This window comes from Papio anubis, chromosome 1 (genome assembly GCF_008728515.1).
Source record: "Papio anubis isolate 15944 chromosome 1, Panubis1.0, whole genome shotgun sequence".
In the NCBI taxonomy this organism is placed as follows: domain Eukaryota; kingdom Metazoa; phylum Chordata; class Mammalia; order Primates; family Cercopithecidae; genus Papio; species Papio anubis.
Window position 1 is genome coordinate 41,967,263 of NC_044976.1, and position 121,896 is coordinate 42,089,158.

The following is a 121,896-nucleotide window of genomic DNA, read 5'->3' on the forward strand; positions in this document are numbered from 1 at the left end:
CATTTCTCAGACTTATTATTTAAACTAATTGATCGTGGAATTGTTTTTGTTCTGTCTCCCCCACAAAACCGTAAGCTCTATGAGGGCAGGGATCAAATCCACTTGTTGAGTCTTGTAACCCTAGGATATAAGATCATGCCTGGTATATAATAGACGTTTGATGGGTGAATTAATGCTATTTGTGGAAGTCAGGACTCTTTCACGTTGCAATCCATCTCAAACTAGCTACAGCAAAGAAAAAAAAAGAACAAGGGGTGGATTTATCAGCTCACTAGCTGGGAAGGCTGTGGGCAGCTCTAGCATCCGGCACAGCTGGGTCTGGAGTCTTGCTCAGTGCCAGCAGGGCTCCCTCTGCTCCCCTGCGTGTGCTGATCTTATTTTCTCCAGCTCTAGATGGATTTCCTCCATGTTGCCAGGGGAGATGGGTACTGACAGTTCCAAATTCACATATCCTCAGCTTAGCAACACCAGGGGAAAAAAAAAAAAAAAGAAAGAAAAGAAAAGCACTTGCTTCTCTCAGCATCTGTATATACACAGGGCCCAGACACCTGGGCACTGGTCCGGCTTACATCCCCTGGTGTTTTTGCTCTGTCCAAAAGAAAAAACCATTCTGATTGGCCAGGTCTGGGTGGTCCACCACTCCCTAAGGGTCTGGGAAAGTCAGGTAGGCAGGGCAGCACAGTTGACCTTTGCCCCAGGAAGTCTCAGAGTTCAGGAGGTATAACAGGTATTACAGGTGTTACCAACAAGAAGAAAGAAGTGTACCACCTGGACAAATGCAGTAGCTCCCCCATTTTTTGCATAATGGGCTTCTTGCCTTCCTTACTCTCTGCAGCCAGTGCTTTTCACATCTCCCTCCCTCTCAGCCTGCCCGTCTGTCTTTTCGTTAGTAACAGTTTCCTGAAGGTGCTGGCTTCGTGCTGAGGGTGAGAAATGGAGGAGTCCACGGCACCTTGTACCTGCTCTACACAAAGCTACATTTTGAGGACAAGGGCCTCAGGTGGCGTCCTCATACTTTGGGAAGCTCTGCATCATGGGCACCATCGTCATGATCCACCGGAGAAGAGCTACACAGACTCTATCAAGTCATTCAAGTCATTTTGCCCCTCTAAGCCTGAAAAGCAGGTTAGTAGAACCGCCCCCGCCCCCGATAACCCTCTGATTTCAGGTGTAGAGAAGCTAGCGTTTCATCTAGCCTGCCCACATGCCCACTTCCCTGACTGTGTTCAAGGGCCAGGCCACAGACTAGAGCACCCCTTCATGCATGTGCAGTGCCCTCAGCATCTGCGGCATCAGTTTAGAGGCTCCAAGTCCCAGGGCCACACGGTTCTGAGGACACCACACACTGTTTTCATATAACGCAGAGTTAGGGTCTAGATTCAGATCATTATAAGCAGGTTTGGCACTTGCATGGAAGTCTAGCGTGATATTCCCAAGTCAGGCAGGATGTGGAGCCATTCTCCACTGTGCAGGATCGTCCCGGGCTCCCAGAGCATCCAGCGTCCCTGGCCCCTGACCACTAAATGCCAATGGCACACACCCCTTTAATCATTGTGACCACCAAAAAGTGACCCCAAAATTTTCTAAGTGCAGCTGGGGGATTGTCTACACATGGTTTCTCATCTTTTGAAGGCTTTGAACCTGGATTTACTGCTCCCCATACCTCCTAGACCTGCCGGTACCCCGAGCCACTTCACTCCCTCACGGATCCCCTCTCCAGGACCGCGGTAACTACAGTGTAGATCAAGGGAAAGTGACCTTTGTTTTGCTTAGAACTTTTCCAACAGTTGCTCGGCACTTAGGAAAACCACTGGGAGCAAAGCCCCTTGAGGTATTTTCGTGCCAACACATCACAGTGTCTCAGGCTGCATTTATACCTGTGATTGCCTGTGATGTTCAGTGACTGTACATCCACATATAGGCCTGTGGCCCCTGCATGATGTCTACAGTGTGGTCATTGATTGAGATCTAATCCTGTATCATATTCCCTTTATGTCACCTTTATGTGACTGTGGGGCCCTTATTTGGATATTTTGACATTTGAACATGTTAGATGTTTGAAACTGTATACATAGTAGGTAATATTATTTATGCATTTGTTTCTTCTTCTTTTTTTTTTTTTTTTTGAGAAGAAGTCTTGCTCTGTTGCCTAGGCTGGAGTGCAGGGGCATGATCTCGGCTCACTGCAACCTCCACCTCCTAGGTTCAAGCAATTCTTCTGTCTCAGCCTTCTCAGTAGCTAGGACTATAAGTGCCCGCCACCATGCCCGGCTAATTTTTGTATTTTAATAGAGATGGAGTTTCATCATGTTGGTCAGGCTGGCCTCGAACTCCTGACCTCAAATGATCCGCCTGCCTCAGCCTCCCAAAGTGCTCGGATTACAGGCATGAGCCACCACGCCCAGCCTATATATGTATTTATTTCAAGATGGTAAAGAGAATGTTATTTGGTTGGTGCAAAACATTTGTTATAAATATGAATTGGGTGTGATAGACTTGAGAACAATAAGCCTAGAAGTTAGGCAGATGTCAGCAACAAGAAGGAATATTTTTTTATTGTTGTTCAGAATGATCTTACTTTTTTTTTCTTTCTTTTTTTTTTTTTTTTTTGAAATAGAGTCTTCCTCTGTTGCCCAGGCTGGAGTGCAGTGGTGCAATCTCAGCTCACTGCAACCTCTGCCTCCTGGGTTCAAACAATTCTCCTACCTCAGCCTCCCTAATAATGTGCCACAATGTGAAGCTTTTTTTTTTTTCTTTTGTATTGTAAATTTTTTTTTGTATTTTTTAGTAGAGACGGGGGTTTCTCCATGTTGGCCAGGCTGGTCTCGAACTCTTGAGTTCAAGTGATCCACCCGCCTCGGCCTAGTGCTGAGATTACCGGCATGAGCCACCAGGCCCGGCCCAATCTTATTTTTCTTAATAACAGACCCATAGCAAAGACATAGGACCTGCCTTTCACCAGGTGTGTCAGCCTTTGATACAGCTGGGGTCCCAAGAGCACCATGCTTCCAATTCCTCCACCTGTTACTCTCACAAGCATCACACCGAGACATTTCTGCTCCCCGGTCGGCCAGCCCTGGAGACAGAGAGTCCTGGCAGTGACAGACTGGCCAGGCTTGGAGAGGGCCCCTCCTCCACATAGCAGTGGCATTATCACTTGCTCAAGGCCACTGCTTTTCCCAGGATCTCCCAGAGTCCTTCCATTTTTTCCTGAATCCTTTATAGCAGTGAAGGACTCACACTTCATGGGCCTAGGACCCAATTCAAGACAGGCACTGGGGGCTCCCCAATCCCCTTTTCCCCAGACACAGGTCCCCTGAAATATTCTCCAGGCCAGGGCAGGCAGTCTGGCTGGAGGTGGTCTCCAAAGGAACACAGCCCGCACTCCCCATCCGTGCTAGAGAAGAGCTGGGCGCCTTCTCTGAATCCCGTAGCCATTCTTCTGTCTTAACTGCCCTCTTCGGACTGCATGGAATCATGTTTGTTCTGGAAAACAGAGGAGCAGAAATAGGAGGTCTTCATTTGGATTCCAAGCACAGGGTCCTCTCTCACGTCCCCACTTGAACCTTCTCTGGGTCTCGCTGGCTTATCATGTCGCCTGTGTGAGTGGACTGTGCCGGGCTGGGCCTGCTCCTCCTGACAGCCTTGAGGACAGTCCCCGCATGTTACTGCATCCCAAATAAACAGAATTCCAACTCCAAAGGCAGTGACGGATAATGTGGACTTTTTACTGAAGGTTTTGCGAGATGACTCAGGAGTCATCATGCTCCCCACAAGCTTGTTCCCCCAAGTTCCCCATCCACAGCAGCTGCACACTCCTCTCCTTGTCTCCGACCTTTCTTCCTTGCCTTCTCTTTCCATGTGCTCCAGCTTCCTCCCTGACACCCTCTCAAAGTTAGCGTGCAAAACCTGGGCATCCTTAGCCAGCGGCCCCCTAGGAGGCCTTGGTTCATCTCCCCACCCTCTCCTGCTGGAAATACTTATGGTCTTCAGTAAAGAGAAGTGGATGTGTTATTTCCAGCTCCAGCCCAGCCCCACAGCACCCTCCCTGCCTCCCCATATTCATTGCCTTCAACTCTGAAACTTTGCTTATGGATATCCTTGCCAGCCCCAGCCTGGCCCGCAGGGGAACCCTGTGATTACCACCAGCACCCTGGACAGGTTCCAGGTGATGTCCTGGAGCCTGTCTGACTCTGTGGAGGGACGTCCACAAGACCTGGGATTCACCTGGAACAGAGCCAGCCTGCCCAACCTGCCTGGGGCAGCTCCTCCCACCCACGACGGCACCCTGACCCATCCCTCCCGGGGGAAAGGTAGTCTTTGCCAAGCTCTTTCTCCACATCACCGTCTGCCACAGATGGCATTCACTGCCGTCAGCCATACATGTTTCCAGGGCATGAGAGTGTGGAGGGTGCCACAAAGTCCTGGGTTGTTCTGGGCTGTCCCTGAGGCTGTATGACCCTGGCCCTGCAATCCCAATGGATTAAACTTGCCCCCTCGGAGACATACCAGGAGCGGTGTCCCGCCAGGGCCAGGGGCTGACAGACGGCCCCTCAGAGCAGGGCCTTGTCTATTGAGATTGGGACCTGCTCATCTTAAGCTCCCCACATTCGTCTCCCCTGTGATCCCAACTCTGATTTAGGTTGCCTCCCTCTCTGCCCACCCACTAAGGGCTGGGATGCGGTGACCCTCTAGATTCTGGAGGGTCTAACATTGTTAGGAAACCCTGGCTAAATTGGTCCCACTCCAGCTGGCTTCAGACATTCTAGATTCTCGAAGCTGTGCAGTGCCCCTTGTCAAATTCATTCCGAACACCTCTGGAACTCATGCACATGTGTGGAGCGCCTTCCCGCATCTGGTAACCTGGGGTTACTAACTCAAGACCTGGCCTCCTAGCTGTCCACCATCAGGGGTCAGAGCCCTCAGCTCACAGAGCCACAGGGACAATAGCTTTAGCAGCTGGGAGTTCGATGTGGGTTCCCTCTTCAGAAGCAAACCCTGGAAGGAAGATTCACATGCAGGTGATTTAAGATGTACCATATGACCCAGCCATCCCATTACTGGGGATATACCCAAAGGATTATAAATTATGCTGCTATAAAGACACATGCACACGTATGTTTATTGCAGCACTATTCACAATAGCAAAGACTTGGAATCAACCCAAATGTCCATCAGTGACAGATTGGATTAAGAAAATGTGGCACATATACACCATGGAATACTATGCAGCCATAAAAAAGGATGAGTTTGCGTCCTTTGTAGGGACATGGATGCAGCTGGAAACCATCATTCTTAGCAAACTATCACAAGAACAGAAAACCAAACACCGCATGTTCTCACTCATAGGTGGGAACTGAACAATGAGATCACTTGGACTCAGGAAGGGGAACATCACACACCGGGGCCTATCATGGGGAGGGGGGAGGGGGGAGGGATTGCATTGGGAGTTATACCTGATGTAAATGACGAGTTGATGGGTGCAGCAGACCAACATGGCACAAGTATACATATGTAACAAACCTGCATGTTATGCACATGTACCCTACAACTTAAAGTATAATAATAATAAATAAATTTAAAAAAAAAAAAAAAAAAGAAGAGTTCCCAGGAAGAGCCAGTAGGAGAGTGAGGCGTGGGGACCAAGAAAGGAAGGGGGTTGAGTAAGGGTGGGCTACTGAGCAGTGTCCCACAGAGGGTGACTTTGGCCCAATCCCTTCACAGGACTTTGAGGCCGGTGCAGGGCACATGTCAGTTGGCCCTGTCCAGGGAGCAGTGGAGCTGCAAGGTTTAAGCCTGAACCCCTTAATCCCTGGTAAAGGCTGCCCTTGCCCCACATAAATTCCCAGGCACTTGCACCCTCCTTGCATTCACTTAAAATGGGTTCCAGGAGCCTGAGCTCAGCCTCTGGCAAAGATAGAGTGCAGGCTGTCATAGGTGAAAGCACTCAGGTTGCTGGTGTGCAAAAGTGACCCGGGGTATAGGGGCAAAATGCAGATAACATTGGCTACAGAGTCTCTCTGTAATCATTTCTCAATGCAAACTCTTTCTATTCCAGGCCTGCAAACCTCTCATGCTCCCCTAGCATGTTCCAGCCTCCACTCTCAGCCTCTTCCTATCCTGGGAGCAGAGCCCCTTGCTTGCTGCAGTGTCTGTCGCCTGGCATCTGCTTACCAGCAGGTGAGGCAGGCCTGGAACCCAATCCAGTCCAAGGGTCTCTGCTCCCAGCTCCTCTCCTCTCCAGAAAAGGATTCAACCCCTTAAGAAATGGGAAGTCTGTTGAGGTTGGAGTTTCCTGTATCCTCATAAAGGAAGATGGAAATCCCTTCCACATGAAGGGCAGCAAGGGCCTTGGACATACCACCTGCCCCACAGAGCAGCCAGCCTCTAGACAAGTGGGAATGTTTGTCCTAGGCAAAACCATCCTCTAAGCCCTCACCTGAATGATGAGTGGATTTCTCTGAGCCCCCAGGGGAGCTGAAACATGCCCCTCTGCTTCAGCACCAAGCTCTCCACCTGCCACTCAGGCTAGGAGGGAATCACCGGTCCTTTGTTGCTCCTCTTTTTCCTCTTCATTATATTTTGCTGTCTCCAGATTAACTGTGGTGGAGAGACTTTGGGAGGCCGAGGCAGGTGGATCACTTGAGGTCAGGAGTTTGAGACAAGCCTGGATAACATGGCAGAAACCCCGTCTCTACTAAAAACACAAAAAATAGCTGGCTGTGGTAGCACATGCCTATGGTCCCAGCTACTCAGGACGCTGAGGCACAAGAATCACTTGAACCCAGGCAGTAGAAGTTATAGTGAGCCGAGATCGCCCCAATGCACCCCAGCTGGGGTGACAGAGCAAGACTCCATCTCAAAAAAAGAAAGTGTGGTGGAGAGGCTTCCCACATCCCCACAGATGTATGGGTGTCTCACCCCAACCTAGGGTCAAGGTATCACTGGGTTTTCGTTTCAAAGAGTCACCGGTCAGCTTTGTCTCCCCATCCTCCTCCTCACCATCCATCTCCTACTCACTCCTCATCAACAAAGAAGGCTGGCTTCTCTGGGGCATTTCCTGTTTAGGTTGTCATGGGAGGTATAGTCAGTGCCCTCAGACAGGTGGATTCCCACTCCTCCAGGTCTCCTTTGGGTGGCTTGCTGTTTGGACATACCACCTTAACAGTCCTGGCCTCTGGTTGCATGTTAGAAACTGTCAGGAGTCCTGCCCCATCCCCTCTCAGATATGGAATTTTCTCGATTGCTAAGCTATCTCCTGCCTATCTGGGGCCACCAAACCCATTTTGAAACTCAATCTCCAGTCTGTAAACCTGGCTCTACACCTGGATACATTGAAAGAAATCTTTCAGTTGCAATAACAGAACAGCAGCTCAAATTACTACAGGGAAAAAAGGGGGATTTGCTGGTTCGTTCACTGAAAAATCACAGAGGCAGTTAGCTTCAGGCTCAGCTGGATCCAGGTGCTTAAACAAAGAGTTGGTAAATGACAGCCTGTGAGCCAAATCTAGCATGCCGCCTGTTTTGTAAATAACTTTTTATTGGAATGCACCCGTGCTTATTTGTTTACATATTGTCTGTGGCTGCTTGTACCCTACAACCACAGAGCTGAGTAGTTGCAGCCAAGACCACGTGGCCCACAAAGCTGAACATGTTTACCATTGGCTCTCTATAGAAAAAGTTTGCCAACCCCTGGCTTGAACAATATCATTAGGAATCTGCCTTTATCTCTCATTGCCTAAAGGCTGTCGTTAATGCCCTTGCCCTTCCCCCTAAACTGCAAAGACTGAGAGTGGCTGAGGTGTGACTCCCCAAGTAAAGACTGGGGAGAAGGATAAATGGCTTTGGAGCAGGCCAAAACAACAGATGTCTGCTCTACAGGCTCTGATCTTGTTTTCTGTGCAGTGACAAGCCATAAGCCACTTGGAGTTTATCCTTCAGCTTGGTGGCATCCTGAATGAGACTGTCCCTGTCTCCTTGTTGTCAAGCCCAAAACAAAATCAACAAGTGATCATGGCTGCAGCCCGACTATCAAGATAGACTGCTCAGTCAGCAGCACCGTTCCGGGGGCAGCGTGTGGATGAGGACATCTTCACACCAGCCCTACAGCCCTATCCGATTTGCATAGAGCGTGCCAAGCACATTTAATAATGTTCTGTTCAGTCCCTTGGGCTCGGGAGTCCCCTTGGGGAACAATTCCAGTCTTGCCAATTGAAGTTCTGCGGGTAAAATAATTCTTAAAATCTCACCATTTTTTGGTGAGAAGATCTCAAAACAGAAGATCCAAAAACTGAAAAGAACTTCTCCCACCACCCTCCTGCCACCGAGGATGCTGCTTGATCCTTGCTGGGGTAGCTGGGCACGGGAGGAAGTATGCCCTCCAGACTTGACTGTCCAGTTTCAGAAGACAGCAATCAAGGTGTGCCATTTTCAAAGAGCATCCCACGCTAAGTCATCTCCAGACGGGCGGGTTGGTGGGCAGTGTTTTCTATGAACTGCACTGGGGCGCAGGTGTCACATTTTATCTGGACATCCTCTGCCATCCTGGGCCAAAGGAATCATGCCCTAATTAGCCCCAGCATCTGTTCCCTCCCCAAGGCCTAAAATCATCATGCGTGGACTCAGCGCCACGGGGTAGCCTGTTTGAAGCAGTACCAACTGCTTCCACAGACCATGTATGAGGCACAAGGAATCCTGTAGAATACCTAATAATTAGGGCAATTTCTGTCATTCCTAGAGAATGGCGTTCAGGCGGTAAGAGAAGCTTTGTACCCTTCCTGCCAAGAGACCTACTTCTTCCCTTTCGCTGTCAACCACAGCTAGACATTTTCCTAGCAAAGCTCTTTGCCAGTCCCCCACATTCATCTGGGGCAGGGAGCTAGATTTGGGTTATATAATTCAAGGCTCTAAGTACAGCTTCTGAGCATTGCCCTAGGCTGTCAGCCAAGCCTCCTCTTTTCCAGACCCCTTTGCCATTCCAAATGGTCTACGCTCCCTCATTAAAGATGGTCTCAGTGACCCGAGGACATGACCTTCGTAACATAGCAGCTGTACCTTCGGAGCACACGAAAACAACGTCGGAATTACAGGCCACTGGAGCATCCCCCAGCCTGCGTCCCAATACCCAGTTCAGTGCTGGGAAGTGAAGGGTGCGACAGCCCACACCTGAAGGGTGCTCCAAATTCACATTCCTTAGATGTATTCTGATAATCCATATCAGCATTAAAAATGCTGGTCTGGGCCTGTGGCAGTGGCCAACACTTATAATCCCAGCACTTTGGGAGGCGGAGGCAGGAGGATCACTTGAGCCCAGGAGTTTAAGACCAGCCTGGGCAACATACTGAGAATTCATCTCTACAAAAAATTTTTAAAACTTAGCTGGGCATGGTGGCATGCACCTGTAGTCTCAGCTACTCAGGAGACTAGGGCAGAAGGATCTCTTGAAGCTGGGAGGTCTAGGCTACAGTGAGCCATGATCAAGCCACTGTATTTCAATATTTCAGCCTGAGTAACAGAGCAAGATCCTGTCTCAAAAACAAAAAAACAAAAAAACAAAAAAACAAAAAAAAAAACCTGGTCTGTTCATGGAGTATTGGACCTTACTGCCAAATGGCCATTGATGAGCAACATCACAATTTTATTATCCCCATCGACCTGATATAACACCACCTTCCATCTGTTTGTCCTAGATCAAGATTGTCTGCTGGCATTCTTTCCTTTAGGGAACCACCCCTTCCTCATTCCATGTGGCTTAGGGGGCACTGATCCCCACTCAGTCCTCATCCTCAAGACCCAAAGGTGGGTGCGTGACACGAGCCTGCAAATCAGACTACTCCATTTCCAACTTCTAGCCATAGTGATTAGTTCAGGGATGGGCACAGGACCAGGATGGGCCAATCAGAATCTTCCCTGGGAGTTTTCTGTCAGAACTATCAAGAAAATGCTCCTGTATTCTCCGAGAGTGGAAGATGGAGCTGCCTTAGCCATTTTCACTGTCCATGTGAAGGAATAATTCTGCAATAGAAGAGAATGAGGGTAACAAGCAATGTGAACCAGAGAATAAACCAAGATGAGAGATGGAGGCGGAAGGAGGCACAGAAACAGAGAGAAATGTGATAACTGTTATTTGAGTCCCTGAACCCAGCCATTTCTGAGTATCTAATCTAGGCTTTGAGAAAATAAAATATTATAAGCTCCAGTCTATTACTTCATTTTTGTTTAACATTGTAATTGAAACCAGAGGTTTCAATCCCAATAAATAAGGAATCTTCAGAGAATGAATAGTTATTGACACAGTGCTTTTGAGAATGCAAAACACTGGACTGGACATAATTTTTTGTGTGGCAAAAATTAGGAGTAAGGTGAAAGGTACAAAGTACAGAGAAAGGGAGATAAATACACACACACACACAGAGAGAGAGAGAAAGAGAGAGACTATTAACCATATGGAGTTAAGATCTTATTTCAAATTACATTTATTCTTATTTTATACCTTGTCATCATGATATTGAGTAGTTTGTATGCATGAAGCTCTCCTCTGACTTTCTACTCTAACTGCAATGGTTTATTGTTTTATAACCCTTAACCCTGAGACTATGACGCTTGTTTATTGTAGAAAATTGTATTTACTCCTTGTAAGTTTGTTATAAGGAATTGAACTTTCCAGCAACCCTGTAATATTTCACCTGAGCTGAGTATGACTTCAGTACTCTTGTTTTATTTAAACCAACCAGCAGTACAAGGCTGGTATACTTTCTTGGTGTTGGGAAAAAAAGTATTTGTAAAGTTTTTTTTTCCCCCTTGCATAAGTTATACAAGAAAAACAAATACTGGTTTTAACGGACTCACATTAAAAGCACAATGCACAATTTGAACTTTTTCTTCCACACCCTGGGCTTTTGAGTTATCTCAACCAGTATATTGTCCTTTCTTGTTCAGGTGCAACAGAAAGAATCTTGAGTAATACACCTTCTGAGTGGGAGTGGTGTGGGAGGCAAGGGCTACTTGGGGCAGCAGGGTGAGGTGAGAGCATGGACTAGCTGATCCCTACTGTTCCTAATACTCTACCCTCTTTCAGGGCCTGAGGCTGCCCCTGACATTTTCAAGATACCTGGATACCATCTCTGAGCTAACACCGATTTCTAGAACTCCAGAATGCTACCGTGATGCCGTGGTCAGAGTGGGAATATACGGGGTCAGGGTAAACGGAGCTGTTGACCTGAGTCCACCCCACGGAAGGCCCAGCAAGGCCCCAACCGTATCTTGCAGTCACTCTCCTGGCTTCCGAAGGTGTCGTTGAAATCCACCGCACCAGCACCCTGCATTTCCGCACCAGATCCCCACTCTACGTGGATTAAGGGCTTTCTTTTTTTTTCCAGAGGAAGGACCTAGTGTGATCTCCTGCCTTCTCCTTCCCTAGCCAAACAAGATAAAAGCTATACTACATCCCTGGGATAATCAGAGATGTTAGTGAAACCACAGACAGCTTGAAATACACAGAGTTGGTGATTGCTACCACAGACCAGCTAATTCTCCAATTTGGCTGTAGCCAAAGAAAGACAGGCCTTGGAAAGTGGCAGTGGATCACCATGTGGTTCGTTAGTGACAACAATTTGCGGCTGCTGCCTCAGACCTGGTCAGGTCACATGTGTCCCCACAGCTGTCTTCCCAGCTGCCTCTCCTAGAGGTTGTCTGTGGCTGTCCGGTTGAACCATCAGTTCTCAATAACCACATCCCCCGGCAGTGCCAGTGCCTGAGAGACTGCAGCCTCCCCCATGGGTGGCTTCTTGTTCCTCTCATGCCAGACGCCCTTTGTTCCTGGGTGTGTTGCTCACCATGCCTCAGATGCCACCACGCTGGCTCACTTCACAGATGTGTTGGAATCTGGTCACAGCTGACACTGGCCTTACTCCACACTTCTGGATGATTTCACTCCAAGATACAATCTAAGCATGCAAGGAAGGAAAAAATTTCTCATAAACAACCATATCAGTCAAAAAATGCACACTTGAAGCATAGAAAAATGTACAAAATCCTGGATGCAGTGGTAATCCCAGCACTTTGGAAGGCCAAGGCGGGAAGATCCCTTGAGCTCGGGAGTTTGAGATCAGCCTGGGCAATATAGTGAGACTGCTTCTGTACAAAATAAAATAAAACAAAACAAAAATTAGCCAAGTGTGGTGGCACATGCCTGTAGTCCCAGCTACTCAGGAGGCTGAGGTGGGAGGATCAACTGAGCCTGGGAGGTGGAGGCTGCAGTAAGCTGTGTTTGCACCACTGCATTCCAGCCTGGGCAATAGAGCAAGACCCTGTGTCAAACAAAAAAATCAAAGGAAAATATATGAAATCATTGCTGACATCTGACTTGAGTGTTTCTTTCAACACATGAGGACAGTAGCCAGAGAAATGTTTTCGGAAATGGCTGAACCCAAACAGCACCTTAGTAAGCAAGGGCCTTTTCATGTGGGCCTTCACTGCACCCCAAATGGCCACCTGCTCAAGGCCAGAAGGAGGAAAACCTCTTCCAACCCCCTAGCACTTTCTCTGGCCTGGTCGTCTCCTCTAATCTCTTGCCTCCCCTCCTGCAGCAGTCTGCCTCTACCTCAATGAACAGCTATCAGCTGTTCATCCCCTCAGTTTCTCTCCAGATGAGGAAGGCTGGGGTGGAGATGGGCACCACTGGTTGGTGGAATATTGACAAGAAAGACAGACTTTTCACACTGCCAAGATCCATCCCCTCTTGGCATATGGCCTGTGTCATGATGTGGAAAGAGCTGTTGTCTGGTGACAAGTCAGGTGACCATATGTCCCTTTTGTCACCCTGGTCATCGTACATCTCATGCTTCAGGAAGGCAGATGTGGGCACAGAGAGGAACTTGCAACACCATAGTTGTCATTTCTATCTCAGGGTGGTTGCCACGGTTTCCCCCTGATTTGGAGTTGGTATTCCAAATTCCGTCCCCTCTCAGGCTGATCCATCTTCATTTCTTTGTGCCGTAAATCTGCAAGCTTGGCAGTCCTAGTGAAGTCATACTCTGGAGTTTGAAAAGAACAATTTAACCACGATGCAGCTGGGTATCACTCGATGGGGAGAAAAATCCCAGACAAGGCCCAGCTTTTAACCCATACATGACTGCGTCCTCTTGAGCCATTGCGTCTGACACCCAAGACCAGACTTGAAGTCTGTCCCTACATACCATGAAATGCCCCTCAGTACAAAGCCCACTCCCAAGTGACTGAACATTTCTTGAAGAGCTAGAGGAGAAGGTTACGTGACCCTGTGCACAGCAGAATCCCTGGAGAATCTCCTTCCAAATCCATGCCCCTTTAGCATCTCTCTCAAGGGCATTAACCACATTTTTCCCCTTCTCATTCCCCTTCTCCCACCCACTGTCTACTCCACAGCCTCTTCCTGCCAGGCTGGCTCTGGCCCTCTTCTGTTTTGTATATAAAAATCCTGCCAGCCCGAATATACCATTCAGCAAATGAGAAGCTAGCCAAAGGGTACTCTGCAAAACAAAGGCGCAGTCATTAACTAAACAGCTCAACTAACCAAAACATTGCTCCGCAAGTGTGCCCTGATGGACCTCAGTTTATCTCACCATGCCATGTTCAAAAGCCCAAATATTATCTATGTTAAGCCTTGTCCTATTTTTAAAAATAAAATTTCTACTCCTCTCCCCAACCCGTCTTTCTGTCCCTGTTCTCAATGTGTGAGGTTATGAAAGTACAGTTAAAAGCTCTGCCCTGGCCAAAGTTGAGACCGCATCACTCTCTCACCACCATTTTCAACTCCCAACTTTTATGTGTTTTTACTAAACTGCCCTCCAAACCAGCAGGTCCAACAGAACTTTCTGCATTGAGGGAAATGTTCTATATAGGCACTGTCCAGTATGGAAGCCACTAGCCCATGTAAGCATTGAGAACTTGGAATTGACTAGGGTAACTGAGGAACCAAATTTCCAATTTTATTTAATTTTAGTTTAAATAGCCACATGTCGCTAGTGTCTACCATATTGGATAGCACAACTCTAGCTTCATTCCTCCAATGACAATAAGAGACAGTATATAAAACTGTCAAAAAATATTTAAAGTCACCGTAGGCTGGGCACGGTGGCTCGCGCCTGTAATCCCAGCACTTTGGGAGGCCAAGAAGGCCGGATCACCAGAGGTTGGGAGATCGAGACCAACCTGACCAACATAGTGAAACCCCATCTCCGCTAAAAATACAAAAAATCAGCCAGGTGTGGTGATGGGCGTTTGTAATCCCAGCTACTCGGGAGGTTGAGGCAGGAGAACTGCTTGAACCCAGGAGGCGGAAGTTGCAGTGAGCCAGGATCACACCAATGCACTCCTGGGTGACAGAGCAAGACTCTGTCTCAAATAAATAAATAAATAAATCAACAAATAAAATTCACTGTAGGCTAGTATCCAGGATGTTCACTAGTTCATGTATTATCCTCTCACTAGAAGAAATTTTTCTTAAGTCTAAGGAACTGAAAAAACAAAGCTGTTCCTTAATACCTAGTTTAGTGTAGTTTAGTTCTTAATCTTAAGGATACCTAGGAATCACATAATCAAGCCTGTTTCCCTTTTTCCTTTGACTGTCAGGAAGCTCAGTCATATTTAGAGTTCATCTCTACTATGCGTACCTTCGGATCTTAATATTACCCTCTGTTCCATTTCTTTTTTCTACCCTGTTGTCTTTTTTAAAAAGTGTATAGTTCAATAATTTTTATTTATTTGTGTATTTATTTTCCATGACAGAGTCTTGCTCTGTCACACAGGCTGGAGTGTGGTGGCACAACCTCAGCTCACTGCAACCTCCACCCCCACCCCCAGGTTTAAGCAATTCTCTTGCCTCAGCCTCTGGAGTAGCTGGGATTACAGGCACGTACCACCACATCCAGCTAATTTTTTTGTATTTTTAATGGAAATGGGGTTTCACCATGTTGGCCAGGCTGGTCTCGAACTTCTGACCTCATGATCCACTCTCCTCGGCCTCCCAAAGTGCTGGGATTACAGGTATGAGCCACCGCGCCTGACCAGTTCAATAATTTTTAGTAAATTTACGGAACTGTGCAACTATCACCATGATTTAGTTTAAAAACATTTTTATCATCCCCCAAAGAATCCTTGCACTCATTTCCAGTCAGTTCCTTTTCCCACAGTCAATCACTCATCGACTTTCTGTCTCCATAGATTTTCTTTGACTGGACATTTTATGCAAATGGAATCATACAATATATGATCTTTTGGGTCTAGTTTCTTTCACTGAACATAATGTTTTTGAGGTTCATCTGTAGCATCTATCCATATTGCGTTCCTTTTTATTGCCAAATAGTATTCTACTGCATGGACATACTCCATTTTGTTTATCCATTCACAGTTGATAAAAATTTGGGTTGTTTCTACTGTTTGGCTATTACGAATAGTGCTACTATGAGCATTCTCACATAAATCCGTCTGTGGACATATGTTTTCATTTCTCTTGGGCAGATAGATACCTAGGAGTGAAATTACTGGGTCACATGCTAAATTTATGTGAAGAATCTGACAAACTGTCTCCAAAGTACAGCACCATTATACATTCCTGTAAGCAATGTATGAGGGTTCCAGTTTCTCCACATCCTCACCAACACTTGTTATTGCCTATCTTTTCTATTATACCCTTTCCAGTGGGTGTGAAGTGGTATCTTGCTGGAGTTTTAATTTGTATTTATCTAATGACTAATCATGTTGAGCATCTTTTCAAGTGCTTATTGGCCATTTATACATGATATTTGGTGAAATGTCTCTTCAGTTTTTATGCCTTATTTTATTTTTTGAGACAGAATCTCACTCTGTTGCCCAGGCTAGAGTGTAGTGGCATAATCTTGGCTCACTGCAACCTCTGTTTCCTGGGTTCAAGCGACTCTCCTGCCTCAGCTTCCCATGTAGCTGAGATTACAAGTACTCACCACCACATCTGGCTAATTTTTGTATTTTTAGTAGAGATGGGGTTTCACCATGTTGGCCAGGCTGGTCTCGAACCCCTGACCTCAAGTGATCCACTCACCTCGGCATCCCAAAGTGCTGGGATTATAGGCATGAGCCACTGCGTTCATCTGCAATTTTTTTTTTATTTTAGTTTTAATTTTTATTTGTTTTTATTTTATTATTTATTTATTTATTCGAGAAAAGGTCTTACTCTGTTGCGCAGGCTGGGGTGCAATGGCGCAATCTTTTTTTTTTATTATTATACTTTAAGTTCTAGGGTACATGTGCACAATGTGCAGGTTTGTTACATGTGTATACTTGTGCCATGTTGGTGTGCTGCACCCATCAACTCGTCAGCACCCATCAACTTGTCATTTACATCAGGTATAACTCCCAATGCCATCCCTTCCCCCTCCCCCCTCCCCCCTCCCCATAATAGGCCCTGGTGTGTGATGTTCCCCTTCCTGTGTCCAAGTGATCTCATTGTTCAATTCCCACCTATGAGTGAGAACATGCGGTGTTTGGTTTTCTGTTCTTGCGATAGTTTGCCGAGAATGATGGTTTCCAGCTGCATCCATGTCCCTACAAAGGACACGAACTCATCCTTTTCTATGGCTGCAATGGCGCAATCTTGACTCACTGCAATCTGCACCTCCCAGGCTCAAGCAATTCACCTATGTCAGCCTCCCACAAATTTTTTTTTTTTTTTTTTTTTTTTGAGACGGAGTTTCCTTCTTGTTGCCCAGGCTGGAGTGCATCGGCGTGGTCTCGGCTCACTGCAACCTCCACCTCCCAGGTTCAAAGGATTTTCCTGCCTCAGCCTCCCAAGTAGCTGGGATTACAGGCACACGCCACCACGCCTGGCTAATTTTGTTGTTGTTGTATTTTTAGTAGAGATGGGGTTTCGTCATATTGGCCAGGCTGGTCTTGAACTCCTGACCTCAGGTGATGAGCGTGCTTCAGCCTCCCAAAGTGCTGGGATTACAGGCGTGAGCCACCACGCCCGGTCATCCCACGCAATTTTTAATTGAGTTATTTGCCTTCTTATTAGTTAGTTGTTAAGAGTTCTTTATATGTTCTGGGTATAAATCTTTTTATTAGATGTATGATTTACAAATATTTTCTCCCAGTCTGTGGTTTGTCTTTCCACTTTCCTAATGGTGCTCTGTGAGAAGTTTTTAATCTTTATAAAGTCCAACTCTTCATTTTTTAAATTATTTGTGCTTTTTGGTATTGTATTTAAGAACTCTTTGCCTAACCCAAAGTCATGAAGAATTATTACTATGTTTTCTTCTAAGAGTTGTACGGTTTTATCTCTTACATTTAGGTCTATGACCCATTTCCAGTTAATTTTTACACATGGCATGAGACAACAGTCTAAATTCATATTTTTTGCATGTGGATATTCAATTGTGTCAGAGCCATTTGTTGAAAAGACTATCCTTTCCCCATTGAATTTCCTTGGCACTTTTGTGGAAATCAATTGACCATAAGTGTAAGGGTTTATTTCTGGACTCTCATTTCTGTTCCATTGATTTGATGTCTATCCCATGCCAGTGTCACACTGTCTTGATTCCTGTTCTTGTTGTCATTTTTTCTGTTTCTTTATATATTTATCTTTAATTTTATTTAACTGGGAGTATAGGTCCTCCCCTTTCCCTTTCCCCAAATTGATATCAGCCCTTGGCAAGGATGTAATTGAGGCTCCCTAAAATCAAACCATCAAACCTCTCTTGTGAAAATTATTGAGAAATCATTAAAGGGACTATGACCATATTCTTATTCAAACAAACCCCGAAGGGGATAAAGAAAGGAACAGACATCTACCCTTGCCACAATAATCGGATTTACTGATTCCCAGGGAATAGAGAAGACACACTGCTAATTATGAGGCAATTAAGGAATTATTTCCTTTCTCAATGTGGCTTTAGAATGTACTAGACCTAAGAAGTAATGTCTGTGTTCGAGCTACGGATACAAATGCATTTTATTTAGCAGGTTCAATATGTAAAGAAGCCAATGGGAATATTGGATACTGAAAAGAAAGTTCTATTAGATGGTCCTCACCCATCCTGAAGGATGGGCTGTCAAATGCCAACACCCTTCTCCACAAGAATGATCTTGGAAGGAGGTTCCAACTGGAGCATTACTGATGCTGATGCAACTTGATGAACCCTGCAGACATGACTCCAAAGGAGTTGTCCTGACTGGGAGAATTGCACAGGGAAAGGAAGGAAGCCATGAGTCTGGTGGGGAAGGAAGGGATTTTCTGAAAGTGAAAAAACCTGCACTGGTGGGTGTGGGAAGAGTTGATGAAGAATGCAGTTTGGAGAGAGGCTGTCTAATGGAGGACAGGAGAGAGAAGATAGCACTTGATCCTTAGGTACTTTTCTCTTTGGTCTCTGGGGAAATCCTCGTTATTATCCAGCTATCACATTCTCTTCCTGCATTGTAATTCCTCTTTCAAGTTGCACTGCCCTTCATTAAAGCAAGTAAATATGGCAGCCCAGTGTTGGGCAATGGTCTTAAAAAGAATAAAAAGGGGCTGTGGCGAAGGGGCAGAGAACCTGCCTCATCCCCCACCTCTTCATTGGGACCCATGGAAATCCTTCCCAGCAGAGACAAATTGCAACACGTGGCAGCCCTTAAAATGCACCACATGTCCTTAAAATGGTTTGCTTATAGAGTTTCTTATGGATAATAACAACAGCAAATGTTTATTTTCTTGAGGTAGTATATTGCAAGCTCCAGGTGGTGACCAGCATTATGGGATGTGATTCCCTGCAGAGCTTAGAAGAACATTTGAAATGGTGAGCCAGCTCCCAAGTGAACAATTCAAGAGAGGCATAAGACTGAGTCTTCTACTTCACTGTTTATGTTGGATGAAACCCACCTCTGAAGGGGCACTGGGGAGAGGTGAACATCTATGTGACATTTCAAAGTGTATTCATCTACTCACAGCTAGATAGAGAGCCCTACTATGTGCCAGGAATCTTTTATTCCATGTTTTTTTATAAGTCACTGAAATCTTTTCTGCAAGAAGGTAAAGTACGGAAATAGAAAGAGGAAAAAGCACTCAATAAATCTTAGTTGAATAAATGAATTGCAAGAGCCAGATGGCATGAGCCTTAAATGAGCAGGGATTTTTCCATGAGGCTGAAGGAATAATGATGTGGGAGTGGCTTTTGAGAGTGAGGAAGACGCTGCTCTGCCTCACTACTCTGTGGTTGTGGAACGGTGGCCTCCCCTGGAGGCAGCTGCTGTGTCCTCAGTTAGGCAGGAATTGCAGGGAGGAAGTCTGAAGGGGCTGAGAGTTTAAGAGGTTGAGGAAGGAGCAGTGGGGAGCTGGATGGGGGAGGGCGACTGCAGAAGAAGGTAGATGGATGTTGAAACGGGCTCTCATTCAGACAGTCAGGGATTACCAGGGTATGGAGCCTGATGGGATTAGCTTTTAAATAGTTCTCCAAACTGGTGCCATGAGAGGCTCGATTATGCTAATTCTAATAATCATCAAATAGCTTCTATTTTCAAGAACCTACAATGTGCCAGGCTCTGATGAAGCTCCTTACAAACACAATTTCATGTCCTTCCTGTAATGCTGCAAAGTAAGTATTATCCCCTTTTTATAGAAGAGGAAACTGAGACTTAGAGAAGTCCAAGACCACACAGCTAATAAGTGCCATGGGTCTTATTCAGAGCCAGGGCCATATTTTTCCAAATGTAAGGCCGCCCTCTTGCAGCCTAGTCTACCCTCACTGAGGCCAGTTTAGCCTGAGGCATTGGGTGGTGTTGGTGGCATGTGTGTGTGGAGGTGTCCATGACATGCACCTATGCAGCTTCAAGCCCCTTGCCAGAAGCTCTCCTATACTTCTGAATCCCACTGCCCACATGCCTGGATCCCCATGGGCTCCATCCCACTTTGCACAAAGGGCTGGGGACCCAGAGAGATACACAGCCTTGGGGTAATGTCTGCTGCCTCAGAGGGGAGTTGACCCTCTATGGCCCCTTTCACAAGCACAACTGTGCGGGTCACATTCTGGCCAGCGCGGTGCAGCTAGCCCCCTATACGTACATCTAGAGTTACCTGCCTCTCACCCAGCTGAGCGCTCAGTGCATGTGCCTAATTCACTAAAAAAGATGGATTGAGCAGCTCCTGTGTTCCAAGCACTGTCCTAGTGCTAAAGATCTGGTGAGAGTCAAGTAATGGAGATTCCTGCCCTGCTAGACCTTAGAGTCTAGCAGCAGAAACAGTTGTTAAACAAAAATGGAATCAAACTAACTACAGATGCTTGTAAATTCTATGAAGGAAATAAAGAGAGTGCTGTTGCAGTGATAGAAAACTATTTTAGATAGGGTGGTCAGCAAAGACTTCTCTGAGATGGTGACATTTCAGCGGAGACACGACAGACCCCTCAGATCCCCTTCCACCATTTTTGGTGAGGGGGTGAGAGGCAGACACAGCCCCACCTTCAGCGTGCCTTGCCTTCCAGCAGCTAGCACCAGCTCTTTTATGGAGGACTGTCCTTGACTTCCTGGAGACACTCTGTCTGCATGCAAGCTAGAAAGGCCCCGAAGAGGGTGTACTCATCACCCACCATCCTCAGCCCCACTGTAGCCCTCAACAGATGACTAAGGAGGGTAGGAGGTATGAAGGCTCCAACGCCCTTGGCGGGGGTGGGGACAACACTGAGGCATAAATTTCCACTCCCGGACCCCTGAGGTCAGGCTGAAGCTACCCTTCCAAGAACATGGCCTGAAATCCCCCGCTTGCTTGGTTTCTTACCCTTCTCTGTTCTGCTTCCCCTCCTGCTTTGCCAGTTCCCCCCGGGAACCCTTCCTTAATAAATCACTTCATCTCAGGGTCTTCCTCTGGGGAACCTGACCTAAGACGGACATGAAAAATGAGAAGGAACCAGCCATGCAAATATCTGGGAGAAGAGCTCCAGGTGCCACAGGAGGAGCAGCATCTGAAGGGTGAGCCTAATAGAGGAGATGAGTGAAAGAGTAACTTTCCCCTGCTTTTCTTCTTTCCTTCCTAGTGACCATTCCTTTTTTCTCCTTTGTGGGCTCTTCTGCCTTTCCTTGGTCTCCAGATATTGAGGATAACAATAGCTAACATTTATTGGGTAGTTACTGGGTGCCAGACATTACTCTAGACACCTCATATGGATTTAACATATAGCTATTGAGTGAATGACATGGATGACAGGTATCAATCCACTAAATGTGTAATGAGAAGTGTAAAGGAATGCTCTGGCAGACAGCAACAGGGCTCTGTACTTATTCAGACTAAGGGTCAGGGAAAGGCTGCCCCAAGGCAGTGATGCTTGAGCCAAAAAATGAAGAATGAGTTACCATGTGAAGGAGGTGGGGTGGAAAGTCTTCTAGAGAGAATGGGGAGAGGGAAGGGGAAGATGCAGTATGTTTGAGGAATTGAAAGGAAGCTGGTGCCGCTGCAGAGGACTGAGCCGGGAATGTTGTGCTGGATGAGGCGGGGAGGTAGGCAAAGGGAGGGCGTTTCATCCATGTGGAGGAGTTGGCTCCTAATCCAGCCCCATGGAAGCCATTCGAAGGTTTTCATGGGGGAGTGACATAACCCCATTTGCGTCTGCAGCGCAGAGATAAGATGGGGGAGGGGCAGAGCAGATGTAGTGAGATCAGTGAGGAGGTGCTGCAGAGGTCCAGATAAGAGTTAATGGTGGCTTGGACCAGTGAGGCATCAGCGGAGTTGAAGAGAAAGGTGCAGATTAGACAGGTGATCTGCAGGTAAAATGAACAGGATTTGGTGATGGGTCCTAGGATTCTGGCTTGCCTATAGATGGACAGTGGGGCAACTGACTCAGACGGAGAACTCGAGAAAGAAGTCAGAGAGTAAAGATCGGGAGGGAGGTCTTGGGCATGCTGGGGCTGAGGTGCCTTCAGGACACAGGTGGAGATGTTGACTAGGCAGCTGGGTGGGCTCCTCTCCATCAAGGGCTTACACAAGAGGTTCCCTGGGTAAGAGTCATAAAGGTGTGAATCATCAGCAGATGGACAGTACTCAATGCTATAGGCATGGATGAGATCACCAGGGCAGAGTCCACAGTAAGAAGGGGAAAGGCCAAGGCATGGGCCTTGGGAGACAGGAGCACTTAATGGATTGAGTGGAGGAGGAGGACCCCGCAAAGCAAACTGAGAAGAAGACCAAGGAGTTAAGAGGTAAACCAGGAGAGTATGGTGTCAAGGGAGCCAAAGAAGATAGGGTTTGAAGAATGCAGTAATTAAGAGGTCTAAGAAAACGAATACTGGAAAAAAAATGGCCTTCAAATTTTAAGACATGGAGATCATAGCACAAACACTGTGTTTCAGGGAAGACGTTGGGGGCAGAGATAGTAAAAGCCAGATTTGACCAAATGTTGGATGAAGTGAGTAGGAATGCCATAATGGCAAACAGAACACTCTTATGAAAGAAGAGGCTGGGGCCAGGTGTGGTGGCTCACGCCTATAATCTCAGCACTTTGGAAGGCCAAGGTGGGCAGATCACTTGAGGCCAGGAGTTCAAGGCCAGCCTGGCCAACATGGCGAATCCCCTAAATCTACTACAAAAAAAAAAAAAAAATGCAAAAAAAATTAGCCAGGCATGGTGGCATGCACCTGTGGTCCCAGCTACTCGGGAGGCTGAGGCACAAGAATCACCTGAACTCGGGAGGTGGAGGTTGCAGTGAGCCGAGATCGCACCACTGAACTCCAGCCTGGGTGACAAAGTGAGACAAAGGCAGGAAGGAAGGAAGGAAGGAAGGAAGGAAGGAAGGAAGGAAGGAAGGAAGGAAGGAAGGAAGGAAGGAAGGAAGGAAAAGAGGGAGGGAGGAGAGGCCGGGAACTCAGGAATGGAAAACCAAATACCATACATCCTCACTTACAAGCAGGAGCTAAGCTGTGAGTATGCAAAGGCATACGGAGTGGTATAGTGGACTTTAGAGGCTCAGAACGGGGAGGATGGGGGTGGTGAGGGATACATATTGGGTACAATGTTCGATACTCAGATGACTGATGCACCAAAATCTCAGAATTCACCACTGTATAATTCGTCCATGTAATTAAAAACCACCTGTACTCCAAAAGCTTTTTGAAATTTTAAAAGAAAGAAAAGGCCATGTGCTGTGGTTCACATGTGTAATCCCAGCACTTTGGGAGGCCAAGGTGGAAGCATTATTAGAAGCCAGGAATTTGAGACCAGCCTGGGCAATATAGCGAGACCCCACCTCTACAAAACATAAAATAAATAAATAAAGTTGATAGAGAAAGGGAGGAGAAAGTAAGCATGCAGGGAGTAGGTTTATGGATGGCTCCAGTTGAAGGTTGGGGTTGGTGCTCAGGGAAGGAGGGGGCAATGGATAGATGAGGGGCCTGAGAAGCAGGAGGGGGTAGGGAATCTAGGATTGGCAGAGACAATTCGAGATCAACTTGAGAGTTCGAGATCAACTCCTGGCCAACATGGTGAAACCCCGTCTCTACTAAAAAGACAAAAATTAGCTGGGCGTGGTGGCGGGCACCTGTAAGGGTGGGAGGGTGAGGCAGGAGAATCGCTTGAACCCAGGAGGCGGAGGTTGCAGTGAGCTGAGATGGCGCCACTGCACTCCAGCCTGGGCGACAGAGCAAGACTCAGTTTCAAAAAAAAAAAAAAAAAAAAGAGCAACATCAGTGAAAGCCAGAAAGCAGGGTTGTGGTGGGCTGGGGAGCGAGCAGGAGATGGAATAATAGAGGCGTCCTCTAGAAATGGCTCTTGGGTTTGTGGGGAAGGAGAACAGAGAGGCACTCGAGTCTCTCCCACTCTGGAGAGGCGTGTGGGGCCAAGGGAGGGAATTTTTTTTAGGATGGGAGAGACATGCGCATGGGCAGATGGGAATATGCTGTAGTGAGGAGGGTGCAGTGGACGGGGAATAGAGAGCAAAGCCTGGAGGAGCCGGAGCACCCTGAGCATAGGGGAGACACAGTGGAAGGAGGAGAGGTGTGTGGGTTTGAGGATTTGGTAGTGGGAGATGGGGGAGTCCTCCTGTGGTAGCTTCTGTTTTCTCTGGGAAACATGAGCAGAGTGTTCATTGAGAAATTAACTCCTGTATCTTTTCTCCCTGCCCATAGTGACTCAGCTGGAAGAAATGAAAGGCATTAGCCAGGCCCAGGCACTGCAGCTCATGCCTGCTGTAATCCCAGTGCTTCGGGAGGCCGAGGCTGGAGGATCTCCTGAGCCCAGGAGTTGGAGATCAGCCTGGGCAACATGATGAGATTTTGTCCCTACAAAAAAAAAAAAAAAAAAAAAAATTTTGTTTTTTTAATTAAAAAAGCATTAATCAGGCTTTTGCGTTCTAAGTCCTGGGCCTTTTTTCTCCCACCTCATACCTGAGAAAGTAAACAGGCATTTTGTAGTTCTCGTGCCTGAGCTAAGAGGGAGAATACCACTGTGTCTTGGGGAATTGATGCTTTGGCATGGAAGAGAGGGGCAGGAGGACAGGCATTCTCTATCCCACCCTGACCTGACCCCACAAGAAAGTGGCTGCATGCGATTCGAAATGCCAAGGACTAAGGGCTGCAACTGTGGGAGAGGTCCTCTTGAAAGAGCTGGGATGGAGGGAGTAGAGGGTTATCTTCCCAAGGACCAGGTCGGACAAGTGAGGCCCTGAAGATGGGCAAAAAATAGCGGAAGCCCTGTGACAGTGACCACTGATGTCTGCAACAGCAGCAGCAGCCTGCAAATTCCTTCCACCTTTCTCTGCAAGGCTGTGGAGCATGGACTGACCATCTCTGGGACTGTGCAAACCCCTGGAGTTCATGGATGATCGGAGGGAGGTGAAGGGCAGCCATGAGTGGTAGGGAAATCTTGCTGATCTGGTGGGTAGAGACTCAAGCTGAATTTAATTTGGTTTAGACCAACTAAGGGATGACTAAGAGGTATATTTACGTCATGAGTTTGCAGAGAGTGTCCAGTGGGCCCAGGACCTGGACAAAGGGTGAGCAGTGAGTGGGAGCTGACATCTGGCTCTCTCCTCACCCTGCACCCTGGGGCTGGAACACAGCAGACACGCAACGACCACGTGGTGCTACTCGGCCTTCACAGATGAGCACAAGGACATCCCTCCCCCCAGGCCCAGGAGCAGGGCAGCAGGGTAGCCCCACATGGACCCCGTGCTCACAGTTTGGCAAACTGGACAGAGCCTTGGCTCTTCTCCTTCAGCAGCTATCACGCTCTCCCAGGCCTGGCCACCTGATCTCATCCATGTGGCTTCGGCACCTAGGCCTCTAGTTTCATTACCTTGGGTTTGTATCTAGTTCCAGATGGCGTACATGCAGAGATCTGGGCAGGCGGCTTACAGGCATTCTCTTGCCCTGCCTCAGCAAACACTTTGCCACATGTGGGTGAATGAGAGGGCAGATGCCAATGGGTTAGGATTCTGAGACCCCTGTGTCCCTTGTGGGGTTTGGAGCAAGAGCCTGGTTGGTAGAACAGTGAGCACATCTGCTATTCAACCACAGGAAGCCAGGGGTCCCAGCTCACCTACCTTCCAGTACTGTGCTCAGTAGCCCTGGCAATGCGGGGCAGAGGGAACAGCGCTGCCAGAGCTTCAGGACTACCAAGGCCCAGGCTAGCAGGCACACAGGCCAGCGAACACCACGAGCCCCTCTTCTAGTGCATGCCAGGGCTACAGAAGACTGGGGCTGGATGAGCGCTCAGACTTGGTCAGGGAGCTGTTTCCTCACTTAGTCATTTATGTCTGATGGTTCCTTGAGCACGGATAGGAAAGTCAATCTTCATTCCTTTAACAAATATGTATCTATTGTGTGGACCCTGTGCTGGCCACTGGGATATGACAGGGGACAAGGTGGACTCATTTCTCCTGCCTGCAAGGAACCTGCTGTCCATAGATCGGGGAGACAGACACAGATGCAAACAGTAGTGACAGCCAGGATGGCTTCCTGGAGGAAACAATGGTTCCAAACACATACAGTTGGCTCTGAGGTGCCAAACACACTAAAGGTAGAGCAAGTCTTTTTTTTTTTTTTTTTTTTTTAACGGAGTCTCACTCTGTGGCCCAGGCTGGTTCAAGCAATTCTCCTGTCTTAGCCTCCCAAGTAGCTGGAATTACAGGTGCACAACACCACACCTGGCTAATTTTTGTATTTATTTTTTTTCTTTTAGTAGGGATGGGGTTTCACCATGTTGGCCAGGCTGATCTCGAACCCCTGACTTCAGGTGATCTGCCTGCCTCAGCCCCCCAAAGTGCTGGGATCATAGGCGTTAGCCACTGTGCCTGGCCAGTAGAACAACTCTTAAGGGGTATTATATTATAACTGCATGCAAGAGAAGTTAGGACCAGTTTGGCTTTGTGTGTGTGTGGACTGAAACCCAAAAGCCAGAAACTCTTTGCATGTGTCCCTCGTGAAGCCATATGGTCTCTAGTCTCTATTTTTCAAAATTTGCAGGACTGACGACTGATTGGACAGTGATGCAGGAGGGAAGGTCTCTGCATGTCAGTGACTAAGTGACTGAAGATGACACTGCCTGAGACGGGGAGTATTGCAGATCTGGGATGGGCAGGACAGAGGAGGCTCTTAGTTATACGGATGTGGAGCTCACAGGAGCAGCCCAGACTGGAGATAGAGACTTGGAAGTCATCAGCATATGGTTGGTAGTGGTCAAGATGATCCAGGGAAAAGGGGCAGAGCAAGAGAAAAGAGGAGGCCTAGGACAGAGTCCCAGAAGAGCAGAAGAAGAGGTGGTAAAGGAATCGGAGAGGGGAGCCAGTGAGGAGAGGGTGGGCCAATGAAGCCAAGGAAAAGAACTGCTTTAATAACTCAGCAATGGGCAGGCATAATTGGCTGAAAAGTATACTTTTAAAATTTGGGGGCCGACAGGAAAACTCTAAATCCTCAAAGTTCTGGAAAAAAAGGCAAAAATGCTTAAAGATGCATAAAATTTGCAATACCTCCCCTATGGTGCACCAAAATTACCAATTGTGAAAAACCACACACTGGAAATATTCATTTTTGATCCGTTTGTCATCCAAACCAAACTGTCTGTCCAGAATCACCAGAGCCAGTCCCATCCCCTCCTCACACACCAGGGGGCGCACACGCACTGTTTGTGAATTCAAGTTCAGGACAAAAACAGGCAGTGAATCAGGTGGTTACCAGAACCTGATCCCTCAGCCCAGATCCCTGAACATCACAGCAACCTTGCCCTGCACATTACCACGTGATCCCTGAATCCAGGCACCTCAACAATGTCCAAATTTTATTTCTCACCTGACTCCAAACTCAGGTGTTATACCAGAAACACCCCGCAGAAGAAACCCCACAGAGGAGAAATGTCATCTCTTCCTCTGCTCAGTTACCTGACCCAGGGCAGTGGGGGTAGGTTCCCCCAACCTTCATGGTGAAGCCTAGCAAGCAGTGGGGGAGAATGGGGGAGTGGGGGGTGGGGGGGCGGGGCGGTAGATAGGAAAGAACTGGTGTGGCTTTGGCTGACTCTTGAGTAGTTGTAGCATGGATTGCATGGGGGCGGGGTCTGGAGGCAGGGGCTCTTGGGTTGAAGCTCATCAAATCCCTCTGATCAGTGGGTCTTGGAATAAATCTTCAGGTAGGTTGTTGGTTTCACCCAGACATTTCTAGGGTCATCATTTGAGTTTGATATGAGAAGTCAGAAACTCAATACTGAGATTTAAATTTGACTTGGAGGGCATTATCACGTCTTTAATTCCGAGGCCAATGTAAGGTTCACAGTTGGAATTGGTATAATATTGGGGTATTAGCCAGCCTCTGCTTGGGGTTGACACTAGGTCAGAGAAGTGGAGGGTGAGCATGAGGATGAAGGGGCTTTGTGTGGGGTTTCTGCAAAGCCAGTCTCATCTTGGATTCCAAGATTATTATTAAAGCTGGGTTGGTTTAGGGTCCTAAATGGTCTCAAGGTTGGGTGGGGTTTCAGGTCAGTATCTTTGTTTGGGGGTCCTTTTCTGGTGACTCAATCCCAACTCTGGAATTGAGAATCCCAATTCAGAGTGCATTGGTGTTGATCTGGGAATGGGAGAGCAGTACTGGAGTTTTATGTAAGGCTTGGGGTTCAGAAGAGAGAGAATTGGGGTCCATAGCAAGGTAGCTTTTGGACTTTAGGGTTCATTTAGGGACTGGGGGCTGAGCATTAGCACAGGGGTCCATTTAAGGTCCAGAGTTGGTGCTAACATCACTATCAAGGTTAGGGCAGGTAGAGTAATAAAGAGGTTTAGAGTCAGAATTGGTATTTGGGATCAGTACAGAGGTTCAGAACAAAATTCCTACTTGTGCTAATTTGGGGGCAGATTAAGGGCTTTGGACTCAATATTGGGTTTAGGGCAAGGTGTAGGCTCAGTATCAGGTTCAGATCTGTATGGGGAGGAAATGCGGTCCTAGAGTGGTATTAGGTTCATGCTAGGACTGGGAGCCACTAGAAGGATCTGGATGTAGTATCAGAGTTTGGTCTGTCCATGTTCATTATTGGGGTTCGGGTTCAACATTGAGGTTCCGGTCGGTTTCGACTTGGCGTTGAGTTGTGGCCTCTCTGGGCCTCCGCGGCTCCGCGGCTCTACGAGCGAGAGTGCACGAGGGGAGGGGCGGCGCCGGGGGCGCGCACGGCAGGGGCAGGGGCGCGGGCGCGAGCGAGAGGAGAGCGCGCGGCTGGAGCTGGCGCGGGAGCGGCGGGAGCGGTGGCGGCGGCAGAGGCGGCGGCTCCAGCTCCGGCTCCGGCTCGGGCTCCGGCTCCAGCTCGGGTGGCGGTGGCGGGAGCGGGACCAGGTGGAGGCGGCGGCGGCAGAGGAGTGGGAGCAGCGGCCCCAGCGGCTTGCGGGGGGACATGCGGACCGACGGCCCCTGGATAGGCGGTGAGTGACCCCCAGGCCCCCCGCCAGCCCCCTCCGCGCCCGTCTCTTCCCCGTTCTCCTTGCCCTCCCCGCTAGTCCACCCGGCGGAGCTGGGGGCGGTCCCGGGGGGACGAGGGCGCCGCTGAGGCCGGGCCGCGCCCCCACCTGCCGCGCCCGCAGCCTCGGCGAAGCCCCCCCACGCCCCAGCCTGGCGGCTCCTCCCCGCTCACCCCGCGGCAGACGCGCCCCCAGCGCTGCCGGCTGGCTCGCTCCCCGCCGCCCCTCGCTGCCTCCCTCCCTCTCCGCCGCACCTTAGCCGCAGCCCGCCCCCCCCTTCCCCCGCCCAGCGCAAAGTTTCCCGTTTGCGCTCTTGCTCCCCCTCATCAGTCCCGCCTCGTCCCCCCTTCTAGCGCGGACGCGCTCCGGGGGCGGCCCTCAGACCCCTCAGCCCCCGGCTCCGGGCGGGTCCAGGCCGCGCCCCCGCCCCCGCCGCACAGGCGCCCCCTCCCAGCCGAAGGGGGATCCGCAGCCGGCGCGCCCGGGTCTCGCTCGCGGCCCCGGCGCACGTGCGGTCCCGGGCTGCGCCGGGCGCGAGTTTGGAGCCCCCCACCCCCTTCGTTCGCGAGCACGGGTTGGGGAGGGGCTGAACGGGTTGTGCCCGCCCCCAACCGGGTGCAACGCCCTGGAGGCCCTGGAGCGACCTGTCCCATGAGGACGTGGCCACTCGGACCCGATCCGAAAGTTCACTCAGTGGCTGCCCCGCGTCCCGTCCCGTGCCGTGCCGGCTCCCCATCGTCGTGCCCACGTCTCTGTCTCGGCTGCTTTCTGTTTTCCTTGGCGTCTTTGCCTCCCCGTGTCAGTGCCCCTGCAATCCCAGGGTCTCTCCGGCTGTCTCCGTTCTTTTTCCCCAGATCACTCTGTTCTTTCTCCCCAGGTCTCTCCGTTCTGTCTCCCTGGGTCATCTTGTTCCCTGTTCCTGAGTCTCGCTGTTCTCTCCCCTTGGGTCTCTTCTGTTTCCTCTCCCTGGATTCTGTCTCCCTCCCTAAGTCTCTCTCTGCCTCTTGTCTCTCACCCATCTCTTGGTGTCTCTGCACCCTCTGTGCTAGGCGCCCCCCCCCCCCCCATTTCCCTGGAATGCTGCCCCTCTGGTTCTTCCACCTCGGAGGGGGAGGGGCTAGACTTTCTCCCCATTTCAAACCCCCCTGCCCCCCAGTGCAGGGCCCCTGAGTTGGAGCAGGTTGGGGGTGGGGAGCGCTACCTGCCTGAGCTGTGAAATGGGAGAGGGAGGCTGCCCCAGCCTGCGGGTTGTCTGGATCTCCCTGAGGGGCCACAGAGCAGGGCCGGGAGACTGGATTAGGATGAGGAAGGCTCCACTTCTGAAGGAACAAGGGCAGGGATCCAGAGCGACCTGGTGCCAGATCTGGCCTAAGAACTAGGGAAGTGCACTGGGGTGAGAGGCGTAGAAAAGGATATGGGGTGGTGGTTCCAGGCGGGTGCTCATGGGGAGAGATCTGCTGAGAAAGGAAGATCTGATGGGGGATCCTTTGGGAGGCTTCGGGGATCTGAGGGATCCAGAAGAGAGTTCTGACAGGCTATCTAAGGAAATTTCTGTGCTTAGCGCCTTATTAACTCTTGCTTCAGGGAGCATGAAAATCCCTGTTTTTTACTGATTATATGAATGAGCCTAGGGCTTCGAGAAGGAGCAGGTGTAACTCCCCAAGTACAACCCCCTACATTCTCAGCCCCAGGCACAGGCCACACTCTCTCGTACCCTCTTGCCTTCATTTCCACACTCAGCTCACCCCCCTCCACCCCCACACACACTCCCTGTTCAGCTGCTTTCTTGACCCCATTCACAAACCTGGACCCGCATGCCGGCCAGGGCTCAAGCAATCTGTGCCTGCACACTCGCAGCACACCTGTGCACATGCACAGTCATCCTTGTGCATTTTTGTATATGCACTTTCTTGCACATTTTACTTGCTCAGTCTCCCTCATCATTTGAAGTGTCTGTATAGTGTGTTTTTTTTTTTTTTTTTAGTTTCTTTTTCCAACTGCTCTTCCTCTTCCCTCTTTCAACAAGAAAATTGTTTTAACATAATTCCTTCCTTTCTCCCTTTCTTCCTTCCTCTTGCAACTACTGATACCTCCCCTTTATCCAGCTTTGTGTGCCCTGTGCAGGTTGGCTTGGTGTACAGGGCTGCCGAGAGAGGAGGGGGTGGTTGGGTGCTGGTGAAGAAATTTGGCGGGGCAGAGTTATAGACTGCAGCAGATGTAAACTAGCAACACATCTTTTGTAGGTAATCGTATTGATATGCAGCAAAATACCAGCCCTGGCAATTTGGGCACAGTCCACCCTTTTTTCCATCAGCCCGAACTATGGGAGTCTAGCTTTAAGGGTCCTCACTGGGGGCGGGGAGGAGGGGACCCAGACCTCCTGCGATAGAGGTTGTGATACATACCACGGCTCCTCCACTTTCCAGCTTCAGGCCTCAAAGAGGCCCCTTTCTCCCTGAGTCTCAATTTCACTCCCTGTAAAATGGGGCAGCTAATCCAACCCGGACTTGGTCCCAGGGCTGTTGTAAGAATCCAATGGAACTGTGTGGCAGTGCATCATCAGCAGTGGCAGTCACTTCCCATGTGACTGACACTGCTGTGTGCTTGGTCCAAGCTTGCAGCCAGGGCCCTGCCCTCGAGAAGCTCGTGGTCCCTGGGGGAGCAGGTTGCACCATGAGAATGCAAAAGCAATTCAGTTACCTGTTATTGATTGCTGACTGTGTGCCAGACCCCGGGGTAGGCACTTTCAGCCCCGGCTGCCTTGCTTCCTTTGGGACTAACAACTATGTAGAAGAGGCAGCCCACGCCTAAGGTTCAGGCATCTGCTCAACTAAAGCAGCTGCAGTTCTGAGTTGAGTTAGAACATTGGAAGAGTTCATCAAGAGACAGGGGAGAGTTCAGAGGTCAGGGTGAGATGAGTCCCAGAGGAGACCAAGAAGAAGTGATCTGAACTGGGTTTGAAGGGATGAATAGGAGTTTGAAGAAGAGAGAAAGGACTTGAGGTAGATAAAAAACAGTATGAATAAAGACTGGGAGGTGTTGTCACTTGTGAGGTATTCAGAGATGTGGCAGATCACAGAGGGCATTGAATGCCCTGTTAAGTACCTATCATTTTACTCTGAGAACCCAGAGAGAAAACACCAAGCTTAAAGCTTGGATAGGGAGGGTGGAGTGTGCGGTGGTCAGGTTTATGTTTCCAGAAAATGCTCTGTGGCTATGGGAAAAGGATGGAGACAGGATGCCCAGTGGGGCAAGAGGTGCAGGTAAGTAAGGTAAGAGAAGATGCTGGCTTTGATAGGTGGTAGCATGGAGCCATCTTGAAGGCACACTTGTCAGGACAGAATGATTATTGCGTGTGGGAGTGAAGGAGAGGAAGAGGAAGGAGTCCAGGTTCCTGGGAGTGGTTGAGCGGGCCTTCACTGAAGGCCCTGAAGCTTCACTGAGTTAGGGACTTGGTGAGGAGGGGCAGAGAATAAGCTCTTAGTTGGACATGTGGCCCTTGAGGTATTTGGGGCATTTGAGGCTCAGTGCAGGAGGCACATCAAGGAGGGGCTTTGGTGTGAGGGTATGGGAGAGAAATGTGGCCCGGACAAAGAGAAGCGAGAGCTGTGTGAGAGCGTAGAGCTGTGCCCATCAGAGAAAGTAACCTCCGACAGTGGGGAAGAGCTCGAGTTTTATATTGCTAGGGTTGGACTCTGTTTACTAGCAGCGTGACTTTAAGCAAGTGGCTTAACCTCTCTGAATCCATTTCCTCATTTGTCAAATGATTATAATAAAAACCCATGCCTTATAAGGGTTGTTATGGGGATTAAAGATAGTATGTATAAAGTGTGCATAGCACAGGGCTTGGCATCTAGTGAGTACTGTTGTCTGTGTTTGCAGTTACTGTAATCATCCTCAACAGGGGTGGTGTAAACCCACTCTCCCATCAGGGGTCACATGAGGTTACCTTTAATAAGAAGATAGACTGCTAAGGTTAGGGTACCTGTCTGCCTAAGGTTGCTGCAATTCTGGGCTGAGATTAGCAGGTCGAGGAGCTCAACAAAGGGGGTGCCCAGCCCCCATTGTTATCGATGGGATTGTGAATGTTGCTCAGGTGTTTGACCTTCAGGTGGTGGGCTTGAGAAGACTAGAGGTGAGGCCTGCAGAAGAGACTCCAGGTTTAGGGTAGGTAGAAGGGCATTTTGAGAAGGGGCAGCCTTGGGGTATTGAGTTCTCCGTTTCCTTCCACCCTCCCTGGGCCCTGGGCTCCTACTGAGGCTCTTTCCACCAGCATCTGCCTCTGTGGTCCAGATGCACCACGTCTCTGTGGGACCATGACTTCTAGGTCTGAGAACTCCGGTTTTAGCTCCTTAGCAGTATTTTAGCTGCTGTTTCTGGGGACTGTTCCCGGTGCAGCCACAGGGGCATTCTGGGGGTTGCTCCAGAGGGCAGCTGTGCCTGTATTCCCCTAGATATCTACTTGCCAAGTTTCAGGCTTGGCAGATGATGGGGAACCCTGCTGGGGCCAGCCCTGGGTTGACCCCAAGGGCTTTCTTTCTTGATATTGGACATGACTGTGGACTTCACCCTTTCTGAGGCCTTTCTGGGTGCAAAGCAGTGTGATTTCTTTCTTTCTTTTTTTTTTTCTTTTTTTTTTGTTTGTTTGTTTGAAACAGAATCTCACTCTGTTGCCCAGGCTGGAGTGTAGTGGTGCAGTCATGGCTCACTGCAGCCTCCACCTCCTGGGCTCAAGCGATCCTCCTACCTTAGCCTCCTGAGTATCTGGGACTACAGGTGTAGTCCCACCTGGCTAATTTTTGTATTTTTTGTGGAGACGGGGTTTTGCCATGTTGTCCAGGCTGCTCTTGAACTCCTGGCTCAAGTGATCCGCCTGCCTTGGCCTCCCAAAGTGCTGGGATTACAGGGGTGAGCCACTGTGACTGGCCAGCAGTGTGATTTCTAACTTGGGTCCTGAACCATTCCGGCCCTTTCTGAGTAGCTTTCTAGTCAACCTTCCAGGTGTCAGTGCCAGCTCTGTTCTGGGGATGTATCTGGTTGTCCTGATTGTTCTGGGCTCTGTCCCAATGTGAGTGTAGAGTGGTTCTGGGAGCTGCAGTTGGTGAATCTGAGTCTTTATTTGGTTGCCTGATAGGTTGTTTTGAGATCAGTTTGATCCCAGACTGATGTGGATCAAAATTACTGTCTGGCTTTTCTAGGATCCTGCCCTCACGCTGTTCTGTGTGCCTCTGGGTCTTTGCAAATGTTTAGTCTTCTAAAATGGTCCCTGGCCGCTTTGGGTACACTCCTCTTTCCAGGTGTGGCTTCTGCTCCATGTAGGGCCTATCTCAGATTCCAAGCACGAGACCCTGCTATGGCCCTGGGTGTGGCAGCAGCGCCTGGCCAGCTTGGGGGAGGCCTTTCCCATTACCCAGTTCCCTGCCTTGGACTCTGCCCCTCTGCCCAGGGTCTCTGCACAATGGCGTAGCCAAAAACCTCACTTGAATACTGTGAGGCCCTGCGGGCATCTCTAGACAAATGGGCCTTTAAGTTTGGGGCCTGGAAGCTGGTTTGTCTGGCCAGACCCGCCAGGCAGCCTGTGTGCTGGGAGCAGCAGCCGCTGGAAACGAGAAACTCGACTTGGGGAGCTGGGAGGGAAGCATGCAGAGAGGGCCACGGGTTCTGGTGCAGGTAGGTGGGGCAGTAGAGGCTGGGTTGGTGAGCTGGTGAGGGCCGTCTTGCGTCAGTTGGGATGGCCTTCAGTCCATGAGAGCACCCCCATATTGGCAGAGGTGGTTAGTACAACTTGAGGGTAATTTCCAGGTGCAGAGGTGTGTCCTTGATTTCATGATGAGGGTCAGTCTTGGGCCGGTGAGGACATTTCCATGCACCACCCTCCCACTGTGGTTTCTTTGTGTCCGTTATAGGAGGAGCCAAGGTGGCAGAGTGGAGTGGGGCGAGGATCACTGTGCATGTGGGGGCATGAGGTGAGAAGCCTGCTACAAGGTGCAGCTTGCGTCGAGTAGGCCAAACAGCTGAGCTTCTGTGAGGTGGTGTGGATGTATCTGACCCCCCCCCCCGCACTCAGGATGGCACCCACGCTGGTGGGGGCTCAATAATGGCTCTAGAAGGAAGGGGCTGGGCTCTGTCGCTGCATGTGTGCCAGCGGAGGAGGCATCCAGGGGCACACCTTCATTTTAAAAATTATAGAGAAGCAGAAAGGCAAAAATAAATATTGCTTCTGAAGCTTCTTTGAAGACTGGCATGTATGTTGGAGTGTGTTCTTCCAGGCTGGGCTGTTTTCTTTGAACTCATTCATGCGTTCATCCACTCATTCAGTGTATATTGACTGAGCACCTACTACGTGCCGGCTGTCAGCCAGGTGCTGGGAATATGGAGATGAGCTGGGCAGCCACAGTCCATGTTCCTATCAAGCTTATGATAGTGACTCAGTCATTGTAAAAATATGTAAAGAGTCATGTTTGTGGTCACAGCTCCAAGCCAAGGTCCAGGCGGGTAGTCTGGGACATTGTGGAAGGCTTCCCTGAGAAAGTGCCACTGGATCTGAGATCCGAGGGTAAATTGGCCGGAGGAACACGGGTAGCCTGTGCCAGGCAGTGGCATTCAGCACCGGCAAGGTTGGGAGATAGGAAGAAATTTGGCACATTTGAGGATCAGAAGAGGAAGTTCCCATGCTGGCAGGAGGAGAGCATGGGCAGGTAGGGCCGCAGAGGTGGGACGGGCTGACTTTGCTTGGCTCCGGGGTCATGCTGAGGAGCTGGGCCACAAAGTCTATTGCTGAGGTCAGGGACTTGGTCTGTGTTGCTCACAACTATATGGCTAGTGCCTGCAAAGATGCCTAGCACATAGTAGGCGCTCAGGGAGTATCAAAATGAATGAGCGAGGGAGTGAAGGGAAAAGATGGGCATTTTTACCAGATGGGGATGGTTCTACATGAACATTTCCATAACCTGCTTTTTTTTCTGCATAAACAGCAAATTTTTCATGTCTTTCTGTGTCAATACATATGCTGCTGTGATGAAATTCTTGATGTTTTTTCATATGCTTTCCTTTCTGTCCAGAAAGGAGCGGAGGCCCTGGTGCCCTGCCCTTGGTGCTGAGTATCCAGCAAGAGTGACTGGGGTGAAGAAGCAAAGACCTGGTGAGTGTGCCCCAAGAAGTGGCCAGGAGCAGGAGTGCGTAGGGGTCCTGTGGGCCAGGCTGAGCAGCTTAGACTTTGGTGCAGGGTTAGTGGAACTATATAGGAGGTGTCAGCAGGGGGCATGACATGATCCAGTGAGCACTGGTGAGAGATGTGGAGGCATGGACCAGGGAGGCAGTGACAGAAGTGGAGAGAAGGGATGTGAGTGCTATTTAGGAAGGTGGAGTAGACAGGACATGGTGAAGGATTGAATGCGGAGCATGAGGGAGGGGAGGTGTCACGGATGGTGCCTGAGTTTCTGGCTGGAGTGGATGATAGAGGTGGATAGGGAATGACATACAGCTCGTCAGCTACTGTAGGTGTGAAATAGGCTTCTGGTGATGTCCTGGGACTTAGACCAGGATCTATCTTTTGCTTCTCCATTCACCACGTTTCTGTAGAAAGGACTGTTCCCATCAACTGTAGGTTGTGGTAGAAAGAGCATGGTGCCTGCAGGATCTGGGCATGTCCTCTGCATCTCTTTGAGGTCCCCTTGTCCTCCTCTCTGTTAGAAGCACAGAATGGGTGGGCTGGAGTTGTAGGGAATGAAGTTGGCGAGTTGGTTTAGAGTTAGCATCATGGGCCTTGGATGTCAGGCTAAAGACGTTAGACTTTTTTCTGAGGGCTATACAGCAGCATTGAAGGTTCTTAAGCAGAGAAGCAATATCCATGCATTCATCTGTCCATTGCCCATCTGTTCATTCATTCATGGAACACTATCTGAGTGCCTGCTCTGGAATAAAGTGGCAAACAAAAGTGCAGATTTGCATTTTTATGTGCTGAAAGGTGGCATTGGTCTGTGTGCAGGCCAGGTTGGAAGGGAGTGATTGAAGGCAGGAAGCCCACCAAAGAGGTAGGAAGTGATGAGGTCTTACTAACATAGTGGCAGTGAGGATGGAGGCAGGGCATATTCAAACTTATTGATGGGTTAGATGTGTGGGATGAGGACAAGGGAGCATTTAAGGAGGGTTTGCGGGCTTGGTGACTGAGCAGATGGTGGGGCTGTCCCCAAGACTGGACACCCTGGAGGAGGAGTGGGATTGGGGCAGATGAGTTCTGGTTGGGCCATCCTGAGCCAAGAACTCAGTGGGTCTATTCATTCTCTGTAAGCTCCTTGAAGGCAGAGCCTCTGACTGTCTTGTTCATCACCCTGCCCACTGAACATCCGGACGGGCGGCTGAACTAACAAGGCTGTGGAAGAGATGGGTCTGGCCAGGGTAGGGGAAGGAAATGTGTGTGTCTTGGGTGTCTGCTGGAGTTCAGGCCCTATGCTTGGTGAGATGGGCACTGGGGTTATGTAGAGAGTGCAGCAAGAGGGGCTATGTCACAGGCTGGAAAGGTCAGATGGGGAGGGTGGGTGTAGGGACATCATGTGTCTCTTCGCCTCTCCATCCTCAGATGATGGTCTGACCTACCTTGAAGTCCAGTCTTGCCAGAAGAGGTACCTGAAGGTAGAGCCCTCTGTCCTCTGGGGAGGCCACTAGCTGATGGCATGTCTGATGGGGTGAAGATGGGGTGTGCTATAGGGCCTGACTTCTGGAAGCTGGGTAGGGCTGATATGGGGGTACAGGGGAAGGTACTCTGAGGTCCCGAGGCCAGGTGCCAGCTAGTACAGGAATTAAGCCAGCTTGGAGCTTCCATGGGTACAAGGCCCAGGGTGCCCAGGGGATTGGGTTCTGGGGCAGGGGCCAGGTCAGGCTCTAGACTCAATTGGCAAAGGATCTTGTTGTCTGTGTTGGGGTTTCTCAGCCTCAGCACTGTTGATATTTTGGATCAGATAACCCCTTATTGTGGGGGTGGGGCTTGTTATTGTAGGGTGTCTAGCAGCATCCCTGATTTCTTCCCACCAGATGCCAGTAGCATCTCCCCGCTTTCCCCAGTCTCAACAATCAAAAATGTCTCCAGTCGTTGTGTAATGTCCCATGGGGGCAAAATTATCCTGAATTGAGAACCTCTGGTCTACAGCCTCTTGCTGCTTTCACTATGCTGTACAAACGTGGAAAACTGGGGCAGGTCAGTGGGGAAGACGGACAGTGATGGGCCACTTGAGCAGAGTTCTGAGGGGTGAGGAGTGCTGGGGCAGGAGAAGGTCATTTTTTTTCCAGTAGACAGAACAGCAAGTACAGAGGCTTGGAGGCAGCAAAGTTGGGGAACAGTAATCCAAGAAGGACCCCAGCCCCAGAGGAAGGGGCCTGGAGGCTTAGGGATTACAACTGCAGGAAGATACCTCTGCTGGTCCCCTGTGGCTGTTTGCCCCCAGAGCTAGTCTCCTGCTGACCCTCTGCCCCCTCCGAGTCTGTGACACTCCTCCTAATCTTCCCCTCCACTCCTCAGTGAGATGGAAAAACTAAGAGCTGCAACAGGGTGGGACTCAGTCCAGCTGGTGGGAGCCCCAATACCAGCCGTGGGAGGGAGGGCTGTTCCTGGCTCCGCTCACAGATTCCAGCCAACTGGCTGGAGGAGGGAAGGCGGCCTCGCCCTCTTCCCCACAGGCCCCTCCTTCCCTAGGTCAGGGGTCCTGGCTGAGACTGTGATTTATTCCTGTCATAATCCAGTGGTTGCTTTGGTGAGAGTTGGAAACATGTTGGTTTTCCCTTCCCAAGTCTAACAAGGCCTGTTTCCGCCTCCGCGGCCGCTGCTGCAGTGCCACGCGGTGAACTGTCCAGGACATGACAAAAGGGCTCGGTTAGCTGCCCGCTGGTTAGAAGATGAACAGCTCAGAGCTCGCCCTGCTGACAGGCGCTTTCCTTCCCATTGCCCAAGCGCTGGCCTTTCCTCTTGGCCGTCTGCTCTGTGGGGCCCTGGATACCCCTCCTTCTGCTCATGTCCATTTCTGGGCCCCAGGGTCCTGGCCTGGGGAGGTAAGGTGGGGGAGGCTGCAGAAACAGGTGGTATCTGGAGACTAATTAATATTTGTGAATAATAATGCTTGCCCAAGGAAACAAATCAATCTGTGTTTGCATATTATGGCGAGGACTCAGGAATGATCCCAGCTGTTCTCCAGCCAGGGAACCCCCCATCATTGGTGTCACATGGTCCCTTGGGCCCCCACAGAGGCTGGCAGGGTGCTTAGGGTGGGCTGCATGGAGGTGACATGGCTTCTGTGTTTTGTAACATGAACCTTCTGTGACGTTCATACGCAAATGCTGTGGCTTGCTCTAGTGCCTGCTTCTTGCTTTTCCCTCAAAGCAGTGATTCCCAGGCTCTTCGGTTTCACGAACCAATACAATTTCCAAAAGTACTCAAGAGCCAGACATGGGGTTGGCAATTTTTTATTTTGCCAAGTAAAGGCATTATAAAAAAACAACTGTTACCTGCTATCCCCATCGTTTCATACAGGAGAGAACATTTTAACACCAAGGACAAAATTTGAGAATAAAAGACAGTTCTTCCCAAGAAAGGGCAGTTGGCAGCTTTACACTGACGTAGCAAAGGAAAAGGATATATTAAAACCATTCTGAATGTGGAAAAATTGTGTCCAATTATATTCTATAATATCATACCGTATGTAATTGTGTTCGTGCCCAAGTATGTCAGCTTGGCAGAACGGATGGTCCACAGTGCAATTCAGAGACGAGCTTGAGTGCCCAAGTGCCCCGGCCTTGTTTTTATCTTGGTTGTTGAAAGCCCAGGCTCACCCAGCCATGCTGGTGAAGTGGGTGCTCTGCTGTGAAGACCGTTGCATGGATTCACAAGGTGCTCAGCCTTGCAACCGCATTCAGGCTAGCAGCAGCCCTGCCCCCTGTTCCTTTCCCACCTTCTCCCCGCAGGTGACCCTGGGACTCTGGGGGCTGGTGTAGGGCCAAGGTCTAGACTTTAGGCCAGGCCTGGGGATCCAGGGCTGCTCTGCTCTGATGAGGGAGGCCCTGGAGCTGGGAGTGGCCTGAACCGCCTGACACCAGGGCAGGCTCTGTGCCCGGAGTCCGGGGCGGGAGGCAGTTTGCTTTCACCAGGAGCTGGTGAGGGAGAGGCCCTGGCTCGTACAGCTGTGTGGTTGCCCGAGTAGTTGCCTGAGAGTGTGTTTGTGTGTGTCCCTTGTGTTTCCCCATCTCCCTGGGCATCTGTGTCCTTGTGTCCATCATGGACCACTGGAAGAAGCTCTCTCTTCTACTTTCTGGATCTGAACAAAGTGTCCTGAGCACCCCAACCCAGAGACACGGGGTTCCTGGAGGCCCCAGGTTGGGGGTAGGGTTACCTGAGGCCCAAGTTCTCTTAACACCCATGGCCAGACTCTCATCCAAGCTTGTACCACATGGGTGTCTATTCTGGGAGTTTACCCCCACGATGGCTCTCCTGGGAGCTCTGCCCCCACCGTGATGTCTGTAACAGCACGTTACATTTCTGTGATGATGTATGGGGAGTTGCACCCCTGTAATGTCCTTATCAGGCAGCTGCACTGTACCCTCTGGGTCCACCCACGTGATGTCTAGACCACATGGTTAAACCTCCATGATGTCTGCACCTGGGAGTTACACTGCTATGATTACTGCACCAAGGCGGCTACAGGGGATTAAGCCTCTGCTCGTTGTACTGGGGAGCTGTATCCTGTGATGACTGTACTGTGCATTTTATTTTCAGAGCAGGGAGATATGCTCGTGCTGGGGGCCTATGTCCCTATGAAGCCTGCCTGCCAGGGGTTACATGCTTGGAATGCTTGTTCCTGGGAGTTAACATCTGTGACTATTATAGTGTTATACCCGTGATGCCGGTACAAGGCCGCTGTACCCTGTCCTTTGGTGCAACACAACTATTGAGTTATAAACTCATGTATCTCAATCAGGGGCTCCAGGATGGTCCATCAGAGGCCCATACCCCCATGAAGACCTGGCCTGGCATAGGATACCAGATGTGTCCACAGGCCCAGGGAGGAAGAGCCACTCATAGTCCACCACTTGATGGCCGCTGGGAAGGTGCTCCATTGTTGGCTGCATGTGGCACCATAGCGCAAGCTCAGGCAGGGCCTTAGTGATGTGTGACCCCCATCCCAGCGTGGCCTTGCAGGCGTCATTGTGGTCTCAGCCGCCTGAGCTCTGGGATCATGGAGCAGATCCCCCCCTCCAGCTTGGTGTAAATGGACACCCATCATGCCCCTTCAATGTTCTTACTTTGTTGTTCAGCTCCTGTCTCAGATTTTTGGTGAGATCCTGGGACAGGGGACAACTCCCACCCCTTTTCCTTTGTGTTTGGCCCCATCCCACTTTGCAGTCCCACCTGCTTTGTCCAACACCTTTGCTCAACTGCTGCTCCCTGACCTCATGACCTTTGATTATCTCAGTTAAGACAAGGGTTCAAATTTCAGAAAGGACCGGAGCACCTCTGAGCCCTGCCCCTTCCTGTTCACCTGCCCTGTCACCTTGAAAATTCTCTTACCATTGTGGGTCAGCGGGGACCTGGGTCTGATCACAACTCCCTGACCGAAGTCCATGGGTATCACTGCGGGGCCCCAGGGCGTGTCCGTCGTCATGCACTCTGCTCTGTTGTGTCTTCACAGCATTCATGAGGGATTGACCACGTCTCATCCCTCTGCCCAGAGCGTGGTGTGATCAGAGCTTGTGGGCACTTCCATACATCCCCTGGTGCCCCCCGTGAGGGGTATGGGAGAGAGACCCTGGGGAGCTCACTCTCCCTGGGGCCAGAGAGCGATAGCAGCGTATCTCCCATGTACAGTGCGGCCACACTAGAGGCTTCACCCAGGTGTGGCTGGGGGCACTCCAGGCCAGGAGCTTTGGGAGTAAAGGCCTAGAGGCATTCAGCCAATCCCAGAGGCTACTCAGTCTTTTTGTGCATAGCTTCCTGTCTCAAACATCGGCGCGTGAGGCTCACACCCCATCCTCCCTACACTTGTTCGGCTCTGGGCTTCTGGGGCAAGGGCAGAAGAGATGTGGGGTTTGAATTCTAGGGTCTAGCACCCCCATTCCTGGCCACTAAGGCCTCCCTGTGGTTTCTCTGTGAAGTGGGAAGGTGCCATGGGAATTGGGTAGGACGAAGGTGGCCAGGCAGGGCAGCAGCAGCTTGTCAAGAGCACGTCCTGGCGAGCACTGATGGGTTGTGGCTTTGGCTGGAAGCCTCTGATACCTGGAACTCGTCTTCTGCTAACAAGCCTGTGTTCTGGGGCCTGTGCTCAGCGTGCTTGTGGAGTCTGGCCTCCCACCTTCTCCCTCCCTGCTGGGGAGAGGAGGGGCAACAGAATTATCCCAGGGAGACTCCAGAGTCAGTCTGCTTAGCCCTTCACTGCTCCTTGTTGTCTTGTCTCTCTGTCTTCTGTCCCACCTAAGTGTCTCTCTGACCCTGTTTCTCTGTCCTCTTATGGGGGTGAGTTAGAAGCTCAAGGTCTGGAATGGAACACACTGTACATTCTCTGATGTCACCCACTCCCTGTACCCCCTACTCAGGTTTAGAGAATGGCCTGAAGGCCTCCTGCACTCTTTCTCCCTCCACTGTGACTATTGGGCTGTCCTTATGGGTGCTGGGGAACCAGTGAGGAACTTGGGTGGTCACTGGGGTCAGAGGTCTAGGTGGTCATTGCACAGCCCAAGTGGTGGGGGGGTCTGTTGAACGAGGTTCTGCATGGTCAGTCGGTCAGTGGGGGTCAGGAAGCGACAGGGGTGGCCATTAGGGATACCAGTAAATACCAGCTAACTAGCTCTGCCCTTCTCTCCATTACAGGTTGATTGTCCTGGGCTGTGGCTGGCTGTGGAGCTAGAGCCCTGGATGGCCCCCGAGCCAGCCCCAGGGAGGACGATGGTGCCCCTTGTGCCTGCACTGGTGATGCTTGGTTTGGTGGCAGGCGCCCATGGTGACAGTAAGTCTGAATCCTCAAGGTGCAGATCTCCCAGGTTGAAAGGTGGCATCCTTCCCAGCAGGACTCTGGGATGGGGACAGACCAGCTACTAGGAGAGACAGGATGGCCAGAAACCCTTTAGACCTTCTGTCCTAGAGAGCCCCCACTGCTTGGAGAGCCTCTTTCTAAGGAATACCTGGGTACTTAGGAGCATCTTTAGGCACCAGAATGGGGCAGTCGAATCGTGACCCTGTCGTACGGGGCCAGGGTGAGACCTATCCTGGATTCATGTGGTCACTGTGTGATGTGCCTGTGCATGTGCTGTGTCCACTGTTGCAGATCTGTGCTGAAGGCACAGTGTGAGCTACAGCCAGGGGTCGGCATGGGAATCGGGGGGTGGCACGCAGGGCATGTGTATGGATGCATGCCCAGGATGCCAGGTGTGTCCATAGGCCCAAGGAGGGTCAAAAGCAGGAGCCACCCATAGCTCTTCCCCTACGCTGGACCCTCAGGATCCAAATATCCAGATCTGAGCCCCTCCTTCTCTTTTCATGGGGACCTTCTAGGCAAAGGAGCATCCCCCCTACCCCAGCTCCTCAGCCCTGGAAATGGGGGAAGGATTGTGTTTGGCCGGCAGGAAGCTGAGCAACGCCCCTGTGTGTGTGTTTGTGTTAGAAGGGGGTGGAATTGTCCCCATCCAGATCCAACTCCGAACTTTGGTCCCTTTCCTGCTGCCCTTCCCCCTGCCTGGCACTATGAGACTGGCCGCAGCCCGCCCCGTCACCATGGTTACCACTGCTTGGTTACTGGTGGGAGGCGGGGCACAGGGCAGATTTAGCCAATCTGCAAGCTGAGGGGGAGGGGCGAGGTCGGAGCCAAGGTCCCTGGGGGAAGGGGCCGTTCCCAGCCTGTCCAGAGCCCAGGGGTGATCCAGGGCCAACCCTGGGGTCAGTCCACGGGTCACCAGGCCATAGGGCTCCCCCACCCACCTCCGCCTCCGTATCTCTGGGCACAGATCTCTCCCCTTGCCCCACCGGGGCTCTTTCTTCTAATGGCTCATTAATTATTCAGAAACATTCTGGAGTGGGTGGGACTGGCGTGGTCCCGCCCTTTGTCCTTAGGTGCTGGGTCCTGGGTGGAGATAGAAGGGAAAGGAGAAGGGGCAGGCATTCCCAAGGGGTGGGGCGAAGGGTCATGGGAGCACCAGGTACCAAAGAGAGGGCTGGGGAGATGAGAGCAAGGAACAAGACAGGTGGGGAATCACATGGGGAAGTGGGGCAGGGTATCTCCAGGCTTGCCTGGAACCTGCAGGGGCAGGTTGGAGTAGAAAGCCCTATCAGGTGTGACCCCTGTGGTTGGCAGGAAGGTGAAGGCTTGTCCAGGTGTGGTCAGCAGCTCTTGGACACTGAAGTACTGTCCTTGCCCTCCCCGCTGACCCAACCGCAGGCACTCTGAGGGCCTTCAGACAGGAGCTCTAGGGCAGGGGAAGGATGGCCCAGCTGGGCTTCAACAGATAACACATTCTGGGAGAAGAGCTGCCCTCCTACTGCCTCAGACCCAACGCGCTCCAACCTGTACCCCTCACTCTCATCCCCTAGCCTGGTGTCTTCCCTCGTTCTCTCCTGTGAAAGGCATTACCACCCACCTGGTCACCCAAGTCAGAACCTGGGCCTCCTCCCAACCTCCTCCCTCCGTGATATCCCACATCTAATCCATCACCAAGCTCCGTTGCGTCTACCTTCTGAATATCTTTGGAATGCATCCACTTCTCTCTCTCCCGCCTTCATTCAAGCCACCCTCGGCTCTTGGGCTTTTGCACGCAGCAGCCTCCTGACGATTTCCCTGCCTCCAGTCTTTTCCTTCCTAATCCATTCTGCATTCCAAAGGTAGAGTCATGTCACAAGGTGAAAACATCATCATGTCACTCTTCAGTTTAGAATCCTTCAGTCCCTCCTGCCCCCAGGCCCCCAGGGTTGTAACCCTTCTCTAGGCCCTGCATTATCAGGCTTCTATCCACCTCGTCCCTTGCTGTCCCCCTACCCACCCCACTCACCCACCATGCTGACTTTTAGTGGCTCACCAGTTCCCAGTAGGAATTGGTTGGGGCAAGGCGGAACAGTTTTTAAAGCAAAGTCAAGCACCTCCATGCTGGTTCCTTAGGAACCAAAGCCCAAAGACCAGGTCTTGAAGGTAGAAAGCAGCTGAAGAAGCTGAAATCCTGCCTTATCCAGGTAGGCAGTTCGGGGCACTCAGGCCTTCTCCCAGGCAGAGAGCCATGGGGCAGGAGCCTGGGCTCGGGGTCATGGTGACTGAGCCCCAGGAGCCAGGGTCTGTCCTCCGGGCCTGTCTTACACTGCACACACTTTTGGATCTCTCCCTGCACTGAGGCTGGTCTCGGGCTGAGCTTGGGCAACTACTAGCCAGGGGCAAGTGGCCATGCATGGACAGGGCCACTGCAGAAGGTAGGGTAGGCCCCCCAGAGAATTGATGGCTGGGGCAGTGAAGCGCGGAGCGGACAAATGTGTTTCAATAGGCCTCTTAACGAGACAAATGAATGGGGGCCCTGGCCTCTGAGGGGAGTGGAGGGAAGCGGGTGGAGAAGCAGCTGCCAAGAGTTCGCCCAGAGGCCCCAGCGTCAGTGCCGCACACGCAGCTCCAGTGGAGATTTGGGCACACATTGGGGTAGGATCTGCCACAGCGCAGCTTCCCTAGCCGGGCTTCGTGGCTTCTCAGGAGGGGAGGTTGTGGGGCCAGAGGTGTCCTGAGCCAGGGCAGAGTTTTTTGCTGATCTCAAGTGCGTGTCGCGTGCCTGCCTTCAGGCAGGACCTGTAGTGTGGAGGCACAGGCTTGTGAGCAGTGACCACAGGGTGTGCTGGGTGGGTGCAGTGACACAGGCCATGGCAGAAGCATCTTGGGAGGGGAGTTGGGAGGCTTCCTGGAAGAGGGGAGCCCTGAAGGGTGAGTGGACATTTGCTAATGGGGGCATATTGCATAATGAGGTGGGGTTTAGGGGAAGAAGCAGGAATGTGGCTGGGCTTCTCTGTGGAACTCATGGGAGAGCCACAGTGAGAACCTGACAGCATGGGACAGAGGTGGGGTCCCGGGACCAGGTGGGAGTGAGACCCTGGGTATGGCCCATTTACCCAGAATCCTAGGAGCCCAGAGCAGGATGCGTGCTGGCTGGAGGGGTGGGTGGTGGGTGGTGGGTGGGTAGACAGAGGTGGGCAGAGGCTGAGGAGCTGGGAGTGTGTCTGTTGTGTCATTTCCCTCCTCCCCAGAGCCTGTGGAGCACACAGGGTCTGTCGTCTGTCGTCATGCTCTCCCCCTTGTTCTATGGGTGGCCTGTCTAGACTCTGCTCCCTGTGGGACTTCCCACAGGTTCCGCTGCTTTCTCTCTCTCGGCCTGTTTCCCTGTTGCACAATGCGGATAATCACGCCTACCTGGAAAGGTTAACTGAGGTCACGTGGACAAGGTGCCTGGAACCTAGTATGTATTCCCCTTATCTGAGGCCGTGACCTGGGGCTCTTGCTGTGTCCCTGGGAACCAGGCTTGTCTCTGAGTGGGCTCCAGGGGGCACCAGGAGCAGTCAGAGGAGCTCACTGAGTCCCCGCCTAAGCTGCTCAGAGCCGGGGAGATCTGCCTCTCCAGAAGCTCCCTGCCCTGCCCTCGCTGGCCCTCACAGCCCTGCCTCCGTGTTCCCTTTGTGTACGTGTGTATGTGTACTCCATGGGAAAGGCACAAAATAGCAGTCAGTCTCTCTATAGAAGAGCCTTGATGGTGGCCCAGTTTGACTGTCCCTGGGGCTGGACCCCTACAACCTCCCTGGGAGGTGGTTGCAGCCGCCCTCTTCCAGCCAGTTCCACTTATTCCTTTCTTAGGCCACTTCCTCCTACCCTGCATGGGTTTGGTGGCCCGAGAATGTTGCCGTGCATACCCCGGGAGCTGAGCTGAAAGGGCTGTGAGGCTGTGTGTGTCGGGGAGGGGGCATGCTCTCGTGGGGTGTCAGGCCAGGTGGCAGTGGGTAACTGGCAGAAAGGCCCTCCTGGTGTGTTCTGGTGGCACCCTGTTGACCCAGCCTCAGAAGTTGTGTTCAGATCTCCCTGAACACCAGCTGTGGGTCAGGCACTGGGCAGAGTAGTCAAAGTAGCTTGGTTTGCTGCCTGCCTGGGGACCTGACACTGTGGGATCTGGTCAGTGCTGGGATGGGAAGCCCCGGGCGCCTCAGGCCATGGGACACAGAGCAGGCTCCTGCAGCAGCTTGGTCAGGTGGGACATGAGAGAGGGGCTGGGCTGGGCACGCTCAAAGGCAGGGAGGAGCCCGAGGACCTGGCCTGTCAGGGTAGCCTGGGTGGTGGGTCCAAGCTCTGTGCTCTGCACAGTGCTGGGCCTATACTATAGTAGGTGATCAAAAAATACTTGTTGAAAAAGTAAAGAAGCCGGGTGTGGTGGCTCACGCCGGTAATCCCAACACTTTGGGAGGCCAAGGCAGGTGGATCGCCAGAGCTCAGGAGTTTGAGACCAGCCTGGGCAACGTGGTGAAACCCTGTCTGTACCAAAAATACAAAAAATTAGCCAGGCATGGTGGTGTGCACCTGTGGTCCCAGCTACTCGGGAGGCTGAGGTGGGAGGATCGCTTGAGCCCAGGAGATGGAGGCGGAGGTTACAGTGAGCTGATTGTGCCACTGCACTCCAACCTAGGTGACAAAGTGAGGTCCCCATCTCAAAAAAAAAAAAAAAAAAAGACTAAAGAAAGGTGAGCCTGAGAGCTTGGGAGGACCACATTTCAGAGGGGAGTGGAGAGAGGAACGTCAGGCCCGTTGGTAGCTGAGAGGAGGTGTGGTTAGATCTGAGCTCCCCGAAGATTCTCTGCTCAACGAAAGGGGCAACGCCTTGTCTCCGGTGCTGTGTCCTGCGGGTGGAGGTGGATTGGAGGGAAGCGGAGGGCGAGGCCTGGTCGAGGGGCGGGGCCTGCCTGTCTGGTCCCCGGGGCTGCACTGGGCCAGCCTGGCCGAGTCTGTTGGGTAGGCGGGCAGGGTGCAGGCTCCTCTCCAGCCTCCAAGGGAGGGGAGTTGTTCTGCCTCCTCGATAGCCCCAGGCCTTGGGCACAGCCCAGCCTCCCACGGCTCTCGGGCCCTCCTCCTTCCAGGCCGCCGGTGACCTACACCTGGATCTCCTCCCCGGCGTCTCCTCTCTGCTTCTTTGTTTGGAGCTGAGGCCCCGCCCCGCCCCGCCCCCAGGCCCACTCGCCCGGCCATTCCGGTTCAGCAGGTTCCAGCGCCCGGTTTCTGCCGCTGCAGGTCCCGGCAGGAGCTGGAGGGGCACTTTTTCCCCGGGTTTCTCTCCCGTGGTGCAGCAGGGGCCGCAGTCCTCATCCTCCTCAGTTTCTCAGTTCGGTCCTTCTTTCATTCTCCACCCCTGGGTGCCAGGAACTGGGTCAGACACTGGGACAGGAAACCAGACAGGCATGCTCTCTGACCTGCCCAGGGTTATGTTCTAGGAGGGGAAGCAGCCATTAATCAAACACCAAAAATGTGGAAAAGTAATAGCCTCACACGTGTGCCTAATAAACCGTGAGTGAAAGTTATAAGCTCAGCAGGTAGGTAATAAGCTAGGAGCAGTGCTGTGGGAGGCAAGGGAGTTACCCTCGAATTTCAAACCAGGAACTGGGCACATGGGTTGGGGGCAGGGGGACTGGAGAAGGCAGTGATATTCAAATGGAGAGCAGAGGATGAATGGAAGTTAGAGGGTACAGTGGAGGTTGGCAGAAGCAGCAGCTTATGCAAAGGCCCTGTGGCTGCAGGGAACATGACATTGCTTCTTTAGAGGAGTCAAAGCTGGGGCTCTGGGGAGAGCAGCTCGGTCAGACCCGGAGGCTTTGTCTGCCATAATAGGTGTTTTGTTTTGAGAGTGATTCGGGGGCCTTTGGAGGGTTCTGATGGGGCTGGGTGTCGGGGGAGTCTGTCAGCTCACTGTGGACACTAAGTAGAGAACAGACGGGAGGCATGGGGCAAGCCTGGAGGCAGGGCCTCCCGCGTGTTAGGCCAATGGGGTGCCAGTCAAGGGAAGGTGGTATCTGGACTAGGGTGTGGCAGCGCAGATGGAGAACCCTGAGCTGCTCTGTGGAGGGCTTCAAGTGTGGGGGAAGAGTGCGCGGTATGGGGGTGGGGGACAGGAGACACCCCCAGTGGAGCCTGAGCAGGAGAGTCATGTCTGAAAGCACCTGTCTGGAAGGAGCAACAGGGGCCAACTTTGCAGACAGCTGCAGTTGGGAGAGCCTGGCGCCTCATTCACATGGCATTCGGGAAGGGCAAGGCACGCTGGGGGGTTCTGGACCTTCTGAGGTGTCTCCTTGTCTTTCTAGCCGCTACAGCCTCGCTGAGCGAGGCTGGCTGCCCAAGCCTGCCCTAGGCACTCTAAGAACATAGTCAGTCCCAAGGTCTCCCTCCAGGGAAGGCTATAGGCGAGCTTAGGAGTCAGAAGGCTGGATCAAAGCCTGGCTCCACGCCTGCATCCCTCTGACTTGCCAGTCATTTCACCCTCTGAGCCTCTATTTCCCCACCTCTTAAATGGGGATAATAATACTACCTACCTTATGGGATTGCTGTGAGACTGATAATGTTGATACGAATGATGGCCTCACTCATGGAAGGCCCACCACGTAAAGCAGTTTACAGACATTCCATCTATGACAGAATCCTGTGTCGCTATTTTGGAGATGGGAAAACAGAGGCTCAGAGATGGTGAGTGACTTGCATAATAATTACATAAAACCCCCAGAGCCCCTGGCCCCTGGAGTTCTGAAAAGTTCCTTCCCTGCTGGTACCTGCAGCTGCTACTCCCTACCTCGCTCCCATAGACCCTCTCCTCCTTGGAGACTCTGCCCCATCTGCTGACCCTTCTCTGCTGGATCAACACCTTCTCCATCTCTGCTGGCTCCCATCAGTATTTAAACATTGCCTTTCGTATCTGTCTTCAAGAAAAAAAGAAAAACAAAAATTCACAAACCTCCCTTCCCCCCTCATCCTTTCCAGCTGCCGGCTGTATAGTCACCTGTACTTCCCTCTCTCCCTCATCACCTCCCAGTCATTCTTTGGCCATCTTTGGTCTGGCTTTGGCCCCCCACCCACCACTCCACTGACTCTGTTCTTGTCAAGGTCCCTGACAGTCTTGTGTGAACTGTTTCGTACCAGGTGTTTTACAGTCAAACATGCCTGGATTCAGGTCCCAGATGTGCCCCTCATTGGCATGTGATCTTGGACAAGTGACTTGACTCCTCTGAGCCTGCAAACTGGGGATAATAGCAATGAAGGACTAAAGATAAAGAACCTGGTGCAGAGTGGGTGCTTGGCAAAGGATTGTGATCATTGCACACGTTTCTGTGCCAGGTGCCAGGCTGGGCCTGGGCTCCTGGGGACCGAACAGGTGGTCTAAAAGGTCATTTCTCACGGCACTAGCCCTTTTTGGAGCTGTTCATTGGCCTGATTAATAGGAAACGGATCAGCTGTCAAGATTAACGAGTTATTGCTACAAGATTGTAGCAAATGGGTTGGGCTTCTCTGGGTTCATGACCCTAGGTGATGGAATTCTTAGGGATAGGGGCTGCAGGTTGGCCCTGGTATGTGTACTGAGGTGATAAGGGTGTGGCAGTGCCATGTCTGAGGCCCCACCTTTCTTTTTTTTTTTTTTTTTGAGTCTCGCTTTGTCACCCAGGCTGGAGTGCAGTGGCGCGATCTCTGCTCACTGCAAGCTCCGCCGCCTCCCGGGTTAACACCATTCTCCTGCCTCAGCCTCCCTAGAAGCTGGGACTACAGGCGCCCGCCACCACGCCTGGCTAATTTTTTCGTGTTTTCAGTAGAGACGGGGTTTCACCGTGTTTGCCAGGATGGTCTCGATCTCCTGACCTCGTGATCCGCCCGCCTCGGCCTCCCAAAGTGCTGGGATTACAGGCGTGAGCCACCGCGCCCGGCCGAGCCCCCACCTTTCTTTTCCTCCCTCTGCCTCCCTGTGGACACCTTGAGGAGACTGTCAGAAGGCAGTAACCAAGTCAGTGGGGGAGGGATGGGAGAGGCAGATTTACAGGAAAGCATTCACCTGGGAAGACATCCAGAGATACTTAGGAACTGGACTGTCTAGGCCTTGGGGACTGCTGCTGGTATGTGGGGGCTGGGAGAGAGGGAGGAGTCACCGTTCCTGGCTGGAGCCCCGGGGTGGATGGTGGTGCCATCACTGAGATGGAGAGCAGGGGGAGGGACAACTCTCTGGGAGAGCTGGAGCTCTTCCCAGAAGCTCTCCAGCACGCCTTTTTCCTGGAGCTTGGAATTGATGTGGGGAGGGCAACGGAAGGGTGCAGTGGTAGTGTGAACTCCAGACTCCGAACACCTGGATTCGGATCTTAGCTCTACCACTTACCAGCTGTGTCATATTGGACAAATCCCTTAACCTCTCCGGGCCTCTAGAAACAGATAGCAGTTATAGCACCCACCTCATATGCTTAACAGAGTTAAAAAATGTTAAGCTCTCTGAACAGTGCCTGGCACATACTAAGCGCTGCATAAAGGTGAGGTGTCCGTGTTTTCTTTGTAGGTCTTTCTCTCTGCTCCCATGACTGCCACCTGCCTCACTGGCCATTCCTGTAGTGACTGTGCCGTGGTGACTTGGTGTCTCCATCTCTTCCAGGCAAACCTGTCTTCATTAAAGTCCCTGAGGACCAGACTGGGTTGTCAGGAGGGGTAGCCTCCTTCGTGTGCCAAGCCACAGGAGAACCCAAGCCACGCATCACATGGATGAAGAAGGGGAAGAAAGTCAGCTCCCAGCGCTTCGAGGTGCGTCTGTGGTGGGAAGGGGTAGGCAGGGCTGAGGGTCTGCCCACACTCTCTCCTTTCAGTCTCCCTCCCCATGGACCTTTTGAAGGTGGGAGGACAACTGACCCTGAGCAGGCTCCTGTGTCCTGAGTAGGCTGTGACCCCATGTCTGTCCCCTTGACAGGTCATTGAGTTTGATGATGGGGCAGGGTCAGTGCTTCGGATCCAGCCATTGCGGGTGCAGCGAGATGAAGCCATCTATGAGTGTACAGCTACTAACAGCCTGGGTGAGATCAACACTAGTGCCAAGCTCTCAGTGCTCGAAGGTACGTGCTAGGGAGACATGTGGCACAGTGGGCTGCCGGGCTGAGGTGCGGGAAGAGCCAGCCAGCCCTGATCCTACCCTGGGCCCATGTGCATTTGGCGGAAAGGAGGACTGGCCACCTTGGGGTCGGTGAAAGTCAGTGGTGGACAGTGATAGTCATTGGATCTGACCTGGATTGTGTGGCTTATGCTGAGGCCAGCCATGTGGGGCATGATGCATTTGTATTCTACTGCTGAGCTGGGTTGTCGCTTGGGTGGGGTCTGGGGTCTGACTCGAGATGTGGAGCCGCAGCTGTGTATCCCTTGGGTTATGTGGTTATGGCTGTGGCTGTGGCAGTGAACCTGATTTCCATGTGGAGCCTGGCCGTAGGTGTCAGGTGTGTTTCTTGTTGCCCCTGTGAGCTGAGGCTTGGGGCTGTGTCCGTGGATTTTAGTGTCTTCTCTCACTTGGTGGCTTCTCCATGCATTCACAAGCATTCCCTGGATCACCTTGAAGTCCTCTGAGCCTCGAGGAGAAGAGAGCTGTGTCTAAGCCAAGTCTTGAGGACAGGTGGGAGTTGGGGGTGGCGGCTGGCAGTTAGGCAGGTGCCCAGGCCCAGAAGCAAGAGAGAATGGAGCTTTCAGAGAGCTCTGAGTAGTTCAGTTTGGGTTTTCTGGAGGGCAGAGGGGGAGCTAGAGAGCACAGGAAAAAGGGGAAAGCAATTCAGCATGAGTCTGGAGAGGTTTGGAGGGCAGATTACACAGGCTCTGGCTGAGAAATGAACACTCTCCTAGGGACATAGGAAGCCACAAACAAGGCGGGGGTGACATGATCAGACCCCAGCCACAACGGATTCATCAGTCTGAATTTGTATTTTCAAAATACAGCATCGATTGTTGCTTTCTTTTTTTTCTTTTTTTTTTTTTGAGACACAGTCTCACTCTTGTTGCCCAGGCTGGAATGCAATGGTGTGATCTCAGCTCATTGCAACCTCTGCCTTCTGGGTTCAAGTGATTCTCCTGCCTCAGCCTCCCAAGTAGCTGGGATTACAGGCATGCACCACCATGCCCGGCTAATTTTGTAGTATTAGTAGAGATGTGGTCAGGCTGGTCTTCAACTCCTGACCTCAGGTGATCCGCCTGCCTCAACCTCCCAAAGTGCTGGGATTATAGGTGTGAGCCATTGCACCTGGCCAATTGTTGCTTTCTTTTTTTAAATGTGATGTCGATACCTGTTCCTTTTTGAAGAATTGAAAAGTATAGAATAGCACAGAGGGAAAAATTAAAATGTCTCTCTACCTCTACTAATAACATTTGGTTATTTGCTCATGGTCTATTTTCTGTGCATATATATATACACACACACATATGTGTGTGTGTGAACAGAAATGGGACCACATACTATCTGATGATTTGTAGACTGCTTAAAAATATATATATACATATATGTCATTTTTCTTGTCATTAAATATTCTTCTTTATCATTAATCCTTTTTTTTTTTTTTTTTTGAGGCAGAGTCTCGCTCTGGAGTGCATTGGTGCCATCTTGGCTCACTGCAACCTCCACCTCCTGGGTTCAAGCAATTCTTCTGACTCAGCCTCCCGAGTAACTGGGACTACAGGCGTGCACCACCATGCCCAGCTAATTTTTGTATTTTTAGTAGAGATGAGGTTTCACCATATTGGTCAGGCTGGTCTTGAATTCCTGACCTCGTGATCCGCCCACCTTGGCCTCCCAAAGAGCTGGGATTACAGGTGCGAGCCACCGTGTCCGGCCTGTATCATTATCCTTAATGGCTATGGGTAAGCTGTCACATGGAAGTACCCTAATTTATTTAGCCATTCCCTTATTGTTGGACACATACGTTGTTCTCAGTTTTTTGTTTCTATAAATAAGGTGCCATACACATCATTGTAGATGGATATGTTCGCCTTCCTGATTATTTCCTTATTCTAGATTCATGGAAGTGGAATTGCTGAGTCAAAGGGCACATGCATTTTTAAGCCTTTCCATATTTCCAGAAGATTGTGTCAGTTCATACTCCTGCCAAGCAGGGCAGAAGAGTACCTCTTTCCTGCACATCTTCCCCAGTGTTGGGAATTATCATCAGAAAATTTTTTGCCAACTTAATAGGCAAAAAGTGGCATCTCATTTTAATTTGCATATCTTTGATTACAAGAACAGCTGAACATCTTTTCACATTGGCCATTTTTACGGCATGACTTTATCTGTTCACACCCACATCTCATTCGGTTTACTCTTTTTGTTGTTGTTGTTGTTGTTTGGTTTTTGTTTTTTTTGTTTGTTTGTTTTTTGAGACGGAGTCTCTGTTGCCAGACTGGAGTGCAGTGGCGATCTCGGCTCACTGCAACCTCTGCCTCCCGGGTTCAAGTGATTCTCTTGCCTCAGCCTTTCCAGTAGCTGGGACTACAGGTGGGCACCACCACGCCCAGCTAATGTTTGTATTTTTTGTAGGGGGTTTCACCATGTTGGCCAGGCTGGTCTCGAACTCCTGACCTCGTGATCCACCCACCACGGCCTCCCAAAGTGTCGGGCTTACATGAGCTACCATGCCCACGGCCAGTTACTCTTTTGCATCTGTGTCTCGTGTGAGTCCATGGGCTCTGTAAGCTTAGAGGATCCATGGCGGACAGTGGTTAAGACTCTGTACCACTCACTTCCCGTGTGTCTTTGGGTTAGTAACTATGCCTCTGAGCCTCATTTGCTCCATCTGTAAATGGATATAATGCCTACCATCCAAGCTGGTTTGGAAGATTGAATGCTCTGTATGAAGCACTTCCCAGGAGGGTGGTGGTGGTTGCTGTGGGGCTGGAAGCTGTACATCTTGAGGCCTCACCATGTGAGCTGAAGGTGGTTTTCCTCCGTGCTGCCTGGCATCATCCGGGTGGTGCAGCCCCACTGTCTACTCCCATGGGGGGACTTACCTGTGCAGTAGGAACTCAGAGAACAGGTCCTGGACCAGCATCACTGATTGCTGAGTTCTCAGGCTCCTCCCTGCCACTGCTGACCTCAGTTTCCCCACTTATGACCTGGGGCAAGTATTTCAACACTGCCCAGTCCTCCTGTTGGCATTTGTCCTAGCAGGGAGCCGTCTGCCCTGCCCTGGCATTTGGTAGGCAGCTGAAGGACCAGATACCCCAGAGGGCTTCTTTTCAGGCTCTCAGATTGGGGAACAGGGCCTCCTTGTTAGTGTTGAAAGAGAAGTCCTTCAAAAGTGCCTAAGCCCTAGGTGCTGTGTCAGGAGCCCTCTTACCTCTGCCACTGCCCTGGGCAGCCTTATCTTTTAAAGGGTTGAGGAGGATGGAGGTGGTCTTTCAGGCCTGGGGTGAGGAGAACCGACTCAGACTGACAGCAGGGGCGGGGTGCGGTGGCTCACGCCTGTAATCCCAGCACTTTGGGAGGCAGAGGCCTGCACATCACTTGAGGTCAGGAGTTCCAGACCAGCCTGGCCAACATGACAAAACCCCGTCTCTACCAAAAAATACAAAATTAACTGGGCGTGGTGGTGCACGCCTATAGTCCCAGCTACTTGGGAGGCTGAGGCAGGAGAATTGCTTGAACCCAGGAGGAGGAGGTTGCAGTGAGCTGAGATTGCACCACTGCACTCCAGCCTGGGCGACAGGAGACTCTATCTCAAAAAAAAAAAAAAAAGGGACTGGCAGGAGGTGTCTCTGCAGGAGGTGTCTCTGTTTGGTTTCTTTACAGGGGCGGGCAGTATATGTTTGTACTTCTGGGGTGTGAGATGTGTCTGATGAGGCTGGGGAGAGTGTGGCACAAGTACCCAGACCCTGTCCATGTTCCAGGGAAGGGTGTGGAGCTGTGGGCCTGAGTGAGCCCCTCCTGCTTCTGAAACACAGCACCAGGAAGACAAAATGCTGACTTATCCTGTTGGTCTGTGTAACCTTGACCAGCATTGGGCTTGACAGAAAGGTGTGCTGGGGGAGAGCCAGAGGGTGAACACCCGCCACCCCGCCCCGCCTCACCCCACCCCTCTCCAAGCTGGGTGCCTGCAGGAACTGGGTGAAAGGATGGCTAGACTGGGATGGGGCCGGCAGGAGCCAGGGCCATTCTTGGGAGACCACCACAGGGTCCGAGGAGGCCTGGGGAGGGGACGGAGCTGGTTGGGATCTGAGAAGTAAGAGTCCAGCCCCCTTCCTGAGTTGCATACAGCTCTGCCTGTGAGCTGGGCTCCTTGGAGAGTGGCTGAGGGCTGTCCAGGGTGAAATGGCTCAGGTGAAGATCAGTGTGCCTCCAAAAAGGAGTCCAGGCCTGCAGTCTGTTCTGTGGCCTCTGCCTTTGCCTCATGTCACACCAGGCCCAACTGCTCTGGCTAGGGCCACTCCCACCACAGCCCATGGGAGTGCCCCCCACTCATTCCCCATAGCCGTGCCTTTTGCACCCCGCTTCTGAGCAGGATTGTCATTCCCAGTGTGGCCTCCCCTCGACACCCCTGCCAGGGCTGCATATGAGGTGGAGGTGCCCAGCACAAGCTGGCCGGGGTGAGCCCGTCCTGGCTGTGATGAGCGTGGGGCCCGCCGCCCAGCGTTCCTGTCTGAGTGGTAATTGAAGCCATTAGCGCGCCAGCCTCTCCCTCGCCGGGTAATGGCAGGAAAAGCTCTTCTCGCTCCGCACTCTTGAGGCGGCGGCTGAATCACTCCCCCTCCAACCCGCCCGCCCGCTGCCGCCACTGAGACAGGGAATCTGACATTTTCCCTCACCAGGGAGGGGGAGCCCTGGGGGAGGGGAGGGAGGCAGGCCTGGATTCCTGGCCTTTCCCCCCAGGAGGATGGGGGGCAGTGAAGGTCTTGGAGCTCAGTCTGTAAGTCATGGATTCACCTGGGGCCGCGGGTTTCAGGCCTGGAAGGACTGGCTGGGAAAGCCCAGGAGGCCGCCAGACATTTAGTGGTGTGGGGAGGGCACTGATGATTTTGGGTAGGTTCTGGGAGGGACAAGGAGGCAGGGAGAAGAAAGAGACTGTGGAGGAGAGATGAGCTGTTTTGGACTTGTCCTGGGGGGGCCTAGCTCCAAGGTAGCTAGTTTGTCTTGGGGTCTGAGTACAGGTAGCATTGTTTGTCTTGGGGTCATTGATAGGGCAGATAACGTGCACTCTTTGTGTGGTGTGGGTGCTCTGTGTTCCATGTTTAAGGCAGTATGTGTGTGAAGTGTGTGGTGCAGTGTATACAGCAGGGGTGCTGCCTTGCAAGCTGTGTGCACAGAACGGGGTGTGCAGTAGTCAGTGCACACGTGAGCTTCAGGCAGTGGGGAAGGGGCAGTGTGTGCAGGAGGTACTGCATGCTTTATGGGCAGTGTGTGCAGCACACAGTGTTTGTGTGCATCAGGCAGTGCGTGGGTGTGGTATGTAAGCACGTAGTGAGTATCTTATGGGCTATGTATATACAAGGGGTATGCATCAGGTGGTGGAGGCAGTAGGCAGCGTGTGTGTTTGTGTGTATCAGGCAATATATGCGTGCAGTGTGCTGTGCTGCAGGCTACCTGTGTTTATATCAGGCAGTGTATGCGTGTTTATGTGCAGCAAGGGTGTGCAACAGGTGTGCAGTAAGCTGTGTTTGTGTAGCTGTGTGTGTGTGTGTGTGTGTGTACAGCAGGTGGTGTGCAGCAGGCAGTGTGTGTGTATCAGGCAGTGTATGGTGTGTGTTTATGTGCAGCATGCAGCGAGTAGTTTGGTGCACAGCAGGTGGTGTGCAGCAGGCTGTGTATATGTATCAGGCTCTGTGTGTGTGTGTACAGCAGGTGGTGTGCAGCAGGCAGTATCTTTATCAGGCAGTGTGTGGGGGGTGTGTGTGTGTGTGTGTGTTTATGTGCAGCGAGTAGTTTGTGGGGTGTGCAGCAGGTGGTGTGCAGCAGGCGGTATGTTTATGTGTGTGTGTCTAGCAGGTGGTGTGTAGCAGGCTGTGTGTGTGTGTGTGTGCACGCAGCAGGTAGTTTGCAGGAGTGTACAGCAAGCAGTGTGCATGGTATGTACATCAGGTGGTGTGCAGCAGGCTCTGTGTGTGTGTGTGTGTGTGTGTACAGTAGGTGGTATGCAGTGGGCAGTGCGTGTGTGTGCGTGCAGCAGGCTGTGTGGTGTGTACAGCAGGTGGTGTGCAGCAGGCTATGTGTGTATACCTCAGGCAGCGTATGTGTGTGCAGCAGGCTGCGTGTGTGTACATGCGCAACAGGCAGTATATTTGTGCAGCAGGCCATGTGTGGTGTGTACAGCAGGTGGTGTGTGGTGTGTACAGCAGGTGGTGTACAGCAGACTGTGTGCTTGTACATGCAGCGCATAGTGTATGTGTATGGATGTCAATGCTTGTGCATGTGTTTGGTGTGTATAGCAGGTGGTGTGCAGCAGACTGTGTGCTTGTACATGCAGCACATAGTGTGTGTGGATGTCAGACAATGTGCATGTGTGTGGTGTGTACAGCAGGTGGTGTGCAGCAGGCAGTGTGTGTGCCATGTGGATAGCAGTGTGTGTGCCATGTGACGTGCAGCAGGCTGTGTGTGTAGGTGTGCCTCAGGCAGTGTGTGGGGGGTGGGAGTGAACAGCAGGTGGTGTGTGCCTTACAAGCTGTGTGGGCAGCAGCAGGAGTGGGCAGCAGGCAGCCTGAACTGAAGTGTGGTGGGGTCAGTCTGGCACTGGCAGGAGGTCAGAGATGCTGTGTCTGGGCTCATTGTCTCTGGGACCCCGCAGGATCCCTGTTTGGAGCTGTTGGTCAGCCAGGAAGCTGGACAGAGTTGGATGTGGCCAGAATGGTCTGGCTTAGCTGTTCTCAGCACCTGCGGTGGTCCCTCAGCATCTCCTCTGTAGCCAGGCGAGGAGGTGGGGTGCACCAGATAGGGATCCCGCCCAGGCCTGCCTGCAGGAGGTCTTGGGACACTTTACTCTCCCTCTCCTACCCCACCAAGCCCATAATCCCTTCTGTCTGTTCCCACCCGGCCTCAGTGTGCCCACCGGCCAGGACCATACCACCTATGCCATGCGGGCCAGGGAATCCAGGTGTCTGGATGGAGTGCCTGGTGTTGCCAACCTTGGAGCAGGCTCTGGGGAAGGGCTGTCAGGCACATGAAGTAGTGACCAGGTTGGGGGCAAATCAGTGCTGTGCTGAGCTTGGACCTGTGGGTTCTGCAGGAGCTCTGACCCTGGCTGGCTCCGGGGATCGGAGGATGATGAAGGACCTCTTGAAATACCCCCTGACCACTCCCCAGCACAGTCCTTTTGGAAACAGCTCTAGAGACAGAGGGCCAATGATAGACGTTTGACCCTGTCCTGAGGTATCCTGGGCTGGGCTGGAACTGGAGCAGAGCTGGCGAGGGAGCTTCCATTTGCAAGATGGGTGCATGTGTGTTTCCTCAAGGAGTCATCTTTCTCTGCTCCACCTCCTGCCCTGCTCCAAACCTGTATATTCCTCCCACCCATGGTGGAATGACTTGGCCCAGGCCTGACTTTGATGGCTGAGGAGTTTGGGTAAAGGGCTATTGCAGGCACGAGATGGCTTCCCAAGTGGCAAGATGTGATCCCTTTCTATTGTCTGCATGTGTGTCTGGGGTAACAGTCTGCTTTGGCAGAAGCTGGGCCTGTCACCTACCTGATTTGCAGCACAGAGGATGTAGAAATGGCCCCAGAACCTGGAACCCAAGCCAGCTTCTACCCCTCCCTTAACAACTGAGGCATGACCTATATACCCCTGGTCCAGCTGCTGTGGTCCTCTGTGACCTGTCCTTCCACCCCCGTGACCACAGTAGATTTCAAATCCACGCAGACATGAGGTTCTACAACCATTTCCTGGAGGTTCTAGGCCCCAGGCATGGGGATGGGAGAGGTATTAAGTAAGTAGGCACTGCCGGGAGGGCCTTAAAGGTCAGACCCTGGGTTTCTTGGTACCTGGACTCTCCTGTTTTTATTAGCTGTGATCTGTCTTCAAGTGCCCAAGTGGACTCCCTTCTGAATGGATGCTCCTGTTTAGCAGGTGGTACCCCTGCCTCTTCTGTTAGCCGTGGACACTGGGCACTTCCCCTGTGCCCAGCCTGACCCCCTGTCCCTATAGTCACGGGTACTTGCAAGGCCTACTGTGCGTGTTCCCTAGCCTCATGACCACAGTGGAGCCAGTGGCTCTGGGAAGAGGCTCACCAAGATGGAGGTTTAAATGCCCAAATGCCCTGTGCGTGCACGTTCTCCATCCTTGGTAAGGTGCTCCCTCCCACTGGTTTGCTTGCTGGGGAGAGAGGACTTTTTTTTTTTTTTTTTTTTTTTGAGACGGAGTCTTGCTCTGTCGCCCAGGCTGGAGTGCCGTGGCCGGATCTCAGCTCACTGCAAGCTCCGCCTCCCAGGTTCACGCCATTCTCCCGCCTCAGCCTCCCGAGTAGCTGGGACTACAGGCGCCCACCACCTCGCCCGGCTAGTTTTTTGTATTTTTTAGTAGAGACGGGGTTTCACCGTGTTAGCCAGGATGGTCTCGATCTCCTGACCTCGTGATCCGCCCTTCTCTGCCTCCCAAAGTGCTGGGATTACAGGCTTGAGCCACCGCGCCCGGCTTTTTTTTTTTTTTTAGACGGTGTCTCACTCTGTCGCCCAGACTCTGGAGTGCAGTGGCACAATCTCAGCTCACTGCAACCTCTGCCTCCCGGGTTCAGACGATTCTTCTGCCTCAGCCTTCCAAGCACCTGGAACTACCGGCATGCGCCACCACACCTGGCTAATTTTTTGTTATTTTTAGTAGAGATGGGGTTTCACCATGTTAGCCAGGATGGTCTCGATCTCCTGACCTTGTGATCCACCCACCTCAGCCTCCCAAAGTGCTGGGATTATAGGCATGAGCCACCATGCCTGGCCCTGAGAGGACTTTTTTTTTGAGATGGAGTCTCGCTCTGTCACCCAGGCTGGAGTGCAGTGGCGTGATCTCGGCTCACTGCAACCTCCGCCTCCAGGGTTCAAGTGATTCTCATGTGTCAGCCTCCCAAATAGCTTGGGATTACAGGCATGCGCCACCACGCCCGGCTAATTTTTTGTATTCTTAGTAGAGATGGGGTTTCACGAAACATGTTGGCCAGGCTGGTCTTGAACTCCTGACCTCAAGTGATTCGCGCGTCTTGGCCTCCCAGAGTGCTGGGATTACAGGCATGAGGCACTGCTCCTGGCCAAATTTTAATCAGAGGAATGACATGATTAAACTTAAGCTTCAGAAAGGTCTGTGTGGGTGGCATAGTTGGGGCTGGTAGGAAACCAATGACAGGTTGTTGCAGTCCAGGTGAGAGATGGCATTGGCGCAAATCTGGGTATGGGTAGGGGAAGATAGGGGAACAGATCACTAGAAGGTTAGAAAGAGGCTGGGAACGGTGGCTCATGCCTATAATCCCAGCACTTTGGATGGCCAAGGTGGGCAGATCACTTGAGGTCAGGAGTTCAAGACCAGCCTGGCCAACATGGTGAAACCCCATCTCTACTAAAACTGTAAAAATTAGCTTGGTGTGGTGGCGGGAGCCTGTAATCCCAGCTACTCTGGAGGCTGAGGCATAAGAATTGCTTGAACCTGGGAGGCAGAGGTTGCAGTGAGATGAGATGGCACCGCTACACTCCAGCCTAGGCGACCGAGCGAGACTCCATCTCAAAAAAAAAAAAAAATGAAGATTAAAAAGAGTAGAGGCCTGCCTGGCTACCTGTAGGATTGGGGAGGTGCAAGGCTCCAGGTTCCTGGCTCTGGGGCTGGGTAGGTGGGGGTGCCATTTCTAAGATTCATGTACTGGAGGAGGACCAGGTTTGAGGAGGCAAGTTGGTGAGTCCAGTTAGAAATCTGTTGAGCCAGGTATGCGCAGGCATCCAGGGGAGGTGTCAAAGAGGCCTCATACACATTTGCCTGGCACTCCAGGGGACATCTGGAATTGGAATCTTGCAGGCTGAGAAATAGCAAATCTCAGGGAGCCAGAGCCAGGACAGAAGGAGCCCCAGGAACTGAATCTTCGTGTTGGGAGGAGGTTCCTGAGAGACTGGAGGGAAACCAGGAGTGTGTGAGGCCAAGAAGATCAAGAGAAAAAAGTGTGTGAAGGAGGAGTGGTCAGCAGGGCCGGGTGCTGCTGAGAGGCCCAGCATGTGTCCTTAGCAGTTAGTTCGGTGGAGCCATTGTTGGCCTTGGTGTTGGGAGACAGCAGGGTGCAGCCGGGCCACAGGGCTGAGAAGTGAAAGGGAGGCTATCAGTGTCTAGAGTAATTGGAAGCAGGGCCTGAACCTAGGGAGTGAATGGATGACAAGAGTCTCCCTGCAGTAGGACTGAGGTTGGGGAGCCACTGAAGGAGAGTTCAGTGTGGACCAGAGTCTGGAACTGCAGTGTGGGTTGGGTGTATGCGCAGGGGATGGCCCCTGGGTTCATGTGGTGGGGAGGCCTCAACCAGGTTGAGTAGGGTGATGTGGGGTGCCAGGGAAACCCGAGGAAGGGGGGATAGGACTGGGAGGGGGAGGCCGCGCCTGCCAACAGGCCCCAAACAGCTCAGATTGAAAAACAAAACAGGCTTTTAAGATGCCAAGTTTGATGAAATCTGAGTGCTGGAAGAGGTGGGAGTTTGCTCTTGGAAAAACAGCTGAAAATCGAGACTCAAAGCTGCGAAGGGAGATGGGCCCAAGGCTCCCCAGGCCCCGCTTACTGCCTGGAAGCCTGGGGGTGGGGCTGGGCTCTCTGGGTGTGGGAGCATGCAGATCTGGCAGCCTTCGACTTTTAGGGGGCGTCTGGCCCTGGCCTTGCTGAGGATGGAGCTGCTGGAGGTGGCCTTGGCTTCTGTGAAGAGGCTGGAGGGCAGGGGGAGCCAGCACTCCTGCCACCTATGAGGTTCCTTCATGTGTCTCGTCCCTGCATGTGTCTCCAGGCGCACGTGTCTTGGCATAGGTGCGTCTGGCTCTGCATGTCTCCACATGTGTGTTTGCGTGTCTCTGTGTGCACTGCCTCTGGATCTGCTTGCATGTGTCTGTTTCCACAGGTGCTTGTCACTGCAGGTGCCCCTCCACATGCACATGTAGGTTTCTATTTTTACACCTGTCTGTTTCTCCATGTATATTTCTGTGGGTTCCTGGCTGTGCATGTTTCTACGGTGTCTGTGTGTTGAGAGGCAGAGTGAGGCCAGGCCCAACACTCAAGCTTAGGGGAGGCGGTCAGGCTCACAGACGGTGCCACCCCAGGGAGCCTGTGTCTGTGTGTGCGGGTGTGTGCCTGCGTTTGCACGGAGACGCCACGAAGCTGGGTAAACACGGGTGAGAAGGTCATACTGACAGACGGTGCTGCCTGCCCCGGGACCCTGCAAGGCGTCTCCATCTGTCAGCTTCCCTGGTGCAGCCCCTCCCTCTGGCCCAGAGACTCCCCCTCAGGCGTCCAAGGCTGAGCTGGACAAAGAGACCTGTGTGTACTTTGTAGGGGGCCTCAGCAGCCTCCACCCCCATCTTAGGCTCATCTGTCAGGACCCCAACACATGCCCCAGCTCCCACTAGACTCGCCTTGGTACTGTCATCTCACCACCCTCCCCCCAACAGCCTTTACAAAGGCAGTTTTCCCCTCCTCCCTGGAAAGCTTTCTGCCTCCCATGCTCATGTGTTTCCTGTTCTTGAATCTCCCTCCTCCAGGAAGCCACCAAGATAGCAAGTGAGCTGTGGAGTCAAACCGATCAGCTCCAACACTGCTGTGGGAGGTTAGCCAAGCTCTCACCCACTTCTGAACCTTAGATTCCCACCATCGACCCCCGACCCTCCCCCCGCAAGGGCTTGTCATCGTCTTCTCCCCATGGGACAACCAAACCTCTTCACAGAAGGGGACAGGTCTCATTGCTGCAGTGGCTAAAGGCCAGCTCTGTTAGGTGCAGGAGGCATTCACACACACGTGCACACTCCCCACCTTGCACACAGATCTGCGCGAGCCAGGGAGACCCTAGGGAATGTGTGTGCATGCTGCCTGTGCATGCTGCCTATGCATGCAGGTATCATCCGCAAATGGTATGGGGAGTCGGGCTCCTGGGTACCTCTGAAGGCCCCTAAAGTCCCCATGGGCTTCTCCTTCCATCCAGGGGACCCTCTTATCGGGCGATGGCCTGAGATGCGTAGTGCGGACGCCCCCGGCGCTGAGGCTGCGGAGGCAGATGGCGCCTCCCCGCACTGTGCGGGGTACCCGGTTGCGGGTGGAGGGAAGGGCCGCGTCGGTGAAGCGGGAAAGCCTAATGGGAGGATTCCCTGGAGCTGGGGAGCCGGGGCCTGGGAAGGGGCGCGGAGGCTCCACCCAGGCGGGGGCGGGAAGGGCGGTGCCGGGGCGGACAGCGGACGCGCGCGCCTGCACGGACTCGGGCACACGCAGCCCTTCAGCCGAGGCACCCGCCGCTCCGCCGTCGCCATGGCTACCGGCTGGTCTGGAGCGGGGAGGGGCCCTTCCTCCCCTCGGCGCCAACAGGATGCGATTTGAGGGGACTCTGCGTGACTGGTGCATTCCGGGGTTGGAACGTGGGTGCGTGCCTGCGAGTGTCCACATGTGGGGGACCCTGGGGTTCGCTTTGCGATAAACACAAACGCCGTGGCGCTGTGCGGGGCTCTGCAGTGGAGCCTGAGCCCCGCCGGCCGAGGCGTGGTGTGGGGGAGGGCTGCCGGGCCCCTCACTCGCAGGGTGTTCATGCCTAGAGCGCTGGAGCTGGGAGCCTACCACCCGGTCTCCTCCCAGCCCCACCTCCGATTTAGCTATGTGACCTTGGGCAGGTGTTTAGATGTCTAGATCTCTCTAAGCCCCTGGTTGCCCATGTACCTCATAAGGGTTTGGTAAAGATTTCAGTCATTTTGTAAAGCATTTTAACGTAGTACCTGGAACCTAGTAAATGCTCCATAGATCTTACTGTCCCTCATAATTGGGTCTCAGTGTTCCCAGTTGTTGATGGGTTTGGAGTGATCATGTGACATCAGCTGAGGAGTTGCCCAGGTCCTCAACCTGAGTGTTGAGGCTGCAGTAGACCCAGCTCCTGCGGGTGCCTGTGGGGGAAGGTGGTAAGTGTGCCAGTCTGGCTGGTAGGTCAGTTTACACCAGGATGCCCAGTGGCTCAGCCAGGCCAGGTGCATGGTGGGCATCAGGAAAGGGCTGCTGTACTTGGGTGAATTGAATGTCCAGATGCACCTGGATGGGAGAGAAGGAAGAGGCAGCAGTGAGTCGCTCCTGAGGGGCTGGAGCCCTCCTGTAAGACCCAATTCCCTTCCCAGGTGGCAGAGTGGCAGCTTTCTGCGTGCTGCCTAGAAGCCTAGTTGGCACAGGGGACTGGCTTTTGGGTCCTGCTGTTTTATGGACAGCTCTCCACACATTCTGGTTTTAGGCTCTGGAGGCAGTGCCTGAGGGATGATCTGAGCCAAGGACAGAGCCACTGAGGGCGTGATAATTGAGGGAGGAAAATTAATTGTCCTTAATTTGGCATAAATCCCAAAGACCTTCCCCGTGTAAAGAATTCAGAGTAGATTCCAAGACACGAGGCTGCACACATTTGTACTTCCCTTCCCTTCCCTGTCTGCGGGTGGAGATGAAGGCCACCTGACTCCTGGGCCCTGACTCTGGCAGGCCGTGGCCATGTGCTCCCCATGAACTGGGCAGGTAGGAATGAGGTCTTGGAAGAACTAGACTGGTGCTCTGGAGGGCACCTAGGATGGCCCTAGCAGCCGTGAGTGTCCCCAGGTGTTGGGGAGGTGAACCCTGCACCTCTGGTCCCCCTCTGGCCTTCCTATGGAAGCAAGCCGCAGATGGGCCAAAGGAGGTTGATCCCTTGCCTGGTGCATCTCAGTCCTCTTCATTTCTGTCCTCCTTCCCTTCTCTTGCCACTGTTGAACATTTTACTTTTAAAAATCAAAGCTGAAAGGGCACTGTGGGACCATATTTACAGCCAAGGAGATACTGGGTTTATATCCAGAACTTCTAGGGCTGCAGATGGGGAAACGTGCAGCCAGGTCCCAGGAAAGGGTGGGGTGGTAAGGCCGTGCTGGGAATCCTGCTGCTCCCTAGCCTGAGACCTCTGCTCCTCATGGGCCACAGTCCCTTTGGGATGCCCCTGGCAGCTGGAGCCTTGGGGAGCGTCCCCTGGGGTCTGGCAGCAGATATATAGGTATCTTGCTCCTGCCTGTTGGGGCTCCTCCAACTCCCTCTTCTACCCACCCCCCAGTCGCTCCCCCTGGGTCTCCAAGAGGCTCTAGGGCAAGCTGGTTTCTGCCAGCCTTTACCTTCACGTCTGAGGGTGCCATGTGCCTTTACTCTGGCATAGAAGCCTGACTTCCCTTGGCATGTGTTCCCACACACCCATCTTGTGCTGGGCTTGTGGAAGGGAGGTACAGAGTGGTGCTGGTCTCCCCCACCATGAGCCCAGCTCCCCCCCCTTCCCCAGGAGACAGACAAAGGACACACATTCCCCTTGCCCCACATTGGGTGTGCCTGGCATCCACAATAGGAGAGATGCTCTGCTGAGGCCTTGAAAACGCTTGGTGGTTTGGTCCTAGTGGGAAGGGCCTCTCACCAGCCTAGGATGGAAAAGGGAGCTCCTGACTCTAGTCTCAGTACCTGTCTGCCCCAGTGGCTCAGCCCTTACTAGTTATACCAGCTAATATTCACTGGGAGTGAATTCTGCATCAGATGCTCTGCAACACCTTGCATGCACGATCAGATACAGACCTCACAATGGCCTTACGAGGTGGGCACTTGAACCCTGTGTACAGATGAAAGCAGACACAGAATGAGTAACATACCAGGCCCTAAAGCTAGTTTGTGGTGAAGGTGGGAGTCCCATTTGGTCTATACTAGTCCTGAGCCTGTCCTGGACTTGTGCTTCCAAGGGCTGGAGAGTGGATAGCCTTGCCCTACAGCCCCTCGGGGCTGATATGGGAGCCCATGTGCAGTGGGAATGGGTTTGCTGCTGACATCTGTTCCTCTTACTCCGTGCCAGTGACTCCTCTGTGTGCCGTCAACCCCTAGCAAGCTGGGAGAAGGCAGCCAGGAGGGAGTTTTCCCCACCCCCACCAACTTTTGGTGTCTTTAGAGCTTTTTTATCTCCTGTGCCTCCACATGCTCAGGCATGGTCCGCAGCCCTGACTGTGACTCCCAGGGTCAGGACTGAGTGAGGGAGAAAGCTCAAGGTCAAGGCTGAAGTAGAGAATAGGTCAAGGTCAGGATCAGAGTTAGAAGGGGATCATTGGTAGGGCTGGGTGCCCAGGGTCAGGGCTAGAGACCAGGCAGTGACCTGGGGCCCTGCCATGTGATAGAGCTGAAGGCCAGATGGAGGGAACACTGTGTGTGTGGACAGGGGAGAGGGGGCTGGACAGCACAGAGGCCTTCAGGCTGAGCTGTGGCTGTTGGATGCTGCATGAGCTCCCCACTAGCCCCCACCCCCTGCAACCCAGCATCCATACAGTGCTTTCTGCTGTGACCAGCAGAGCATCGATTCTCGTTCTTCTCAGGGCCTGGAGAGATAAGTGCTGATGCCTTCAGTCTGAGGCGTTTCGTCTCAGACCTGGAAACTCCCTGACAGGGCAGGGATGGGCCCCGCTGCAGCCTCTACCCTGCCAAAGAGACTTATGGCCCTGGTTCCTCAAATCGGGGTACACTTCTTGCTTAGAAGTCAAGGATGGGGGAGGGGAGTCTTGAGGTCCCTGGCCAACCTGGAGTTGGGGAAGTTACCCCCAGAGGGGTTATAGGGGGCAGGCAGAGCCAGCCCTAATACACACATTGCTCTTCATCTGCAGAGGAACAGCTGCCCCCTGGGTTCCCTTCCATCGACATGGGGCCCCAGCTGAAGGTGGTGGAGAAGGCACGAACAGCCACCATGCTATGCGCCGCAGGTGGAAATCCAGACCCTGAGATTTCTTGGTTCAAGGACTTTCTTCCTGTAGACCCCGCCACGAGCAACGGCCGCATCAAGCAGCTGCGTTCAGGTGAGCAGAGGGCAGGGGTCAAGTGACCATTCAGACCTCAGAACAGGCCTCTTGCCAGATCCCAGCACAGCCTACGCCCTTGGGCCTGGGCGCCTCCAGGGCTGAGCGGAGGGGACCTAGTAGGGTGGGCTGGGTCTTACTGCAAGTGTGCCTGGCCCAGGGAAGAGAGCTCATGGTTGGCTGTGCCTTTACCTTCTTGGGATTGTCAGACTCCAGACCTTGGGCCAGTTCTGCCCCTCACAACACATGTGACGTGCCAATGTGGTGGACTTTTCACGGGTGCTCTATGGATGTTCACCCTCCTCCTCCCCTGTAGCCTGGCCTGAGACAGGGCCTGGATGATGCTTCTCTTTGCTTCCCCAGATGGCAGGGCTTAGCTGGGAAAAGAGGCCAAAGGTGCCTGATTCATCAGGCCTCAAAAGGCTGGACCTCAGGGGCCTGTAACTAAGGGGACTTGCTGTTGTCCCTCGACTACCAGAGCCACCTGTCTCCTCTGGATGTCTCTGTTGAGCCAGCTCGGAGCCCTGGGAGCAAGGATGCCATCGTGCAGGAAGGAGGTGTCGCCCCATTGATCGATCTGCCTGTGAGGCTCCCGCCAGGATAATTGATTCAGTTTTTGTGGGAACAGAGCAGGCGGGAAAAGAGGCTCAGAATCAGCTTGGCTGCATTCTGCATCTGCTGCCAGCACAGCCTGGACCAATAGTCTTTGCTTCAGAAGCTCTCCTGCTAGCTATGGGATGGTGGGCCTCGGGCAGGATGGCCAGTGCCGGCCAGAGCCCCTGCTGCCTGTCAGCTGTGATGTCAATGCTGAAAAGGAAGACATGACTCTTGCCCCTTTTAGGGGCCTGCAGGCTTCAGAGGTGCCCTCCCACTCCCTGGGATACCAGCCCCTCCCCATCAATTCCCACCAGGCTCACAGCCCCTTGGTGACCTGCAGGAGGAGGGAGAGACAAGCTTCCCAGCAGGGCAAGATTCTGGCCCCAGCCACGGCCGCCTGAGACAGCCCACGAAGTGTTAGCTCATTTAATTTAATTAAAACTCAACAAGATGGAGGCAGCTGTAGCGCAGTTAATTAAAACAGCCATAATCAAGGCAGCAAACGGCCGGCAGTGTTTGTGGCCGCTGCCCAGCGCAGCACAGCGGCCAGCACGGTTCGGCTCCTCTGCGTTTTCTCACAGTTCCCCCAGGCAGGCTCCCCAAGCAACCAGACACTCCTCCCTGCAGGCCTGGGCCCCTCCACGGAACCACATGGACTTGTCTGGCAGCAGCTCTGGGAAGGCTCTCTCACACGTTGGTTCATCTAGCATTTATATAGTGCTTGGGGTGCCCGGCCCTGGGCCACCCCTTCCTTGCCTGTCACTCCACTGGATGCCACTCAGACCCCATCCTCCTTGTCCTCTTGGCAGCAGCAAACATTTCTCCCTCCTTCCCAACCACACTCCCATTTTCCCTAGCCTTCCAGGACTCTCTTGCGACTTCCCTCTTCCTAGCACCCCTTCCCTGCAGCAGCATCTTCCCTTCCACCAAGGAGCCTAGGAGCCCTACCCTTGCCCCATGGACACAGCCTTGCCCTGGAAGAGCTCACCCCTCCTAAAGCTCCAACTGCCATCTCCTCACCTACAACTCTAGCTTCAGTCTTTCCAGCCCAAACCTCTTACCTGAGCTCTGGATCCAAAAGTCAACCTGCCTTCTGGTCTCCCTGACCAGTGATGACCAGTGATGAGTGTGACCTTCCTGCCAGACAGCCATACCCTCTTTCCGTAAGTGGCACCCCCCAACCTAAGGAACATGGGTCTCAAGTTGGTTTGATTTGAGAGCTCTCAAATGTATCACCCTTGTGGCTCTCAAATTGGCCCCCTTCTCCCCTCCTACTGCGTCAGTCCTATCCTAGGCACCAGACACTGCTTTCCCTGCCTCCAGGCCCTCCCGAGAATCCATCGTCCTGCAGGTCAGGTTTGCTGCTCATATCCTTCCTGTGCTCTCACCACCTCAGTGGTGTCTCCTTGCCTACCTGGTCAAGTGACGCTCCCGAACAAGGCTTGGAGGGCCCTTCTTGGTCTTCACCTGCCCGTGTTTCATCGGGTCCTGGCTACACCACTTACCAGCTCTCTGGCGTTGGTCATTTAACTTTTTCGTGTGTTAGTTTTCTCATGTTTGAAAAGGAGTTACAGTAAGCAGTGAGTGAGTCAATAGCAGTCAAAACTTGAGTTGGTGGGCTGGCCTCTGGTAAGGGCTTCATGGAGCTCTTTCTCCTTTCTATGCCCTTGACCATCCTAACACAGAGCTGTGCTGACCTGTCCTTGGTCCTTGCCCACCTCCGGCCCTCTGCCCACCTTCCAGCTGCTCCACTTGAAAGCCTCCACCCTGCCCAGCCTCTGGCTGCTTCCTCAGACCTCACTTTGCTTTACATTGTCACCATCTGGCTCCAGTTCTGCTCAGCTAGGCCTTGCAGGGAGGACCTGGGTCTGATCACACTTGGTGAGCTCAGCTGTAGGACAGGTCTTCTCTGAGCCCTTGTCAAGTGAATGATTTCATGAACTTGACCTTTGGTACTTGTCCCTGTAGGCTAATATCTGCTCTAATGTTCACTCCTCTTCCTGCTTTCCCAGGTCCAAGGAAGACTTCCTTGTTTCTTTTTCTGCCACCTGGAAGTTGTGACCTCAGGGTCATGGGCCTAGGGTCCAGCTCCTGGGATGGAGCCAGAAGGCACCTAAGGGGCCTCTACCATCCCACCTTTGCAGTAATAATTGGGCTCTCTCCCCTCCCTGCCTGACCTGGCCTGGGATCGTTGGCCTCAGTTGCTGCTGGCCTTATCCCATTACCATTTAGAAGCGTGCTGAGGCTATTCCGTGCACATTTTTCAGGGACAACCCTTCATGGAGTGGACTCAGGCCCGTGAGCACTCAGCTGTTTACAGGGACCTTCACGGTTTACGCATCACCGACAGTTTACAACAGAGCTTTCCCCCCTTTTGTTGCAGCTGATTCTCTTGCAGCTCTGTGAAGTAGGACAGACCGTAATTACCGTGCCCACTTCACAGCTGATTTAAGGGAGTCACTTGGGGTCACGCATCAAGACTTGTCCTAGGAGCTCCCCTGTGAGATCACCCCAGGACCTATTATCACAATAGCAAACCTGGGGCCCTGAGGAGCAACTGGACCCTGCTGGGGCTTCAGTGCTGCACATTCCCAGATTCTCCAGACCCCAGGCCCCCACTGACCAGTACCCAGAAGTCTTCCACCATCTGCGACCTGAGCCACAGCACATCTAACCAGGGCATGACCCCTCTCCCCCAAGCAGGAGCTGGGCAGGAGGTAGCTGACAGCATGCACTGCCTAGATGTGAGCTCTGCTCAGCAGGCCTTTTCTTCTCTGTAGTGACATGACATGCTACCAAAACCGCCTCCTGGAGAATTGGAACTTGAGACTGGGGTAGGCCCAGGAGGAACAGGAGCAAGCTTATAGAGTGGAAATGGAGTTGTGAGCAGGGGCTTGGAGCCTCTGCTGGGTCCTGAGAGGAGCTGTTGGCCTGCAGGCTGTGCCGAGCCTGGACAGGGCTTGAGGGGATTCCCGCACTCCTGCTGTGGCCTGAACATACGAGCTGCCATCCTTTGTCGTAGAGGACAGCCTAACTCACTGAGTCCATGTGCTCATCCAGAGAGCAGTCTCTTCCCCACCCCCAGCACCCTGAGGCAAAACCTGAGGGTCTTAAGAAGAGATGCAGCCTCTGGCTGCAGAGAAGGCTCGCGGGTGGGACACAGAGGGCTTGCAGCCCCTCACCCTGCTGGCTGGCCCCAGCTCTGGCTGGAAGAACCTGTCCCCACCCCACTCTGCTTCACCATCTGCGGGGCCTGCCAGGAGGGCACACTGCCAGTGCATGCTCACAATTTCCCTTTGGCCCAGAGTTCCCTGGCACCTCTCGGGCACGAGTACACCCCTAGGGATGCTGACTCCTGGGCCCCTTCAGTCCCTCACACCCGTCTTGTGAAATGGAAAAGGCAGATTCTCTGTTTGGTGGGGAAATTACTGTTAGGTTCTTTCGGAACAGGTTAGGTTCTGGAAGAGCTGAGGCCAGGAGTGAGGGGTGCCAGTCCTGGACCACATCCACTACTCCCACCCCCCACCAAGCCCTGGCTTGGATGACAGAAGATCAGCATTGTCAACTTTTTGGTCTCAGGACCTCTGCTTGTAAATATCAGAGAACTTCAAAGAGCTCTTGTTTGTGTGGGTTCTTTTTTTTTTTTTTTCCTTTTTTTTGAGATGGAGTTGTGCTCTTATTGCCCAGGCAGTGGTGCAATCTCGACTCCCCGCAACCTCTGCCTCCCAGATTCAAGCGATTCTCCTGCCTCAGCCTCCTGAGTAGCTGGGATTACAGGCATGAGTCACCACAACTGGGTAATTTTGTATTTTTAGTAGAGACGGGGTTTCTCCACTTTGATCAGGCTGGTCTTGAACTCCCGACCTTAGGTGATCCGTCCGTCTCAGCCTCCCAAAGTGCTGGGATTACAGGGGTGAGCCTCCGTACCCAGCTGTTGTGTGGGTTATTTCTATTGATGTTTACCATATTAGGTATTAAGATTGAGATTATTTTAAAATATTTATTAATCCATTTTAAAATAATAAAACCCCATGATATATTAGCATAAATAACATTTTTAAGGGAAAATAATTATATTTTTTAAAACAAAAAAATTTACCGAGAGGGACAACATTGTTTTACCCTTATTACGAATCTCTTTGATTTGGGGCTTAGTAGAAGGCAGCTGGATTTCGTAGCCACTTGTGTGTTAGGTCAATTGTGATGGCACATGTCATTAGCTTCTGAAAAGCTCTATGTTCATGAGAGAAAGTGCATAAAGCAAATAATTTCTTAGTATTATGAAAACAGTTTTGACCTTGTGGACCTCCCAAAAGGGTCTCTTGGAAAGAGAGAATCACTGTGTGGATTCTTCCCACATAACCCTCACTCCCAGGTCCCAGCCTTTGCCCACTCCCCTGCTTCTGCATCGGCAGGACTGGCAGCCTCATCCTGTGGGCAGGCTGTGAGTTAGATGGACCTTGTCAAGTCCTTCTGCTTGACTTAGAAGCTGGTGTGACCTTGAGCTTTGGGTAGCTCCCTGAATGTCTCTCGGCCTCTGTTTTCTCATTTGAACTTATAGATGAAGAATTCCTCTAGGTGCTGTTGTCAAGTCCCCTGAAACAGGGATTGGCTTTGGTTTTTCTGCACACTTCCCAATCCCCAGATGTGGGCAGGAAGCGAGCAGCAGAGCAGGGTAGATACAGCTGGATCTGGGCCCATCTATGGGCTCCTCACTCCTCTGGGGGAGGCAGTGGTTGCACAGGGGGCTTGAGCCTCAGAGAAAGTACCTGTTGGGGATAAAACCTGCTCAGATTTCCTAATAGGCCTGGATATGGAGGGTGAGCGCCTGGCCCTCTGGGTTACCAACCCTCAGGGTTATGAGGTGCCAGACAGGCAAGGGTTGGGCACTGATCTCTGCCTCTCGCCAGCCAGGCCAAAGGGGGGAAGTTCAGTAGTCCCCCAGTTTTTAGCGGGGTTGAGTGGGCTTTCTGTGGACTCCGCCTCTGGGCTGTGAGTTTGCTGAGTCCTGCCGCCCTTTCCGCTGGGCTGGGCTGCGTGTTATGGGAGGCCCAGTGTGCTAGTAGCCCATGACAAGCCCTCCCTTTAGCCTCTGTCCTGTCTGCCTTAACACCAGGCTTTGTTTTGGTAAGTGCTTTGTTTTGGAATCTTACCCACCGGTGGGATTTGGGTGGCCCTGTGGGGTGGGGTTGCTACCTCTTTTCTTCACCTTCCCCTTCCATTGGCCCCAGCCAGTGTGGTCTGCAGGAGTCCTGACTCACCTCCCTGATTCTCGTCACCCCCAGCCCCTCCTCGTCCCCAGAGCAGAGCCAGTGACCTGGGACACAGCTTCACCCACACTGAGCCTGGCTCTGCCTGGTGCTTGCTCACACATCGTCCGCGTCGGCCTAACTCAGGCCTCAATTTCTCCATGTATTTAAGGTCTTTTCTTGTGTTTTATTTTACCTGATTTGGCTTTGTGTGGCTTTCCTTCCTTTTGTACTAATGCTTCTCTCTGATCTTATTTGCATTCAAATTACCTCGCCAGGTGGTTCACCAATCAGAGGTAAGAATGCTGTCCGTGCCTCTCGCCACACCACGCCTTGCCACTGCCGTCACCTCCACTCCATCCCGTCCAGTGTGTCACCTCCCCATCCCCATCCCCACCTCTTCAGCCTCCTCATCTCCAGCTCCAGCACCCCCAACACCACCGGCCACCACACACATCCACTCTCAGTCATTCCCTCCTGTGGACTCATCCATTGCAAGTCTGAATTGTGAAGATACTCGCCGAGCCCCGTCCTGGACGGCAAGCCCTGCTGCCCAGGCCTTCCAGGCCATCCCCACAGAAGGGACCCCATCAGCTCCTGCTGTGAAACTTAGCCTATCCCCAGACTTCCCTAGACAGAAAAGCCTCCTGTAAGGTTGAGGAGCATGACCAAGCCTTGCCTTTTCTCTTGACAGTCTCCTCTTTTGGGGGGACCTCAGTTATTACTTGACTTTCCCTTTAGTATCCTGGCTCTATACTGGAGTAGAATGAGGATCATCCCTTCAGCCTGGCAAGGATTAGGAGGAACGTTCACTTAAGACTTCCGTGTAGGTGCTGGGATGACAACAGGGAGGTAAACAGGCTCGTGCATAACTCTATCACCTGGCCTGTCAGCTCGGAGTCCCCTCCATGCAGCAGGGCCCTGCAGCCTAAGAGTTAAAAGCACAGATTGTGGACTCAGGAAGATCCGGGTTCAAGTCTCACCACCTGTGTGATCTTCAGAAACTCAGTTCATCTCTCAGAAGTGTGTTTCCTCTTTAAATTGGGGCATGGCCACCTGCCACACAGGGTCATGAGAATTAGAGGAGAGGAGGATGTGTAGGGTCGGGCGCAGAGCAGACACCTGTAAAATGGTGGCTTGTCTATTCACATCATTTTCTCCCCAGTTCTCTCAGTGTCTGTGGCCACATCTAGACCTTCAGAGCTCAAGACCAGGATGGTCTCAGGGAAGAGCAGCTGCCTTCCTGGGTGGTATCTTGCCCATCACCCTGAGGCTGGCTCTTGCTTCACCTGGCAGCCCCCCAATCCCTCTGCCCATCTGCTCAGCCTGTGCTGACTCTTTGCTGTCCCTGCTGCTGGGTCTTGGTGTTGGTTCCAGATTTGGGGGATTCTGTATGCAAATAGGCACCCGGTCTCTGTTAGGCCCCCTGACCACTCTCAGGCTCTTGTTGCAGAGGAACCTCCTGTTTTCTGGGTCAGAAATTCCACCCAGGCAACACTTTCTGCTTCAAGCCTGTGGTACCAGCCACCAGGTCTCCCCCACCCCACCCACACCCCCTGCCTCACTGAGGTGACCTTAGGGCAGCCTCGACCCCTCGGGCCTGAACCACACCTGCTTGAATGAACGTTTTCTGTAACAGTGTCCATCCATCCCATCAGCATGACCTGTTGGGTGCCCTTCAGGGCTGCTCTTGAAGGAGATGGTATTTGGCATGTGCACTGGGCCCTGGTGCTCCCTGGCACCTGGTGGGGAGGGCTGAGGCCAGCACCACAGAGGCAGGCTGGTCCTGCATCCTGCATTGGTGGCCTCCCCTCTTCCTTCACCTCCAGCTCCCAGCCCCCTGGGGGTCCCCAGCCCCTCCTGCTGCCCTGGGTTAGATGGTGGAAGAGGGATATCAGGCAGTGAGGGGGCTATAGGTCAGACCCAGGGTGGTACCTCTTTGGACCCCAGCTGTGAGAGCATGACTTGGAACTCTTCCTCTGGCTCCTGTCCAGTCCAGGCAAGGGGGGCCCGGCAGCTTCTGTCCGTGTCCTGTGTGGGTGTGATTGTCCATCAACCTGGGCCCTGGGAAGGTGGGGGCTGTCAGGTCAGGCTGGCTGTTCTGTGCAGGAGGTGGTTTTGTCAGACTGTGTCCTGTGGGGGTTCTTAACTGTTGGGCCGTCCTGTGTGGGTGTAATTGTCTGTTGGATTGTTCTAGGGAGGGGTGTGCTGCCTGTGCCCGGCGGTGTTTCTGTCACAGACAGCTTGCCCAGTGTGCTTTCACAAGCAGTTTTTTCAAGTGTTTATTGATGGGGCCAGGGGATGGCCAAGTCGAGTGGGTCCGCCCCCACCCTGCCGCTCTGCCTTGGCCTCCCCCGCCGGGACCTGTCAGAACTGGCCTCAAGCCCAAGATTCCTCCACCCTTTCTGAGGGTCCTTTTGCTACCCACCCCAACCCTGGCTCCTGTCTGTCCGTCTGCGGCCAGAGCAGCCCCTCAGGGCACTGGCCCGAGTGGGAGCTCCAACCTCCATTAGCCTCCTGAATTATGCAGGAGCCGTGGTGGGTCGAAGCACTTTAGCAGGACCAGGCTGAGGAGAGGAGCCGGAATGGGTGGGGCTGGTGGGGAGGGGGTGGAGTAGGAGGGGAAGATGGTGCTGGGAGCAGAGGCTGCTGGGCATCAGGCCCCCAGGGCAAGCCCATTCTTTCCTGGTGGGCGGCAAATTCTCAAGCTCCAGCCCAGTGAGGGCATAGTGTGCTTGTGAATCCCAGGCCTGCCATTCTGCAGGCTGCTCCCACACCTGGCTCTGACTGGCCTAGCTGGGCTGCGGGGCCGGGAACACTAACGGGGATGTTGATTGGGAAACAGGCTTCAGTACTGGCAAGAGTGTGGTGGAAACTGAGTGGAGCTGGGGGTTGGAGTACAGTCCCTGGCAGAGCAAAGACGGGTCTTGCTGGACTGTGGGGAGCATGAGATTGTGCTCCAAAACACAACCCTTGGTTCTAGCCAGGAGGCCACTGGGCTCATCAGGGAGAGCTTCCTGGAAGCAGCAGGGGTGCCAGGGTGTGGCCTGGATGAGCTTCGACATCTGGTCAACATCAGCCACAGACGCTGTCGAGACCTCTCACCGTGTTCCAGGCCACACTCGACATGGGCCCTACCTGACCTCTTGCTTCGTGTCCCCACAGGTGCCTTGCAGATAGAGAGCAGTGAGGAATCCGACCAAGGCAAGTACGAGTGTGTGGCGACCAACTCGGCAGGCACACGTTACTCAGCCCCTGCGAACCTGTATGTACGAGGTAAGGACTCAGGCAGTGCCTGGCCCCTGTCACCGCGGAGCTGTGCTGCACCTGCCAGGCTCTCTGCCCAGAGCCCTTGGTGCAGACACACAAGGGACTGCCACGGGCCCATTCTCTTCTTCCTGCTTCTTTCTGCAGCAGCAATAGCAACAGCAGCAGCAGCTCCCACTGGGCAGGCTCCCGGCATCTGCCACTACTTTGCCTTCCTTCCCTGCAGGCCCACGGGGAAGCAGCCACTCTGGGGAGCATTTGTATCTCTTGTAGGTCCTGCCGCATGGGCCCAGAGCCTCATGGGAGTTTGGAGCCATCCAGGCAGACTTCTTGGTGTATGTGCATGTGTGTGTGCACACACAGGCACACTTATCTGTGTGTAAATGCATGCATACCTGGCCTGGCTTTCCTTCAGTACATCCTCCTGCCTGCCGCAGCGCAGTGGGCTCCAGAACCACCGTGGCTCTGGGCTTTGGGGTAGTCAAGCCTCAGGAATGGACCAGGCCAGGTGAGCCTGTCCTCTGGCCAGGTCTGCCTGGGGCCTTCCTGGAGGAACCCTTGTGTTCAGCTGTGAGCCCCTATGGTTATGTTGCCTCGGGTGAGCACCTGGTGTGTTCCAGGTGTTCATTGCTGGAAGCGAGTGGACAGTGTGCTTTCCGGAAGTCCAAGTTCCCAGCAGAGAGGAGCCCGGGGACTGTTTTGGGGTTTCCAGTCTCTGCTATGTTCACAGCCTAAGGGTGACTAAAGCTGGCCACCTTACCCTTTCCTGAGAACACACTGGGTCTGGTATACATGTGCCCAGGAGGGGCCCTGAAAGCCCCTTCTACCCTCACACTGTCCCCTTACCTAGCCCTCCTGCACAGATGGATGTCATTAAAAGTTAAAACTGTTGGCCGGGTGTGGTGGCTCATGCCTGTAATCCCAGCACTTTGGGAGGCTGAGGCAGGCGGATCACGAGGTCAGAAGATCGAGACCATCCTGGCCAACGTGGTGAAACCCCGTCTCTACTAAAAATACAACAATTAGCTGGGCGTGGTGGCGGGTGCCTGTAATCCCAGCTACTCAGGAGGCTGAGGCAGGAAAATCACTTGAACCAGAGGTTGCAGTGAGCCGAGATTACGCCACTGCACTCCAGCTTGGCCACAGAGAGAGACTCCATCTCAAAAAAAAAAAAAAAAGTTAAACTGTCTCCACCCAAGGGATCTGTGAAGGAAACTGGATATGGCTCCTTGCAGTGATGATTCCATCATGCCAAGTGCTTAGCACAGCCTCCTGAGGGATGTCGTCTGACTCTCCACCCAGTGGACTCAGCGGGTGATGGCAGTGGCCTGTCCCACTCTTTGGGGCCATGTGGTCAGACTTGCTTACTCAGAGCAGAGAGAATTAGGCTGTCAACCAAAATACACTTATCAAGGGATTGCTGTCTGTCATGGAGAGGGTGTTTCTGGAGAGGCCACAGGCTGCCAACCCATTTGGTAGCCAGTTGAGCTGCAGAGGAGCTATTCGTGGTGGGCAAATTGTGCTTCAGAGACTATTAAAAGTGCTTCATGGGAGTTGGGGGCATGGGATGGGAGGTCCCCTAGCTTACTGTCAGGTGTCTTGCTCGTCAAGGCTCAGGCCTCAGGTCAGCTCCTCTGTCTTCAGGAACAGGAGCCCAAAAACTTCCCAAATGGCCTAGAGGTGTAGAGTTGTAAGCGGCCCAGCCTTCGCCCCACCCTGCCCCAGGCAGAGTGTCTGGCAGGCATGGGGGCTGGCCAGTCTGCTCCAGCAGAGGAGCAGCTGGAATGACTCTTCTCAAAGGTCTGCCTCCTCCCACCCTGACTATCCCAAATGCTGCGCTCTCTAGAGCTCTGTTCCCAAGACTAGGGTTGAGACAGTGGCAGTTCCAGGCCTCAGCAAGAAAGCCTTTTGTCTGTATCAGGGAGAAGGGAGGCCCAGTAGAGCCACTGTAAACCTAAGCCAGCTGCAAGGGCATGGCCTGTGGGCACATTTCCTAGGGCACAGCTACAGGAGGCAATGCTGAGGCAGGAGAAGGCCCAGAGGTGGATGGACACCCCCTCCCCCAACATTGTCCTCTTGGCTAGCCAGCATTCTCGGAAGTCACTGTTACACTGGCCCCAGCCCTGGAGGCAGAGCAGTGGGTCTCTTTGGAGATCGACTGAGCTTAGCTGCTGTAGTTGGCAGCTCAGTCACTGCCCAGGGAGCTTTTATGTGCAGTCCCTTGGAGCATCGCTGTCTGTGGAGCTCCCTGTTGACACATGGTAGACTCAGGCAGGGCCCTGACTGGCTCCTGCCATGGCCCATCCCCTACCCCTACCAGCTCTTCCTGAATCTACCCTTCTGGCTCCATCCCCACATGCCTTTTGGTAGGAAATACGGGGGCTCCTTTAGTTCCAGCACCACTTGCCAGGGACTCTAAAACAGCCAAGCCTGACTTCTGTTGTCTCTCTCACACACACATACAACGTTCCTGTGGGCCCTGATGTCTCAGGACCAGTTCTAAGCTCTGTCCCTAGGACCTGCCTCATCTAGACCCTAACTGAATCTATAGCCACTGTGCTTTGCCAAGAGCAACCTGTCTCATAGGCCCAGGATAGGCCCTCCTGTCCTGACAACAGGACTTCCGCACACCTGAAAGGCCCTGCTCCCTGAGTCCCTGGCCTCTGGTGCCCCCACCACTCCTCATCTCATGCCTGGCAAAACCCCTGCCTTCTGCCCTCAGCAGTACTAGGGGCCCTTCAGCCCCAGGGCCTGGGCACAGCCTGTACCAGGCTGACCACGAGCTCTGCCTCCTGAGCCCTGCTTGCGAGTGGATGGCTGTGGAGGAACCCCCAGTGCTGGCCTGCACCCTGTCCATCTCCCACAGAGAGGCTTCGAGGTTTCCTCCCATAGCAGGCTCCTGAGCCTCGGTTGGGTTGGTGTGGGCTCTAGCCCTGAGTTTCTCAGCCGCAGCACTGTTGACATTTTGGTCTGGATGATTCTTAGTTGTGAGGAGCCATCCTGTACATTGGAGGGTGTTTAGCAGCATCTCTTGCTCACTAGATGCCAGTAGCACCCCTCAGTCAAAACAAACGTTGCCACATGTCACCTGGAGGAAATTACTGACGGCTTCCTACTGCCATTGTCTCTCTTGTGTGTCCACTGGCCGCCAGTCTTCGTCTCCTCATCAGACTTGGCTTCGGTGTCTCCCTCACATCTCCCTTCTGTCCCCCAAATTCTCAGGGCTCCCAGTGTCTCTCTGAGGCCACGCGGCTGCTACATTTAATGGGACAGTACATGTGAAGCACCCGGCACATTGCCAGGCACAGAGGAATCACTTGCTAGTCAGTAGCCTCTACGGCTGTCCGGATAGCACCGTGGGGGGATGTGTCATCCAGTTACATCTGACTTTGTTCACAGTTGTCCACAGCTCCGCCCACAGTCTAGCAGGCCCAGGCATGCTGGGTGGGCCAGCGCCTTTCTCCGTCACCACCTGACTCTCCCTGAGTGACTCATTCTCTCCATCCATCTACAGCTCTCTGGGTGTACAGCTGCTGGGGCCAGGGTGGAGCCCTGCCCTCCTCAGAGCCTGGCCTACCTGTGCCAGGACTACCAGCTTTCCCCCTTCTCTCCAGGGACCTGGCTGCAGGGCCACAGCTGTCTAAAACAGGGACAGTGCCTTTCTCCCCACAGGTGCCCAGACGTGCTCCTCACACTGGTGGCGTGTGTGGGGGTGGTTTCTGGTGGCTCGTGTACCTTGGCAAGTTTGTGGGCTGGGTGGGCCTTGACCCCAGAGCCCAGTCCATAGGGTCTGAGCTGTGGGGTGCGTGTGAGGCATGGGGGCCTGCCTGTGCCCCATTTCCACCTGCCCCGGCCCCACCCTCGGCCTCTCTGGCACCTGCTGGCGGGCCTCAGCTCTGTCCACCATGTCCTCCATGAGTCCTGAGTCTTTTGTGAGCGATGTGGTTCGTGTGCACCTGTGTGCATGTGTGTGTGCGAGGGGGCACAGGAGTCTCGTCTCGTCTCCGTGCTGTGTGGGCAGATGAAGGTTGGCCTGTTTTTACTCTCTCTGTGTTTCTCCTTGTCTTTTTTTTATTCCCTCCTCATCTTCATCGCACTCTGCCATCAACCCAAACTCTCATCTCTCAGATCAGCGAGAAGGTTGGTCCTTTTCACTTCTTATCCATCTACAGCTCGCCCGTCGATGGGACGCGCCTGTCAGTAGGGCCCAGTGGGCTCGGTCAGCTCCCTCAGGCTCGCTGCGCCGTGCCTGCCTGCCAGTCTCTTGTTTGGGCTGGCGGGCAGGCAGGACCAGGGGTGGGTGGGCAGGCCCCTGACCTGCATGTTCCTGCTGCTTGGGTCCCTGGTGCACCACGTATCTGCATGTCCCCTTAGCCTGGTTCCCCTGCCAGGGTGGTGGGGTGGGCATGCTGCATGGCATGAAACTGCACCCCACCTTTGCACCCAGGCCAGGCCAGCTGTCTGATCCAGGTGGTGCTCAGGAATGGTTGTGGGGGGCTGTGGTCAGAGAGAGGTGTAAGAGCTGTAGCGCTTTATGTGCACCTGTAGGACCTTTCACCGCCCTCCTCCCCCAGAGACCCAGGCTCAGCCCAAACCCCTCCTCGCCTAGAGACCCAGGCTCAGCCCAAACCCCTCCTCGCCTAGAGACCCAGGCTCAGCCCAAACGCCTCCTCGCCTAGAGACCCAGTCTCAGCCCAAACCACTGGGACAGTAAGGCAAGAGGCTAGAGTAGGCTGTCCTCCCAATATCCTGCAGCACAGGGCAAAAGTCCTGCAGTGTATACCCTGTCCTTGAGGCCCTCAGGTCCCCCACCAGGGCTCAATGGGGTAGCCAGCCCTGGTCTGCCTCAGGGAGCTTGGTGTCCATGGCACAGGGTGAGTAGCGTCATCTTGGCACACTGAGGAAGTCTCCCATAAGGTTGTCTTTTCCTTCTCCAGCCGGATCCAAATTAAGATCCTCCTACCTGCCCCAGGCCCCTCTGCCCAAGTTTCCCAGCTAGCTCCCGTGTCTGTCTGAGGGTGGAATTTATTTAGCCCACCAGCCAGCTAACTGACATTCCTTAGCCTGGTGCTTTGCATTCGGACTCAAGTCGCTTCTACCTGGAGTGACTGAACAGTCAACTGCAACTTAGGAAGATCCATATGGGAGCCTGGAAGTGGCCCTGAGTCAGCCACAAGTTCGGAAGGGTTTCCTGGAGACTGTCCTTGAGCCCATTCCAGAGCAGGCCTGTTTGAGGCTTGGTTTTCAGCCCCCCCCTTGGAGCCAGACCCCCACCCATGATGCTGGGGTTGGCAGCCGCGGCTAGTGGTCATTCATGTATCACTTGATCTGTGTGGTCAGAGGAGACTCACCTGTTCACTGGGTTTTGGGGGTTCAGGACAGAAATGTAGGACAGGCTGAGCCTCAGGGAACAGACCCAGGCCATCCCGGTTCCCTCTGCCACATCCTCCGTGGCTCGAGTTTCCTCTGTGAGGGTGAGGGAGCCAGTCGAGAGGAGGGCTGTAGCCTTGGCTCAGATGTCAGCTCTGAGCATCCATCCATATGCACTCCTGAGTGCTGGGGCATTTCTGTTACACCGTTTTGCTGACCGGGCAGATCTGCCAGCGCATTCAGAAAACAGTCATCATCAGAGATAACCCAGCCCACAGTGGCTCCTTCCATGCCCCCTCCTCTACCCTCCTGGTACCTCATCCCCTCCCTTTCCCCATCCCACCCCTACCCTACCCCATGGTCCCGCCAAAAATAAGCACATGCACAAATATTTAGCGGAAAGGCAGAAATGAGTTTCTAAATATTCCAGGGGGATTTGCCGGGCTAGTAATTTGTTTGGTGCTGATAATTGCATCTTACATTTTTCCAGCTTTACTTAAAACTGTGTGCCGGGTATGCCGGCATTTAATTACTGCTCTGCGGCAGCCACAAGGTTATTTATTAAAGAGTTATTTTATCTTGATACAGTGGATCCTGCCCCTCATCCCCTCCTTAATGTGGCGTTATTTTCATCAGAGAAATTTCTCTGAGTGAATGCAGATTGCGGGGCTGCCTCCCCCTGCGATTAGGCTGTCACTCCACTGAATGCTGATGCCTCTGGGCGCCGCACCGCCCTATTATAGGGGGTTGTCAGCGCAAATAATTAGACTTAAAAGTTACAGCTGAAATATAATCCAGAAATGGCAGGGCCCTGTTTTGGAAATTGTCTATAATATGTCAGCACTAAGGATGCACAGGGAACGGTAATAGACCGGCATTGTTGGAGCCCAAGATTAGACCCTAAGTGCATTTTTCCCAGCTCCAGCTTTTCCTTCCCTGCTGTTGCTTCTGTCAATAGACTGTCCAGGGTGAGGCCTGCTCCTTTTTGGAGGCCTTGTGCCTGCAGCAGTGGGAGGAGGATGGTAGGGGCTGCTGCATGAGATGCCAGCCACTCCAGCCTGTTGGCGTGGGGGTGGCTGTCTGGGCAGGTCTAGGATGCAGGTCCCTGTTGGCACTTGGGATACAAGGAGGTTCTCCCTTGCCTGTTTCCCCCACCCTTCCGCTGTAGACATACCCTGACCTCCCTCACATGGAAAATGTCTCAGTCGCAGTGAAGTGTCTGCGTGGCTGAAGCCCAGTGTCCTTGTGAGAGTGAAGGTGGTGCGCCCAGGAGCTTCTGGCCCTGAGGCCCTTGCTTGGTGTTGCAGATGACCCTAAAGGCCACTATTGACCTCTCACGCTTATCCCTAGCCCCTAGGGTTCTCCCTGCCACCTGCATCTAGGAGGGAAAAAATAAACACAACTCTTTTGTGTTCCTGAAGCGCCTCAATTTCCTGACAGCGGCAGGAGTTGGAGGCTTTAGAAGGTGTGGCTCAGGGCATTGGCCTGACCTCCAGGGCTGGTCCATGAGGTCTGCCTTTTGGCCTGAAGACCCTGTCCTCCAGGGACTATTTGGGGGTAAAGTCCAGTCAAGTTTCTAGGTTGGTGCCCAAGGTTTATTGGCCAAGGACCTACTTCCTTCTGCTGGGGCTCTTCGTCCTGGTATCCAGCGACCTGATTAGGCCCCATGATTCCACCACTGGCTGGGGTCAAGCCTGCAGTCATCACCTCTCCCTGGCACAGGCTGTCTAAACCCATCCTTATGCCCGCTGGAGCAGCGTCCTCTCCTGCCAGTGTCTGTTAATTCTGATGCTTCTCCCCAGAGCCTTCTGGGTTTTTTTTTCAGGCCTGTCAGCCAGGGCTCGGAAGGGTGACAGTTTTTCATCACACAGACCTACTTCTACTACGTATATAAACTTGGTCATGTGGCTTGGTTTTAAATCAGTTCCCTTGACTGTAATTGGCAGGTGATAGCATCTACAGCGTGGAAACCTGCACCTAGTAGGTGCTTAAGCATAGCGTCCCTTCCCATGAAGAGGAGGAGACGGGGCACCCACTGGCCGAGAGGACAGGAGAGATTTGGTTCATTAAGGCTGCTCCTCTGTGCTGCCCCCACCCTGCTTCCATGGCAGGCCTGGACTTGATCTGCAAACAGACCTGCCTGCCTGTGCCCATCCCTGAGGCCCATCTCCAGAGCAGAGGGAGGGCACACACCACCAGGCTGGGTGGTAGTCCTGGCTGAGCCTTCTGCCCTCACCTTGGACCATTTAGAGAGCATGCTCAGAGAATCCTTTGTTGCCATGAGACACTTGCCAGCCATGCCCCGGGATCCACCTGTTCTGCCACAAGAACTGTGTCTGTGACATGCTGTCATCGTTTAGGTAGAGACTCTTTGCACTAGAACAGATGACAGAAACCCACTTATACCAGCGTAAGCAAAACAAGGAACTCTTGTGTTACAAACCTGAAAAATGTAGTAGATTTGGTGTTGGGCAGGGCTAGATCCAGGTACTTAAACAGGTTGGCCAGGCATTTGTCTGTCTGTTTCTGGCTCTCCTCTCCTCTGTCGACATCTTTGTTCTCAAGCAGCTTTTCCTGTGTGTTGGGAGAAGCCGTCCCCACCTGCTCTAAGCTTAGCTACGTCAGTAGAGAGAGAAGGTTGCTTTTCTAATAGTTTCTGCAGAAGTCCAAAGGCTGTTTCTCCATAGTCAGATCTGGGTCACATGCCCCATGTACCAAGAATGGGGGTAGAAGTGGTTTCCCTAAAGACAATGGGAGTGCTGATTGATTTGAGGAGAAGGCAGAACCCTGAATGTCTACAAGACACTCTCATCCCCTAGGTGAACGTGGGGACACAGATCCAGCCCACCAGCACCTGTCAGGCCTGGCCTCCTCTGGGGCTGCCAGGGTTTGGGTTCTGTCTGGAGCACCAAAGTAAGGCAGGCTGTGGAAGGGGTTGAAGCAAGTGCTAAGTTAGGTAGGGTCTCGTAGGCTAGGCAGAGGTGTCACTGGGAGCCATGCTTGTTAAACAGGGAGTGGCATCAAATTTGTGCCAGCTGTTTCTGGAGAGCCGGTGAGCAGGAATTGGAGCGGGGGAAAACAAGGCAGGAGGACCAACGCAGAACCCATTTCAGCAACCCAGGGAAGGATGATGGTGACTTGGACTTTGGTAGTGGCAGTTGCTTCTGCATCTGGAGAGAAATACATGGATTCGAAAGATATGTTGGGCCACCCCGTTGACAGGACCTGGTGACTTGCTGAATGTCTGATCTCTGGGCCTCAGTTTTGACCCCTGTGTAGTGAGGTCAGACGTTGGACCGGGTGATCTCTGCAGTTGCTTCTAGCTCTGGTTCTGTGATTTGGGGCTGCGCGAGCAGCATAGTCTGGTGCTTGTAGTAGAGGTGCTCCTGATGTGGTGCTCTGGGGTCTTTGCATGCCTGGGGTCCCCAGCGAGGTTCCTCAGAGACCAGTGCTCTCAGCAGTGCTCTGGGGTACTGACTAGCCTGCTGCCTGCTGCCTCTGGCCCTGCATGTGAGAGTGCCTGTGTAGGGCACACCTTGGCCTCTGCTCACCAGCTGCATGGCCCATCTGCATGCCAGGCATGCCTGCCCACGGCTGGGTTTCGTCACCTTCCTTCCCTCTGCATGCTCCTGTGTCTGTGCCAAGCTTACAACTTCAGGGGGGTGGTTCTAGGCTGTACCCTGGACTGAGAAGCTCAGAACAGCTTCTGGCCAGGGGAGTCCAAGGCTGGAGGTCGTGGCCAGGCACAGCCACCCTCCCCTTGAGACCCTTGTCTGTTGGCGCAGGAAGCCGTCTGTTCGGCGCCCTCATCATGTTACTGCCATCGTCATGCCCATCCTGCCCGCGGACCACGTCCCTGGCCTGCCCTGACCCCTGCCCAGCCCTCCTCAGGGCAGCCCCTTTGCTTGGGTTCCCAGATTGTGCCCTGAGCATGGCTGAGACCTTGGCAGGTGGCGCCGCCACTTAACCTTATTTCTTCCCCTCAGGCTCTGGCCTGGAGGTGGAGGCAGTGACGCCACAGCAGGTGGCTGTGGCCCTCTGGACTGACCTTCTGCCCCGCCCAGCCATGCTCTGAGGACCCTCCACCCTAGGGCCTGCTTTCTCTCCCTGGTGCCCCAGCCAGGAGCAGGCAGAGATGGGCCCTGGAGGACAACCTGGGTTGTGGTCCTGACCAGGCCTGGACCTTGTACTGAGTCCCTGTGTGACCCTGGGCAGACAGGAGCTTCCTGACAGGCCTCTGCTTCCTAGGCTATAAAATGGGAGATTGGTTGCAAGATCTCTCATTGAGTAAGACATTGTGTTCCAGACAGCCCCTGAGTGTGGGGGCCACTTCTAGGCTGGAAGTGGGTGGGGTGGGAGTGGATGGTGAGCTGGGGTGCGGCGGTGCCACCCCTCCCGTCTCTGAGTGTGGGTTTGGCTCTGACCAGAGGGGCTACTTGGATGAGGGGCCCTTGCCCTTCCATGCAGCTGTGTGTTCTGCCCGGCCTGTGAGTGCCTCTCTCCCTCCTCCTGCAGTGCGCCGCGTGGCTCCTCGTTTCTCCATCCCACCCAGCAGCCAGGAGGTGATGCCAGGCGGCAGTGTGAACCTGACATGTGTGGCAGTGGGTGCGCCCATGCCCTACGTGAAGTGGATGATGGGAGTCGAGGAGCTCACCAAGGAGGATGAGATGCCAGTCGGCCGCAACGTCCTGGAGCTCAGCAATGTTGTGCGCTCCGCCAACTACACCTGTGTGGCTATCTCCTCACTGGGCATGATCGAGGCCACAGCCCAGGTCACAGTGAAAGGTAAGTGTGGCAGGTGCTGTGACCAGTACCCTCCCTGTCATCCGGGAGGTCCTGGTGGCGGGCGAATGTGAGCTGACTGCCATGGGCACAGGCATGGCTGAGGGATTCTTACCCTTTCCTGGGCGTCCCTGCCCTGGGGTCCTCCAGCCCTTAGAGGGAGGGAAGGAGGGATTTCCGTTGTTAGCCGGCTTAACGATAATAGTTAAGGCATATTGAGTTTCTCGGTGGCAGACAGCATGCTAGCAAGCACAGTTTCTTTTGTTTTTTTCTGTTTTACCCTGGGAGATAGGTGCTCTTATTATTTCCATTTTTCAGATGAGGGAACTGAGGTACAGAGAGAGTGTATCACTTGCCCAGGGTCACACAAAAATAAATGACAGAGCAGGAACTTAAACCCAGTGTGGTCTGAATCCATAACTCTCCCTCCTAACCACTATATAGTACCAGAACTTCAGGTGTAATAGCTTCCCAGCAAGAAGGATGTGGTAAAATAGTAGAGGAAGTGGGTTCTCTCTGTCCTGGGGACAGGCACACATATTATACATATGTTATATATATGTAACAGATTCTGGCCGGGCACGGTGGCCCATTCCTGTAATCCTAGCGCTTTGGAAAGCCAAGTTGGAAGGATTGCTTGAGCTCAGGAGTTTGAGACCAGCCCAGTTAACATAGTGAGACCCCATCTCTACAAAAAAAAATTCAAAGCTGTGCATGGTGGCACACACCTGTGGCCCAGCTACTTGGGAGGCTGAGACAGGAGGATTGCTTGAGCCCAGGAGGATGAGGCTGCAGTGATGCAGTAAGCCATGATCACACCACTGCATTCCAGCCTGAGTGACAGTGAGACCCTATGAAAAAAGAAAAGATTCCTTCCTGGTCTCCCTACTTCAATTGTTAACAGCCTCTGATCCATTATCTATTTTGCAACTTGAGTGATCATTAAAAAATGTAATCCAGGATCAAGTCACTTCTTTTTGGGAAAGGGAGAAACACCTTCCAGTGGCTTCCCGTTGGTTTAGGATACAGATCAGGATCCTCACTGTGGTCTCCCAGGGCCGCTGGCTTCCCACCCTGTCACATGCCAGCTGCCCAGACGCACGCTGCTTTCCGTCTGCCATGCTCCTTGTCCGGCCCCTTCTGTCACTGGCTCCATGTACCCCTCCAGGCCTCAGCTCGATGATGCTTTCCTTCCCTCATCACCCCATCCAAGGAGATTCCCTGGATCTTACTCCACCTCAGCACCCTGATTCTTGCTGTCCTTGCGCCTGCCAGAATCATGAGTACGATCGACTCATGTATTGATTCTCTCTCGTACTGAGATGTAAACTCCATGAGAGCAGGGATGTGACTATGTGGCATTGTAGCCCCAGCGCAGTGTCTGGCATTGAGCGGGTGCTTGTTAATTATTTGTTGAATGATTGTGGACTCAGGGCCTTCCCACTTCAATTTGAGCCAAGCCACAGGGTCTGTGGGGCCAGCAGCCCCATCACTCTGTCTAAAATTCTGGGCTAGTCCCTAAGGAAATATCTCCCCTTCCCCTGCCTATTACACATACTCTCCACCACGTGGGCTCAGGTGACCTGCAGAGGCAGATAGCTGCTACCCAGTCTGGGTGCCTTTCATCTACATGGGACTGCAGGGGTCACCTCACCTCCAGGTCTGTTTGTTAGATGAGTCTTGTGTACTGATGGGAGGGTCCAGTGAGTCCCACAGTTGATATGTGTACATACTAGATGACCCAAGGCCCGGGGGCACCTGGCCACCGTCGGCCACGTGTGGCTTCAGAGGTCACCATAAGCTTTTCTGGACATTTTTCAAGGTAGGCTGTGGGTATCAGCCACACTCAGGTGGCCCCACCAGGTATCCTGGATAATCCCCAAGTATAGGGTTGGTTCCTAAGGATCTTGACCTCGGGCAGCTTTGAGCCTTCCACTTTGTCTCCAGCTCTGCCGAAGCCTCCGATTGATCTTGTGGTGACAGAGACAACTGCCACCAGTGTCACCCTCACCTGGGACTCTGGGAACTCAGAGCCTATATCCTACTATGGCATCCAGTACCGCGCAGCGGGCACGGAGGGCCCCTTTCAGGAGGTGGATGGTGTGGCCACCACCCGCTACAGCATTGGCGGCCTCAGTCCTTTCTCGGAATATGCCTTCCGCGTGCTGGCGGTGAACAGCATCGGGCGAGGGCCGCCCAGCGAGGCAGTGCGGGCACGCACGGGAGAACAGGCGCCCTCCAGCCCACCGCGCCGCGTGCAGGCACGCATGCTGAGCGCCAGCACCATGCTGGTGCAGTGGGAGCCTCCTGAGGAGCCCAACGGCCTGGTACGAGGATACCGCGTCTACTATACTCCGGACTCCCGCCGCCCCCCGAGTGCCTGGCACAAGCACAACACCGACGCGGGGCTCCTCACCACCGTGGGCAGCCTGCTGCCTGGCATCACCTACAGCCTGCGCGTGCTTGCCTTCACCGCTGTGGGCGACGGCCCTCCCAGCCCCACCATCCAGGTCAAGACGCAGCAGGGAGGTAGGTGGGGGCACACTGGCTGGGCAGCCGACAGCAGAGAAGGGGAGGCTGAGGTTGTGGCGGCACCTCTCCCCTTCTCTTGGCTGTGAGGTTGGGGGCTGTTGGGAGGATCAAGGTGCCATATTCCATAGATGTGTGGTCAGTTGGGATGTAGGATAAGGGTGTGAGATTAGGGTCTGCCTTCCTCGGCCCCCTCCTCCCTGGGCGCTCCTGACCTCACGCAGATGAGGCTGACCTGCCTGGTGTGGGGTGTTGCAGTGCCTGCCCAGCCCGCGGACTTCCAGGCCGAGGTGGAGTCGGACACCAGGATCCAGCTCTCGTGGCTGCTGCCCCCTCAGGAGCGGATCATCATGTATGAGCTGGTGTACTGGGTGGCAGAGGATGAAGACCAACAGGTGTGCAGCGGGCAGAGAAGTGCTGAGGGGGTCTCCTGGTCCCTGAGGGTCTGCAATGGGCTTAACCCCAGGAGGGTGTTTTCTGGATTCTGTGGCTTGTGTGGGCACAGCCTGTAAGGTTTCTGCTGGAGGCTTGGTGGCGCATGCATGCCATGTGGCCTGCACAGCCTGTATGACTCTTTGCTGGGGGCAAAGTCCCCAGGGTCTGCCTTGAATTTCCTAGGCTCTGTGGCTCACATGACTGGCAGAGCCTTAAAGGTTCCCCAGAAGCCATGTGTCCCAGGTGGCTCCCATGGCCCATGTGGTCTGTGAGGCTCCTGTGGCATGGGCTAAGCCCTGAGTTGCTTGTGTGGTCCATGTGGCCTTATGGTGTGGAGCCAGTCCTGGAGCCATGGTGGGTCCAGAGGTGTCACATTGCAGCCCATGTTGGGAAAAACCTCTGAGTGACCTTTGAGCTCAGAGCTGTCAGTGAGTGCTCCCTGCTCTTCCAGCTGCAAAGGTGACTTCATTGCCTCCTCCTGCACTAGAGGGACCTGAGCCAAGGCACTCCTTCCAGTGGCTGCAGCTGGCTCAGATGTAAGGGGTGGGCGTCTTCACCCCACCATTGGAAACCGACACAGCACAGTCACATCCATCCTCCAAGTCCCTATTTCCCCACCCCTTCCATGTGTCCATCCTTTCCGTTCCCACCACACCTTCCCCGCCCAGAGCTGGGTCAAGTCTGCCAAACCGGACTCTGGCCTGGGCTCTGATCACACACACACACACCCCCTTCCCCCTCAACCAGGCTGGTCAGGTCTGCTAGCCAAACCGGACTCTGGCCTGGGCTCTGATCACACACACACACACACACACACCCACCCCACACACACACCACACACACACACACACCCCCCCCCCTCCCCCCCCAACCAGGCGGGTGGGTGATCAGGTCTGCTAGCCAAACCGGACTCTGGCCTGGGCTCTGATTTTGGGCCTCGGGAGAGGGCCAGGTAAGTGCCTCCCAATCTGTCCAGTCCAGGCAGCTGCTGCCCTCCCTGCTCCCTACCCAGCCTCCTGCCCCTCCTCCCGCCCATGCCCCACATGCTGCCCAGGTAAGTTTTGTGTCTGTGCCTCATCTCCATCCCCACTCTGTGCTGGTCACACTAGCTGATGGGCCATCCTCGGTGGGTCTGCTGCGTCCCAGACCTGCTTTGGTGGCTGTTTCTCCTCCCCATGGCCCCGCGTCTCATTTCCCCATCACCCACATTCCCTTCCTCATACCCCCAATAAAAGTTACCTGGGAGTCATGTGATCACCCTCAGCTGACTGCACTTGGGGACAGGTCTGAAAATGCGGCCATGTGGCCATGCAGGGGACTGTCTGCAAGGCTGTGTGTGTGATGACTCTGGTGGTGTGTGTTACTATATTCTGCGTGTGTGAGACTCCGATGCTGCAGCTGTGGGAGTGGCACTGCCCATGAGTGTGAGTGTGACCATACCTGACCAGCTGGCTGTGCAGCACGTGTGTATGTGTGTCGGTGGATCTTGGGCATGACCCTTGTCTTTGTGGGTGACTCTGTGGCCTGACCCTGTGACTGTGTTTGTGGGTCTCGGTAGCCCCCAGAGAGTAGACTGAGTGTGTGGGTGACTCTGTGGTTGCTGCTGGGTGGCCTGTGTGTGGTCACACAGCCACACTCAGCTGCTGTGTGAGACTCTGTGTGATAGGGTGTCACGGATGTGACTGTGGCTGGGTAGCATTGTGGAATTGAGATGGTGACCACATCTGATGTGGCCATGTGATGACCATAAGCATGGTGGTGTCTGAAGTGGTCCTTATGAAGTGGGACCATGTGCATGTACCAGTGATGTCACGAGGCTGTGTGTGACCTTGTGTTCATGGATTCATTCCAGAAGCACCTGCTGTGCTCCAGCTGGGGGCCAGGCCCAATGCACAGTACAGGGCTGGCAGCATGACCAGACACATGGCGTCTGCCCATGGGGATCCCGCATTCCAGCAGGGCAGACAGACATTGCACCTGTAATTACCCAAATGAGCTTTTTTATTTTATTTTTCAAGACAGAGTTTTGCTCTTGTCACCCAGGCTGGAGAACAATGGCATCATCTCGGCTCACTGCAACCTCTGCCTGCTGGGGTCAAGTGATGCTCCTGCGTTAGCCTCCCGAGTAGGTGGGATTGCAGGCGACCACTACCTCGCCTGGCTAATTTTTGTATTTTTAGTAAAGACAGTTTCACTATGTTGGCCAGGCTGGTCTCTAACTCCTGACCTCAGGTGATCCGCCCACCTCGGCCTCCGCAGAGCGCTCCCAAAGTGCCAGGATTACGGGCATGAGCCACCACACCTGACCTCCAAATGAGCTTTTAATGACATTTGTGTAAAGTAGGATGGAAGAGCGGGCGTGGTGGCTCACGCCTGTAATCCTGGCACGTTGGGAGTCCGAGGAGGGCAGATCATCTAAGCTCGGGAGTTCGATACCAGCCTGACCAACATAGAGAGGCTCCGTCTCTACTAAAAAATACAAAATTAGCTGGGCATGGTGCCACATGACTGTAATCCCAGCTACTCGGGAGGCTGAGGCAGGAGAATTGCTTGAACTGGGAGGGGGAGGTTGCAGTGAGCCGAGATTGCGCCATTGCACTCCCGCCTGGGCAGCAAGAGTGAAAATCCGTCTCAAAAAAAAAGGTAGGATGGAAGAGACAAGTTGGAGAGATGATGAAACCTCCTTTGATCTGAGGGGTCAAAAAGGGTTGCCTTGGGGAAGTGACACTTCCCCAAAGCCTGAAGGAAGAGTGGGAGCCAACTAGTAAATGAACAGGAGCAGGGAGCACACAGGCCTTGGGGAGAGTCTGCAGGCCTGAAGGCCCTCCAGCTGCAAGGCTCGTGGTTATGGTCACTGGGTAAGCAGCAGGCCAGTGTGGTTGCAGTAGCTGCCGGAGCTATGGCAGGGCCTTGGGGACACAGGGTAGGCAGGAGGGCTGACTCTGGCTGCTCTGTGAGAGTGGACAGGGCAGCCTGCGAGGAAGCAGAGACCAGTTAGGAGGCTTTGAAGCAGTCCGGGGAAAAGATGGTGGCCCAGGTGAGATGTTGGTGGTGGATCTGAGAACTGTCAGGGATGCTGACTGGTCAGACTCGGTGATGGGTTATGAATAGGGGCCCAGAGGGGAGGGAAATGGAGGTGAATCTTGTTTCTGGTGTGTTAACCTGGGAGGCGGGTGGTGCTGGCGCAGGATGGAAAATGGGGCAGAGGCAGGTGTGAAGACTGCAGCTGGTCTCAGACACCCAAGTTCAAGATGCCATGTGCCATCCACATGGCAGAGTTCAGCATGCTGTGGGAATCCAGGGCTGGGCCGGAGCTGAAGGACCCTGAGAAGAAAGACTGCAGATGAGAGGAAATCAGGGGAGGGGAGCAACTTGGAGATTGGAAGGAGAGAAAGTTTCAAGAAGTAGACAAGATGCTGCTGAGTGGTCAGGAGTACCTGTTGGACCAAGCAACATGGAGGAGTGGCCCTGGAGACGAAGCTTGGTGCATGGTAGGACGAAAGCTGGTGGGTGTTTCATGAGGCCTGTGTGGGTGCTGAGGATGTGGAGGCAGCAAGCCCAGACGTTGCCAGAAAGTGTAGCTCTGAACGAGGGGACCATTATGGCTAGAGAGGGCTGTGGGGCTGAGGGTGGGATTTTTCTTTCTTTTTTTTTTTTTTTTTTTTTTTTTTTTGAGACAAAGTACAAAGTGTCACTCCGTCTCCCAGGCTGGAGTACAATGGCACGATCTTGGCACATTGCAACCTCCGTCCGCCTCCCGGATTCAGGTGATTCTCCTGCCTCAGCCTCCCGAGTAGCTGAGATTGTAGGTGTGCCCACCACCATGCCCAGCTAATTTTTGTATTTTTAGTAGAGACGGGGTTTCACCATGTTGACCAGCCTAGGAATATGAACTTCTGACCTCAGGTGATCCATCTGCCTTGGCCTCTCAAAGTGCTGGGATTACAGGCGTGAGCCACCGCACCCGGGCTGAGATTTTTCTTTTAAGATGGGAAAATCTCAAGCATATTTAAATGCTATTGGAAACAGTCAGTAGGAAAAAAAGAAACCATGGAAAAGGGATAACTGGTGGAGCCTCGGGAGGTGGAGAGAAGGGGCACAGCATTGGTGGTGGGAGAGCTTAGCCTTGGACAGGGTGGCTCAACTCTCCATTCTCATGGGTGGAAAGGAGAGAATCACTGCAGATGCAAGTAGAGTGGGGGGTTGTAGCAAGAGAGGGAGAGAGCTGCTGTGAAAGTCCAGTCTTCTCTGCGGAGTGGGAGACAGAGTCATGTGCCAAGAGGAGGCAGGAAAAGGGAGCTGGAGGTCTGCGGAGCGTGGAGGAGGGGGACTGTGTTTTGTGTGAGGTGGCAGAGCGAGCCAGGCAGGAGGCAGAAATAGGTAGCATAAAGGGTCCTGGAGGATGAGGCCTCTGGGGACACGTGCATAGGACGCCAGCCTGCCCCAGTGCTGCTGTAGAGAAGGCGGGGGAGAGTTGGATTCATCTAGCGCTTGGCACAGGCCAGGAAGGAGCATGGAAAGATCAGGAGGTGAGGGACTATGCGATATTGGTGAGAGTGTGGTAGGTGGTGGACTGTGGAAGCTGAACATGGAGGGTAGGAAGGACAAGGTTGACAGACAGGCATCCCGAGGAGCTGGCGAGCAGGCGCAGTGCCCGGGACCTGGAGTGACTGAGCAAGGACAAGGGGGTAGGGTCTGCGAGGGGATGTTAGAGCCCGTGATTCTGGAGGGAGGGCCATCCCCAGTACTGGCAGCCTCCAGGGCATAACCACAGCTGTGTAGGGGAGGAGAAAGTCCTGGAGATGAGGGGCTCTGGGGCCAGTGGGTCAGGGGGCTGCTGAAGTCCTCATGGCAGGGGGTGGTGACAGAACTTGAAGAGGAAACCTGTGCATTTCAGCAGAGTCCTCGGTGGGCGTGGAGTCTGGACACATCACTGGACACAAGGAGACACATGTCTGCCTCCTAATTCCCAAGGAGGCTATTGAGTGAGGGCACCTCTGTTGGGTACTTTTTCTCCAAACCTCAGGGGCCATTGGCCTTCGTGTCCAGTCTCCAGTTGGTGATTACCTGTGGCACTGACAAAGAGACCATTTCCAGGCAGGTACAGGTGAAGGCTGCCTTATGCCAAAAGGGCCACTGTGGCCCCTCTTCCTCAGAAGGGCAGAACTGTGCGGCACAGTGGGCATGAAGCAGTTCTCCATATGTGACCTGTGTGTGTGGGTGGCGGTGGGATGGCCACGTGCTTGTGTGTATCTGATATCGTGTATGTTTTGTGTGAGGCAGCACATGTGTGGGAGAGACCCCGTGTGAGAGAACTCGAAGCTGTGTCAGAACTGGAAGTCATTGTGTGAGAGACTGTGTGTCAGATGCCGTGTGTGAGACACCAAGATGCTATGGGTGTGTGATACTCTGTGTATGTGTGAGTCTGTGTGAGAGACACTGATACTCCAAGTATATGTATGAGACACCCTGTGTGTGACTATGTGAGAGGCGTGTGTGAAGCACTGAGACTGTGAGGGACGCTGTGTGTGGAGAGGCACAGAGACTATGTGTGTGTGAGGCTGTGTGAGAGTCAGTGTGTGCGATACTGTGTGTGTATCACCGTGCGTGTGTGAGAGAGGGAGGGAGAGAGAGGGAGGCAGGTCAGAGGGAGTCAGGCGTCCTTGGCGAGAGTGGCAGCAGCCTGCCTGGAGGGACCCTGGGATGGCCATTTCAGCACCTGAGGGGTAGCCTGCCCGGGTGAGTCTCCAGTCCACTGTGACTCAGTCATTGTGCCTGTGATCCCCACCCTCCATCTGCTTGCTTCCCCCCCATTTGTCTTCCCCAGCCCCCTCCGCCCCTCCCCAGAAGGTGATGTGTGTGAGCACGGGCTCCACCACGGTCCGGGTAAGTTGGGTCCCGCCGCCTGCTGACAGCCGCAACGGCGTTATCACCCAGTACTCCGTGGCCTACGAGGCAGTGGACGGCGAGGACCGCAGGCGGCATGTGGTGGATGGCATCAGCCGCGAGCACTCCAGCTGGGACCTGGTGGGCCTGGAGAAGTGGACGGAGTATCGGGTGTGGGTGCGGGCACACACAGATGTGGGCCCCGGCCCCGAGAGCAGCCCGGTGCTGGTGCGCACCGATGAGGACGGTAGGCAGTGCCACCGGGGTGGGAGGGGAGGAGTCCTGCCTCAGACACCACCCACCAAGCACCCCAGGGCCTTCCTTTCCCTAACACAGGCCCAGGTCGACTCATCTTTCTGGTTCAGGCTTAATGGCCCAGAGTGGGGGGATGTCACTTATGGGATAACTTAGGCCCAAATCCTAGCCTTTGGGTCTGTCTCCAAAGGAGCTGAAGTCTTCACAGGCTAAGATGGGAGAAGCAGCCCCGTCTAAGATTTGAAAGGTCAAGATTGGGAAGATTGGTGTAAAAGATACTCAGAGTAGAATCAGCAAGACTCCGCGTTGGCCGGACATTGGCATGATTTGAGGCCTAGGAAGAGTCAGGACAGGTTGTGCTGACTGAGGGTGGTCAAAGACCTGGTGTCCCACCTCTACCTGTTCCCCCATGTCGACCCTACCCACCAAGTGACAGGCCTGGGCCAGAGGGGTGAGCAGGGCCAGTCCTGGGCTCTTACCTGCGGCGGGCAGAGGGAGCCTTCTTTGTGCCTCACCAGGGACAGATGATCTAAGGAACCTATATCAGGGCCTTTCCTGGGGAAGTGGGGTGCTGAGGCAGGACCCTCGAGTTCGCTGTGCCCACCTGTGCCAGGGTCGATACCTCCAGGCCTGACTTCCTTCTCTACCTGACCCCCAGTGCCCAGCGGGCCTCCGCGGAAGGTGGAGGTGGAGCCACTGAACTCTACAGCTGTGCATGTCTACTGGAAGCTGCCTGTCCCCAGCAAGCAGCATGGCCAGATCCGCGGCTACCAGGTCACCTACGTGCGGCTGGAGAATGGCGAGCCCCGTGGACTCCCCATCATCCAAGACGTCATGTTAGCCGAGGCCCAGGTGCAGCATTGGGTGGGGGTGGGGTGGCAGGGTGAGCACAGACCAGCATGCACAAGCTCCCATTTGGGGCCCAGATACCCTCTTCCCCTGCTTGCCCTCAGCAGTGCTGTGACTGCCTTTCCTTGGTTGTGAGACCCGAGATGCTTTGCAGCATCAGGGATTAGGCTGGGGTTTTTTTGGTGCGTGTGTGTGTGTGTGTGTGTGTGTGTGTGTGTGTGATGGAGCTTCGCTCTTGTCAGCTCTGGAGTGCTTCCTGGGTTCAAGCAATTCTCCTTCCTCAGCCTCCTGCGTAGCTGGGATTACAGGCGCCTGCCACCACGCCCGGCTAATTTTTGTACTTTTAGTAGATACAGGGTTTCACCATGTTGGCCAGGCTGGTCTCGAACTCCTGAACTCAAGTGATCCGTCTGCCTCAGTCTCCCAAAGTGCTGAGATTACAGATGTGAGCCACCCTGCCCCACCAGGCCGGGATTTTGAGATGTGCCTTTTCCCTAAACAGTGCTGGGCTGGCATCCACTCCTCCCACACAAAGGGTAGAGAGAGTGCTCCGGGGCTATCTTACCCCACTGGCGGCCACAGGTCTGTGGCTGCTGCCGAGCTCTGTGAGTAGCCAAGCACGGTGTTGCCCTGCTCCTGGCCTCACAGGGAATGGTTCAGCCCCTGATGTTCACCCTCAAGGGCTAGGCCTGCTGGCCAGCCTCACACCTTCCTCTGTGTGCGTCTGTCTTCCTGGGAGGATGGTCCTGCTCTGGAGCTTGGGGTGAGCTCCCTGGGGTATTCTGAACACTGGTTGCTATTCAGATGAAGAACTTGGAATGCTAGGAGGTTATGAGAGTGGTACGGAATTATTCAGCAAGTAGGTGGCTACACTTGGATAAGAAGCCATGTCTGTGGACCCCTAGGAAAGGGCTGCAGTTGCTATCATGAGCCCCCTCCCAAAAGACCCTGCTGGAGAGTCACAGCACCTGGTGTGGTGCTCTCAAGGTCTCCCCATCCAGGAGCAGGGCCTGGGAGGGACCCACACACCCATCCCCGTCCAGCCTCTTACCCCTGCCTGGGCGGAGAGCAGGGGTGCGTGTACCACTCGATGCTGTACACGCTGTGCAGAGGGGTGGGGTCACCCACACAGACAGGAGGCTCACCCTTCCAGCTGGGTTCAGCCATCTGAAGCAAAATTCTTTCTGCCCAAAGGGTGCTCTCTTCTGCCTCTTAGCCTACCCAGTGCTAAGGCATCCGGGTGGAGGAGGCGGGCATGTGCACCCACCTGCATTCCTGGGGCAGGCTGAGGGCTCCTGGTGGAGCCTCAGTGAACACACCTACCCAGAAACATCCCAGGAATGGGCTTCCCCCTCCTCTGTGAGGGGCCAGTGGAGTTCCAGAGAAGCCACTTCAAGTACCCCCTTCTGGTCCCAAGAGGTTCAGAAGGGAACTGGACCAGAGGCTCAGGGACGCTGAGACTAAAAGCCTCAGACATCCCATCGTGGGAGGTAACCCGAGTCTGGGCTCCCGGAGGACCCTGAAGATGGAGGCCTGCCCCGTAGCCCTCTCGGGACTGGGTCATTCTGTTCCTCGCCAGTGGGAGAGCAGATGGGGCCTGGTCCTGAGCCTGGCCACAGGGCCCAGCTGTCCCTGTGCTTCCATCAAGGGCACCACATTCTGTCCTTCACCCAACAGCACCATCTGCTCAGCTCAGGGTCCCCATCAGGCCTGAAAGAACTATGTGGTGCGTGTTCCCACCCCCACCCCGGAAGTGTGGAGCCAGACCCGTCTCCCTTTATGTCTGATACCATCTCCCTGCCTCCCTTTTTCCCCTCTCATGGCCTTCGTTTCTCTGTTCTTCTTGGAGTCTCTGTTTTTTGTCTTGCTCATTCTCTTCTCTCTTCTCCTTTCTTCCCTCCTCCCCCTGCCTTTCCTCTGACTCCTTCCCTTCATCTCTGCTTGATTTCATCCTCTGCCTTTCCCTTCTTTCTTTCTCTTCTTTCTTGCTCTGCCTCTAGCGTTGGGACAGCCCAGGTCTCCCCCCACGCAAGGAGATTGGAATTGAGGTGGGCCCAGCCACACCCTATAAAGTGGCCATGCACTAAGGACCTGTCTAGAGCCTCGTCTCATATTCTGTTCCATGCTTCTTGCAAGGATTTTCCAACAGAGTGTCCCAGGACAGGAGGAACTTAGGCCACCTAGCATGGAGGCCAGTGGACAGAGGCCAGACCGGCACTGTGGGGGTGCTTGGGCTGGAGGACCCAACCCTCCGGCTTGGAGACGTCCTGGACCATCTCCCTGTGATGTTTCATGGGGCCTCGGAATGGAGACCTCACAGTCCCTCCACCTGTCCATCTAGAATATCTACGTGCACCAAAGGCCCACAACACTGCCAGCCTCGAAACATTCCTTCCTACCTTGATTCTCAGACACCCTGAGGAAGGAACAGGTATAGGTGGTTTCCCGTGCCTGTGGGCTATAGCCCAGGCTCTGAGCTTGTCACTTGCAGCCTTCATAGTCTTGCTGACTGGCTTGCCCTTGGGCTCACCCTAGCCACGTGCCCTGTTCACCCCCAGCTCTTACTGTTGTGGGATGCTTCTCATGCCTGGGGTGATTGTATAATGTATGATTACATCTGGGATGCCTTGAGGGGTGGAACGAGACACTGAATAGTCATTCCATGGCAACAAGCACAGGCCAGGACTGTCCAAGGCAAACCAGGGCATACGGGCACCCCATTCGCCCCTCAGTGTCTTCCTTCCCCTCAGCCTGAGCTGTTGAACCCACCCTCCTTGTCTGGCAGCCTTTGCCTCCCAGGAAGCCCAAAATTGTCAAAGCATCTGTAGCTGCTTTGTGTTCTTAGGCCCCTCTGTCAGCAGGTCCTCTCCCTGTAGGCTGCCTGCCCTCGTAGTCTCTCTACCCTCCTCAGCCCAGCCCTGGCGCACACAGTTGGTGCTCAGTGAGGCAGGTATTCAAATCTTTGAACTGGGAGTTGTCCTGGGGTGCTACCCCCATGGGTACTTCGAGGCCCAAAAGTCCTCCCTCTGTCCTCCCTGGGCCAGGTCCCTTCCAGACCAAGGGCCCCTCCAGGTCAGAGTCCTTCACCATCCTGTCTCCCTTTCTCTCCCTCTCCCGCGGTCAGTGGCGGCCAGAGGAGTCCGAGGACTATGTAAGTAACAGGTGTGCGAACGCGGACAAGACATGGGTCAAGCTGGGCTCGTGGGACACTCCCCCTCTCCCTCCTTTCCTGCCAGCCTGCGCTGCCAAGATCCACGGGGCTCCAGCCACATCCGGAGAAAACTGACGTTCAGACACGAGCACTGAGCTGAGCAGCAATTGGCATTTCCTCTAATCCTTACTTCTTGCCTGTCGAGCAGCAATTTGAGGCCAGTGTTCATGATCGACCAGGGCCCGGCCCCTGCTCGGGCCAGACAGGGATGGAGTTAAATCCGATCCTGATCGTTAGGCCTTATTGATCCCTGAGTGAAAAATCACCTGCTTTAGGGCCCAGGCTGGGAGGGCGGTCTGGAGAGTCGGGTTCTGGCATTGGTGCATTCTGGAGCCCCAGCCCTGGGAGACCCTCCAGCTGGGGCAGACGGGGCCCATGAGGGGGTGGTGGCAGCTGCAGGGGCCCCACTCAAGGCCAGAGCTGGAGGGATACCAGGGTTGGTGACGGCTGTGTTCCCACTGCACGTTGGTCCCTGCCTGCTTCCCACTCTTCTCTCTGTGTGGTGTGGCTTGACCTCCCATGGTGTTTCTCCGCATGTCCAGAGATGATGCGTTTGCTGCAGATGGGTATATGGGCAGGGTCTGCCAAGGTGGGAGGACATTGCCCTGGCTGCTATCTCAGGCATCACTGGGAACAGACGTGGAAACCAGTTCCCCAGGTGTGGAGGTTTTCTTATTCTCCTGGCCCCCACCCCCCCGCCTTTCTCAAGAGGTATTGCAGGGTATAGACATTCTCAGAGTTAGTGGCCTATATGGAGGCAGCAGAGTCCTGACTGGGTCCTATTGGATGGCACCTTAACCCCCCCCCACCACCTTGCTGTGTGTGTGCATGCATGCACTGGTGTCCACACGCAACCTTACGCCTGCTTACACAGGAGCTGTAGGCTGTGTGCGTGTGGGTGTCAGGAGCCATGCAAGGTGCTGGGTGTGTGCGAGGCTATGCCCTGTTTACGTCTTCAGTCTACGTTCACAGCACAATGGAGTGAGGGAAACAGTCTGGCCCTTTGTTCTTGTCTGAAAGCAATGATGAGCTGTCTGTCCCAGGCGGGTGGCTTCTGGGATGGGCGGGATCCTCCCAGGCCTGCATCCTACCTACCTGCTTCCCCTCCAGCAGAGGCCACCATTGTACAGCCCCACCTTCCACAACCCGTGGCCTTGTGTGCCCAGGGGCTTCCCTCAGGCTAGGGTCCTGAGGTCCCTGACAAGGTCTGGCCTCTCCCTGCATTCTTGTGATGGGAACGGACCCCTCCTCCTCCCTCAGGAAACCACTATCAGCGGCCTGACCCCAGAGACCACCTACTCCATTACTGTCGCTGCCTATACCACCAAGGGGGATGGTGCCCGCAGCAAGCCCAAAATTGTTACTACAACGGGCGCAGGTGAGTGAGGGGTCAGGACAGACCTGAGGGTGGGGCAGCGGGAGGGCAGCGCCAGAGCCCACCCTGTGGTCCTTCAGTCCCAGGCCGGCCCACTGTGATGGTCAGCACCACGGCCATGAACACTGCGCTGCTCCAGTGGCACCCACCCAAGGAGCTGCCTGGCGAGCTGCTGGGCTACCGGCTGCAGTACTGCCGGGCTGACGAGGCACGGCCCAACACTATCGATTTCGGCAAGGATGACCAGCACTTCACAGTCACCGGCCTGCACAAGGGGACCACCTACATCTTCCGGCTTGCTGCCAGGAACCGGGCTGGCCTGGGTGAGGAGTTCCAGAAGGAGATCAGGACCCCCGAGGACCTACCCAGCGGCTTTCCCCAAAACCTGCGTGTGACAGGACTGACCACATCTACCACAGAACTGGCCTGGGACCCGCCAGTGCTGGCAGAGAGGAATGGGCGCATCATCAGCTACACCGTGGTGTTCCGAGACATCAACAGCCAGCAGGAGCTGCAGAACGTCACGACAGACACCCACTTTACCCTTTCTGGCCTCAAGCCAGACACCACTTATGACATCAAGGTCCGCGCATGGACCAGCAAAGGCTCTGGCCCACTCAGCCCCAGCATCCAGTCCCGGACCATGCCGGTGGAGCAAGGTGTGTGCTGTGGACATGGCAGCCCTTCCCAAGCATGGCTGCATCTGGGGGTCTCTGCTCTCCTTGAGCCACTGACCTCTGGCGACTGTGATCCACCAGCCTCTGGTGTGTGACCTCCAATCTCTCATGACCGTGACCACTAACCTCTAGTGAATGGGCACCACATTGTTGGTGCCTGATCTCTGCTGTCTTTGACCTACTGACCTCTGCTGTGTGACCTTCTGATCTCTCATGACCTTGACCCACTGATCTCTTTTGACTGTGTCACTGTTCTTGGGTGTGCAACCTCCTGACCTTTGTTGTGTGACACTAATCTCTTGGGGCCATGACCCTCCGACCTCTAGTGAACATGCTCCACCACGCTCTGGTGTGTGGCCACGTGGTTCTCATGACCGAAACCCACTGACCTCTGATCACTCTGGCCTGGTGTCCATCAGCTCAAGTTTTTACACTCGTGTTTCTGGAGATCCTGACCCTGGTTGCCGTGGCATCCCCCACCCTGTTTGGTGCTCGCTGTGGAAGAGCTTGGGCTGGGAGTTCAACTGTGCCGTTTGAAGCTGGCTGGGAGTGGGGCGCTTGGTACTCTGCAGCCATCCTTCAACCCCCCATTCCCCAACCAGTATCTCATCCTGGCCATTCACCTTCCACCCTTCCAGCGCATTCACCCCACCTCATACCCAGTGGAGCTGACTCTCTCCCTATGTCTCTGCAGTGTTTGCCAAGAACTTCCGGGTGGCGGCTGCAATGAAGACATCTGTGCTGCTCAGCTGGGAGGTCCCCGACTCCTATAAGTCAGCTGTGCCCTTTAAGGTGAGTAAGGGCCACAGCCAGCTGAGCCTGGCACACACACAGGCCTGCTGGGTGCTGTCTTTCCAGTCCTAACCCATGTGCATCTGGCTATGGAGCAGGACTGTGGTTGTGTATCTGTGCACTGTGCCTTGCAGCCCGTGGTAGGGAACCTCACCCAAAGGCATTGCCCTTCCCATCCCCCACAGATTCTGTACAATGGGCAGAGTGTGGAGGTGGACGGGCACTCAATGCGAAAGCTGATCGCTGACCTGCAGCCCAACACGGAGTACTCGTTTGTGCTGATGAACCGTGGCAGCAGCGCAGGGGGGCTGCAGCACCTGGTGTCCATCCGCACGGCCCCCGACCTCCTGCCACACAAGCCGCTGCCCGCCTCTGCCTACATAGAGGACGGCCGTTTTGCCCTCTCCATGCCCCATGTGCAGGACCCCTCGCTTGTCAGGTATGCACACAAGGTGTTGGGGGAGGCAGGGCAGGGCTGGAGGTGACCGGCAGTGACAGTCGTGATTCCTGCCCTGCCCACCCAGGTGGTTCTACATCGTGGTGGTACCCATTGACCGTGTAGGCGGGAGCATGCTGGCGCCAAGGTGGAGCACACCCGAGGAACTGGAGCTGGACGAGGTACCTGGGGAGGGGATGGGGACACTGACAGCCCCATTGCAGTGGTCGACTGTGGCCTTCCTGCCCTGAGCACTGTCCCAGTGACTCTCAGATTCACTTCCCAAATTGAAATCGCTCTCCTGGCTGGCAGCCTGCCCCTCTCTGGAGAGAGGGACTTTGAGGAAACTGTCTGGGAATATTCACAGAACTCCCAGAGGGCTTATGAAGAATCCCTGGGGTGGGACGTCGTGGAGATGCCTCTGCAGGTCTAGAGAATGGCAAGCCCTGTAGACACTGCAGAGCCTCGCCGATCTAGAAGCCATGGAGGGCTCAGTGAGCCCCAGAGCCAGGAGTCCCTGAAATTTTGAAACCCTTTAGTCCTTTCTCAGCAAGTGTGGAAACAGCCTGGTTAGGGTGGGGCAGCTTACCCACAGGGCTTCTTCTCATGGGCTGGTGGGGAGGAGTGGCTTCATGGTATCCATTACTCTGTAGGGGCAGTGGGTTGGGCAGGTGTGGACCCCTACATGGTAGGTAAGCATTGATGTCAGCCCAGGGAGCTGACATCCCAGGCCGGCCAGCATGCTCCAAGGCCCCGCGTGACCCCTGTGCTCTGCTCTGCCAGCTTCTGGAAGCCATTGAGCAGGGCGGAGAGGAGCAGCGGCGGCGGCGGCGGCAGGCAGAGCGTCTGAAGCCATATGTGGCTGCTCAACTGGATGTGCTCCCCAAGACCTTCACCTTGGGGGACAAGAAGAACTACCGGGGCTTCTACAACCGGCCCCTGTCTCCGGACCTGAGCTACCAATGCTTTGTGCTTGCCTCCTTGAAGGAACCCATGGACCAGGTCTGCCTGAGCTGGCTTGGCTCTCAGCACCCTGATCTCCCTGGCCTGGCCTGAGACTAGGCCAGTCTCAAACACCACAAGACCCCAGGTCTTTATCAGTCTGGGGGCTACAAGATCCCTGGCCTGGGGCAGCACTAAAGACCCAAGACCTGTCCCAGGGATCCTGGGACATGGCCCTGGGACCCGGCCCTGGGACCCAGAGGCCAGACCTAATGTGGCTCCAGGGACCCAGTCCTGCCAGGTCCACCTTGTAGGATCTGGGAGACCAGGCCCAGTGTAACCCAGACCCAGAGCCCTTTCTCCAGGATTGATAGGCAGAGGGTTGGGGGGTCTCACACTGAGCTCACAGCCTACTGTTCTCCACCGGGCCACAGAAGCGCTATGCATCCAGCCCCTACTCGGATGAGATCGTGGTCCAGGTGACACCAGCCCAGCAGCAGGAGGAGCCGGAGATGCTGTGGGTGACGGGTCCCGTGCTGGCAGTCATCCTCATCATCCTCATTGTCATCGCCATCCTCCTGTTCAAAAGGTAAGCACTGCCCTCAGAGCTCCGGGAATGGCCACCTGCCCCTCGCCTTTCAGGCCCTCTCTGGGCGTTGTGCCTGTGGAGAATGTGCAGCCTGCATCCTGGACCCTGGGCCTCAGGCTCAGCAGGAAAGCAGGAAGGGCAGGAACAGTGTGTGTGTGCCTACCTGCATCTGCAGGCCTGCATCTGTCAGGTGAGGGAGCCTCTGTGGCAGCCTGGGCGTGACGAGCTAAAGCCTCAGAAGGTTGTCCCATGTGCATCCCTGGCGTGTCTGTCTGTCTGTGTTTCTGTGGATAAGAGTGCGTCCGTCTCAGTTTTAAGACACTGCCGTCTCCTGAGCTCCTACCTCGAGTCCTTTCCTTCTGCCAGCATTCCTGGATGATTCCCCAGCCCCGCTCTCCTGCTTAGGCCGAGAGAGGTCAATCATGGATGCTCATTAACAGACGTGACTGATGGCCTGCTGTGCCCGTGCCATCTGCAGCGGCCTCAGCCTCAGTGTATCTTTCCCACTCAGTTCTATCAGAAGCGGCAACTACCTGCCCTAGGAGTCTCCCTATCCGTGCACCTTCCAGCCTGAAAGGGATTTCCAGAGATTTAACTTTGTCACTCTCAGTTTGAAACCTTTTGGTGGCTCCCCACATAAAGCCCAGCCTCTTTAGCCTGACAGCCAAACACCTGGCTAATCAGACCCCACCACACTCCTGACACTGTGACACTGAACTCATTCAGTGCTCAGGCCCACACAGGGTGTGCCCTCTGCGGATCTCCCTCCCCCTGCCCACCTGGCAACAGCAACCTCATCATTCAGGACTCAAGTCCATGCTCTGCTGCCTACAAGACCTTGCCTGGCCCCAACGCCTTCCTTGCACAGCCCCACATCTGTCCCCTGTGATGCTCCACTGCAAATGCAGCTGGTCCTGTGTGCCAAGCCTTCAGCCCCCAGCACTGGGCTGAGCCCACAGGCATGTCAGTGAGCACCTGGCACATGAAGATACGCTAGTCTGTGTGTCTGAGCACATCTCTGCACCATGCAGGAGTGCCTATATCCTGTGCCCCTACCCTGGATCCACTGCTCTGTCCTAAAGAGTCCACTCCTTCCTCCCAGGGCGGATGGACCTGTGGGCGGGTCCCTGAGGAGTGTCCCACAAACACACTAATCCTTCCCACTTCCACCTGCATTTTGGGTCTGTCCAGAGAGGTGGACCCCCTCCCTGTGAATGTCACGTGGGTGCCATATAAGGGGCCTGCAGGGTCCCCATGTCATTAGAGGGCTGAGTGCTTGGTGGAAACTGTGACCGTTCCTTTCTTCTGTCCTTGCTTGTCTTTCGGGACCTAGTAAACAAGAAAGGTAGGAGTTGTTCCTTCTCTCTTCACACACCTCGCCCTCTACTTCTAATCCTTGTGCACATCTTGGGCCAGCAGGGAGGGATGACGCTTTGACCGGAAGTCCCCTGGCCTATGGCTTTAAGCAGCAAACTGTCCAGTCAGCTCAGCAGTCTCCTCAGTTCAGGACTGAGTCCTCATTGGTGTGAGAAGGCGGGTTCTGTCTCACTCTTGCCGGTTCAACTCTGCAGAGGTTGCTCCTTCTTTGGGGCACATGCATAATACAGACTTCACTGCTTTCCCTGAGCACACAGAGCTCTCCAGAACTGTCACCCAGCTCCCGGTTCTCTGAGAAGTTGCCAAAGTGCTGCAAGAGACAGTCTCGCATATGTGCAAAGAGCACTCACTGTGCGGAGAGGCGTGTCCTGGTACACACCCGAGCACACTCACTCAAATTCTTCTTCCCCAAGCACACGCGTCTGCAGATCACAAGTAGCCTCTGGCTATTTGTTGGCAGCTGAACCCTATGTTCTGTCTCTGACCTGTCCTTACAGACAGGAAAACTGAGGCCAGTGAGAGAGGACTCTGCCCAGCTAGGGTGACACCTTCCCTGTCCCTCCCCTGCTGCCCTGGGCATTTACCCTGATACTCTGAGGGCCAGAAAGCTGGGGCCCTGTCCCATGTGCTATTTGTGTATTTTATGTGTCATTTGCATGTTTATTCCTGGTGGTTCCTGCTACTCAGCTGGGTGGCCTTGGGGATAGCAGCCACTGTCCTGCAGTGACCTACCTTCTATCCAAAGGAGCTGCCCTCCCCTGTGACCCCTTCCTCCCTGCTGCACTGCCCCTCTGCTCGTGCCACACTCATGCTGTCCTTACCCCTTCCCTGCCCTGTGTTCTCTCATGTCAAGGCTGCTCTGGCCCTGGCTCCTGCGCACTCAGAGATCCTGGGAAGAGGTGGGGCAGTAGGAGGACAGAGCCGTGGACATGGTGGCGGGGGGCTCCTTGGCAGCCAGCCATGCCATGTGTCACTGTCTTAGCCTGGACCTCAGGTTCTCACCAGCCTCCCTTCTGTCTCTAGGAAAAGGACCCACTCCCCGTCCTCTAAGGATGAGCAATCGATCGGACTGAAAGACTCTTTGCTGGCCCACTCCTCTGACCCTGTGGAGATGCGGAGGCTCAACTACCAGACCCCAGGTAGGGCACTCCCATGGCCTGTGTGCCCCCAGCCCAGACCTAGCAGGCCTGTGGCTCCGTTCTGCAGGTCTCAAGGTCTCCTCTGAAGTTCCTGGGCCACATGCACTTGTTCCTGCTCCTTTTCTTCCTTTCTGCCCTTCTCCCTGCACTCATCCATTTTGGTTGGAATGACTGAGAAGCCCCCATATCCTGCAGCTGGACAGGTGCCCCAGGCCAGGAACCTCTCAGGTGCAAAAGCCACTTAGCCCCTGCCTTGTCTTCAGTCAAGGCCTCTGAATATGGGCTAAGGACCTCCCAGAGCCCACATCTCTGCCGCAGGGTGGCCAGTGTCTGGCCGGCACTCTGGCCCCTCCACAGGAAAGATGGACGTGTTAGCAGTGGGAGATACCTCACCAGACGCTCGTGGGGAGATGAAGTGCATGCACCTGAGCCTTCCTGGAGGCCGACCCCAGGTTTACCATACCACATACCTGCCCCTTCTCCTAGCCACTCTCACGGGGCTGTGCAGCTCTTCCTTCTACCTGAAATGTCGCTTCTCCCAACACCCAGCAGATGCAGCTCATACCTCTCCTCCTCCTTCCCACACCCCCACAGGGTTAGGTGTCTCTCCTTGGCTCCAGGAACTTCCCTCCTTCTTCCTTTGGACGCCTCTCACAGTGAGGTGGGATTCCCTCAGTGACAGTCTCTGAGCTCTGTGGTGCCAGGAACTGTGTCTTGTCATCCCCCATCCCTTGTATTCAGCACACGATGGGTTCTTGTTGAATGCCTGTGAAATGAACACGCAGACAAATGAAGGAACGAGTGAACTAATGCATACACACAGGGTTTGTGTATGTATGAGCTGGTTATTACTGCATATCAAATTACCCCAAAACTTAGTGGCTTAAAACAACAATAATTATGTATTATCTGTCACGGTTTTTGTGAGGCAGGAATTCAGACGGGCACAGCAGGAACAGCTTGTCCTTATTCCAGAAAGTCTGGGCCCTCAGTCGGAAGACTTGAAGGCTGGGAGCTAGAGTCATTTAAAGCAGGGGTTGGCAGACTATGGCCCATGGCCACGTGTACAGCCCACCACTTGTTTTTGTAAATAAATTTTTACTGGCCGGGTGCGGTGGCTCATGCCTATAATCCCAGCACTTGGGGAGGCTGAGCCGGGTGGATCACCTGACATCAGGAGTTCGAGACCAGCTAGTGAAACCCCATCTCTACTAAAAATACAAAAATTAGCCGGGCGTGGTGGCGCCTGTCGTCCCAGCTACTCGGGAGGCTGAGGCAGGAGAATCGCTTGAACCCAGGAGGTGGAAGTTGCGTGAGCCAAGATCTCTCCATCGCACTCCAGCCTGGGCGACAAGAACAAAACCCAGTCTCAAAAATAGCAAAAAAACAAACAAACAAAATTTTACTGTAACAGCGACACCCATTTATTTATATAGTACTTATCTATGGTTGCTTTCACATTATAAAGGTACAGTTAAATAGATGCAACAGATACCAGATGTCCACAAAGCCTAAACTATTTACGCTCTGGCCTGTTACGGATACAAGTTTGCCAACCCCTGGATTTTAAAGCCTCTTTCATCCGTGTGACGGATGGTTGATGAGCCAGCTCTGAGCCTTGCTGTGGCTCTCAGCTGGGACACCCATGTGAGGCCTCTTCAAGTGGCCTGGGCTTCCTCATAACATGGTGACTGAGTTTTGTGAGCACGTCTGGAGAGTGTGCCCGGCAGACCTAGCAGGCTGTTGCAAGCTAGCATGATTAGATCTCTGAAGCATCAAGCACCAGGATGCTGGGACCTGGAGTGCAGAGAAGCCTCTTCGGGGATGGGATGCTGAGCCAAGTGGGCATTGGTCTAGAAAAGAAGGGTGGGAGAGAGCTCCCCAGTGGAAGCACGTGCAGAAGCTTGGGCGGATTGCATGTGCATCAAATTACGAGCACCTGAGGGTTTCTGCAGCATGAGAGTTAGCGGCTGGAGGAATACTGAGCCAAGAGAAGACTGGAGGGCTAGGCAGAGGTCCAGTCAAAAGGACCTTGAATGTCAGGCTAAGGGGCTTAGACTTCCTCTTGAGGATGCCAGGGAGGTATTAAAGGTTTTCAGCAAGGGAGCCAGATGGTCAGAACCATGCTTTAGAAATGTCACTCTGGCTCCTTGAGGTGACTGGATTAGAGAGGAGAAACTGAGGCAGGGAGACCATTTAAAAGGCCACCAACAAAGTGAAAGGTGGCAGTGGGAACAGAGGGGACAGACTTGGGAGACGTGAAGGAGGTGAGAGCAGCAGAGTCTGAGCAGCAGAGTCCGCGTGGGGAGAGGTGAGGGTGGCTCTGCAGTCGCTGGCTGAGTCAGCAGGGCTTAGGGGTGTCCTGGGGCCAGCAGGTCTGTGGGTCTGAGGACTTCTGAGCTGACATCAGGGCTGAAGCCCTGTGGGAGGGGCCAAGGAGCATGTGGTAGTCAAAGCCTGAGAATAAATGGGCTCTCCCAGGGTGAAGGCCAGAAGGAGACCTGGACCAAAAAAGGAGCCCAGGGTAGGGAATGGTACAGCGTTAAGGAAACATGGATGGAGAGCAGCTAGAGAGATTGAGAAGGAGCAGACACAGCGAGAGGAGAGCAGGAGCACAGTGTCCCTGATGCCAGGGTGGGGGAAGTTGTACAAGGGACGAGAGGACTTAGTAAGATAGGGTAGTGGGAACACCCAGTGGGAGGACCGTTGGCTTTGGCAGGTGGGGCCTTGAAGAGAGGGTGGTGGCCACGTCCTCGTCCTGTGAGCAGAAGTGTTTCAGTGAGCAGCATGGCAGGCGGGGGATGGGAAGTGGAGAAACCCCTTTCAAAGACGCTGGGAAGATACCTGGGAAGGAGGCAATGGACAGGGCAAGTGGGAGTGGAGAGGATGTGGGATCTGAGAAGGAGGGCTCTTTTTTCCAACATGGAGATCATCTGAAAATCGCCAAGGCCATATTTTGGTACCAAAAAGGGCAGGGTTGGTTTGGACTTAAGTATTTAGTCATAGAGCCCCCCGAGACTGCCGAGGCCGCCAGGGTTTAGAAGTGCTCGCCTCTGGGGGTGGGACGCCCCATCTGTATTAACTGGGAGACAGAAGGAGTCTTGATGGAACTTGTCTGCAGCCCCAGCCCCTCTCCGCCCTGTCCTCTTCTCTGCCAGCCCCTCACAAGCCCGTTCAGCACCTCCATTGCGTGTGACAGTGCTGTAAGCAGAAAAAGTTAACGGGCTCTCTTTTCTTGCCCCGATGTTTTTTTTGTTTTTTTCTCTGCAGGTTCCAGTGTCCCCAGTTGCCCGAATACCTCAAGTTAGTTTTCAAAGTTCCCATGTTTGTGGGATACTTTGGCTTCTGTGTCTGTTTCTACTCCTTACTTTTGTTTATCCCATCACCTCCGTCCTTCCTTGAATTCTCTCCCCTTCCCTCTCTTCTCCCCCAATCCCGCTGCCCCCTGACCTTTTTCCTTCCCCTCTGCCCACCTTGCTTCCTCTAGGCCTGTTTTCTCTCCCACTAGCCCCGTCTCTTCCTGCCTCTCTGGCCTCCAGTCCCAGCCTGACACCCTTCCTTCTGCGTGCCTCTGTCTCCCACCTCCCTCCTGATCTGTGCTTCTCTCTCTGAGTTCCTCTGTGTTCCTCTGCCGTTGTGTCTGTACTTCGTGACCACTCCATCTGCACACTTGGTGCCCGGGATGACGATGGCCGTGAGTCTCCCATGGCGACTGCCGCCAGTAGGTGCAATGGAGCCCAGCTCCCGTCACGTCTGCTGCCACCGACCTGGGCATCTCACCCCTCCTGGGAGGAAGAAAGCCTCTCCTCCCTCTTAAGAGAGCTGCCAGGCAGGGCCTAGTGCCCCCACTCAGCACCCTGCCACCAAGACAGGCTCCACACGCTCATGGCACAACACTGCCTTCTGTCCTCTCCCACCCTCCGCCATCCCTGTCGCCGCATGTGCTGCTGTCTCCATGCCACCAGTGCCGAGTGCTCCATGGTCACACTTGTTCACATGTGCACATACATGCGTTGGGGCTTTCTCTGCCACCCTGCTCAAGCCTCTCACTGACACTGCCTGTGTGTGCCCTACCTCCCTCAGGTATGCGAGACCATCCACCCATCCCCATCACCGACCTGGCGGACAACATCGAACGACTCAAAGCCAACGATGGCCTCAAGTTCTCCCAGGAGTATGAGGTGAGACGTTCCTGCCCCTACCATGTGCCTGGCCCAGGCCTACCCCAAACCAGCTCCTGTCCTGTCCTAGGTCCCAGCTGTGGTAGGTGAGGGAGGTGGGGTCCAGGTTTTCCAGGAGCACAGAGGAGGAGGGTAGGCAGTGGCAAGGGTCAGCGGGGAACCAGGTGCCTCAGATGCTGGGTCTGGCCATAGCTTGGCCCACCACCTTCTTGGGGTCACCCTTAGGAGATGGCTTCAAAAGGCTTTGAGTGACGCCAGGGTCTGGACACTCAGACACATGCCGAAGTGCTCACAGGCAGACACAAGGCCACAGGCATACAGACATAGATCAGTGACAACAGCCACAGTAGCTGGCATCTATCAAGAGCCTCCTGCAGACCAGCACCAGGCTGGGCACTTGGCATGCATTGTCTCTTTCGGTCCCCCTGAAGTCTTCTGAAATGGGGACTATTATTATCCCATCTTCCAGATGAGGAAGCAGGGGCTCAGAGAGGGGAAGTGACTTGCCCGAGTCAAACAGCTGATGAGTAGTGACACCAGGATTCAAACCCAGGCTTGACTGCTGCCCTGTGCTCTGCACATCCATGTGCTCACGTGTGTTCTCAGGGTGCCACAGCTCACAGAGCGGGAGTCAGGGCCTCAAGACTGGCTGCTCAGGCTGCACAAGTCCTGCTCAGAGACCTCCACACGTTCACCTTACTCTGGACTTAACTCCTGGGAGCCTGCTGGGGACTCAGCCTTCAAGAGTCTGAGGATTTCCCACCCACAGATGGTGTCGGGGTGACTCTGAGCATCCCCAGGCTGCCCATCTAGGAAGGGGATTTGCTAGAGAAGGAGGTGATTTAAAGAAGAGACTCCTGGCCAGGTGCAGTGGCTCACGCCTCTTTGGGAGACCGAGGCGGGTGGATCACCTGAGGTCGGGAGTTTGAGACCAGCCTGGCCACCATGGCAAAACCCTGTCTCTACTATAAATACAAAAATTAGCCAAGTGTGGTGGTGCATGGCTTAGTCCTGGCTACTCGGGAGGCTGAGACAGGAGAGTCGTTTGAACCCAGGAGGCGGAGGTTGCATTGAGCCAAGATCATGCCACTGCACTCCAGCCTGGGCGACAGTGTGAGACTCCCTCTCAAAAAAATATAAAATAAAAAGAGACCCCTAACCCAAAAAAAAAAAGAGAGAGAGAGAGAGAGAGACCTCCCCCTCTTCCACCTCCTCGAAGAAGCAGCCTGTGCTTGTCTTTCTGCCTTGTCTATGGCTGTTTCCTCGGCACCTGGCACTGACCTCAGTGGATGGTTGGTGGACAGGCAGTTGGGGGGTTGGCTCAGCCTCACCTGTGAGTTTGCGCCCCTTCTGATGTCCACCCTCAGCTGTGGTTCAAAGATTGCACCTCCAAGGGCTGTGGGCCAGGTTTCTGAAGAGGAAGCTGGGCTTGGCAGGCAAATGGATGAATATGTCTGCGGCACAGTAAGCCTCTGCCTTTGGGCACCCCCCAGGGCCCTGCTCCACACAAGGCTGGGCTTTGGGTCTCAGAGCCTGTAAGGTGGGCTCCCTGCCTCCCATGGCCTCCACCCACACTCATCTATACCATGTCCCACACCTGCCCTTCCTTCCAGCGCAGCCCTGCTTCCCCATCTGGACTTGTGGGGCCTCTGCTCACAGTAGTCCCCTTCCAGCTTCTCTCTGCTTCCCTCCTCTGATGAGAGCTTTCCTTACAAGACCCTCCTCCTCCAGGAAGCCTTCTCAGGCTCCCCAAGGCTGCTGTGGGCTCTCCCTTAGCCAGGACCCCATAGCTCTGTTGTCTTTTTTTTATTTTTTTTTGAGACGGAGTCTCGCTCTGTCGCCCAGGCTGGAGTGCAGTGACGCAATCTCAGCCTCCCGAGTTCACGCCATTCTCCTGCCTCAGCCTCCCGAGTAGCTGGGACTACAGGCGCCCACCACCATGCCCGGCTAATTCTTTGTATTTTTAGTAGAGACGGAGTTTCACCATGTTAGCCAGGATGGTCTGGATCTCCTGACCTTGTGATCCGCCCGCCTCGGCCTCCCAAAGTGCTGGGATTACAGGCATGAGCCACTACGCCCAGCCTGCTCTGTTGTCTTCCGTTCAGTCAGTCATTGATCACACATTTTCCATGTGCCAGTCCCCGTGCTGGGGATATGGAGACACATGCCCTCAGGGAACCCAGTCATGGGGAGCACGGCATGTGCAGACAGATAATCAGCATTGAATATGTGACTCTGACAGCACGGCCCCGTGTTGAATAGGACCGACAGGCGTGCAAAAGGTGGGCTGACAGCACCAGAGCAGCCCCAGGGGTCGGGTGTGCTCCAGGGTTCACGGAAGCAGTGACGCAGTCCTGTGGAGAGTAATGAGGCTGGGGACAACATATGGAGGACATTGCGTGCTATGCTGAAAACTTCAGATCGTATCCATCTGGAAAATGTGAAGATAATAATGGAACCTATCTCGTAAGAGAATTTGAGGAGGGAATACATGCAAAGTGCTCACAGCAGTGCCAGGCACACCGCGGGTCCTCACTAACGCTTCGCTATTATCATTATTGCTCTCTGAGGTGATGAAGAGCCACAGAAGGCCTTTAAGCAGGAAATTGATATTCACATCTGCATTTTGGAAGGATTATTCTGGCTGTGGGGCTGAGTGGGTCAGAGTGGGGCAAGAGGAAAGAGGCAGGAAGAGGCTGAGCCTCAGTTGGGGTGGCCTGGCCCAGGGCAGTGGCAGCAGGTTGGAGAGAGCTGAGGGGGTGGGGGAGCACCAGAACCTGGTGACTGGCGGGGGGGCGCAGAGGAATTTTGAGGTTGACTTGTAGGTTCTGGCCTGGCACCGAGGGGTGAGGGTGCCTTTCGCTAAGGTGGAGTCCCAGCAGCAGCACCAGGTTTGGAGGGGAAGCTGATGAACTCAGCTTTGTAAGGACTGAGGTTGAAGGACCTCCTGGTAGAAGAGTCAAAGAGGCTGCTGGGTACTGTGGGGAGAGCTCTGCACTGCTGCTGGGGTTATGGGCAGCTCTAGCATATGGTGTAAGAATCAGGTGAGCAAATGAGGTCACCCAGGAAAGGTTGTAGAGAGAGAAGAGGGCCTGGAAGGAACCCTGGAGGAGCTCTGTCCTCCTGCCCATCAGAAGGGCAGAGGGGAGAGAGGGAACAGAAGGAGCAGCCAGAAAGGAAGAGAGCGGAGCAGGGAGAGATCCTGCACTACCTGAGAGGGGCCACCATCCCTTCCATCTGTCCTGGCTCATTTCATTAGTGAATGTAGGGCTTCGGGAGGGACTCTGGGTGTTCAGAGCCCTCAGCAGTGTCGGGACTGCCTGAGACGGGGCCACCACCTGTCCTAGCTCATTTCATTAGATGAGTGCAGGGCTTCAAGAGACCCTGCCCCTGCCCCTGCCCCTAACCCAGCTCAGACCACTCTACCAGACAAGGGGATTTGGTACCATGGTCAGAGGAGTCCCCAGCCCACCACTTTTCTGATGATAGGTCATGTGGCAACCTGTGAGCTCCATGGCTGGCACCACGAGGTAGAAGGCCTGGCTGTGGCCTGTGGAGTGAAGGCAGGATGTGAGCATCACCAGGAAGGCTGGGTCCCCTGCAGGAGAAGCAGATCAACCTCGGCTCTTACCCTGCCCCACCTGTTTTCTCCACTCTCTGCAGTCCATCGACCCTGGACAGCAGTTCACGTGGGAGAATTCAAACCTGGAGGTGAACAAGCCCAAGAACCGCTATGCGAATGTCATCGCCTACGACCACTCTCGAGTCATCCTTACCTCCATCGATGGTGAGTCAAGGGGGTGCCCCTCCCGTCCCCTTGCTCTCCTCCCTTGCTAGCTAGGGCAACATGTCATTCTACAGAGGATGTCCACGAGTCTCAGGGGTGCACTGCGGCATGGTGGGCTGTGCTGGGGACCCTGCAGTAACGCCTTCCCACCTTCTTTCTTATCCGCAGGTGTCCCCGGGAGTGACTACATCAATGCCAACTACATCGATGGCTACCGCAAGCAGAATGCCTACATCGCCACACAGGGCCCCCTGCCGGAGACCATGGGCGATTTCTGGAGAATGGTGTGGGAACAGCGCACAGCCACTGTGGTCATGATGACACGGCTGGAGGAGAAGTCCCGGGTGAGGCTGCAGGGCGCTGCCAGGAGGCGGGCGGGAAATGCCCGGCCACAAGGTGATACAGGGCACCTTCTTCAGTGCCGCGTTCTTCTGTGGAGGAAGTCGCTCAAGGGATCCCCAGATGCTATTATGTTTCTGGGGATATTATGCTCCGTAGATACTGGGGTGTTTCTGGGATAAAGCGTGTTCCCCAGATGCTCGTGGGTTCCTTAGGATGCTAATATGTTTCACCAAATGCTGTCATTTTCTGAGAATGTTAATGTGTTCCCCAGTTGCTGGCATGCTCCCGGGGTGTTCACATGTTCCCCAGATGCTGGAGTGTTCCTGGAGCATTAACACATCTCCTAAGTTAATTAGTGGAAAGAGCTGCTGTTATCTGTTTTTGGACTGCAAAGCATTGACTGGAACGTAAAATTTACAGAGCTTGAAAATGGCACATAAACGTTATGGATAAATTTGGCAGAAAATGTGCCTGGTGCGATCTGGCCTTGAATAAATAATTTTCAATTATGGCCCTTATTCCACTAGCTAGGGCAGGGTGGTGACATAGCTTGAGGACCTGATGTGACTTGTGGAGGACAGGGGGCAATGGGTCTGAGAGCTCAGGGCTGGGGGGCCTTTGTAGCCAGAAAGGCTACAGCCAGGGAGCAGACCAGCCTCCACCCTGCTTCTGCCCATCTGAGCCTGTGGGCTTCCTTCAGCCTGCCCTGCTCATCCCCCTGCAGGTAAAATGTGATCAGTACTGGCCCGCCCGTGGCACCGAAACCTATGGCCTTATTCAGGTGACCCTGTTGGACACAGTGGAGCTGGCCACATACACTGTGCGCACCTTCGCACTCCACAAGGTATGGCCCTTCCCCAGTGCTTCTCTCTTACCCAGACACCATAAGGACAGTAGCCTGGCGTGGATGTGGTGTGCTGGGTTGGGGGAAAACCGGAACCTGGGTGTTGGAGGGTTAGAGGCTCAGGTGTGTTAGTGTGGTGTGATGATCCATGTTACAGGAACAGTGCTAGGAGCTCCTTCAGGCTACTCTCTGTGACTTCTGAGAGTCCCATCAGGGAGTGGCGGGTCTGGCCTCAGCAACAGGTCATTCTGCCCTGAGTCTGGCAGGCAGGCTCCTAGTTGCCAGTATGTCCCCACTTTGTCCCCCAGAGTGGCTCCAGTGAGAAGCGTGAGCTGCGTCAGTTCCAGTTCATGGCCTGGCCAGACCATGGAGTTCCTGAGTACCCAACTCCCATCCTGGCCTTCCTGCGACGGGTCAAGGCCTGCAACCCCCTAGACGCAGGGCCCATGGTGGTGCACTGCAGGTGAGAGGGTACAGTGCCACCCAGAGGGGTGGGGTGGGAGGTGGGGGCACCTGTGCCTCAAACTGAGCCTGTGTCCTGCAGTGCGGGCGTGGGCCGCACCGGCTGCTTCATCGTGATTGATGCCATGCTGGAGCGGATGAAGCACGAGAAGACGGTGGACATCTATGGCCACGTGACCTGCATGCGATCACAGAGGAACTACATGGTGCAGACGGAGGACCAGTATGTGTTCATCCACGAGGCACTGCTGGAGGCTGCCACGTGCGGCCACACAGAGGTGCCTGCCCGAAACCTCTATGCCCACATCCAGAAGCTGGGCCAAGTGCCTCCAGGGGAGAGTGTGACCGCCATGGAGCTTGAGTTCAAGGTGGGGCTCGGCGGGGGCCTGCTTGGCTCCAGGGCCTAGACTGGGACATGCGGATGACCCGCACCCCCACACTAAGCCTGGCCTGACCAACCCCTCTCTCTCAATAGTTGCTGGCCAGCTCCAAGGCCCACACGTCCCGCTTCATCAGCGCCAACCTGCCCTGCAACAAGTTCAAGAACCGGCTGGTGAACATCATGCCCTATGAATTGACGCGTGTGTGTCTGCAGCCCATCCGGGGCGTGGAGGGCTCTGACTACATCAATGCCAGCTTCCTGGATGGTTATAGGTCAGCGTGCTTGTCACTGCCCCACCATGCCCTACAGGGGCCTAGGCCTGTGCCTGGCTGGTGGGGGTGGGCAGCCTAGAAGACCAGAGAGGGCTGGGTAGAGCAGTGAGGACTTCCTGGAGGAGGGATGATCAGAGCAGGGCCCCAAGGGGCTAGGCAGCCTAAGGGGAGACTCTGGGGGTAGCAGCACCTCCAGCATGTCCAGTCTTATGTCCACCCCAGACAGCAGAAGGCCTACATAGCTACACAGGGGCCTCTGGCAGAGAGCACCGAGGACTTCTGGCGCATGCTATGGGAGCACAATTCCACCATCATCGTCATGCTGACCAAGCTTCGGGAGATGGGAAGGGTGAGCCCACCCTTTCCCCCAGGGCCCCTGTCATACCTGGGAGAACACCAGCCACCCCTGGGGGAGCTGCCGCCTATGTTACTGTCTCCTTTCACACCCCAGCTGCTGCGTCAGCATAGCCTCAGGCCCCCGTTATTATCCACCTGAGGCATCTGTCCCAGAATCCTGTGAAGCCTGGCACCCCTCCTCCATTCCTTCTCACCTGATCATGGGGGCCCGGCCCTCTGTCCACAGGAAAAATGCCACCAGTACTGGCCAGCAGAGCGCTCTGCTCGCTACCAGTACTTTGTTGTTGACCCGATGGCTGAGTACAACATGCCCCAGTATATCCTGCGTGAGTTCAAGGTCACGGATGCCCGGGTGAGTGAGTGCGCTGAATGTCCGTAACACTGCCTATCCACATGTGGGGCGGGTGGCTGCCGTAGCTCAAGCTTCAGGAATCTGAGGCAGGGGGTGGGTATTAGGGTGTGAGCACATCTCCCCCAGTGACCTTGGGTGCAGTGACACAGATGCATGCCTGTGTCATGGTACTACCCCGGTCTGGTCCAGAGGGGTGGCAGCCTAAGGCACAAATCCTAATCATGTCCCCCACCCACCTTTCCCAGGATGGGCAGTCAAGGACAATCCGGCAGTTCCAGTTCACAGACTGGCCAGAGCAGGGCGTGCCCAAGACAGGCGAGGGCTTCATTGACTTCATCGGGCAGGTGCACAAGACCAAGGAGCAGTTTGGACAGGATGGGCCTATCACGGTGCACTGCAGGTGGGACTGGCCCCGTGGAGGGCTGGGGCGGGTGGGCCTGAAGGCCTGGCAGACCCGCTGCGTGAGGCAAGCAGGACTTCTGACCCACCTGTGTTTCTGAGCAGTGCTGGTGTGGGCCGCACCGGGGTGTTCATCACTCTGAGCATTGTCCTGGAGCGCATGCGCTACGAGGGCGTGGTCGACATGTTTCAGACCGTGAAGACCCTGCGTACACAGCGTCCTGCCATGGTGCAGACAGAGGTAAAGCAGACCAGCCTGCAAGGCCAGGGCCTTGGCAGCAGCCCTGCTGGGAACCCTAGGCTTCAGCTGCAGTTTGTGCACACAGGCATGTGCAATCATTCATGCTGCCAACCTTTTACATGGCCTGCAATAGGCATGGTGGTGTGTGCTTATGGTCCTACCTACTTGGGAGGTTGAGTTGGGAGGATCACTTGAAGTCAGAAGTTCGAGGCTGCAGTGAGCTGTGATTATGCCACGGCACTCCAGCCTGGGTGACAGAGCAAGACCCTGTTGCTGAAAACAAAAAACAAAAATGCTGCAACATTGCCTGTGCTGCCTGGGGGCTCAGGGATGAGTAAGATGTGTTCTTTCATTCAGCAGCTCTCTGCTAGCCCCAGTGGTGTGCCTGGCTCTGGGCAGGGTTGCACATAGCAGTCCTTACGGGGTGCCCAGTCAGGAGCAGAGAAACATGATTGGGATGGCAGATGGAAGGCAGGTAGATGTGGGGGCCTGGGAGAGTGACAGGAGAGAGAGGAGCTTTCAGAGGCTCTTTCAGGCTCCCCCGCACACTGCCTGACGTAGCTGCCAGGGTCCAGCGCCTGTTCTTGGCCAGCAGAGGCTGACTCCATGGCCCATGGCTGCAGTGTTGAGTGTCAGCTGTGTGGTGGGGGTGCCCACTGGCGCAACCCACACTGACCAAGCCCCTGTCCTGGCAGGACCAGTACCAGCTGTGCTACCGTGCGGCCCTGGAGTACCTCGGCAGCTTTGACCACTATGCAACGTAACTACCGCTCCCCTCTCCTCCGCCACCCCCGCCGTGGGGCTCCGGAGGGGACCCAGCTCCTCTGAGCCATACCGACCATCGTCCAGCCCTCCTACACAGATGCTGTCACTGGCAGAGCGCAGCCCACGGGGATCACAGCGTTTCAGGAATGCTGCCACACCAGTCAGAGAGCCTAGAACATCCCTGGGCAAGTGGGTGTCCTGGCAGGCAGGCACTGTGGCCCTTCTGTCCACCAGGCCCACCTGGAGCCTGCTTTAAGCTCTCTGTTGCGCTGCTGCGTTTCTCATGCTTCTCATGGGGTGGGGTTGGGGCAAAGCCTCCTTTTTAATACATTAAGTGGGGTAGACTGAGGGATTCTAGCCTCTTCCCTCTGATTTTTCCTTTTGCGAATCCATATCTGCAAAGTGGGCCACTGTAGGGGTTGGGGTTTATTTTGTTTATTTTGAGTTCACTTTGGATCCTTATTTTGTATGACTTCTGCTAAAGGACAGAACATTGCCTTCCCCATGCAGAGCTGGGGCCGCCAGCCTGAGCGGAGGCTCGGCCGTGGGCTGGGAGGCAGCGCTGATCCGGCTGCTCCTCCAGCCCTTCAGACGAGATCCTGTTTCAGCTAAATGCAGGGAAACTCAATTTTTTTTTTAAGTTTTGTTTTCCCTTAAAAGCCTTTTTTTAGGCCACATCGACAGTGGTGGGCGGGGAGAAGATAGGGAACACTCATCCCTGGTCGTCTGTCCCAGTGTGTGTTTAACATTCACAGCCCAGAACCACAGACGTGTCTGGGAGAGCCTGGCAAGGCATTCCTCATCACCATCGTGTTTGCAAAGGTTAAAACAAAAACAAAAAACCACAAAAATAAAAAACAAAAAAAAACAAAAAACCCAAGAAAAAATGAAAAGAGAATCAGCCCTTGGCTTCTGCTTCAAACCCTCAAGAGGGGAAGCAACTCCATGTGCCTGGGGTTCCCAAGGGAGCTGCTGGCTGACCTGGGCCCGCAGAGCCTGGCGTTGGTCCCCAGCATTGCAGTATGGCGTGGTGTTTGTAGGCTGTGGGGTCCGGCTGTGTGGCCAAGGTGAATAGCACAGGTCAGGGTGTGTGCCACACCCCATGCACCTCAGGGCCAAGCAGGGGCGTGGCTGGCCTTTCAGGTCCAGGCCAGTGGGCCTGGTAGCACATGTCTGTCCTCAAGAGCAGGGGCCAGATGATTTTCCTCCCTGGTTTGCAGCTGTTTTCAAAGCCCCCGAGTATCGCTCTTTTCCACTCCAAGATGCCCTCATAAACCAATGTGGCAAGACTACTGGACTTCTATCAATGGTCCTCCAATCAGTCCTTATTATCCCAGCTTGCTGAGGGGCAGGGAGAGGGCCTCTTCCTCTGGGCAGCGCTATCTAGATAGGTAAGTGGGGGCGGGGAAGGGTGCATAGCTGTTTTAGCTGAGGGACGTGGTGCCGACGTCCCCAAACCTAGCTAGGCTAAGTCAAGATCAACATTCCAGGGTTGGTAATGTTGGATGATGAAACATTCATTTTTACCTTGTGGATGCTAGTGCTGTAGAGTTCACTGTTGTACACAGTCTGTTTTCTATTTGTTAAGAAAAACTACAGCATCATTGCATAATTCTTGATGGTAATAAATTTGAATAATCAGATTTCTTACAAACCAGGCCTCTGTCTCAGCTGTTTCTGGAACCAGAGAGTCTGGGCCAAATCAGTAGCTAGGATGGGTTCCGGAGATTCCCTGCTCCTGAGGAGACGGGGAGGGTATCCTAAGTATTTGTGCCAGAGTAGGCTCCTGGCATGGCTACCCACTTTCAGAAAGGAGTGATTATAAACCCTGAAGACCAGGCCACCAAGAGCCAGCCAGGCCG

At 53.9% G+C, this 121,896-nt stretch overlaps 1 protein-coding gene across 1 annotated transcript; it reads left to right on the forward strand.

Annotated features, from left to right (window-relative positions):
* Positions 1–28,672: 28,672 nt before the first annotated feature.
* On the forward strand, positions 28,673–121,688 carry PTPRF (protein tyrosine phosphatase receptor type F). The gene is made up of 36 exons (XM_031664500.1): positions 28,673–28,862; positions 35,960–36,039; positions 42,745–42,880; positions 51,537–51,682; positions 51,846–51,987; positions 67,705–67,893; positions 74,018–74,035; positions 76,905–77,015; positions 81,135–81,146; positions 86,892–87,161; positions 89,106–89,687; positions 89,946–90,195; positions 95,097–95,223; positions 95,904–96,255; positions 96,922–97,115; positions 100,237–100,263; positions 101,584–101,701; positions 101,779–102,357; positions 103,070–103,167; positions 103,353–103,606; positions 103,692–103,785; positions 104,387–104,605; positions 104,980–105,134; positions 107,535–107,650; positions 111,734–111,831; positions 115,495–115,618; positions 115,787–115,962; positions 116,685–116,804; positions 117,113–117,267; positions 117,349–117,634; positions 117,742–117,920; positions 118,143–118,269; positions 118,504–118,629; positions 118,875–119,029; positions 119,134–119,269; positions 119,965–121,688. Exons 3-36 carry the CDS (start codon positions 42,790–42,792, stop codon positions 120,031–120,033), a joined length of 5,895 nt encoding a protein of 1,964 aa, XP_031520360.1. The 5' UTR covers positions 28,673–28,862; positions 35,960–36,039; positions 42,745–42,789; the 3' UTR covers positions 120,034–121,688.
* The last annotated feature ends 208 nt before the right edge of the window (positions 121,689–121,896 follow it).

Excerpts from the sequence above, each read along its gene's own strand:
- PTPRF (XM_031664500.1), top strand. The coding sequence starts at position 42,790 with ATGGCCCCCGAGCCAGCCCCAGGGAGGACGATGGTGCCCCTTGTGCCT. Across the intron at positions 104,606-104,979 it reads TGAAGGAACCCATGGACCAG|AAGCGCTATGCATCCAGCCC; the intron begins GTCTGCCTGAGC and ends ACCGGGCCACAG. Across the intron at positions 107,651-111,733 it reads GCTCAACTACCAGACCCCAG|GTATGCGAGACCATCCACCC; the intron begins GTAGGGCACTCC and ends TACCTCCCTCAG.